The sequence below is a fragment of the Lissotriton vulgaris genome, unplaced genomic scaffold, assembly GCF_964263255.1.
Source record: "Lissotriton vulgaris unplaced genomic scaffold, aLisVul1.2 SCAFFOLD_1924, whole genome shotgun sequence".
NCBI classification, from domain to species: Eukaryota; Metazoa; Chordata; class Amphibia; order Caudata; family Salamandridae; genus Lissotriton; species Lissotriton vulgaris.
In genome coordinates, this window is record NW_028249199.1 from 359,046 (window position 1) to 490,377 (window position 131,332).

A 131,332-nucleotide genomic window follows, 5' to 3' on the forward strand; every position below is an offset into this window, starting at 1 on the left:
AGTGTTAAGGTTTCAGGCAGCTAGTCCCTTTTCAGTGACCATGCCGTGTAATCACATGACCAGTGACATGAAGGATAAAAGTGTGGTCCTACCTTTACTTCACTGCTTGAAATCGCCATTATTGGATTCTGGTTGCTGGCTGCTGATCTAAGACGATTCCTGCTGATTGACTCCCTTTTTTTTGTTGCGTTCTTCCTCACGGGCTCGTGGGAAGACTCTCTGTTGATATCGCTGTGTTTTTTGGTCCCTTCCCCCCTCCTTTTTGTTCTCTCCCTGTAGTTAGTTAGTGTTTGGGTCCCGGGTGGGTTCCTTCCCTCACTTTTCCCTTGTTTACTTTCCCAGCGTAGTTGGGTGGTGGGTGTTCGGGGGCTCCCGTTCACTGCACAGTTGGATTGTTATTTGCCCGGTGTACAAAGGCTTTAAGAACGTTGTGGACGAACGCTAGGATTAACGAAGCGTTCGACTGGATTCACCGCGTCTTTGCATAGACGCCGCTTCACATCGTTTTAGGCGGAAGTGACGTTTTGGGTCACTCCGCGAGGGCTTGTTCAACGAACGCTGGGGTTTGCTAGGGATTCCAAACGCTGAGAACCTGTCCCGGGTTCCCCCCCCTACAAGTCACATTCTCGAAGGGTTTTTTTTCTGGAACTTGTCTGGTTTAGTACAAGTCCTTTTTTCCCCTCGCATTATTTTTAAGGGCACTGCTTACGGTCTCCCGATTGTCTGCTTCTGAGAACTGTATTTTTTCATCTTCAGAGCACCCTGCATTGGTGTTTTCTTTGTGCCTTCACGAAGCTGAGCCTGCGCTTCACACTGGTAAGAGGGGTGGCATATGTGGTGGCAGGGCATGGTCAATTGGGTTGGGATCTGGCTATGTGTAATATGAATACCTGAAGGGTTTGTCTTTCACACAGGTGCAGAAGCGTGAAGGAAATAGGAGGGAGCAGTGTCCTATTGATTCAAAAGGGTGGCAGACTTGGTGTCTCCTCAACATTACCACCCTCTTTTCAGGTTCATTGGCTCACTCATAGTGGTTGTCCTGTGAGTGGTCAGTGGGCAGGGGAAGGGGACTGGTGCATGCTACGTTCCTGCAGTGCTCGGGCTGGTCGGAATCCAACACACAGCCAACGAGGGGGCAGGGAAGCTAGCACAACCAACAAGGAGGCAGGAGAGCAAGCACAACCAACGAGGGGGCAGGAGAGCCAGCACAACGAGGGGGGCAGGAAAGCAAGCACAATGAGGGGGGGCAGGAAAGCAAGCACAACGGGGGGGCAGGAAAGCAAGCACAACGAGGGGGCAGGAAAGCAAGCACAACGAGGGGGGGCAGGAAAGCAAGTACAACGAGGGGGGGCAGGAAAGCAAGCACAATGAGGGGGGGCAGGAAAGCAATCACAGTTCCCTCCTGCCCCAACTGGACCCCACTGTGCTCTCAGCAGTTGCTTTGCAGCTGGGGCAAGTTGTCGATGCAGTGTGCGACCCCCGCAGCTCAATGTTTGTGCTCCGGCACAGTATGCCAAAAGCAGTTGCTGAGTCCCTGAAAGAGGAGGAGGCCACGCCAGCCCGCTTAGGTCCAATATTGGAGGGGGACTTCTCCCCTACTGGTGCACGCGTTGTCTCCCAGCTTCTACAGCCCCCGGGGACATCGGCCTACCCCTACAGCCATGGAGGCCCGATCCTCAAGCCACCTGCGCAGCCAGCAAAGCGAAAGGGCAGGGCCCGCGGCCTCGTAGTGCAGCAGCCAGTGCTGGCAGCCAGCCCGCCTTGGCGTTCCGAGCCAGCCACCCAGGCTCACCGGCGGTCCCTGTCACCACGAGGCCTCCAGGGGGAAAGCGGTCTATGCTTACCTCGCCTCAGCAGCTTTCACCCTCCGCCGGTAGTGCTCTGTCCGCAGGCCTCTTGATTTTCCTCAACGCCGCTTCCAGTCGCACCTCGGCCTTCAGCAGCAGTCTGGGGCTGGAAAGCAAGCACAACGAGGGGGCAGCACGAGGGAACAGACGCACAACGAGGGAGCGGAAAGCACGAGGGAACAGAAGCACAATGAAGGGGGGCAGAAAGCACAAGGGAACAGGCGCACAACAAGGGGGGGTGGGAAGCACAAGGGAACAGACGCACAACGAGGGGGGGCGGAAAGCACAAGGGAACAGACGCACAATGAGGGGGGGCGGAAAGCACGAGGGAACAGACGCACAATGAGGGGGGGTGGAAAACACGAGGGAGCAGACGTACAACGAGGGGGGAGGAAAACACGAGGGAACAGACGCACAACGAGGGGGGCGGAAAGAACGAGGGAACAGACGCACAATGAGGGGGGGCGGAAAGCACAAGGGAACAGATGCCAAAAAACATACCTGGTCGGGATGGGGGGTCTCTGTCTGTTGCCCAGCCAGACAATGCCATGACACCACCATCTTTCTCCGAGGTGAAGCAGAAATGCCTTGGAGAAAGCATCGTTATTTTGGTATTCGGGGGCGTGGTTTTCGTTCTCTCCTCTTCCCATTGGCTGGAAGGTAAAATTCCAGCCAATGGGAGGAGGAGAGAAAGAAAAGAGAAAGAAAGTTAAAAACACACCCCCGAATCCCAAAAAGACGGGGCTTGAACGGAGTGATGCCCCTCTCCTCCAATAATTAAACAACAATGGCTGGCCTCCGTTTAGGAAGCCAGCCAATGGAGAAGAGGGGCGGGTTCAAGCCCCACTCTAGGAAAACATTAAATCTCGGCTGCGCGACACTGCTGCGCAGTGTACGCTAGGCCGAAACCGAAAAAGCAGATCGGTAACTGCCCTTTCAGCGCGCCTCTTTATATAATCCCCAAGATTGCTTGCAGCCGGTTACGAAGCATGTAGTCGGTGTCATAGAAAATGGACTAACACGCGCTGACATCATCGGCATAAAAAGAGGAAAGGGACTGAATTCCCTGACGAAAATCCTGCGCCATATTTAAATGGAGAGAGGTAAACTGTTAAACACACTGAGTCAAGGATAATGGTTGTTTAACAGGATCATGAATATCCAGAAACTTTTATGTCTGTTTTGGACCTGACAAAATCACTAAGTTCCAAAATTCAAAAGCGCTAACGCAATAAAAAACGACATAATCAGCCTCATGAACATAAAAAAATATACAAGGTGACCCTTGACCCTGCTTGCAGCTCAGGTCGCCCCCCACGCCGCACGGCTCCACCTGTGCACCGGTGACTCCTGCCCCCTGCTGCCGCTGCCACTGCCAAGAGATCGCCACCGGTGTACTCCCGTGGTTCTGTGTACCCCCGTGACCTGGTGACTGCTTTGTGCCTTTTCTCGTCTGTCATTGCATTGTATTTTATTTTATTTGTATTTTATTATAGACTGCTGTTTCTGTAGGTGCCCTTAGCGCCCATCGCCCTCTGTAGCCCCCGCTCCCCGCTTCCCGCCGCTGCTCCCCTGTAGCCCCACCTCCTCTGCCTTTTGTGTCCCGTCCCGTCCCTGTCCCCCGATGCCCATTGGCTGCCCCGCTCCCGCCTCCCAGCTGCTCCTCCCTCCCACTTGGCCTCTTATGGAGGATGGCGTGCGGAAGCGCAGCGGATGCGCTCAGCGGGCGCGCCGCTGGTGCGCCAAAGGCAAGCCCGTCTGCGCCCGTCCGCGCCTGGACCACGCCCAGCACCGGACCCCCTGGACCCAGCACCCTCCCCCCTGCAACGCCAGACTACAATACAGCGCCAACACCCTCCTCGCTCTCAACTCCGGCCGGGACCGCCGCTGCTTCCAGGCCGCCCCGAAACGCACCCACGGACCCTTCTCCTGCCACACCTGCAACTTCTCCTGTGACAGAACCACTAAGACTCCAAGGACCGGACCCAACCACCTCCGCTGCATACTCCTTAACACCCGCTCCGCACGCAAACACGCCATCGAGCTTTGGGACCTACTCGACACAATGGCCCCAGACGTAGCATTCCTGACCGAGACCTGGTGGAACGAATCCTCGGCACCGGACATCGCAATAGCCATCCCGGACGGCTACAAGATCACCCGCAGGGATCACGCAAACGGAATCGGAGGAGGAATAGCCATCGTCCACAAGGCCACATTCCAGGTACACACCCTCGCAGACGACTCTCCAAACTCTGCCGAACACCTCCACTTCCAGATCCACACCGACCCCAACACCACTCTCAGAGGAACACTCATCTACAGACCTCCTGGACCCCGGGCCCTGTTCAGCAACTCCATCGCCGACCTCGCCAGCACCTACGCACTCATCTCCTCGGACTACATCCTCCTCTGGGACCTGAACTACCACCTCGAAAACAACAACGACACCAACTCAGTGTAACACTTTATGTTCCCGGGATCGGGGAAGGCCAGGATACAACAAGAGAAGCAGACGGCAAGTGGCTAATAATGTATTTAATGGAGTATGAAGACAATTGGCTTGATAAGCCGAATAGGAAATAATACAGGATAATGAAATCAAAGCAATGTCAACGATACCCTTTTTGCTGCACCCGGGGCTCTTACCGTCCTCCGCATGTACACCGGTCCCGGTGTACGCCAACGGAGGGCACAGTGCTAAGCAACGGCCGACAATACCGTTCGACAGCTGCTAAGGGAGTACTGTCGGTGGTGTGGGTGCTCTTGGTGCTGTCACGAACTTGGGAATGCCCAGCCGGGCACCCGGCCATGCAGCCCGCGACTGGAGCCAGGGAACAGCCGCTCAAACTACTCCACCAAAAGAGCACACCCACTTGGTAGTAAGAAGGCATGTGTTCAGCCTCTGGTGTCGTGTAACAGAGACGCGGCAATTACCTCCGTGGCGTGCGTCTCTGTTAGCAATGTTACGGAAGGAGTGGGGCAGAGAGCAGCCGCTCAATCTTGCCTCCTCTTCTCTACTCCGGCTCCTTATGGCACAAACTCTTCTATGGGCTCCACGGCTGACACGCGGCAAACACCTCTGTGGTGTGCATCTCAGCTAGAGAACAACAGGTTGTCAAAGCGGGAGCGGAGAACAGCCACTCAATCTCGCCTCCGTTACACAATCAACAGAGTTGTACCAAAAGCTCTCTTCAGCTGAGACGCGGCAAACACCTCTGTGGTGTGCGTCTCAGCTAGTCTACAAAGATCGTGAATCGGGGGCAGGGCGACGTCGCTCACGCTTACCTCCAATTCACCTCCGGTTCGCCTCTCAGAACGGAATCCAACGAAGCTGGGTTCTGTGGTTGATTTCGAAGTCGGCAATGGATCAGAATATCCGACGCTGCGTCCTCGCTGTGAAACGCTTATGAAGGCATTTCCGGTCCGTGAGCCTCTCGCTAGGTAGGCTGGTCATTGTAGTCCCGGTCCTGTGAGGGCGCCGGTCAGTCCCTGTCGGATCGTGCTGCAGTCAGCGGGATTTCAGGGGTGAGGGGAGTCATCAACCCCTCCATCAACCCCTACCCACCGAACCCGCACCAGCCGGATTCTTTTTGTGATACGCGGACACCAAGCGGGGCGCATGTACCCCGGATGCAGGTTCCCACGACTGTTACTTGGGCCGTAGCCTTTCCAGTCCACTAGGTACCACAACTTGCCCCATCGCCACTTGGAGTCCCTGATGCCAGCTACCTCATATTCCAGCTCTGAATCCACCGACACCGGCACAGGAGTTGCCCGGACCCGCACCGACGATGGTTTCAACAAGGAGATATGGAAAACAGGATGGATCCTCAGCCGTCTAGGCAAACACAGTCTCACGTTCACTGGGCTAACGCACTTGGTGATGTGATAGGGGCCTATGTATTTCGGATGGAACAGGCTATGTTTGTGAAACCGCATGTTTCTTGTAAAGACCCAGACGTGATCACCCACCCTGTACAATGGCCCAGGCCTCCTCTTCCTGTCGGCCACAATCTTGTACGCTGCCTTGGCGGCCTCCAAATGTTTCCGGGAACGCAGCAGGGTTTCCTTGATGTGAGTGACCCTCTTGGAGGTTTTGGGTATTCTGCCGTCCCTGATGGGGTGAACAAAAGGCAGAAATCGGGGGTGATGTCCGTAGTTGCCAAAGAAGGGGGATGCCTTGGTATGAGCTATTTCTGCAATCCACAGGAGATCTACCCATTCGTCCCTCCCTTGCTCCACAAAACATCGCAGGTATTGCTTAAGTGTTTGGTTCAGGCGCTCCGTCTGGCCGTCTGTCTGCGGGTGGTAGGCCGTGGACAGAGCCGACTTGATGTGCAACGCCGAACACCACGTCTTCCAGAACTGGGCGGTGAACTGTGACCCTCTGTCCGAAACTATCACGTTGGGCAACCCATGTAGTCTCACCATGTTCCTGAGTAACATTGTTGCCAACTGGCCCGCGGCTGGCACCTGCTTGCACGCAACAAAATGCCCCATCTTTGTGAGGTAGTCCACCACCACCAGGATTGCCGTGTTCCCCTGATCCACGGGCAGACCCACGACGAAGTCCAATGATATGTTCTCCCACGGCCGGCTAGGCGTAGGTAGGGGTTGAAGGAGTCCTTGCGGGTGCCAGTGATCGGTTTTCATGGTGGCACATGTTGAACAGACCGCACCCCAACTCCGGACATCCGCTCTCATGGCCGGCCACCAAAAGTGCCTCTCCAGACTGGCCATCGTTTTCTTGAATCCAAGATGACCCGCACAGGGCGACACATGGCACCAAGCGAAGGCATGTTTCTGGAGTTGAGGAGTCGGTATCAGTAACCTAAGCCCGTTCACCGGTATCCCGTCTCTGACTTGCCATTCCCTGTGACTGAGGAGCCACCTCCTCCAGGTAAAGGAACGGATTCCCTTCTGGATGCCTTTGAGGAAAGCATCCGGCTGTATTGCCCCCAACACCACCTTGGGGTGGACGATGGATTGTTCCGTGAAAGTCCGTCGTTCTTCTGTAGCGGATTGACGGGACAGCGCATCCGCCTTCCTGTTTTCTGTCCCGGGCCGATACGTGATGTGGAAGTTGAATACTGCAAAGAAGAGCATCCACCGCAGTTGCCGGGGAGGGAGATGCCTTGCCGCCGTCATAAATTGTACGTTCCGGTGGTCTGTAAAGACTGTGACCACATATCTGGCCCCCATTAATAGGTGCCGTCACTCTGTGAAGGCGTCCTTGATCGCCAGCAGTTCCTTCTTGGCAATGTGATAATTACATTCAGCGTCGTTCAGCTTTCTGGACATGAAAGCCACAGGATGGAGTAGGCCTATATCTCGATGCCGTTGGGGCAGGATGGCTCCCAAAGCCACCTCCGAAGCGTCTGCCTCCACCACATACGGTTGTTCCGGATCAGGGTGGGCCAGTACCAGGGCTGTGCCGAACGCTTTCTTCAGAGCCACAAACGCATCTTGCGCCTCTTGGTTCCATACGAACGCCTGGGATTTCCGCAGCAGGTGAGTGAGCGGGCCACCAATCCTGAAAATCCCTCGATAAAACGCTGATAAAAGTTGGCGAAACCAATGAAGCTCTGCACATCCTTGATGCCTTGTGGGACAGGCCATTCCTCCACCTCCTTGATCTTGTGTTCTGCCATCTCCTGCCCCTTCGGGCTCAGCATCACTCCAAGAAACTCCACGGACGTGACATGGAAGTCACACTTGCTGAGCTTACAGAACAGCAAGTGCTCTCTAAGCTTCCCAAGTACCGATGTCACGTGCCGGACGTGTTCCTCTTCTGAGTCCGAGTAGATGAGGATGTTATCAATGTACACTACCACGTATACATCCAGGACGTCACGGAACACTTCGTTGAGAAAAAATTGAAACGCCGCAGGAGCGTTACATAGCCCGAACGACATGACGAGATATTCGAAGAGGCCGAAACAGGTCTTAAATGCCGTCTTCCACTCGTCGCCTTCCCTGATGCGCACTAGATGGTAGGCCCCCTTTAGATCGAGTTTGGTGTATACCCGGGCCTTCTTCACGGGTTCCAACAAGACGCTTATGAGGGCCAAGGGATACCTGTTCTTAACGGTGATGGCGTTCAATGCCCTAAAGTCTGCACACGCCCTCAATTCCCCATTGGTCTTCGGAATGAAGAAGAGGGGCGATGCTGCCGGGGATTTGGAAGGTCGAATGAAACCCAGCCCCAGGAGTTTGTCAAGGTATGAACGCAAATGGAGGTTTTCCGGCTCCGTTAAGGCGTACAGCCTTCCACTGGGTACACATGCCCCTGGAACCAGGTCTGTTTGGCAGTCATAGACCCTGTGCGGAGGGAGCACTTCCGCACGCATGTCATCGAAGACATCCCCATAGCTGTGGTATACATGGGGAAGAGTGACCACTTTCTCCGCCGCCGTGGCGACCGTGTGAACCGAGTCCTGGTTGGTGCTACTAGACCCTTGACTCAACCTGCACCACTGTGAACAATACTGAGAAGACATCCTCAGTTCATGTGTCTTCCAATTGACCGAAGGGTTGTGTTTTTGGAGCCAAGGCAAACCCAATATCACCCCGTACTGTGGTGCTCGAATGATGTTGAAGTCGATCTTCTCCTCGTGCCATTTCCCATATTTGACAGTAAGGTCCCCCGTGTGATGCCCGATGGGTTCAGTAATCGACCGTCTCCCGTCCACTTCATACACATCTTCAGATCATCCCTGCTCACCAGCGGAACTGCCCACTGCGCTGCGTTCCCTGCGAGGTAGGAAATGAGAAATGCCACCCTCGAGTGGCTGGTGGGGAACGCCTTGGGTTTGCACGACAGATGCAATGCCACTTGTGTGAGAAAGACCTGCACGGTGTTGGGGTCTCCACTATATCTCTCGGGTGTTGCCAAAGGGATAGAGACCAGCAGTTCCACCACTACAGCAGGGGAAGGAGTTGTGGCCGTACGTCCGGCTTGGAGGGGGTCGCCCTGTAGATCATCGAGCCTGGCCCTTACGCCCGATGTTTCCTGCCTGGATGCGGCAAGCTCTATCTGAACAGCGGACAATGCTGCCAACACATCGTCCAATGTAGCCATGGCTTGTCACCCGACCAGGGGAATGTTATTGTTAATGAGGTCGGATCTTATGTAACACTTTATGTTCCCGGGATCGGGGAAGGCCAGGATACAACAAGAGAAGCAGACGGCATGTGGCTAATAATGTATTTAATGGAGTATGAAGACAATTGGCTTGATTAGCCGAATAGGAAATAATACAGGATAATGTAAACAAAGCAATGTCAACGATACCCTTTTTGCAGCACCAGGGGCTCTTACCATCCTCCGCATGCACACCGGTCCCGGTGTACGCCAACAAAGGGCACAGTGCTAAGTAACGGCCGACAATGCCGTTCGACAGCTGCTAAGGGAGTACTGTCGGTGGTGTGGGTGCTCTTGGTGCTGTCACGAACTTGGGAATGCCCAGCCGGGCGCTCGACCATGCAACCCGTGACTGGAGCCAGGGAACAGCCGCTCAACATACTCCACCAGAAGAGCACAGCCACTTGGTAGTAAGGCGGTCCTGTGTTCTGTGTTCAGCCTCTGGTGTCGTGTAACAGAGACGCGGCAAACACCACCGTGGCGTGCGTCTCTGTTAGCAATCTCTACTCCGGCTCCTTATGGCACAAACTCTTCTATGGGCTCCGCGGCTGAGATGCGGCAAACACCTCCGTGGTGAGCGTCTCAGCTAGAGAACAACAGGTGTCAAAGCGGGGGCGGAGAGCAGCCGCTTAATCTCGCCTCCGTTACACAATCAACAGAGTTGTACCAAAAGCTCTCTTCAGCTGAGACGCAGCAAATACCTCCGTGGTGTGCGTCTCAGCTAGTCTACAAAGATCGTGAATCGGGGGCAGGGAGACGCCGCTCACGCTTACCTCCAATTCACCTCCGGTTCGCCTCTCAGAACGGAATCCAATGAAGCTGGGTTCTGTGGTTGATTCCGATGTCGGCAATGGATCAGAATATCCGACGCTGCGTCCTCGCTGTGAAACGCTTATGAAGGCGTTTCCGGTCCGCGAGCCTCTCGCTAGGCAGGCTGGTCGTTGTAGTCCCGGTCCTGTGAGGGCGCCGATCAGTCCGTGTCGGATCGTGCTGTAGTCAGCGGGATGTCAGGGGTGAGGGGTATCATGACACTCCGCCACCCTGATCGTTAACCTCGGCCTCCGACAACTCGTCACCGAACCCACCCACGCCGCCAGCCACACGCTCAACCCCATCTTCTCCACAAGCACCCACGTCGCCTTCAACCGCACCCCCGAACTCCACTGGACCGACCACCACTGCATCCACTTCACATTCAAGAAGGCAACCACACACCACCACACTCAACAGTTACCTCGCCGCTGCTGGGGCAAAATCACAGAGAACCAACTTATCTCCGCCCTCGCACTGGACCCTCCAACCGACCCCACTGAGCCCGACACCGCCGCCCGAAACTTCAGACAGTGGATCGAAGACTACGCCAACACTCTCGCCCCGCTAAAGAAGCCCTCCATCAACCACTCCAGCAAGAAAGCCGTCTGGTTCACCGAAGATCTCCAGATCTCCAAACACTAATGCCGGATGCTAGATAAAAAATGGCTCCAAGACCGCACGTCAGACAACCACGCTGCCCACAAGGACGCCATTCGCAGACACTACCAACTCATCAGAACAACCAAGAGATCCTCCTTCAAAGCCTGACTGGACAACAACGCACACGATTGCAAAGAGCTCTTCATCATCGTCAAGGAACTATCCAACCCCAGCGCCAACACCAACGACATCCCACCCTCGCAAAAACTGTGCAACTCTCTGGCCACTTTCTTCCACCGCAAGATCATAGACATCCACGACAGCTTCAACGCACCGCCAGCCCCAGCCACGACTGATCCCACCCCGAACACCACCAGCACCAACCAGCTGACATCCTGGGCCCACGTCAACGACGACGAGACGTGAAAGATCATGAACTCCATCCACTCGGGATCACCAGCAGACCCCTGCCCACACCACGTGTTCAACAAAGCAGACGCCACCATGGCACCCCAACTACGAAAGGTCATCAACATCTCCTTCGACTCAGCGACATTCCCGGAAAGCTGGAAGCACGCTGAAATCAACGCCCTCCTCAAGAAGCCCAAGGCGGACCCCAACGACCTCAAGAACTTCCGCCCCATCTCCCTGCTCCCCTTCCCGGCAAAGGTCATTGAGAAAATCGCCAACATACAGCTGACCCGCCACCTCGAGGACAACAACATCCTAGACCCGTTGCAATCCGGATTCAGACGGAACCACAGCACCGAGACAGCCCTCATTGCCGCCACAGACGACATCCGACGCAAACTAGACAACTACAAAACCTCAGCCCTCATCCTCCTGGACCTGTCAGCCGCCTTCGACACGGTATGCCACCGAACACTAAGAACACGCCTCCAAGAAGCCGGAATCCGGGAAAAAGCCTTAGACTGGACCACATCCTTCCTCTCCGACAGAACCCAGAGGATCCGCCTCCCACCCCACCGTTCCAAAGCTACCAACCTCATCTGCGGCGTACCCCAGCCCTCAGCCATTTTTCCACCAGAAGGAGGAAGTACAAGGACAAATATCCTTATTTGCGTGAACAGCCCTGCTGACGTCATCCACCTGGGCTCTTGTAAAGCTCGATCTATAGACACAATGCAAAGCTCCGGCGGCCTCTCTACGGTTTTGAATACACCAGAGGCAGGCAGAGCCGCTCGGATGCAAAGGACAGGCGGTCACTGTATAGGCTGACATGGGTCATACACTGGAGAGGGGGGTGCTAGGAAGGGGACCCCATGACAGGAAAACAGATAACATACTCCACTTAGTGCCAAAGAATCCAAACACCCGTATTTGTAGCACCTAGAGATGGCAAATGTGCGTTATAAAGCTCTTTGTAAAAGGTTATTAAAATGATTGTTTTAAATTATATTAAAGGGTGTAAGCTTCTGCCCTGATAAGCATATACCAGGCATGAAGGGCCCTAGCACTACCGCTACATGTGTTGGCGCTAACCCAACGACCTGCCAATCACCCTTCAGTGCCCATACCTTGCCAGGAAATCGTTGGCTGTCTGGCACCTTTGTTACTCCCCCGGTGGCAGAGCTAACAAGGGACAAGAGGAGCCGTGGCTGTCTCTGGCTTTGTTCTCCCCGAAGGCACAAACATTCAAATGACACAGTACATTCTCTGGCAGTGTGGTTTTCGTCATTTAAAATATACAAACAACATTTGTTTGTGAAATCTGCAAATTATGCAATTTACGCAGCAGATATGGCAAGTTCATAATTAGGTAATAAATGCCGAAGCCACAGAATCACATAAAAGCACCTATTAGACGTCCTAATACTGCTCCACTCAAACACCTGGATCAAAATCAAACTTGGAGCTGGAACACACCTTTCAAAACCCATAAGGACAACAAAAGGATTAAAACAGGGATGCCTACTTGCACCAATCCTAGTCAATCTTTTTCTAGCCGATCTACCTGGGCAACTAGACAAATGTTCCAATCATGCACCGAAATTAGGGAAAATTACCCTCTCAAACCTGTTATATGCAGATGATCTGCTGCTGATAAGTCGGACTCCAATGGGCCTCCAACACCTTTTGAACACAACCCATGCTTTTTCAGTAAAGAATGCCCTACAAATAAACTTCAATAAGTCAAAGGGGATGGCACTTGAATGGCGAAAAGCTCGACCAGGCCACCACATATAAGTACCTGGGAGTAATCCTGGACTCAAATAATACCTCTAGGGCGCAGTTCAAGTCCTTGCGAGGGAAGGCTACAATGACCTATTTGGCACTAAAATCATTGAAGGTCAAACTACCTGACCTTACACTTAAACCTCTTCTTGAAATTAAAACCGACTCTCACTTACGGGAGTGAATCACACCACGGTAAGGACGCAACGTTGCTGGACACACTCATAGCCAACTCATACAGGGCTATCTTTAATCTTCCCAAATACGTCTCCCCGGCTCAGATTCAACTAGAATTCGGCATCCTGAAACAAACCCTAGAGAGGCGGAGTGTGTATGCAACAAACTGGCACAAGATTCGCAATGCAGAGGCTGGATCTTTATGTGTAAGTGTATGTGAAGAATTACTTCGGCACCGCAACTTTGCGCCGAGAGCCTACTTACACGAATCACTCAAAGTTCTAGGCCTGACTGACACCTGGGAAACATCAATAGATCTCTTGTCTTTTAAAAAAGTAGCCAAAAAATCAGCTAGTATCATTTCAGCGATAGAAGACAAGAAGGACCTAGCAAATAGAGCACATGGATGGCTAACGGTGGGTGACTATGTAAAACTGCGGTCACAAGCGTACTTCAGCATCGGCATGAAAATAAATGTTAACGAAAAATTCTTAAAATTACATCTCGGGGTAACTCCCATACTTCCACATCTTCCGCCTTGGGAGAGAAACAACCCTTCACAACAGTGTCGCATGTGCAAAACCGGCAAGGAGGACATAGTTCACGTGATTTGCATCTGCCCTAGCGTAAAGGACTTGAGGTACAATCTCCTACGTCCTTTCTTCAACCTACATGCGGTTCGGACCTGTAGACAGGCAGTCAAACTGTGCTTCTCTAGTAGCGACATTAAATTGAACTGTCAAGTTGTGAAGTTCTTTGACCTAATAAGAAAGAGACTTAACCATGCAGGATGAATTTTTTAAATCCCTCGAGGGTAATCATAGAACTGTTAACAATACCGTAATTTTATGCATCCTAATTTTGTTATGTTTAAGTAACAACAATTATTGGACGTTTTACAATTTTGTAAAGATTTTAATTATTTATATACAAATAAAATATTACTTACTTACTTACACATAAAAGCACTGGCCCTCACCATTGACCATAGTTTTATCAAAAGAGTATTGATGAAAGTTAAACGAAGCCCAAACATTCACATTCCAATCAGGGACCTTTGTTAGCTGCATTATGAAAAACAGAGCTTCCCCAAAATAAGCATGCAGCATAAAAATATATAACAAGAAGATAAACAAAGCCCAGACATTCTAATTCCAATCAGTGACCTTTGTTAGCTGATTTATAATGAACAGAGCTTCCCCAAAATAAGCATTCAGTATAAAAATATATAAAAAGAAGATAAACAAAGCCCAGACATTCTAATTCCAATCAGTTACCTCTGTTAGCTGCATTATGAAGAACAGAGCTTCCCCAAAATAAGCATGCAGCATAAAAATATATAACAATAAGATAAACAAAGCCCAGACATTCTAATTCCAATCAGTTACCTCTGTTAGCTGCATTATGAAGAACAGAGCTTCCCCAAAATAAGCATGCAGCATAAAGGTATATAACAAGAATATAAACAAAGCCCAGACATTCGAATTCCAATCAGTGACCTTTGTTAGCTGATTTATAATGAACAGAGCTTCCCCAAAATAAGCATTCAGTATAAAAATATATAAAAAGAAGATAAACAAAGCCCAGACATTCTAATTCCAATCAGTTACCTCTGTTAGCTGCATTATGAAGAACAGAGCTTCCCCAAAATAAGCATGCAGCATAAAAGTATATAACAAGAATATAAACAAAGCCCAGACATTCGAATTCCAATCAGTGACCTTTGTTAGCTGCATTATGAAGAACAGAGCTTCCCCAAAATAAGCATGCAGCATAAAAATATATAACAATAAGATAAACAAAGCCCAGACATTCTAATTCCAATCAGTTACCTCTGTTAGCTGATTTATAATGAACAGAGCTTCCCCAAAATAAGCATGCAGCATAAAAATATATAACAATAAGATAAACAAAGCCCGGACATTCTAATTCCAATCAGTTACCTCTGTTAGCTGCATTATGAAGAACAGAGCTTCCCCAAAATAAGCATGCAGCATAAAAATATATAACAATAAGATAAACAAAGCCCAGACATTCTAATTCCAATCAGTTACCTCTGTTAGCTGCATTATGAAGAACAGAGCTTCCCCAAAATAAGCATGCAGCATAAAAATATATAAAAAGAAGATAAACAAAGCCCAGACATTCTAATTCCAATCAGTTACCTCTGTTAGCTGCATTATGAAAAACAGAGCTTCCCCAAAATAAGCATGCAGCATAAAAGTATATAACAAGAATATAAACAAAGCCCAGACATTCGAATTCCAATCAGTGACCTTTGTTAGCTGATTTATAATGAACAGAGCTTCCCCAAAATAAGCATTCAGTATAAAAATATATAAAAAGAAGATAAACAAAGCCCAGACATTCTAATTCCAATCAGTTACCTCTGTTAGCTGCATTATGAAAAACAGAGCTTCCCCAAAATAAGCATGCAGCATAAAAATATATAACAATAAGATAAACAAAGCCCAGACATTCTAATTCCAATCACTGGTCTTTGTTAGCTGCATTATGAAGAACAGAGCATCCCCAAAATAAGTATGCAGCATAAAAATATATAACAAGAAGATAAACAAAGCCCACACATTCTAATTCCAATCAGTGACCTTTGTTAGCTGTATTATGAAGAACAGAGCTTCCCCAAAATAAGCATGCAGTATAAAATTACATAACATGTAACATGTATTATAGTCCTGCATTAACATCTTGTGGTTCTTGCAACATTTATACACCATGTGATGATGACATCAGAGCCCTGGGAGGCAATAATGCACATACACCACCCTTAATCTTTCCTGCTTCCTGCTAAGGGGTTAAGATAAGGCAGGGAGTGGAAAGCACAGCTGATGAGCTGGGACCTCAGAGCTCTGTCCCTGCTTCTTCCTTCATGAGCCCTGTGACTCGAGCAGCTACATTCAGGATGGTGAGGGCTGGCTCTGTGTTTGAACTTTGAACTCCTGGAATGTACAGGTGCCAGAAGCATGCTGCAGGTGTTCTTAGGGTGTCTGGATTGTCTGTCAGAGCAGTGCATTTGTATGTCTTGTCTTCTTTTTTATGAGCTGCAGCTATTTTGGTGAATTATTTTGAAGCAATTGATGCCAGGTGCCCATAGAGGTGGGAGCTACATCTGGAGTTGTGGCTTCAGGGCACTGTGGAAGGCCTAGAATCAGCTGGCCTCTGTGCCTTGTATAGGAGGATATCTTATTTCATTCTGTAACCAGAGGTGGCGAGGTGTCTGCAGTCTGTTAGGAGTGTTGACCAGGAGAGCAGATTCTGGCTGGGTGAGGACAGGCCTGGAGGAGAGTACTGGGCCCCCAAGGACCCTCTTCTGGGATCTGGCGTCATCTTGACGTAGTCTTCTTTTTTTTTTTTTTTTTTTTTTAAACTGTTTATTTGCAGGATAGTAAAATTGCACAATCGTTACAGGACATGCAGTCACTTGTCTTACATCCCATTGAAATACATCAGTTGTACCGTACTCGCTCATGTTGCCTTTTCCTATTTTCAACCTGTTACACTATTCCCAACTCAACCCCCCAACCCCCCCTCCCAATATCCCTCCCCGGCACTCCTATTCAGGCATAGTATGGGTTCAGACATGACGGTACAGTATGTACCCTATTCCTTGTTAATCCACCCCTTTGTCGCTATGCCATGCAGGTCCATATAAAGGGCATCACAGCCCAATTTGAGTTCTTCCTGTGCAGTGCACCTGTGTCCTTGTGTGGGTCACTGTCACATGACATTCGGGTACTCAGGGGAATCCAATGAAGCGGTGACCCCCAAAGCAATCAGCTCCTTTCAATCACTCAAGGACGACCCCACAGAGGTAGCATCCTCATCCAACAGTTCAAAAGATAACATAATAGTGTTCCATTCGAGGGATATAGGAATCCTTCTCAAGCCTTTACGCTCTTCAGTCTGTATTGCCATTCCCTCCGCCTTGCCCCACCTCACCACCTCCGCCTTCCACATCTCCGGGTCAGGGGGCCTGCTCGACTTCCACCGCATAGTAATGGTACGTTTTGCCAGTAGCATTGCTAGGTCAACAAACCTTGTGGCCACACTTTTCTTGCGTTCTGCAGGTCCCAGTCCCAGTAAGCTAGAGGATATAGTGTTGTGTTGTCTGTTGGGGGACACCCTGTGCAAGGCGGTGTGTACCGTTGCCCAAAAATAACCTAATTGTAGTCTTCTCTTATTAGTTAATATTTATCACCACATTGCCTCACTCTCTCAACTCAACAGTCACTGTTTAGAGCCACAGACCCTGTCGTGTGAATGCTGCTTAGATTCTCAGACCCATCTCTAGCTTTGGAAGCTGTGTCTTGCTGGCTCTTCTTTCTGCTTTCGTATTAGTCCATCCGTCAGCAGGTTTGGTGTTTCCCACAGTTAATCAGGCCATGTTCTCCTTGCCCTTCCTTTCTGAAGCTTATTTCCCTCTCCTCCCCCTCTTTCACTCTGGGGCTCTTCCTCACTTTACCAGTGTCTCTCTCTCTTTTTTTATATTTCTTAGGGTCTCTAGGGCCCCTTCTGATGTCTAAGCCTCTGCTGGAGATGCACCTTTTATGCTCCACACTTCAATTCGGGCTGGACTGTTCCCATGAGGCACAGGGTCAGGCTGATTTGCATATAGCCATGTCTGAACTGGGGTGGCAGAGTGGGCTAAAGAACGGTGATAGATTAAACCCAGATCTGTTGACTGGGTGTGAGTAATTGATTGATTCAGATGCTCCGTCCATCACCACCCCCTTTTGTACCGCTTTTGGCCGCCATAAGTGTGGCAGGGTATGCTCAGACGTGAGTTCCTTGCTCACTTTGCCACTGGATTCAAGCAAGCCGTGCTGAAGACGACTGCAATGCCAGAAACCGGTCCTCGGAAGCTTGTTTCCGGTCCAGGGAAGGCATGGCTTGGCAGTTCGGGCTGGACTGTTCCCATGAGGCACAGGGTCAGACTGATTTGCATATGGCCATGTCTGAACTGGGGTGGCAGAGTGGGCTAAAGAACGGTGATGGATTAAACCCAGATCTGTTGACTGGGTGTGAGTGTTTGATTGGTTCAGATGCTCCGTCCATCACCACCCCCTTTTGTACCCCTTTTGGCCGCCATAAGTGTGGCAGGGTATGCTCAGACATGAGTCCCTTGCTCACTTTGCCACTGGATTCAAGCAAGCCGGCTGAAGACGGCTGGAATGCCAGAAACCGGTCCTGGGAAGCTTGATTCCGGTCCAGGGAAGGCATGGCTTGGCAGTTCGGGCTGGACTGTTCCCATGAGGCACAGGGTCAGACTGATTTGCATATGGCCATGTCTGAACTGGAGTGGCAGAGTGGGCTAAAGAACGGTGATGGATTAAACCCAGATATGTTGGCTGGGTGTGAGTGTTTGATTGGTTTAGATGCTCCGTCCATCACCACCCCCTTTTGTACCACATTACAGAGCAGGTTTGTTTTCTCTTTTCTTGTATATACCTGAGTGGGTTACATGACCTACTCAGACCTGCAACCAGCCTTAGTGCCTTCTTCAGGGGACCCTAGTCTTGCCTAGTAGGCATATTGCACAGATGATTTTGGTTATCTTTTCTGCACTTGCTGTTACTTCTATATCATTCCTGTTGTTTTCTCACACTGGCAGTATCTTCTGAGAACTCTCTAACTAAGCCCTTGTTAAAGTGTAATGGCGTTACTCTCATAATGTCTGATGAATTCTCATTTCTCTTTTTGTGATTATTTCCTTTCATATGTTGCCCAAAATGGTGCATCTTTTGCTGTGACCTACCTTTGCTGTGTGTCTTAGTGGGGGGCTCCTAAGCCCAGGATTAGTGCACCTTGCTGCACATAATCAATCATGCATGGAGTGTTGCTCTTTTTATGTGAGCTGCACAACGCAGAACACATAGAAACAACAAAAAAACAAGGAGAAATAAAGCATTTTCCCTGGTCCTAATTTTGGCGCTGCCCCATATTTACACCACCCTTGTACATATGAAGCAGAATCAAAATCAATAGGAACTGCGGTGGAACCCCCGCCACAACACCCATTGCCCACCCCTTTCACGCTAAGTATAGCATGAAAGGGGGCCTTATTTACAAGGCAGCGTAAAGCCACATTCACAGCCACATTTTTTTTTTGAGCTTGTATAGTGCACAGCTACCCGCAGTGGGTTTCCCGGCGCTTGCTTAGGGAACCCGTCCTGGTATTCCCCTGTGAGATAACCCCGGCAGGGTATCCACAAGGTGAAAGCCAGGCATCCCGCCGCGAGGGGCCGTTGTGGAGATTAAGCAAGCTATTGCCCAGAGTCGCAGAGTGTGAACCCGTGAGTCGAGAAGGCACCGGAGCGAGAATTATCGAGTCCGTGGAATTTTTAGCCCAAGACCCGCCGAGGCGGGAATTGAACCCTGGTCCAGGGCCGATCTCAGCTTCCGGGTCTGCCGCCTCTAACCCCTGAGCCACACTTCTCCACATGCATCATTCTCGGCATTTGCGATTCCTTAATTGCGATTTTTAAGGAATCGCAAATGCCTATGCATTAAAAAATCGCATAATTATTTGCGATTCGGTATTTTTCCTTAATTGCGATTCACAATTTGCGAATCGCAATTAAGGAAAACCTTTCCATGGATTCCTATGGGCCAAAAGGCCCATAGGAATCAATGGGAAGGCATTTACAAATTGCGATTTTCTTTTTGCGAATCGCAATTTGTTAATGCATTTCAAGGGTGTAGGGGGGGTCCAAAGGACCCCCCCTGCACCCCTGAAATGTATTTGTAAGTACAAGCTTCACACACACATGTCCCAAGGACATGTGTGTGTGTAACATGAAAGTTTCAAAAATGCATTTTTGTGCATTTATGTAATTTTTCGCAAATTAACACGAGGTCCAACCTCATGTTAATTTGCACCCTCTAATTTAAAAATCGCAATTCTTTAAACATTCATGCATTGCATTTAAGGAATCGCAAAAATGCGATTCCTTAAATGCAATCGCATTTTAAGAAGTCGCAATAAATAGCGATTTCTATTAATATAGATGATGCATCCCAAAAAGCGATTTAGGAATCGCAAACGGCCGATTTTTGCGAATCGCACCGTTTGCGATTCCTAAAACGCTTGATGCATGTACCTGTCAGTGGCTTAGTGTTGCCTTGTAAATAAGGTGAAGCCCCTATTGCCACAGGAATTTAAATCTATGCTTGTAAATATGCCCACAGTTTTCAGATTATGTTTAAAAATTGTGCATATTGTGCTGCAACTTGTGTGTGTCTACATTTAATTGTTTGTTTATGTTCTGAAATCACAATTCCAATAAACAGTAGTTTGCATCTCAGCATGTTTTATGGCATTTCAAAATGCCACAGCCAAACCAAAGAGTAAGCAGTTTGGGGCAGAAAGTACCTACAAATCCTAGAGGAGTTATAATCATATTTCAGGAATATGTTGACATACTAAAAGTGATGAATGCGGAAAAGTAAAAAAAATGTCTCTTGTTGTGGTGACAAGCTTTTCTTCTCCTAAGATGTGGCCAAGGTGACGGAGGACAGAAAAAACAGTTTTTAGACTTGAGATCAGCTTTAAGAGCTATAAAATTGCTAGATTTAGTTTGATTTATACTTGTCTCTTTGAGGTGACTTATAGAAATAAATAGCTACGTTTGATGACCCATCTATGCTCAAAAGCATTCTAAATAAGAGGAGAAGAAATCAAAACATTGAAAAACTAAAGTTTTTTGCTAAGCATGACACGCTGGGCCTCAGTTATGAGGTTTTGCCGTAGGGAAGCACAGCAGGCCTTCCTACGGTGTATTTTTAGGTGTTTTGCCACTGTGTCACTGAAGGCACTGTTAGTGGCTGTGTCTCTCTCTGGTGTGCACTTCTGGCACTGGGCCAGTGCTGCACCAGCATGTTGCCTCTAGCTTCTGGCAGACACAGTTGTTGTCTCCCTGCGTATTTCCCTGCGGTTGTCCCTGGCGGTGGGCCAGTTACAAGGGGGAGGAGTATTTGTTTTGGTCTCGGTTTTGGGTTTCCTCTTGTGTATCCTCTGCTTGTGCTGTCCTCTGTTTATTCCTTTTCTTTTTCCGTCTGCTGTCGTTGACACTGGGCAACTGTTGGGTCACAGACCCCATTGATTTTGTGGTCCCTTGGGCCTTGGTCATCTGCTGCTGGCCTTCGCTTCCAGGCCCCCCATATGAGAGGGCGGATTTCTGCCCCCACACCCTGTTTCAGCCTGTAGTGACACTATGAAGACGATTCACAGTGGGGAAAAATGCTGCTCCTCCTGCCTGCAGTAACTATCCTAGCAGGCTTGGGGGGACGGATGCTCCACTCAGCACTGGATGGTCAACTCCTTGGTAAGATTTTTACACGAATATATATTTTTTCTCCGTTCACTTCACCTGCTGCCTATGTCTCCACAGTGGCTCTGTGTGTTATTTTTACTGCCCTATGCGTGGGTATTCTTTGCCAAGTTTTCTTTTCTGGTCCAGAGGGGACCTGTATCTGTTTTTTCCCGAGGGGACAAAAAAGGGAAGATCAGGGTGCAATCGAAGTTAGAGCACCCCTATCGGCTAGCCAAAGTTCTGAGGGAACTCAGTCATGAGTGGGCTGATGAGCCCCTTTAGGACCTTGGTTATTAGCATCCCCTCCGGGTTTAAATACGAGGAATGGCGAGGAATGCGCATGCGCAGACTCCCGCGCATGCGCAGTTTCAAGAAGAAGGCGTGATAGACCAGGAAGATGACCCCGCGATAAGGTAAGTGTTAATAAATCTTATTTTAGGCTTTAACCCCATGCTCGCTGCGGGTTTTCCCGCTGTGCGCTGACTTTTTCAAAAAGCCGCGGTTCATGACGAGCTCAGCTCGTCATGAGCATACGACAGGCGTAACTCATGACGAGCTGAGCTGAGCTCGACATGAGAGTTGAAGGGGTTAATGTTTAATATTGCGGGTGGGAGGTGGGCGGGAGGCAGGCGGGCGGGCGGTGGGTGGGTGTCACGTAACGGAAATCTGTAAAGAGGCACGGAGATTGGTTCATTCTCCGTGCCTCTCCGCGAAAGTGCCTTATGCGACTTCTGTCACCCCTAATTGATAATGAGCCTGTGAAATGTGCCCCCTACACCTGGAGAGAAGGAAAATAAAGTGGCATTTGAACATGTCCCATGGTCCAGAGCAGATCTTATGTCCTTTATCAACGACTTTCTGAAATTACGCGTAGAACAAAGAAGAGGGTACACAGAACTAATGAGACAGGAAGGGAGACAAATAGGTGGAAGGGAACGCCTGATAATTTCGTAGAGTACAAAGAGCGAAAAAAACAACAGTTACTGAGAAATGGCCAGCACGGCCTTTGATGATATGATACATTAAGGGTTAAAGAAAACTCTTTTGGACTGGCTTTGGAATAACAATCGTGGACTGGCCACAGATTCTGGTCATTGCCCCAAGACTAAACCACACACTAGCACAGTTTTCTGTGGGTATGAACAGAACTGGTTAAAAAAAAAAATGTATTCTTTGCAGCGGAGAATAGAAGGGAATGCAAATACTTAAACCTATATTAACAAAATAGGATTAAATAACTGTTACAATTTATAGTTGTTTAAAGTTCATTTAAATATTGATGAAGGGAAGTGTTATTTTGTGTATATGCACTTTAATAAGTTTTGGTGCAACATTTTCAGATGCAAGAACGTCAGAGAAAAGATGTTTGTCGTACGTGTCTGTTTTGTGTTTTGCTTCATGGTATGTGTCTTGTCAATTGACATTGTGAGGGCCAGAGTGATGGGATCTACATGTCCCCCACCCCATCTCCCAGAGCCAGTTACAACAGGAGACATTTTCTGTTTTAAAGAACAAAAGATTACCTTACATTGCGCAAAAAAGCTACTTAATAAAAAAGCAGGGGGAACATAGGTCCCTCCTGCCAGTCAAATCTGGGCCCATGAACAGCAGGAGGGTGCTGTTTACACCAACGACTAAGTGCTGGAATAAGAAAGAAGTTAGGGTAAGGAGGCAAACATTTGCTTAAAGTCAGGTTACGCAATTGAAGGGAGGTAGCCAGAGGGCCCTGCACAGCATCACTTTCAGGAGAACAGTCTACAGCAGAAATATTAAAGACATGCAGAGTTGTTTCATTTCTGTACATCAGGTTATTTCAGTGCATTGATAAGTATTGTCCCTGTTTCAAGTGCTAGTCCTTAGAGTATGCATTTGAACATATTAAGTTACAGAGGCCTATATTTTCTTGTATGTGATACTGAAAAATGTATCTATATAAATATATATATATATATGTGTGTGTGTGTGTGTGTGTGGGTGTGTGTATGTATGTGTATATATGCATATATAAAAGGGGGTTAAATGCCCAGGATCACACAATTTGGTCAGGTTAGGTAACTGGCCATCCCCAAAAGCACATATGGAATAGCACTGGGTATATTGAGTTCTGGCGGGGTTTTGCCTAACTATCTGCGTTTGCTGTTGGGACGAGCTATAGTACAATGTTTTCATTCTTCTGTTGCTTTTGAAGATAATATACTTTTTAGGTTTTTTCCTTCATTCCCCTACAGAGTGTAATGCTAAAGGTTTTCACCCTCTCATATCTGGTTAGGAAGCTCCACTGGTGCAAATATGTTCTATAATTCTGACAATTTGGCCCACACATTGCACCACTACGGATTTCTCACTGATTTCTCACCTAGCAATGGGTCATGGACAGGGGGTGTTTGGTAAGGAGTAATGCATGTGTGCTAGCTACAGATAAGTATGCAAATGTTCAGCGTGATTTAAGAGGCACACCTTTCTACGATGGAGATATAGCTCTATATTCTGATTCATGCTTCAGCAACAACACAAGCTCACTGAAAATTTTTAAACAGTGGGCACGGCTAGAAAAGTACTGGAAGGGGGCATGATTATAAGGGTTGTACCTAATTGAATGGCGCAAGGAGAAGTACTATTTTACGTATGCATCTAAAAGAATGAATATTAATGTTTTCATTTCTAGGTTCTTCAAAGAAATATAACTAATTATATTGTAAGGTGAATGTGCTAAAATGCTTTTTAAAGCAGTGTATTCGCCAGGGGCTACAAAGGATTGGACACAGAGTTGTAATATTATGCTTATTTATTGATCTTTAGTAATGAGTATATGCAAATACAGAAGGATAGTGTGCATTGAATAACTGTGCTTCGTATTATGATGTTTCAAGGATACAATGTGCACACATTTAATATGTCTTTTAATATACAGGTGCAGTCTTGAGGGGTGTTTGTGAATAGGAGTCCTGAAAAAACCCCAAAATAAAAACACTTGTCCCTTTTGTGCCATGTAATGCGGTGAGGAATTATGGCATCAATATCTTTATATAAGATCTCTAAAATAGCATTTCTGATTATGCCTCGGCTGCTTCTATAGTAGGGTTTGAATACTAACTATTACCTTATGCTGCAAAGTTCCACAGATCTACATACAGGGGCTGAAGGTAATGGTAAGAAAAAGTTACAGGGCTGAAATGCCGTTTTGAGTATGTGCAAAATTACTAACTTGCATGTTTTAAGGTTTTTCACCAGCTCTTCTCTAAAAATGTTCCCATGCTGAGACAGGTTGGATTTTTTTACTTTTTACTCCTTAAAATGGCAGATATAATACTTCTTCCGAGGTTGGATAAAAGTGGGGGTGTAGATTTTCGCATGAGCAGAACTACACCTGCATATTTGCTCATGCTTAAATGCAGTTCACAAATATTCTCTAGGAGTACTCTTTCTTGGCCTCCTTCTGTAGAGTCCTGTGAATTAACAACAGTTGTATATCTGCACTTAATGAAAGAATGTGGGTGGACTTTATTTCATAACTGGGCACCTAATTAGGTCTGGCATTAACAATGACCATCTGTGTTTATTAAAATGGTGTCTCTCACCATGAGGGCATTCCTCACATCCTTAGGCCAACAAATACAACATGCACTGCCGATAAGTGGCCATCTCCAAGCATTACTAAGACCATCCAAAGTGGCCATAATAAAATGTGCAGCGCACACATCATCAAAAGGTTATGTAATGAAGGGCAACGCATTTATTAATGGGGAAGAAAAGAGAGTGACACTGACAGGCTGCCAGTTAGCAATGGTACAAATAACAAGCAGCGAGAAGAACACTAAAGATAACAGTGACTCATTACACTCTGACCCAATAAATATTCAGAGGAAGGTAGAGGAGGATGAAAAAGAGGAATGGGCCAAAGGAGGATGTGTGCAAACAAAGGAGGGGTTATGGATAGGGCCCAATGGGAAGATATGCCTGCCTTCAACAATGCTTCGTTTCACCACATGCCTTTTTTCACGTCCCTCACATGTTGGCCGCGATGGCATGATCAGACTGTTTTCCCTATGTTGGTACAACTCCAAGTTAAATAGCAGAAAGACTTTGCAGACAATGCACTGTTTGCGCACAATACAATACTGGAGAAGGCACACCAACTGCACCTCGTCATTTCTCTCCTCCCCACAGACCATTTGAAAGCCTCCAGATGGACTCCACAGACTTGCCTCCCACCCACAAGTACAAATATGTTTTGGTAATAGTGTGCATGTTCAGCAAGTGGACAGAAGAGTACCCCACCAAGAACTGTGATGCAGAGACTGGGGCCAAAATGCCTCCTAAAAGAACTCGTTCCGTGATTTAGGATTCCATCCCTCCTGAGCTCAGATGATGACCCTGCGTTCATCTCCCATGTGAAAGCGGAACTATGAAAGGGGCTTGGGGTCACACAGAAATTACAGCGGGTGCGATGGAGAGGAAGAATGGGGTGTTGAGGAATAAGATTGGAAAAATGTGTGCATCAACTGAACTTTCATGGGTAGATGCGCTACCACTAGCCCCGCTGGCAATGAGAAAAACACCAGATGGGGTAACAAAGCTCAGCCCCCACAAAACAGTATTTGGCCACCCTATGAACATTGTAGGCCATATGTCCACAAGCTCCACTATCAATAACAGACAACCTGCTTTTATGTTTTTGCAAGAAATTAACAGAGACTTTACGTTATCTTCACCGCCAGGTCCTGCATGCTCTTCCAGAAGCAACAACTCTACCGCCACATGACCTCGTGACTGGATCTGGGTAAAGGCCCACACCGACGGCTCTGCCTCCAGTCAAGGTGGAAGAGACCGCACCTGGTGATTCTCAGCACACCAACAGCAGTCAAGTGCCAAGGGCTGACATCCTGGATCCACAGCTCCCATGCCGAGAAAGCAGAAGAACCAGACAGCAAAGAACCAGCTCCACCAGCACCACCAGCGACATCTGAAGCACCACGAAGGTACAACCTCCGATCCACCACACAGGACAAGACCCACGGGAAGTAAGAGGCATATACCTGCTCGGGGCAGGCTAGGCCTCCAACAAAAACCAGAAGATACCAAAGACAGTCACCTACTGTGCACAACAAGTCCAGGTCCAGGCCTCTGGGTGTCAACAAGCCAAAGACGCCTGCACCAGCTATTTCCAAGGGAGTGCCAACTGTCATGTGCTAGTAACCTCTGACAGTACACCATCAAGGCACCAATGTTTTTTTTCTAAATGGTTGACTGGAGTCTGCACCAATAGACGCCTAGGAGGTGCAGAGCCCGCTAGCTAGAGTTGCTGGTGATGCTCCAATTAGGCACATAGCGGAACATCACCCGCTAGTTACATTTCAAAGACAAGACTTTGGAACATCAAAGATCTGAATTGAGCACTTGGTTAAGGGCATGCAACATCCTAAGTAGATCACAATTACGACCAATGTCAGCAACAAGATCTGGAAGGCTTAGATCTATACAAGTGAGGGTAGAAGGGTCAGAACTAATAATTCATATAAGGTTATTGTGTCCTGGTATAAAATTATATAGTGTGCTGGAACTAACTGTGCCAAATCCTCCGCTTTTGAGTGGGTTAAGAGACCTTATCTTGCAAGACATCTCGTTCCCCACTTTTGGACATCAAAGAACAGCACTAGATATAGCAGACATGCGACTTGATATTTTGGATTGCGTGATTTATGCAATAGAAGAGATCGGATCTGGTCTTATCAAAGACATTAACTAAACAAGAGAAAGAAAGGAACAATGCCAAGTATGAGAAGAACGGACTGGAAATAGCCATCAGTGTTAGGAGCCATATTGACACCAGTCCCAGGGATAATAGTGACTGCGCTGATAATAATATTTGCAAAAGACATTGAAATACCGTTCATCAATGGTCGGCAGGAAAGTGAGGGGTTAGAAGATAGTGATTTGGTATCAGATGGAGCGATGTTGAAGCCATCTTTCTTGTATGATACCAAATGCTGTAAGCTTTTAGGGCCTGCTACGTTGACATAAAAAGCAGCGCACAAATGCTTACACTTTTCCATTTGCTTCAGAGACACAGCTTTTGTAACACAAGGTTTGATCAAGAACAATGCGTGACAAAGAAGATGCTCACTTAGACCCAGACATTTCAGCATGGCACCTTTTGCAATATGTCTGGTCCTTTCTATTATGTAGCAATTATTAACTGGAAAAGCACCAGACTTATATCTTACATTACAGTGGAAAGTCCCAGAAGCTGCCCATTCTTGGGTCACGTGGTCAGGAACATGGTATACGACTGTTTCAGACACTTGCTAATTGGTCAAATGAACTATGCTTAATTTGTGCTGTGTATGTTATGATGCTACATCCTTTGTGGTTTTGGCCTATAAAAGTTGTCACCAATGTCACATCTTTGGACATTCAGTGGCTTTGCTGATGTCTCCGTGCTGCACGTTAATTTGCTGTTTGTTGGTCTCCAATAAATCTTGCTAACAGTTGTGCTGACAGAGTCTTGTGTTATTTGTATTATTCCTTATTATTTTTATTTTCAGCTTCTACACAGGTATTTATTTTATTTATTTTTTTTATTTTGAGAGTTTTATAGAGCGCGGACAAGACCCTTACGGGTATCAGAGCGCTTTACAGTACATGGGGATAAAAAATAACATCCCTCAAGGAGAGGTCGATGAGGTGTACATAAGAACATAACGAAAACATAACACAAGACAATAGGAGATGGTCTGCAGTGTGCAGGTAGTGCCTTGACAGGTGAGGAGGTCAAATAACAATGACATCATTGAGAACAAAAAATACAAGCAGAACAATAAGGTGCTTGTTAGGAGCGCACTTAACGACAGGGTAACAAAAACCAGGTTGATTAGATAGCCTAAAACGATACCATCTACAAGTGTTCATGCAGAGTCAAAGGTCTGTGTTCAGAGTTTTGCCATAAGAATGAATTTAACTTCCCGTTTGAAAGCTGCAGTGGAGGGGTTAAAATTTGTTTCCGGAGGAAGGGCATTCCAGATCTTGGGCGCCATCCCAGAGAAGGAGCGTTTGTATGTTTTTTTCTTGTTGAATCGTGGTTTCAACAAGAGGTTTTCAGCACTTCTTGTGGATCTTATCCCGCCGGATATTGTAAGTTTCTGTGTGAGATAGCTGGGTGCCTTGACCCTATCCTCACCTCCAGCAAACATATCTCCTTCAGTCACATCACAGTTCTCCATTGGACGGACCACAGCTGCGTTCACTTTGTCTACAAAAAGACCACAGCCCACAACAATCCTCAACCTACTCTGCGAAGAAACTGGAACAAAATCACCATCGACCAGATCTCCTCATCGCTGCTTCAAAACCCCCCTACCTACTCTTCGAACCCCAACGAAGCAGCCATTAACCTCACTCAATGGCTAACCAACAGCGCCGACAACCTAGCACCTTTGAAAAAACGTCAACTCAAACTAGGCAGCAAAAACGCCCCCTGGTTCAACGATGATCTTAAGAACTCCAAGAAACTCTGTCGCTCCTTTGAGAAGGCCTGGAAAAAAGACCCAAACACCAGCACAAGGGACGCCTTCAAAAACGCCACCCGCATACACCACCAACTGATCCGGACTGCCAAGAAAGCCGCATTCAAGGACCGACTAGACAACAACGCCCACAACAGCAAGGAATTATTCAACATCGTCAAAGAGTTTACCAACCCCACTGCCAACTCCAACGACATCACCCCATCTCAAACCCTCTGCGACTCCTTAGCTTCGTTCTTCCACAACAAAATCGCAGACATCCACAACAGCTTCGACAACCAACCCGGAGTCCAACCCACCCAAACTTCGGCTGCACCTCCATCCCCCTTGAACACCCTTAATGACTGGAACCCAATCTCCACTGAGGACACCATCCGCCTGATTAACTCTATCCACTCAGGATCCCCAAAAGACCCATGCCCTCACCACATCTTCAACAAAGCAGACTCCATCATAGCACCACACCTCCGAGACGTCATCAACTGCTCCTTCAACTCCGCCACCTTCCCGGAAAGCTGGGAACACGCCGAACTCAGCGCCCTTCTGAAAAAACCCACAGCGGACCCCACCGAACTCAAAAACTACCACCCCATCTTGCTCCTTCCATTCCCGGCCAAAGTCATCGAGAAAGCTGTCAACAACCAACTCGCCGCCTTCCTCGAAACCAACAAATCCCTCGACTCCTCACAGTCCGGCTTCCGAGCCAAACACAGCACTGAGACCGCCCTCATCGCAGCAACAGACGACATTCGAACTCTACTAGACAATGGAGACACAGTTGCCCTCATCCTACTCGACCTCTCTGCAGCCTTCGACACAGTCTGCCATAGCACCCTCCTACAACGCCTCAGAAACATCGGAATCCAAGGAAAAGCACTGGAATGGATCACCTCGTTCCTTGCCGGAAGAACCCAGAGAGTCCGCCTCCCACCATTCAAGTCGGAGGCCACTGAAGTCATTTGTGGCGTACCACAAGGATCTTCACTCAGCCCCACCCTCTTCAACGTATACATGAGCCCCCTCGCTGACATCGTACGCCAACACAACCTCAACATCATCTCCTACGCGGATGACACTCAACTAATCCTCTCGCTCACCAAAGACCCCAACACCGCCAAAACCAACCTACATGAAGGAATGAAAGAAGTAGCTGAGTGGATGAAGCACAGCCGTCTGAAACTGAACTCAGAAAAAACAGAAGTCCTTATCTTAGGTACCTCCCCCTCCGCCTGGGACGACTCTTGGTGGCCAGAGGCCCTTGGAAAAGCACCCATCCCGACAGACCACGCGCGTAGCCTGGGCGTCATCCTGGATTCCTCACTCTTGATGACCAGACAAGTCAACGCCGTTTCATCCTCCTGTTTCAACATTCTTCGAATGCTCAAAAAAACATTTCGCTGGATCCCCACCGAAACCAGAAAAACGGTCACCCACGCATTGGTCACTAGCCGCCTGGACTACGGTAACACCCTTTACGCCGGAATCACCGCAAAACTCCAGAAAAATCTCCAACGCATCCAGAATGCATCAGCCAGACTCATACTAGACATCCCTCGTAAAGACCACATTTCTGGTCACCTGAAAAACCTTCACTGGCTTCCCGTCAATAAGAGGATAACATTCCGCCTCCTAACCCACGCACACAAAGCACTTTAAGAACTTGGACCCGAATGCCTCAACACACGACTTTCATTCTACACCCCCTCCCGCCAGCTACGCTCTTCCAACCAAGCACTTGCTGCTGTCCCTCGCATTAACAAATCCACCATGGGAGGAAGATCCTTCTCATACCTGGCAGCTAAAACCTGGAACTCTCTTCCCATTCACCTTCGCCTCACTCAGAACCACCTAGTATTCAGAAAGCTACTTAAAACCTGGATCTTCGACAAGTAATTCCCCACCCTTCCTCAAGCGCCTTGAGACCCTCTGGGTATGTAGCGCGCTATATAAATTTTCGACTTGACTTGTATGGCTTTATGAGTCATGCATGCTATTTTCAGGTGAATTCTGGCTTCAAATGGTAACCAGTTTAGAGATTTGAGGTCTGGGGAGATGTGGGCCCTTCTTTTTGATCCAGTGATGAGTCTCCCTGCCGCATTATTAGATGCTCTTAGGGGAGCTGTAGTAGCTGTGGAGAGACCGCAAAGCGAGACACTTCCGTAGTCTAGCCGAGATAGGACTAAAGCTTGAACCGCCATCTTGAGGTCATTAGCCGGTAAGAAGGGTTTCAATTTCCTTAGTGTATTGATTTGAAAGTTAGTTCCCTTTGTTGCGTTACTAATGTGCTTCTGCATATTGAGGTTGCAGTCAAGTGTTTCGCCGAGTCTACAATAGTTGGTTGGACGTTAAATGCGGTAAGGTGTTTGATCCAATCATGCATTATGGTGACTTTGTCAGGTGGGGATATTAGGAGGAATTCTGTTTTTGAGGCATTCAATTAGAGGTGATTCTCCTCCAGCCACTTTTGGGTGGACTTAATGGTAGAGTTAAGCATGTTGATGTCTTCAAGAGTGTTGATCTTAAGGTAAGGTTGGGTATCATCAGCGTACATGTGGAATTGAATGTTGGACGCTTGCAGCAGATCGGTGAGTGGTTCCATGAATAAGTTAAAAAGTGTTGGTGATAGCGAGGATCCTTGTGGTACTCCTAGCGTGACTGGAACGGGTTTAGAGAGGGTGTTATTGATCTTGAATTTTTGGGTCCGGTTTTGTAGAAAGGATGTAAACCAGTTAAGCACTGATCCAGACAGGCCCATTCTATGTTTCACCAAATCTATCAAGTTCTTGTGTTTAACTGTATCGACGGCTGAAGAGAGGTCTAGAAGGATAAGGAGGCATGAGCCGTTTTGATCCAGTATTTGAAGGGCATCATCAATGATGTCTGTCATGGCTGATTCCGTGCTGTGATCTGCTCGGAAACCGGATTGGTTTATGTTGAGAAGGTTGAAGCGAGCAATGTGTTTTGTTAATTGGTGTTGAACACATTTTTCCAGAGGTTTAGCCAGCGTGGGAATATTGGAGATAGGACGGTAGTTGTTTAGGTCCGTAGGGTCAGCTGTTGGTTTCTTAAGGATGGGGGAGACCTGCCCTACCTTAAGGGAGTCAGGGATGCAACCTTGTAAGAGAGAGCTGATAATGATTTCGGTCCAGAGGGGGAGCAGAAATGGAGAGAGATCTTTAACCACATTTGCTGGTAGAGGGTCAGTGAGGTGATTGGAAGGCTTCCAGGTATTGAGGAACTTGCCAATAGCATCTTCCGAGTAGGTGTTAAAGGATGACCAAGCTGCATTGTTTTTTAAAACATACTTTGAGGGTGTATGTAGTGTTGCATTTAGGGGTAGAGGTGATGTATTGGAGTGAGGACAAGAGTGAGAAATTAGATCATTGAGGAGATCTTTCTTGATGTTCTCAGTCTTAAGATTGAAAAAGGTGGAGAATTCTTTCAAGTGGGTTGTGAATGAGTAAGGACTTGTGGATGTTGAGGTCCGTCCTTAAATTGCGTTTTGATTAATTCAAAGAGTTTTCTCGGTCGATTTCTTGCTAGGTACAGTTGGTGACTGAAGAAGTCTGCTTTGGCGCGCCTTATCTTTCGGTAGTAGGCATTTGTCTTTCTTCTTAGAGTCATGAGGAGCTTAGCGGATGGGACTGATCTCCAGTTACGTTCAGCATTTATGAGCGAGGGTCTATCCTCATTAAGTGGACCATTGAACCAAGGTTTATAATCTTTCGTGAGACCTCTTTTCAGTTGAAGGGGAGCAAATTTGTTAACTATCGACGTCATAGAGGTAAGATAATGGTTGGTGAGATCATGAACGCAGGAGTAGATTGTGGCTGGAAATGGGTAATGAGGTTGGGTTGAGTTTTTTCTAGTCTCTTTTCCAAACTTTGGGTTTTGTGGACTGAGCCGCAAGTTTAACTGTTTCATTGATAAAGAAGGTGATGATGTGATGGTCTGACCAGTCACAGGGGAGGATCGACTCAAGGTGTGTGGAATCGCTCTTGGCGATTATTAGTCACAAGGGAGGAGGTGACCAGATCTAGTCACTTATTTAAATCAGTGAGGATGAGTAGTATTGATAAACAGGTATGATACGGAACCCCCCAGCTAGTGGACAAGGGAAGAGGGAACGAGATCGAGTCACTTATTTCAGTCAGTGAGGATGAGTAGTATTGATAAACAGGTATGATACTGAACCCCCCTCCCCCCCCAGCTAGTGAACAAGGGAGGAGTTGACCAGATCCAGTCACTTCAGTTTCAGTTTCAAAATGCTTTATTCGGTTTGTACAAGTACAACCATATAGCAACATTCATAAATGCAGTTGAGATCACATTTGTAAAAAGAGAAAGAATAATGAAACTTTTTCTAAAAACAATTACATCAATATCCAAGCCAATCAAGTTAAAACCTGCAATATATATCTCATTTGTATACAGTAAAAATTGAACACTATATGTAGCAGCAATTTAAAAGTTTGGTGCAAAACATGCCAAGTGGAATAGTACTAAACAAAAAAGGCCTATGCTGGGCATAAAGTGCAATAGTATGTGCAAAATATGCAAAAATTGAACATTGTACTTAGCAGCAATTTAGAAATTTAGTGCACAACATGCCAAGTGAGGTAGTACAATCAGAGAAAGGCCTACGTTGGGTATAAAGTGCAATAGTATGTGCAAAATATGCAAGGATATGACTAAAGTGCAATGTCTTTATAGTCTCTTACGTATTTTAGCAGCAGTTTATATACGAGAAATTTTAAAAAGGCGTTAGTGCAAAAGGGTACAAAGCCGGGGGACAATCATTACCCAGATACACGACAAGTATGAAGTACAGAATAACCAAAATTCATATATAAGAGAAATGCATGTGGTTTAACAGTAGCTCACAGTTGGTCAATAGGTGTCTTTACCAACGGGGATCATATAATGATTGATTTCCTGTGCCCGATGCATTTAAGAACATAGATGGCTACACGGTAACACACATTCGGGGACGACAGGTCAAACAACAATTGCATTGCAGCTCTTATATTACGCGTACTGTAGTCTAAAAATAATTGCTTTAAATAAAACTTTCTAAAACCAGTATAAAAATTACAAAATAGTAAAAAGTGGCAGATACTCTGTTTAGATTTCCCATCGCATGGGCACGGACATGACCCGGGCTTTTTTACAGTAGGGAAAGCCACCAAATGGTGAACTATGCCCAGCCTCAGGCGTGCCAGAACGAAGCGATGGGAGTTGATAGTGACAAATGTAAGATATGATGGGAATCCTGTGCTTAAATTATATTCCAGGTACAATTTGAATGTACTTTGTATAGCATACCCCTTCATTCTAATCCCTTTTGCATGATCCATATAGGTGGTTTTGAGGTCACGCTTCGTTAAAACTAATTCTGTTGGGATATCTTTGAAAATATCCTGACCAAAAAGGGTCTTGTACCAATGGAAAATGTGTTTTAGCCAAGGGATTTTTGAGTGCTGATCCAATTTAATACAGTCTAAAATTACTTCCTGAGTAAACTTGGTTTCATCTTTAGCCCAAATGGATCGCCAGAGGGAAAGGGGACGTAGTGCAATCAAATCTGTGGCATGATATATGCCCAGCTCCCTATGGGTGATCTCGTTTGACGCTGAAGCAGGGAGACATAATAAGCGTTTAAGGTACTTGTTTTCCTCCTGCTGAATGGATAGGGCAATCTGCGAGTTATATCCCCATATCCCTGCTCCGTATAGAGCAGAGGACATGCACCTGGAGTTATAGATGGAGATCATCTCTCTTATTCTGCGCCCCCCCAGTTTGGAAGCGAATCTGAAAATACAGTTTGTATTTCTAGTCATCTTCATGCCTGCACAGGATTGCTCGTTTACCCATCTCCCATCCCCTGAAAAAGTAATGCCTAAATAACAGAAGTGTTGCACAGACTCGAGTTTATCCCCATCAAGGAAGAATGACTTACTTTTCTTTAATTTCTTTCCACAGGTCATGGTCATAGTCTTACCCTTGTTAATTTTAAGCTTTCTGCCCTTGATAAAAATGTTAAATTTATCAATTAGCTTTTGGAGCCCATTCGCGGTACTAGAAATCAGGACCGCGTCGTCCGCATATAAGAGGACGGGTATTTGTTTACCATTAATCATGGGGGCATCAGCAAAAGATTCTTGTAGGGACTGGTCGACCTGGTTTATAAAAAGGGAGAATAACAAGGGGGCAAGAACACACCCTTGCCTAATTCCTCTGCCAATTTTAAAAAAGGGGGTGCATTCTCCATTCGGTCCGAATCTAACTTTACTTGATAAGCTGCTATACATTCTGGCCAGCAAATGAATAATTTCAGGGGGTGCGCCCATAGCAAGTAATGTTGGCCAGAGCAGTGTGTGTCCCACTAGATCGAACGCTGAGCTTAGATCGGCAAAGCACATGAACAAATTCCCTTCCTTGGCTTTTGTGTACTTGCCGATAATAAGCTCAAGGTTCACACACTGATCCATGGTTCCTATGCCCCTTCGGAACCCATACTGAATTGGTGACAGGACATTTTTGTCCTCGACCCAGGACTCCAATCTTACCAGAAGCACGCGACTCAGTATCTTTAGTGACGAGTCCAAAAGGGAAATTGGGCGATAGTTTCGTGCTTCAGCCCTTGAACCTTTTTTAAAAAGTGGCACCAAAATAGGTTGACCCCATGAGGTAGGTAACTCATCCTCAATCGCAGCATTAAAGTAGCGTGTTAAAATAGGGGCCCATAAATCAATCTTGGATTTAAAAAAAGTCCACAGGGACCCCATCTGGGCCCGGGGCTTTGCCCCCCTTGCTTTTCTCAATTGCGTCCCGCACCTCATTTAAAGATACCTAAAGAGAGCATTGCAATGGCTTACAGCCAATCACCTGAAACTGAATGCCAATAAAACTGAATTCCTGTTAATCTCATCGACAAGGAGTTACACAGAGGTAAAGGAATGGGCGAAATTGGTGACAGCACTGAACTGCACCCCGACCCTAGTTAATTCAGCTAAATCATTAGGAATTACACTAGACAAGAACTTAGACATGAAAGAACACATCAACTTGATGGCCAAGGGCGCCCGCTTCCATTTAAACTATCTAAGGAAACTGAAGCCCTTTATCTCTGAAGCAGACCTAAAACTTGCCATCCAATCGTTAGTTATCTCGAGGATCGAATATGGCTGTACCACATTAGCAGGCCTACCGAAAACATCCACTGCACCACTAAAAGCATGTCTCAACGCAGCGGCAAGACTCATCACAGGAACTAGGAAATTCGACCACATATCTCCTCACCTGAAGGCTCTAAACTGGTTACCTTATGATGCTAGAATTAAAATGAAGATGGCCTGCATCACACATAAAGCGGTCCACTACAACATGCCGAGGTACCTCGCCAAGAAAATTAAGATATCGGGAGGCAACAGAATAACAAGAAGCTCTAAAGAGCTGCTATTGCGGCCGGCATTCTTCCAGAAAAAAAAGACTTATGACCGAGCTTTTTCAGGAGCGGCCCCCAGAGTCTGGAATTCACTCCCTCCTTACATCAGGAGGATTCAAAATACCGCAGCTTTTAAAAGGGAACTGAAAAACCACATGATGAGCAAATACCATATATAGAGATGCCCACAGACTTGTGATACGAACATTTCTGCCAAAAAGGACTGGAGTCACCACGAACACTTGGAAGACCAATAAGACAAACGACTGATGCCACTCAAGCATCGGCTCTACAACCTATTACTACCTCACTATTAGGCGATATCTATGATATACCGTTCACCGGAAGATATCACCCTTACCTTGAACTTGTTAATATTTATGCTCGATGCATCCAACTATTCCCTCACTATTCTTATGGTTTATTATGCCGATATTGACTTGTTAATAATATACAATACTACCTCATAGAACTTGACTGCATGAATATGACACTACCTAAACATAGGCACTCCCTAATACTAACTACTTAGGCGTTAGGAATATATCTTACCTTAATCACCGTAGTCAACACTTTACCTCCCACTCTTGATTTGTTTTTGGTGCTACAATTGCTATTATGATGTCAACTGTTTAATTCTTTTATGTCCCTAGGTAATCCTCTTTCTAACCTCCCTGATAGCTATCTGCCCTACCTCTATATACGTTTTGTTGCTATAATTGTTACCACTATGTCAATCTGTTTTTCATTTGTTAAGCGCTCTGATACCCACGGGTCATGTCCGCGCTATATAAAACACTATAAATATATAAATAAATAAATAAATAAATAAATAAATAAAACAGGTTGGCATTACAGTTAAAACATTAAGATTTGGAACCGGAATAGAATCAAAGGTACAATCAGAGTTAAAAATCCCAGTAAAGTGTACAATCCAGGCTTGGCAACTGACATGCGAGGTTAGCTCGGGAATGTTGTCGTTCTTTAAGAACGGGCTATTTACAGTGTCCCAGAAAAGTTTATGATCTTTTGTTTCTGCAGCCTGATCTAATTTAGCCCATGCCTCGTCCTGTAGTTCTCTCTTCCGAGTGGCTAGTGCAATTTTGTAGTTATAACGCTCTTCCCTGATCTTACAAGGGTCTCTTGGTTTGGCATCAAGCGAAATTTTTAACCTTTTTAATGACTGGGCACAATTGTCATCAAACCACGCTGTCTTGACTTTTTTTGGCTCCCGTGTTTTGCGTGTCAATGATTTCTCGATGGCTTGCGTAATATTTAGAAATTTAGATAGCAAGGTTTCTGGGCATGGTGTTGGGGATAGACAGTACTCCACCTCTCCATAGCAGTTTGTGATTACATTAGTGACAATTTCAGCGGGGTCGGCTTTTGTCCATTTCACCCTTGTCCCATTCGGCCTTCCTACGGAGATGTCCTGAATGGGTTGACCATATGAGTTCCTTTTTGACCCCCAGCCCAGTAATTCGACAGATACACTATTGTGGTCACTGACCGTTTGTTCAATTACCCAAACATTAATATAGGTTACAGAACAGGATACGATGATATGGTCAATAAAGGATTGGCTATTCCTTCCATGGAATGTTGGACATCTAGCATTGTTTGCATTCATATTGCATTCGAGGAGTTCCAGATCATATTTGGCCAATAAGTTATTCAAAGCGCTGCCAAGGATGTTGTGCGGGAAATGATTGTATACACATGTTGTTTCCCTTCCAGAGTATTCCTCCCTGTGGCCGCATGCCCCCTTAAGTGCATAAGTGCATGTTTTGATGTTAAAGTCTCCGGCCCACAAAATTGCAGCTGGTTTGGATGTACTTGATAACATTACATCGATGGCCTACTCGATATCAGAAATGAACATCCCCTTTCTGTGCCCGGCAATGTTGTTGTAAAAATTCACTATTATTAAGTCTCTGTATCCACTGTGGGCCACACGCAGAACGGAAGCATAATCTCCTAAGACTGCCTGGTCACTGACCCAAAACTCAGTCAATGTTGTAGATAGCAGGGTCACTAACCCCCCCTTGGCTCGACCAGCCTGGGAAGCCACAGCCAGCACGTTGAAAGAGGTATATCCCTCGACATATACTTCAGCCCTATCCCAGGTTTCTTGTAGGCATATGATATCGTAGCCCTGTTTGAGAAAGTCATCCCATGCGGGTGTGTTTACCTTGGAAGCTAGCCCGGCTATGTTCCACGTAATAACCCTCAATGACTCTTCCCTGGATACTTGAGGTGGAACAGTATCTGTTGTGGCTGACGGTAGTATTTGGTTGCCCAGATGATTTTCAACAGTACAAGTGATGTTATCTATCATAGTCAGATCGTTTGGGCTGATTACAGGGATATCTATGTGAGGTTCACTTGCAGGAAGAATTTCAACAGTACAAGTGCAAGTGGTGTTGGCTATCATGGTTAGATTGTTTAAGCTTGTTGCAGAAGTGTCTGTGTAAGGTTCACTTTCTTCGACAAGTGTATTCACGAGTCAATCGTTTTCGTCTAGGGAATTAAATATCTGGAATCTATTTGATGTTGGGACTGTAAATTGACCATAGATGTTGTTTCCGGGCCCGGTGGCATTGTGGTAATTAAGGTAATTGGGGTTAGGCATTCTGTACAATTCCATAGGTGGTTGTGGGACATGCTGATTACTAAAGTCGTGAAGGGTCGAGGGATACCCGGCTGATTGTACTGGTGCCTGCTGTACAAGTGGGTAAGGTGTGTTAATTGCTCTGGGATGTTTAAAGTTCTGCACCGGAATCTTGAACCCCACCAGATTTCTATAAAAGTAGTCCAATGGGAACAGGGTTGTATTGTAATCATTGTCTGAAGGGATGGGCGCGTTCAAGATGGAATCTCTTGCCCATTCAGTGGTTTTGTAGTTTATGATTACACAGTCCCCATTTATTTCCTTTTTGCTCGGGCCCACCCACCCTACCCTTTGGGTTGAAATGATCTGGCCTGCACCACTTAAGGGGAAACCACAATTATGGACAAGCCAGTGTAAAATTTTGTTTTTAAGTGTTTCACTATTTTCAAATTGGGAGGGTTTAAGTTTTGGTACATTGGCAAGGATTGCCACGAAAGGCCTGCTTTCTGGTGGGAGATTGATCACGGCGGGAATAATATTATTGTAGTAGCTACGCGCCGGTGGGTTCCTGCTTACTGAAGTGTAGTCCATGGGCACCTCCCCAGTTGCTCTGTGGGAAGAGGATGTAGAAGGGCCATTGGTGGCGTTACTTGGTATATTGGTATGTAAATTTGCAGTTTTACCGGTAACTGCTGAGGGATTCGTATTTCTGGCTGATGGAGCCTGTGGTTTAGATATAGTATGGGCAGTCATATTGGCCTTATTCACGGTCGGTACATTTAAGATGGATTGGGTAGTTTGTGGGCCTAGATGTTCAAGAATGTCTAATTTGGCTAAGCCCAGTTTTTCCAGGTTTTCACCTTTTTACCTATTTGCTCAAGTTTGTCGTTTAGGGGGGCAATGAGGAGCTTCATAGCATCCATGATTTGAACCATTATAGACTCCATATTAACTGCGAGTCCTAGATTTGGCAATGGTGGTTCGCTTCCGTTAGATTGTTCTGTGGGAGGTGATGGTGAAGTTACCTTCTTTCTTCTACCCCTTTGTTTCACGCATCCCCTAAAAGGAGCTGGTAATTTTCTATTATGGGTACGTCTATATCTGCGATGGGCAGTGCCATGGTTGGTCGTACTATTGACGCTGCTATTATTGGGTGGGTCTATTGTATGAGTGGTATCTTCGTTGTCGCAAGATATCAATATTGCGCTAGGCGTATTACTAGGGCCCAGTTCCTCAGATGGTGTTGCATTAATCTGCAGATTAGGAGTTAGGGACAGGCGACTGTCCCTGTCTTGGAATATTGTTGGAAGTGTAGGAGGGTCTTCTATGGGAGGTGGCACAGTCCCAGGAAGGCCTGTGTAAGATTGCATCAGAATGGAGTCATTTGATAATGCAGTCATATTTATGTTATGTACAGTGCTGTCAACAGGTTGTGGTGTGCGGTGAATTAGACAAGCGCTGGGTGGTAGAGACAATCGTCTCTCGGTGTTTTCAATGGCATTTGCTACCACTACGATTGTCTGTTGAAGCATACGGTCAATAGCAGTTAGCGTTGGTAACGGTGTTTTAGTTTGGGCGGTGATCCTTGCAACAGAACGTGTGTTAATGGGCGTTTTTTTGACCATGTTTTTAGTGGTGGATTTGGATACAGTAGGAGCCATTTGCAATAGGTTTTAAATCACAAAATGTAATACCTTGGTGATCAGTGCAGAATTGGCCAGGGGGTAGTGCCCAGCCCAGTCTCCTCAGGCCTCTGAGGGCCACAGAGGGCCCGCCCTTTGCCCGGGCTTAGCCCCGGGCACGGCCCCGGGCACGGCCCCGCGCGCGGTCCCGCGACGCGGGAAGGCCAGCCCCTTAAGCAGCAGCGCCTCCGGGCGCCAAGCCTCTACGCGACTTCCGCTCGTGTCGCGGAGGCTGCTGGGTGTTGAAGTCTCTACTCCCCCTGCTCAGCTGCAGACCCGGTGGTGGAGGCCTGCAGCGGGGGAAGGAGACAGCAGGCAGCAGGCGCGGTAATGGAGGCACTGGATCCCCGTCCCGTGAGGCTGATGAAAGACCTGGGTCCCTGGACGCTGACAAGCAGGCTGATGGGCGGACCGGCGAGCAGGTAGGCTCGCGTGCTGTTGCGCTGTAACCGACACCCGCTCCCCAGCAAGGCCAGCCCCTTAAGCAGCAGCGCCTCCGGGCGCCAAGCCTCTACGCGACTTCCGCTCGTGTCGCGGAGGCTGCTGGGTGTTGAAGTCTCTACTCCCCCTGCTCAGCTGCAGACCCGGTGGTGGAGGGCTGCAGCGGGGGGAGGAGACAGCAGGCAGCAGGCGCGGTAATGGAGGCACTGGATCCCCGTCCCGTGAGGCTGATGAAAGACCTGGGTCCCTGGACGCTGACAAGCAGGCTGATGGGCGGACCGGCGAGCAGGTAGGCTCGCGTGCTGTTGCGCTGTAACCGACACCCGCTCCCCAGCAAGGCCAGCCCCTTAAGCAGCAGCGCCTCCGGGCGCCAAGCCTCTACGCGACTTCCGCTCGTGTCTCGGAGGCTGCTGGGTGTTGAAGTCTCTACTCCCCCTGCTCAGCTGCAGACCCGGTGGTGGAGGGCTGCAGCGGGGGGAGGAGACAGCAGGCAGCAGGTGCGGTAATGGAGGCACTGGATCCCCGTCCCGTGAGGCTGATGAAAGACCTGGGTCCCTGGACGCTGACAAGCAGGCTGATGGGCGGACCGGCGAGCAGGTAGGCTCGCGTGCTGTTGCGCTCTGAGAGATGGCCGCCAGAGCTGTAAGTGCTGTCTGTCAGTCACTTATTTCAACCAGTGAGGATGAGTAGTATTGATAAACAGGTATGATACTGAACCCCCGCAGCTAGTGGACAAAGGAGGAGGGAACCAGATGCAGTCCCTTATTTCAATCAGTGAGGATGAGAAACAGGTATGAGACTGAACCCACCCAGCTAGTGGACAAGGGAGGAGGGAACCAGATCCAGTCCCGTATTTCAATCAGTGAGGATGAGTAGTATTGATAAACAGGTATGAGACTGAACCCCCCCCCCAGCTAGTGGACAAAGGAGGAGGGAACCAGATCCAGTCACTTATTTCAATCAGTGAGGATGAGTAGTGTTAGAATTGGGGGTCTCTGGTTGGCACAGGTAAGTACTTGTGACAAGCAGGGACCCTCTCCTCTAGTCAGGGCAAGGGACTTACTCTTTAAAATAACCCCTGCTCACACTCTAGGTTGCGTGGCTCGAGCAGACAAGGCTAATCTCAGAACATTATGGGTTAAGCATTTGTGAACACATACAGTAACTCAGTGACAACACCACAAAAGGATACCACACTAGGTTTTTGTATCAAAAATAAGTATTTTATATTGGGCTTAACACACGATCCAATAACGTCCAAAATATCCACAATACTATTGGCAGTTCTTTAAAAATGTGTATCTTAAACAGGCTGTGCGAGTCGTATTCCTTCAGTTCGACTCGTACGGTGATGAAGTAACCAGCAGAGTCTCACATGAGCAGCGGGCGCTTTGTGTCCAATGCGCTGCACACAAGGTGCGAGTCGTACACAGTACCTTGAATGGGGGAATGCGTCATGGATGATGCGGTGAAGAGCCAAGCGTCTCACGCGGCGGTGTCCTCCTTTTGCGTTGCAAGCCACGGTTCGTAGGGCTCCAGGTTGCGTTACTCAAGGGGACGATGCTTTATTAATCCAGGTGCACTTCATTGCGGTGTCCGCGCCGGACCTGGAGAGGGGGGCGCCTGAGAGCAGTGCGAGGCATCCCCGCGAAAGGACTGGCCTCTCTGCTGGTACTGCCAGGACTGTTTTTGTTCCCCATGCTGTGTCTGGGTGTCTGCCTATTGGGCCTGTTTGAATGCCTGGTCTCCCGTTAGGTCTCCATGACGGGGTGCCTCTTTTAGTACCCCTGAACTGCAATGCCCCCATGGATCTTGCAGTCTCGTTGTCCTTCTTCAGCTGGTTGAGCTTCTCATCTACCGGGGCCCCGAACAATGTTTCTCTGTTGAGCGGGGTGTTGAGGATGCTGTGTTGTACCTCTGGCTTAAGCCTGAAATCTTGAGCCAGGCTTTGTCTTCTTTCCGTGATGCCCATAATCATAAGCCTGCTGTCGGTGTCTGCTCCGTCCAGGGGTGTCTTGACGCAGGAGTTTGCCACATTCTTCCCTTCCTCGACCAGGTTTTCAGCTCTCTCCTTGAATTTCTGAGGCATGTTCTTAATTAACTGGCCTAGTTCTTCCAGGATCTGGTACTGGTGTCTGTTAAGCAGCGCATTGGAATTTGCCATGCGCCAGTGCATTGCGGCATTCTGTTCAATACTCCTCCCAACAAGGTCCATTCTCTTGCTCTCCTTGTCTGAAGGTGGCCCTGAAGTAGTAGGCACATTGGCCCTCTTTCTTGCCGTGGCTGCAATGATGGAGTCTGCTGAGACCGAGCCCTGGATGTAGGGTGGTTCCTTTGATGAATGTTTATACTTTTTCTCCGTCCTGGGAGTGACTGCTTTGCAGGTTGCAGGCTCCTTGAAAGTCTCCTTCCCCGGTGCCATGACGCTTTCGAGCATGGGCAGGTACTGGCTCCAGGTTTGCGTGGGGAGCATTGTCTCTAGAAGGAAGTCTGCCTTCTGCTTGTCTTCATCGAGTTTTACCTTGAAAACTGCAGCTGCATTCCTGATGACTGTGTTGTAAGCCCCAATGTCATCGGGCGGCGAAGGCCTCGAAGGATACGTGTCGACGCTTTCCTCAGGGCTCTCGGTGTTGATGTCTTGCCATTCTAAGTCTACAAGGATGCAGATTTGAGGAGCGTCCTGCGGTCGTCGAACCCCTCATAGTCGTAGTAGGAGGCCTCTTCATCTTCTGCATCGTCGAAAATCTAGACGTTCTCTGACTGTCCTTCAACGTCGTACTCCTCCTCCTCCGTTATCTCGACCACCTGTTTCTTGGGCTTCACAGGGATTACGAAGTCTTTCATTCTGGCTTCAAACTCCTTCTTCCGCTGCAGGATATTTTCCATCTTGGCCTCGAGCCGTCTCTTCTTTTTCTCCATTTCGGCAGCATGGTCTGCGTCGAATGGTTCGGCCGGTCTTTTCGGCGGACAGGTCGGCGCCGAGCTGACTTTCGGCGTTGAAGGTTTCGGTGCCGAGCTGGCTTTCGGGTCCTTCGTCGGCGCCAAAGATCTCTTCGGGTCTTTTTCCCTCGGCGTCGAACGCTCCTTTTCGGGGACGTTTTTCGACGTCTTTTGCTGTTCTTCAGCTCTTGATACAGAAAAGGGGGTGGTGATGAACAGAGTGTCTGAATTAAGCAGACCACTCTTACCCAGTCCAAAGATCAGGGCTTGATCCATCACCGTTATTTATCTCACTGCCCCATCCCAGCTCAGAACCTGGCTATATGCAAATTAGTCTGTCCCTGGCCCAGTGCATCATGGGAACAGGGCAGACCAAACTACCAAGCCAATTCTTCACCAGAAAGGAGACAAGCTACCGGGGACCGGTTTCTGGCATTTCAGCCTCTTCGGCCCGGCTTGCTTGAATCCTGATGGAGCAGTGAGAAAGGGACTCATGTTCTTCAGCTCTCGGCGCCGGGGACTCCTGCTCAGAGGATCCGCTGGGCCTGGGTTTAGCAGTTGGTGACGAAGTCTTCGGCGTCGGCGCTTTCGAGCCACTGTGATAGAGAGGGAAATGAGCTGTGTAAGCCTAGTGTGCGTATGTACATCGTGTTATAAACCGTACCAACCAGCGAACCTTATCTTCTAGGGCTTAAAAGCATCCATGATCATTTTCAATGACCCAGTTTCAGCTCAACCTCATACGCTTTACGTTTTACGGTTCGCTGTTAGACTCAGGTCAAGCTGCGATTAACTTCTGTACTGTAATTCATGAATTTTTATCTTGTGTTTTGATTAACTTGTACATATAATATTTGTCAATCTGTACCTTGGAAAATGTTTTATCATTTTATGTATGACTATTATGGTTTTCTTTTATAAAACCGAACAAAGTTTGTTGATAATAATCCCTAGGGGATTCATTTACAGGGTAATACGGTATCCCTCACAATAACTCCAGGAGTCACAGTCCACACAATGTACATGCGTTGTTCCCCTACTTCCAACTTTACATGTATCCCCAATCACCTGCCCAAACCTCTCCCTCCTGATGCCAATGTGCTACTCCGTCAACCATGGGTGGAATTGATCCTTGGTCTAAATCTAGATCATTGTCTGCAATAGAAACCAGTACAAACAGATCAAATCTAAAAGCATTGACTATGTTTATTATAGTGGTTTAGAGTAAACACAGATGACACACATTGTTCCTGAAACTCAGAAAATGTATCGAAAGATTATGATTACAACCTATTGTATGTCCAGAGACCGGTTTAGATTCTTTCCTGTTTAAGTGACAACATTTGCAAATATATTTAACAAAACATTAAAGCTGGATGTCAGAAATTCTGTCTTTAAGCATGGTGTAAGAGTTATGTGTGATGGTTTTTACTTGATCTGAAGCAACACTAACACTAAATAGGTACGTGCACCGGTTATCATTCAACTAACATTATTAGCAAACTTAATTTGGAGGGAATTGAGAAAAACTGACTCATGTACCAAGGGTTTTAATATTCAATAATCCACTGGTTTGGTAATTCACAGAGTTTGCAAATGCTAAACCCCTTTTTGAAATGTACTAAGCCCATTTAACAATTAAGAATTTGGAAGGGGAATGTTAATAGCGTCCCTTCTAAATACGTCATACATCCTTAAGGTATGTATTAAGCTTTGAAACCATACGTGGGCTGAAAAACAGTAACAGGAGGTAGTAACCAAAGGGGACATTTGTGAATCTGAAAGTAAAATGGGGTGCATTAAAAATGCCTTTATTTAAAAGCCATCACAGACACAGTAGTGTGCTTACTCCACAAGCAACCACTTTTAACAAATGGATTAATACATGAACCTCAGTATTTCCTACATATTGCTGAAATGTAGTCTCTAATATTTTTGTCATGTGGTGTAAATATTTGTTTCCATTATTTTATTTTCCATTTCAATATTGTCATGAAATGTACCTATTGTTTTTGTCAAACATATTGAAATATCTATGTCACAATTTTTGACGCGCAGTCCTGGTTTCTCCTAGATCATTTAGCTTTCTCACTAAACCAAGTACAATATTGATTTGAGAGAGGTGGTTGTTGTAGTCATACACACTGGGGTTAGTTTAGAAAAGACAAATATAGAACTTCCTTTATCTTTAGAAATAATACTTGCAAAAGTTTATGTCCAATAATTTCAGATAATTTATTGATAAAGATATCAGATAAAGATCCCCTAATTTCTTATACCTTTTGGTATCAAAAATCTGCTAGAATTAACAGACTTCGCTTCTAGCTAAATCCAGGTATGAGAAGGTATTAAATGCGATTATCAACCTTCTGTTATTTTAACACATTTTGTCAGTGCACAGAGTATTTTCCCTACATAGATCACATTTCATGCAATGGTCTGTGCTTGAACATACAATGAAGGGGTAAAAATGCATTTCTACCACAATCAAGAAACCCTTGGGTCTCTGAGGATTACTGTTGCAAATGAAGACCTAGCTAAGATGAAATATCCCTTTAAAAGGACAATTTCCCTCACCCACCATAGTTGGCATGCTTCCTTATTGTGAATATCCTTGCACCATGAAACAACCCACTCACTGAGAGGGAGGAGTTCAGGCATGTTTTGTTATAGAGAAAGGTATACGAAATACCACAAAATTAGCTCAGGGTAGTGGGGGCAGCAGAGTGAAAGTTAATAGGAGGTCAACATGTTTCAGCCTATGAACCCTCCAAAGAGGTGTTTGCTGCTTTCTTCAGGACCTAATCAAAAGTGTTGCTGCTCATTGTACTCACTCATTAACTAGCATTGGCATAGCCAATAGGTCTCGCCTTTGGGACCTTATAAGTGTTTAGCCATGCAGGTCCAGTAACAATGTGAAATAATTTCTCTTAAAAAAGAAGACTATAAACTAACTAAGGTAGACGTGACTTTATTACTGGTTAATCAAATGTTTCTGGAGGTTTAGTATATATAAAGAACTCCTTTTTTTCTATGGCGTGCCATATAAAATTGATGCTCTAAACTTTGGTAAGAGTACACAATGTCAAAAAATTCAATACTGCTTTTATATCAATTTACTTTTGAAAGCTTGAAGTGAAAGAGAATTTTAAATGTCATTTGCTTATGAGTAGGCACTAATGACTATTTCCGGATGACAATGTAGTTAGCATTTTTTTGTATAAGATGTGTTAGAAGTATGGGTAGAAAAATGGCTATTTTGGCCAAAGGCTCCCCTTTCTATATGCATGCTAGTTTTAATTTGTACACAGAATCACAATTTTTTATGTGGTACACTGTAATGTTAGATGAATCTGTTTTACCCTTTTGATAAGCAAGAGATGACGATAAACCGTTTTTTCGTCCCTGGTTTTAAATGGATTCAGGTTGGAACAGACGAGGTGTTGGTTGACTGCCTCAGAAAATAGTTGTTTCCCGCATGCTGCTTTCATGCGACTTAAATCTCTTCAGTCGAAGAGGCGGCTGCATGCCTGCAGATATTTCCAGATCAGTACTTGGCTGGTTCAGTTCACCAGTGGGGCTAGAATAGAAGCTGTCTGTTAAGGGCAGGGGCTTAGCTTCCCATTGGTGCAGCAGGTGCAGTGGTACCAGGTCCCAGGCGCCTTAAAGGCCCACTGAACCCTGATAACTGCTGTTTGTCACAGTTCAAACAAAGTTCTGAGGGGCCCACAGAACAATGATTATTGCTGTTTTCCACAGTCCAAACAGAGGGCAGGGGTCACATTTCCTTTCTTACCTTAGGACCCAGGGCACGGGCCCAGGGCACACTGGCTAGGCCACTGGTTAAGGATGCATTGGGGAAGAGGTGGGGAGACAGGTGGATATTTAAACAGCTCGACAATGACTTCATGCCTGGGTATTAAAGTATTCATTGCAATTAAGGACTGAAGCAGGAATAGATCTCATAATATAGGGAGGCCTATGTACAAATGCAGCTCGATAAGCGGCTGCCTTTTAACATCTCACTTATCACCTCTCCTAATTTACAGTTTTGTTTTAGATGCAGACTTAAATCGTGACCTATGAATATGTTTATCTATCTTTAGGTTCCAAATGACCCATCTTTTCCATATGCAAGTATCAGACAGGTCGGGAACACCAATGCCGTTGAACTTCATAAAGCCACATTAATCACATCACTGGTCTTGAAATGCAAATGGCAGCATTAGGCACGCAGAGGTGTAATCTACGTAATCTCATTATGCGCCTTAGTATACAAGTAGTACCACATTCTTTGTATACCTGAATTAAATAGGCACACAAAATAGTACCGTATTTAAAGGCCAGTTCAGAATTACAGGGAATGTGCACTGTCCCAGACTACACAACGGTGCAGTCTTCAGTGGGTGCTGTCATGTCACACAGGGGAAGTACACCAGATTATGCTGGAAAAAGCATGTGGTGCCCCAACGTAGGTACAGTTGTAAACCACCAGTCTGCTTACAAAGTAAAGCGTCTGGCAGCTATTAAACGAGGTGGCACGTTTCCCCTGCAGGTGGTTGGGGTCTGTCACCATCCTGTCAGGTGGTGGTATACAATCAGTGCGTCTCCTAACTGCTTGTTTGCCTTTTCGCCCGTGTCAATAATACAGTGCAGTCGCAAGACAAAAGGTATTCCCACATTTAAATGTGGCCATGCCCAATACAAAGGAAAGAATGCCCGCTGAGAATCTCTCCTTCGTGATCCACACTACATATAGGACTATGTAAGTGTCTGCAGCCTCTTCTGTAGAACAAAAGCCAAAATGCCCATGGGACGCAGAAAGAGGGAGCACTCTGATGCTTCATCATGTACAAAGCCTTTGGCGTTCGTCTGTACTAAGCTAGTGACAGAGTAAGTGGAGTGTTTATTGCCCTCTATGTCACTCTACTTCTAAGCACCTACTACAGCTTGTACATTGGTTACTGTAATATCTTCACCTATATCATGCTTAATATAAATAGTGCACAATTTCGGCGTTTGTGTCTGCCTACAATGTGGACATGATACAAACAACAGTACCTACTGTAGTGTAGTTCCTATATTGCCAATAGGCTCTGCGCATTGGAATAACATAAACAATAGTTTAGACGTAGGACTGAAGTCGACTAGGTCACTATTGAATATGTTAGACTTAATTGTGAATGCCAGCTAGCTCAGAGGTCACTAGAAACTTTCTCGAATTCACAAGAAGGAATTAGTTTCTGACAGCCGCATAAACATGACAACTTTGTTCCCCAAGAATAAGAAATATATCTCTAGAGTCACGGAAACAATAGATTGCTATTTCACTCAGTCAATTGTGCATGCTTCGTTTCACCAGGATTTGCAGAGAAATAGAGAGACGGGTGTTTTCAATAAAAAAGGTTATTTATTGAGCAGTCTTCTTTCTCATGCAAGAGAAGTGAATTGCTACAATGGCAATACTTTGTTATAAAGTAAATTGCATACAGTAAAAGAGTATTATGAAATACAACTGTAAAAGCATGAGCTGGTTTCTAAGCCATAAGATACATAAAACGGATAAAATACATACAATGATAAATAACGACTAAAAGTACTCAACTGATGCTTCTAAAATACTCCTACCCCGGTGTACCTAACCTAAGTCTAGTACGAGGGAAGAAGTAAGTGAGGTATAGCTTAAGTTCAGTATTTTTTGCCAAGAATCTATCCAAGATTTCTCTAAGGGTCTAATGAGCTCCATACCCTGGTTTTAGAATGAAGGAGGTCTTGTATCTCTCTCTCAGGACTCGATCTCCCAGTAACCCGCAAGGAGCTTGATTTCTCGGCAGGAGAAAAGACAGCGTCTTTATCAGTGCATCAGCTGGAGGTTCGGCTTCCTTTCGGCACTCGCTACAGCAGGGCATCGGGCAAGTAGTTAGTCGATCTGCTCCAAACCACCGTGCGTTTGCAAGGGCAGATGTGGGTATATTTATACCTGGAAGGTGCAGAGTTTGACGTAAGATTGGACTTAATAACCTCACTAAGAACTCGCAGTTCTTTGAAAACTCCATGAGTTCTTGGACAAATCAATACTTAAGCAGGGGGAAGTCCCGGACTGCTGAAGTTTAGTTTCTCCAAGAATTCGTTGTGGATTCTAGGAACTTGTGGAAGTAGCCATGCCGTATTTGGACTGCATTGAGTATGTCTAAATATGGTTATGATTCTTATGCCTATAAAAGGATATAATAAGTTATACCTATATAAGGGCATGAATCGGGAAAATTACACTAGGGTCCTAGATTCGTCTACAACACTACTAGGTGGATGTTACAATTCAACAAGTCTAAAATACTTCAGCACAACTGACTTTGCATCAATATTACCGGGCATCAGTCTTGATGGCAAGCCAACTTTGTATACATTATTATCAGAGACTATACTTGCCACTTGGATACAACTTTACAAGAGAATTTTATAAATTTTCATACAGTTGTATTTATATAATAAAACAACCTACCCACAATAATTGATCTATCTATTCATCTTTTTGGGTGCTGGAGTAGCATGGTACTCGCTGAAAAGCGCTTCAACACTTCATCAGGGGTAGCAAGCGCTATATACCTGCAAAACCTTCCCTCTTCTATCCCTCCAGTCTCTTTTTCAACCCAACTAACAGACCAACATGTCCAGCTCTCAAATACATTTTATATTTCCCTACACTAATTCACCACTAATCATTTTGGGATCCTGGAGTAGCCTGCCACTCGCCGAAAAAGCGGTTCAAATTGACCCTAACGCACTCTGCTGCTCGCCGAACTCTGCGTTGAGCGGTTGAGTTTTTTTGACACTTTGCCGTGTTCTTCATTGAGGAACACCACCTAGGCCTAATCTTAGCATGAAAATCTAGATTTCAGTCATATGTTAAGAAACAAGTGTGAGTAGAAATCTTTTGGGTGGAGAAAATTTAAGACATTAATATTGTGAATTTTTTGTTAATTAGTTGATGTTTGCAAGTACTAACACTTCTCTGTGTCAAGTAAAGACCTTGAGAGTTTTGTAACTTTCAGATACTCAAATTGTGGATTTTGTTGCAATTAAAACATTTTTAAGGCCTGAAATTTCTTTGGAGGTTGCATGCGGGCAGCCTAAGTTATCCTGCAAGAATTTCTTGATTAATCCTATTGCGACTACAATACGTGTTCTCTCATATAAAGTCAGGTTGTTAGAAGCTTTTCTGCAACTCAAGATACGCCTTACTTTTTACCTGGTGCGGGCGCATTTCTCATGTTTAGTGAGATCTCCTTTCTGAGTATAACGTTTGTGGCTTTCCCCTCCTGTATAAGGCTTTAGTCCATTGTGAATTCTCTCGTGTGAAGTGTCATTGTATTCGTGATTAAACCTTATCTGACATTCAGAACACACATAAGGCTTTTTTCTCCCGTGTCAGTTTGCTCATGACAAGTGAGATGTAATTTGTGACCAAAACTTTGCTTGCATTTCGAGCACTCATAAGGTTTTTCCCCCAGAGTGGGATCTCTCATGAAGCATAACTCTGTCTTTCAGATTCAAGCTTTTATGGCATAAGGATTTTCTTCAGTGTGGAGTTTCTCATGGTGAGATAGTGTTTTTCTCTGCAGCTTTTCTGGCATTCAGAGCACTCAAAAGGTTTTCATCAGTATGGAGTGGATTATGGTTAGTGAGGCTGTGCCTATCAAAAAATAGGAATTTCTGGCATTCACAGCATTGGTAATGTTTTTTCCCTGTGTGCGTCTGCGCATGTAGGTGAGATTGCATTTAAAATGGATGCTTTTCTGGCACTTGGAGCACTGAAGTATTTTTGATGGTGTGTTTTCTTATGGTGCATGTAACAATCACTACCTCTGAATCTTTTCTGACATTTAGAGCACTGATGTTTTTCCCCCAGTGTGGATTCTCAAATGTACAGTGAGATCAGATTTACGGCTGAAACATTTTTGGCATTCAGAGCACTGATAAGGTTTTTCCCCAGTGTGGGTTCTTTTATGGTGAGTGAGATTGATTTTTTCACAGAAAGATTTGTGGCATTCAATGCAATAAGGTTTTTCCCCAATGTGAGTTTGTGTATGCCGAGTGAGTATTCTTTTTTTCACTGAAACATTTCTGACATTCAGAGCATGGATAAGGTTTTTCCCCAGTGTGGGTCCTTGTATGTGTAGTGAGTATTCTTTTTTCACTGAAACATTTCTGGCAGTCAGAGCACTGATAAGGGTTTTTCCCCAGTGTGGAATCTCACATTTCAGTCAGGTCAGTATAGCTCTAAGATGGCCCTGTACGCGGATGACTTGATTTTATATACGGGTGATCCAGGTACAGCTATTCCTCGGATCGAGGAACTGACAGCAGAGTTTGGGGCATTATCAGGATACAAGGTGAACAGTTCCAAGACTGAGGTCATGTGTTGGAACGTAGATCAATGGTATGGCACTGGGAGTCGGGAGTTTAGATATCTGGGAATATATAGTGTGAGGGAATTGGATCGAATTTCTAAGTTAAATCTGGACAGAACAACTAGGGAAATGGACCGTTTGTTTAGCAGATGGAAGAACCTCCCATTGTCAATATATGGGAAAGTGAATCTAGTGAAAATGGTCATTCTCCCCAAGCTCTCCTACCTGTTTTCCACAATACCGCTAACATTCCCTAAGAAAGACAAATAAGATACAGAGCAAAATAGGTAGTTTTTTGTGGGGGGACAAAGGGGTGCGCCTGACCTGGAAGAAACTCAGACGAAGGTTATTAAATGGTGGGTTAGCTCTCCCCGGTATTAGTCTATATGTAGTGGCATTCCAGTTTAAGAGCCTACGCATGCTACTTACTAAGCCAGACGACTCATCCTGGGGCAGATTGCCGGGAGAGATGGTGAGAGCAGAAGGGGGAAGCGATGCCTTTATGTATAAATTTGGATCTCCTAGATTCTTCAAGCGGGTTCGTTTGAAGATACTAAATACCGCCCTAGAGACATGGTACAGGGTAAGGGTAAGCAGTGGGATTGGGTACTATCCAGACTCAGCTCCAGTTTGGGATTCACCTGGTACCCCGGACTGCTTGAACGATGCCTTGGCAGTACCTATAAAAAGGGCTGGGATTATGAAATGGAAAGAGTTAATGGATGAGGAAGGGATATACCCATGGAAGTACTTGAGTGCAAAGGTAGGGACAGATTTATCAAGATTTAAATATCTTCAATTGGTGTCTTGGCATACAGCGGAACGTGAGGAGATAAAAAGTAATTAGGAAATAGAAAGGTTAAGTCAAACCTTCACACCCATTATAAAAGAAATCTCGGTATGGTATCAACATCTACTAAAGGGTGAAGACACTGGGATAGCTTCGGCAGAGGGGGTATGGAACAATTCCTCCATGGCACCACAGGCAGAGGGCATGCTTGAACCATCTTTGAAGACACTATACAAACATATAAAGCCTGCCTTTCTGAAAAAGAACCATTTTTTCGTGGTCTATAGGCTTTACTACACTCCTTATAAAATCGGGAAATTCGCCCCCTCACCGCACCAAAATGCCCGAGATGTCAAGAATTGCTGGCAGATGACATCCACATGTTTTTCGAATGTTTTTGAAACATTTCTGACATTCGGAGCATGGATAAGGTTTTTCCCCAGTGTGGGTTATTGTATGTCGAGAAAGACTTCTTTTGTCACTGAAACATTTCTGGCATTCAGAGCACTGATAAGGTTTTTCCCCAGTGTGGAATCTCACATGTGCAGTTAGAAGTGATTTACGGTTGAAATGTTTTGGGCATTCAGAGCACTCCTAAGGTTTTTCCCCAGTGTGGGTTTTTATATGCAGTGTGAGATGTCTTTTTTCACTGAAACATTTCTGGCATTCAGAGCACTGATAAGGTTTTTCCCCAGTGTGGGTTCTTATATGGTGAGTGAGATTGATTTTTTCACTGAAACATTTGTGGCATTCAATGCACTGATAAGGTTTTTCCCCAGTGTGGATTCTTATGTGCCGTGTGAGACTACTGTTTTTACTGAAACATTTCTGGCATTCAGAGCACTGATAAGGTTTTTCCCCAGTGTGGGATCTTATATGCACCGTGAGATTGCGTTTTTCATTGAAACATTTCTGGCATTCAGAGCACTGATAAGGATGTTCCACAGAATGGGTTATTGAATGTTGAAAAAGACTTTGTTGGTTACAAACCCTTTTCTGGAATTCAGAGCACTGATAAGGTTTTTCCCCAGTGTGGATTCTTATGTGCCGTGTGAGATTATTTTTTTTACTGAAACATTTCTGGCATTCAGAGCACTGATAAGGTTGTTCCACAGAATGGGTCACTGCATGATTAGAAAGACTTTGTTTGTTACAAAACCTTTTCTGGCATTCAGAGCACTGATATGGTTTTTCCCCAGTGTGGATTCTTGTATGTTGAGTGAGTCTGATTTTTACACTGAAACATTTCTGGCATTCAGAGCACTGAAAAGGTTTCTCGCCAGTGTGGGTTCTTATATGATGAGTGAGACCGTTTTTGTCAATGAAACATTTCTGGCATTCCGGGCACTGATAGGGTTTCTCTCCAGTGTGGGTTCTTCTATGCCGAGTGAGCTCGGTTTGGGTAATGAAACATCTCTGGCAATCCGTGCACTGATGAGGTTTTTCCCCAGTGTGGGTCCTTGTATGTATAATAAGTCCTATTTTTTTACTGAAATATTTCTGACATTCAGAGCACTGGTAAGGTTTTTCCCCAGTGTGGGTTAATACATGTAGAGAAAGACTTTGTTTTTTACAAAACCTTTTCTGGCATTCAGAGCACTGATAAGGTTTTTCCCCAGTGTGGGTCCTTGTATGTACAGTAAGGTCTCTTTTTTCAATGAAATATTTCTGGCATTCAGAGCACTGGTAAGGTTTTTCCACAGAGTGGGTTAATATGTGTCGAGAAAGACTTTGTTTGTTATAAAACCTTTTCTGGCATTCAGAGCACTGGTAAGGTTTGTCCCCAGTGTGGATTCTCATATGTTCAGTGAGATACGATTTACAGCTGAAACTTTTTTGGCATTCAGAGCACTGATAAGGATGTTCCACAGAATGGGTTATTGAATGTTGAGAAAGACTTTGTTGGTTACAAAACCTTTCCTGGCTTTCAGAGCACTGATAAGGTTTTTCCCCAGTGTGGATTCTGATATGTTCAGTGAGATAAGATTTACTGCTGAAACTTTTTTGGCATTCAGAGCACTGATAAGGGTTTTCCCCAGTGTGGATTCTTATATGTTCAGTGAGATAAGATTTTCTGCGGAAACTTTTTTGGCATTCAGAGCACTGATAAGGGTTTTCCCCAGTGTGGATTCTTATATGTTCAGTGAGATAAGATTTTCTGCTGAAACTTTTTTGGCATTCAGAGCACTGATAAGGGTTTTCCACAGAGTGGGTTAATGCATGTTGGTAAAGTTGCGTTTTGAAAGTAAACCTTTTCTGGCATTCAGAGCACTGATAAGGTTTTTCCCCAGTGTGGGTCCTTGTATGTACAGTAAGGTCTCTTTTTTCAATGAAATATTTCTAGCATTCAGAGCACTGGTAAGGTTTTTCCACAGAGTGGGTTAATATGTGTCGAGAAAGACTTTGTTTGTTATAAAACCTTTTCTGGCATTCAGAGCACTGGTAAGGTTTGTCCCCAGTGTGGATTCTCATATGTTCAGTGAGATACGATTTACAGCTGAAACTTTTTTGGCATTCAGAGCACTGATAAGGATGTTCCACAGAATGGGTTATTGAATGTTGAGAAAGACTTTGTTGGTTACAAAACCTTTCCTGGCTTTCAGAGCACTGATAAGGTTTTTCCCCAGTGTGGATTCTGATATGTTCAGTGAGATAAGATTTACTGCTGAAACTTTTTTGGCATTCAGAGCACTGATAAGGGTTTTCCCCAGTGTGGATTCTTATATGTTCAGTGAGATAAGATTTTCTGCGGAAACTTTTTTGGCATTCAGAGCACTGATAAGGGTTTTCCCCAGTGTGGATTCTTATATGTTCAGTGAGATAAGATTTTCTGCTGAAACTTTTTTGGCATTCAGAGCACTGATAAGGGTTTTCCACAGAGTGGGTTAATGCATGTTGGTAAAGTTGCGTTTTGAAAGTAAACCTTTTCTGGCATTCAGAGCACTGATAAGGTTTTTCCCCAGTGTGGATTCTCATATGCTCAGTGAGATAAGATTTACCGCTGAAACTTTTTTGGCATTCAGAGCACTGAGAGAGGATTTTCCCAGTGTGCATTCTCTGAAATTCAGTGAGATGAGATTTATGGCTGAATCTTTTTTGGCACAGGTAACTTTTTCCCCAACTTGGGTTATTTTGCTTTGATTGAGGCGAGTTTGAACACTGAAATTGTTCTCACAGCCCGTGTTTTTAAAAGGTGTATTCCTAGAGTTAATATCTCTACATTTAGTTTTCTCTTGCTTATATGCCACGGTAAGAGTGAACCCTATTTTAGAGTTGGGCTTGTTTAGATAATGTTCAGCATTTATCTCTAAAAGATATTGTGTGTAATCTTCTTAACACTTGAATTGAGCAAAATATGTCTGGATGCAGCCCTGTAACACCGGTCGAAATGTTTGTAGCAGATAATAGTCTTTTGGTTATAGCCTCTCCGGCAGCAACTTATTTTGTGACTGAAGTTTTTCTCAAATCTATTTGTATAGGTTCTTAGCAATGCAGTGATAAGGTGTTAGTCTGATATTTAATGATTAAACTGAGAAGTACCTTTTTGCACTGGCGTAATGGCAGTAACTGAGAACATTAGAACATGCACAGTAATATTGTGGCTCATCAGTCGCAGAACAACAGTTCTTTTTACCCGTTCTGTGTTTGGTGTACGGTTAAGGATTGTAGTTCTGAAGACAAGGATTTATTTACATTAGCTAGCGCAACGGTGCTCATTTAATCCATTTTGATATTTAACAGTTTTAAATATCACTGAGGCGATTAACATAGAATTACAGAACAGTACACAATAAAAAGGAAACACTCTGAGATGGTCATGAACAACACAATAAAGTGGTGAATTTTTAACGTTTTCGCCAGAGTGAGCAGAGTGGGTCGAGGTGTTATATCCCGAGGCTGATAGTCTCAAACTTGCGTAACTGGTTAAAAACGGTTGTTGAAAAAAGGTGATTTTCCAATCTTTTGGTTGTTAGCGTGTCAGCTTCGGAGTCTTCTTTCAGTGTCTTTTCTTTGATGGTTTGCAGAAGAAACCTTTTGTTATATCTTTCTTTTATGCAGTGTGTGCTTCCTCTCTGGAATTACATGCTTTAGATCATGCGTGCTTTAGATGAACGTTATTCTGTCATGCTGAGGCAATTTGTCTTTCTGATAATATTTCAGATGAGGATGTTGTGTTTGGTCTTTCTGGCACTATTTCGGATGCTGTGTGGACAGATATGGCTTTGCTCTGGGTTAATGAAATGCAACATTAGAGACTTCACTTACAGTTATAGTACTTTCCTCAGCTCCCACTTCCTCGCCACACCTAGATTTTGGAAATTGTTTAAACTTAGAATGCTGGATGTCCTTCAGTTTTTCAAAATGATCCTTCTTATAGCACTAACATTCAGTTGGCTGGTGCTAAATCTTGCTTTCTTCGTCTGTAATTTCAATCACCTATAGTATTAAAATTAAATAGTTAATACATGTAAATATCCCCAAAAATAATTTACAAGCCATATCAAAGCAGAATTGCAGAATTTTGAAAGTGTTGAGCTGTTCTTCAGACAGAGCAGAGTGTAGAATGGTAGCCTGAGAGTACTTGGATCTAGGAGTGAGGATTTGTAGAATTTCCAACATTATATTAAGCTCAGAAAGGATACATGTACCCTATGGACTTGTAACATAGAATCCCAAAAGCAGACATTAAAGTCATATGGACTGGCACCAAAAAGATATTTAAAATAGAATTCTATTAATATTTAATGTAGATTTCTAGGATGGGAACTTCCCCTTCACGGACAACAGGCGTTGCCCCCTGCCCTGAGTTACCACCTACTTGTATCTGGTAACCTGACTTTTGAGTTTTGGCCTCTGCCTCAAGCAAATCTATTGTGTGTTGCGAGGACTATGCCTAGACCTATCCCTCAACTATGGTCCAGAGTAGGAATCAAGGGCAATGAAATTAGGGAGTACTTTCATGTGTTCATTTTATTCCACCTGATTATCAGTCGTTAGGCTTTTCTGCACCTGGATTTACCAGGTGCAGAAAAACAGGACACAGTTTTTTTCCAGACAAAGACCCACAAGACTCTGGGTGCAGCAGAAGCAGCCAAGACTTATGCTGTTTTTTTTACTAACTGGGGGAAACACACAATTCTTCCCTCTGTTAGAAATATCTTTCCCCTTCCTTCCTCTGCTTCGCCCATCTCCCCCCCAACCAAACACATGCATATATCTACCACCTGCTAAAAACAAGTGGTAAATAAAAGCAGAAAAACACTATGAAATAGTAAATGGCATGTGGTTTGACAGGCAGAAGAATCTGTTCCTCGTGTCAACTCCCCAGTACATGGCGTCAAACCTGTAACTGCACGGTACTGGGATAAATCTACCATAAAACAATAACATGAGATTTTTCTGCCACCCCAGTACTGTGCAACTTCTAACAATGGACTATGAGAGATATTGGACTGGTCCTGTGACCTGGAGGGTAACACCAAGTGTGCCCTCATTTAAGGCAGAGGACTGTCATGGGTTTAACAGCTAGAGCGGTGATGGCGATGCACCCTGTTGTAAGGATCAATAGCCTGATGAGATCTTTGATTCATGGTCAGTGGAGTGGATTTCTACTGATACACCCATGTAATGCTCCATTTCTATACCTGTGCCCAGACTTTGCACTAACATCAAGTGCATGTTTAGGGTGTTGGTGTGCGTAGCATAAATGCAATGTGAGAGTGCGACAGAGTAAACTGCATCACCTGCCTGCCTGTTGTGTATACAAGTTCAAAGTCCTCTGTTACCAAGGAATAATGTGTTCTACAATGTACGCAGGTGCAGGACAGTTTATCTAAGTTGAAGGGACATCACCTGCAGGCTGAATTACTTAATGGAGAAGCTGTGAGCCTGTCCTGAAGAGCCTAGAAGTCTGCCTAGAAGCTTGCCTGTCTGGTAAGAAAGGGAAGGGAGTTTCACTATCCAGCAGGAGGACAAGGCTGTCCTGGAAAAAGCAAGGTCCAACACATCCTTGTTATCTGTAGGGTGAGCCGGAAAGCCATCCAGCAGGACCAGCTAGTCTGAGGGGTGCCAAGACTCTCCCAACAGTTCAATGCAGAAAATAAAACTCTTCGACAACATGATTGTTGAGGCCCAGTAGGACGATTGTGTGCTGCCAACAGGCCCGTTCAATGTTGCATTTGCCAAATTACTAACACAACAGAGTCTGAATATACTGACTTCCTGGAGAGCCTGTTTTGGGCTTTTAGCTGCTGAATTTCCGACTACTCTGTGTCAGAGGTCCATGAGGGACTACAACTACTCCAGTGTCGAACACCCTGTCTGAGCGTACGCCTGTGGTCCAGCCAATGTGGGCTCAATTGCTGATGGTCAGGCCTCCAGAGGGGGCTGCATTTACAGACAGGCCAGGTGTGACTGCTACCTTGGGACTGCTGATCTCCAGGCAACTGCAAAGAAAAGAGAGTGGATGCCCTACTGAATGCAGCACTATATCCAGGACAAAAGCGCTCCACAAAAGCCTGCTGGTGGGTCACTGCTCTCTCAAGTCTTCGGGCGTGCCATTCAAATGTTGGGAAACAGGAAAGAGACCCAGACAAGACTGACTCATCCAGTGAAAGGGTAAGACACTTACAACAGAGCATACACGCATTGGGGTGACTGAAGTGACAGAACTGACCCTATACTATATTCATGATACTCCTAAATGCCCCTAGAGGAGCAGAGGGGATCAGAACTGGACGCACCTGTCTGCAGCACATGGTAGTCTGGCATGCCTGCACTATCTTTTCACCCGGACTGTCCATAAAGATGATTTTAGGGCTGCTACGCACATAGCAGGGGGAATCTCAGACCATTCTCTGGTGGAGGTGCAACTCGATGGTCCGGTTGGTATGAATTAGGCGACTAAAAACGGTTCTGACATTTGCAGGTGGGTCACGCTCTGCAAGTTAACATCTGGGAAGGGGGGAAGTTGCCTGATGCATCACCACTGGAGGACCAGCTGCTAACTAATCCCCAGACCAAAAAAGCAATCTCAACCATCTAGAGGAAGTTGATCTACAATTCTCTGGATCCCTTGGGGATGTTTCAGGCGGCCATTCACCAACTTTTTTGTTTTTCAAAAACAAGCTTCCAAAGCGGGAGCTTGTTTTTAAAAACCAATAACTAATCACCCTCACACCCTTGGAACTTTCTCCCTGATTAATCTACTCCCAGGAAGTGGGATTCATTTAAAAACAAATTCTCATCACGACTGCCAGGTATTCCCTGGTGGTCCTGAATAAGAGAAAAATACATCAGACTGCTTGATCTAACAAGCATTTGCAATGCAATAGGTCTCGCAATAGAAAAGTTTGAGCTTTTGGTGTGTAAAATGTAAAAAACAATTAATTTTCGTTTATGTTTTTCAAAATATATAAGTATTAATTTTGTTATTAGAAATGCCAATAGTTATAAAGTTAGCAAATGTTACATCTATATCATTAGTAAATGTACATGTTTCGTTTTCCCCTGTCTTACATGTATTATTTGGAGTGTGGATTTGGAGTTGGAGGGTGGATTTGGAGTTGGAGGGTGGAGTTGGAAGTTGGAATTGGAGGGTGGAGCTGGAGGGTGGAGTTGGAGGGTGGAGTTGGAGGGTGGAGTTGGAGGGTGGAGTTGGAGTTCGAGGGTGGAGCTGGAGTTGGAGGGTTTAATGGTGCCACTTAGCAGTTAACTGGAAAATCTAACCTTGAGCTGCACAAATAACTTCAGCATGAGGAGCATTGTAGAAATTGCGTTCTGGCCACAAAATCCTTTTTGAGGGCTGGAAAGTATAACAGGGGTGGGGGGATTGAGACGTTTTGATAGCCAGCATAGAATTTACAGCTTGGAGACAATGGAGGGCACTCAACCATGGAAGGCAATTAGAGACAGTTCGCGAGGGGTGGGTGGGCGGACGAACAGCAGCCTTTGTTGTGGTGTGCGAGGCGGATGGGGATGGGGGAGTCAGGGGGGGGGGGGCAGGGGAGCGAGTGAGTACCCTGGGGTGTAAGTGGAGGTGCAACCTGAATTCTCAACTCAGCTACACACACACAACTGAAGCAAACACACAGCACCCAGTACAGTAATTGCAGAAGTGAAACAGTAGACCTAATACAGCCCAGACCTACTACCTTTGCCAATGTTTGGTACTTTCTGGCTTGGCTAATCAGAGCAATAGTATAATAAAAAGTAGGCACATGGCAGCAAATTACATGGAATTTAAAATCTCCATGCTCGGCTGAAGGGCGCGTCCATTTGGTTTCCAGGCACGCACCACTGCACACAGGTATTAGCACGCAGTTTGGCACACTGACCCTCAACATAAAAGAAAAGAAATGGCTCTTGCATTCTTGAAGCATAAATAATCTTTGACTTAAAAGCCGGACTGCATATGCTGATAATTCGCCCCAAACATGCATACACTTACAACAATGCCTTTGATGTGGGGAGGGAGGAGAGCCTTTTGCGAGCCTTGGGGCGGGGCAGCGGAACCCTTTGATGTGGCCTGGCGGCTGTGAAAGTGCAGGAGAAATGCTGCTGGCAGGGGGAAGGCTCGGGCAAGCTCGTGCACTAGGAGTCACGTGATTCTCGTGAACTGTCGAAAATCCGCCGAATCCGCCGCTTGAAGAGAGCCTTTTGCGAAGTAGCGGTTTAGCTGCATAAGGGCTCACCCCTTTTTCTATTCCTGCGGAATAGAAAAGAGGCGAGCCCTAAAAAGGAATGGTCGTCCAATGTATTAATAGGCAGACCATCTGTTGTTGGACAGGGTACTCCACCACGCTTGTGAAGGAGTACCCTGCTCACCAAACTCTAAATCAAGACCTTTATCTTATCTGTGCTATGCATGTATCTCTAGGTCCGCTTCATTATGTGCATCAGTCTTTCTATGATGTACCTGTTTTTGCGGCGTGTGTGTTTAGTACAGGTTTAATCTTACGGTGTGTGTGGGGGTTTATTTGAACCCTGTGGTTTAATCTGCACTTGTTGCTTATGCGGTGTTATGTGGTGTTTTCACACCCTTGTAATTATAACAAGCATTTGCAATGTAATAGGTCTTGCATTAGGAAAGTTTGAGTTATTTGTATTGTAAATGACACATTTTTTATTTATGTGTTGGTTTTGAAAATAGCGAAATTAATAGCTTTGTCATTTACAATGCCAATAGTTGTAACTTTCGCAAATGTGACACCCATAGCATTTGTAATGCAATATGTGTTGTATTTACGTGACTTAGATTATTGATATTACAAATAACAATGGCTTTTAATTTTTTTTAATAATTAATACTTAAGTAAAAGTTATTGTAATTTATAATGGCATTGGCTTAAACCTTTGTAAATAACTTTTGTGAAGATTATGTTCAGTGTATTTTATTGTGACGAAAATCCAAGAACAGAAGTGAAATATTAACATATTTTTGTGACATTTGTAATAAAGCTTGAAACATTGAGAGAACATATTTGAACTAGTTGTTGTTGAATTGTTGCACAGATTGCTGCTGTGGTGGCGCTGAGTGATGTTTTGGTGGCGCTGAGTGATGCTGTGGCGTTCAGTGATGCTGTGGTAGCACATAGTGATGTTTTGGTGGCGCTGAGTGATGCTGTGGCGTTCAGTGATGCTGTGGTAGCACATAGTGATGTTTTGGTGGCCCTGAGTGATGCTGTGGTAGCGCATAGTGATGTTGTGGTGCCCCTGAGTGATGCTGTGGTAGGGCGACAGACAGAGTGAGGGTGACAGACAGACAGACAGAGTGAGGGCGACAGACAGACAGACAGAGTGAGGGCGACAGACAGACAGAGTGAGGGCGACAGACAGACAGAGTGAGGGCGACAGACAGGCAGAGTGACGGCAAACCGACAGGCAGAGTGAGGGCGACAGACAGGCAGAGTGAGGGCGACAGACAGACATACAGAGTGAGGGCGACAGACAGACATACAGAGTGAGGGCGACAGACAGACAGGCAGAGTGAGGGCTACAGACAGACAGGCAGAGTGAGGGTGACAGACAGAGTGAGGGTGACAGACAGAGTGAGGGTGACAGACAGAGTGAGGGTGACTGACAGACAGACAGAGTGAGGGCGACAGACAGACAGAGTGAGGGCGACAGACAGAGAGAGGGAGACAGACAGACAGAGTGAGGGCGACAGACAGACAGAGTGAGGGCGACAGACAGACAGACAGAGTGAGGGCGACAGACAGAGTGAGGGTGACAGACGGTGACAGACAGAGTGAGGGTGACAGACAGAGTGAGGGTGACAGATAGAGTGAGGGCGACAGATAGAGTGAAGGCGACAGACAGAGTGAGGGCGACAGACAGAGTGAGGGCGACAGAGTGAGGGTGACAGACGGTGACAGACAGAGTGAGGGTGACAGACAGAGTGAGGGTGACAGATAGAGTGAGGGCGACAGATAGAGTGAAGGCGACAGACAGAGTGAGGGCGACAGACAGAGTGAGGGCGACAGACAGAGTGAGGGCGACAGACAGAGTGAGGGCGACAGACAGAGTGAGGGCGACAGACAGAGTGAGGGCGACAGACAGAGTGAGGGCGACAGACAGAGTGAGGGCAACAGACAGAGTGAGGGCGACAGTCATGTCCACGTCATTAGATATGGTCCAAACTCCAGCCAATCAGGCGACAGCACCCTCTGGAACCTTCTCCTCAGAGGCTCAGGCTCTCCAATTCTTTAGCACAAGTGTGGCATAAGAGCCAAGGAGACGAGGGGAGCCTCTGAGGGGAGGTGGGTGAGTCACATGTGAATCTATGAAAGATATCAATACTGGAGAAGCACAGTTTTCAGGTAAGTAACGTATGTTCTTCTCCAGTATTGGGGTATCTTTCATAGATTCACATGCTTGAATCAGAGTAGATAGCAGTAATTTGAGAACTGTGCATAGTAAGCCATAAGTACATTTGTAAACAGAGTACGAGAGAATACATATACGTATATTACAGTATAGCAGTAAACATGGGCACATCTGCAAAAGCAGAAATATATACAATGTGTGCAGGAGGAGGTAAGAAACAGAGGCTCACCTTACTTAAAAAGATTACGTAGCACTGCTTGCCCAACAGCTGTGTCAGCATTGTTGGCAGCTTCCAGACAGTAGTGCTTGGTCGCAGCTCTGCAAATCTGATGAAGAGGCACACCAGCAAAGAGAGAAGTAGAAGAGGAGACTGCTCTAGTAGAGTGTGATTTAATTTGTTGCTTGAAGTGTCTTGCCTGCTTGCTGATTGCAAAAGGAAATTGCTCTAGATATCCAACGTGCAATAGTCTGTTTAGCAACTGGGGGTTCTTTATGCATCCTGCCGTAGGCTATGAAGAGCTGATCATTTTTACGGATACTGGTTGTTTTTTGCAAATAAAATGTCAAACATCTCTTAACATCTAGAGAATGTAAAGTCTTTTCTGCTGGCAACTGTGTATTAGGGGAAAAAGTCTTTAAGATGACATGCTCATTCAGGTAGAAATCAGATGGAACTTTAGGAATTAAGGCCGGATTAGTGCAGAGCACCACAGCGTCTTTGGTGAATTGAAGAAAAGTTGGTTTGATAGTAAAAGCTTGTATCTCGCAGACTTGAAGTAAGAGCTAAAAGCAGTGATGTCTTCCAGGAGATGAATTTAAGATCAGCCCTACCAATGGGCTCAAATGGGGACTTCATGAGTTGTGCCAACACAATGTTCAGATGCCAAGGAGGATGCGGGCGTCGATTTGGAGGGAACATCTGAAATAAGCCTTTGAAAAATTGTTGAATAATTCTTGAAGAATAAAGAGAATTGGAGCCATTGTGCTGGAATCTGGAAACTGCATCCAGAAAAACCTTCAGGGTAGAGTGAGAGAGGCCGGATTTTGCTAATTGGCGTAGAGTGAACAGGGTGAACATTTATTTATTTAAGTTAGCAACTGACACCCTACCGGTAACCTGGCGCTGTGATACAGGCGACTAGCCTAGGGCCGAGAGACTGTGTCCCTTGCCTGGAAGGAGTTAGCAGGATGCCAAGGAGCATACTTGAGGGTAGAGCCAGGTTTTTAACCTTTTTCTAAACTGCAGGATGTTGTCCATTTGTCTCGTATCAAATGGAAGAGTATTCCAAAGGCGGGACACTGCCGCACTGAAGGCCCTACCTCCTGATTTGACTTTCCTAACTTTAGGTAACCTCACCAGATTAGCCGATGAGGAGCGCAGTGCTGGTGAAGGGACATGTCAGTTTCTTCTGCAGAGATTTGGGCCAGTGACCATGTGGAGCCTTAAATACTATACATAGTGCCTTAAATCGTATCCTCTGCGAGACTGGCAGCCAGTGTAAACCTGAGAGTGCCCGGGAGGCGGAGGAGTGGCGTGGTTGCACTAGTACCATTTTGGCCACCATGGTCTGTACTCTCTGCAATCTCTCAATCAGATATTGCGGGGATTCTAGTAACAGGGCATCACAATAGTCCAGCTTACTGAGATTGGTGCTCCGAACTATCAGCGCTCCATTCTGTTAAGAGAACATCTGAAGGATTTTCCGAAATGCTCTGATCAGAGTAAAACCACTTCCAGCTGTTTTGTTGACAGTTTTCTAATGTCAATTTGTTGTCAACCATGACTCCCAGATTATGTACCACGCTACTGGGAGCCAATGGAGTAGCAGGGGATGTTGGCCAAAATTCAAGCGGAAGTTTAGGAGGGATTCTATCTACTGCACAGTGTAGAATCTCTGTCTTCTCAGAGTTAAACTGAAGAATTTGAATTTGAAGCTTCACACCAAAGATAGAACCGTTTCCACTTGAGTTTGTAGGTTTTGATAGTGGAGGGTGCTCTAGCGTTAGTGAGGACCTCCCTGCAGTCCGGAGGAATAATCAAATTAGCAAACTCATAGTGCTCAGGCACCAGTTGGATTCGGATGGCAGATCAGGCCATGGTTCATAGTAAGAAGAGTCAAAATTGGGAACAGCCAAATTGGATTGCACTCCGACAAAAGGAGGAGCTCCGTAAACCAGAACTGGTGAGGCCATCTGGGGGCTATGAGAAGAATGCCGCAGGGTTCTTTCTGCATTTTCCAAAGTACCCTTGCGACTAGGGGAATCAGTGGAAAAGCGTGAGCATATATTTTTGACCAGTTCATCAAAAACGCATTTCTGCACGATTCTGAGTGGGGAAGCCAAATTGCATAGAATGGACATTTGCGGTTCAGGTTGGTCACCAATAAATCCAGATTGGGGTGTCTGCAAAGCTGAAAGATGCGGTCCAGCGTCGGCTGACGAAGGTCCCACTAGTGGTTTGATGAGACCGACCTGCTCAGGGAGTTCGCTAGAAGGTTGGACAACCCCGGAACATGGACTGCTGTGATCTGATGTTGAATCGCCCAATCCCAAATTTGGTGAGCTTGTAGGGATAGCAAAGTGTATCTCGTGCCCCCTTGTTTGGTCACATAATGCATGCTTGTTCAATCAATCAATCAACAGATTTGTAAAGCGCGCTACTCACCCGTAAGGGTCTCAAGGCGCTGGGAGGAGGGGGGGGGGGGGGGTCGCTACTGCTCAAAGAGCCAGGTCTTGAGTTGTTTCCTGAAGGAGAGATGGTCCTGGGTCAGCCGTAGGTGGGTGGGGAGGATGTTCCAGGTATTGGCCGCCAGGTAGGAGAAGGATCTTCCTCCGGCGGTGGCTTTGCGAATGCGTGGGACGGTGGCGAGGGCGAAGCTGGCGGATTGGAGCGGGCAGGTGGGTGTGTAGAATGTGATGCGGCTGTTGAGGTATTTGGGGCCCATGTCGTGGAGAGCCTTGTGTGCGTGGGTGAGGAGTCTGAACGTGATCCTCTTGCTGACGGGGAGCCAGTGCAGGTCTTTCAGATGGGGAGAGATGTGGCTGTGACGGGGGATGTCCAGGATGGGTCGTGCAGAGGCGTTCTGTATGCGCTGGAGTCTTTTCTGGAGTTTGGCTGTGGTTCCAGCGTAGAGGGTGTTCCCGTAGTCCAGTCGGCTGGTGACGAGGGCCTGGGTGACCGTCTTCCTGGTTTCTGTGGGGATCCACCGGAAGATTTTTCGAAGCATGCGCAGGGTGTTGAAACAGGATGACGAGACGGCGTTGACTTGCTTGATCATCGTGAGGGAGAAGTCCAAGAAGAAGCCCAGGTTGCGTGCATGGTCCGTTGGCTTGGGGGCGGTGCCCAGGGCAGGGGGCCACCAGGAATCGTCCCAGGCAGAGGGGGATGATCCCAGGATGAGGACTTCCGTCTTGTCTGAGTACAGTTTCAGATGGCTGAGCTTCATCCATTCCACGACGTCTTTCATTCCTTCCTGGAGGCTGGCTCTGGCGGTGGCGGGGTCGTTGGTGAGGGAGAGGATCAGCTGGGTGTCGTCAGCGTTGGAGATGATGTTTAGGTTGTGTTGGCGTGCAATGGCTGCGAGGGGGCTCATGTAGACGTTGAAGAGGGTGGGGCTGAGCGAGGATCCTTGCGGTACGCCGCAGATGACTTCGGTGGCCGCGGATCGGAACGGGGGGAGACGGACTCTCTGTGTTCTTCCGGCGAGGAACGAGATGATCCACTCCAAGGCCTTTCCTTGGATTCCGGTGTTGCTGAGGCGCTGTATTAGGGTGCGGTGGCACACGGTGTCGAAGGCTGTTGAGAGGTCCAGGAGGATGAGGGCAGCTGTTTCCTCGTTGTCGAGCAAGGACCTGATGTCGTCGGTATCTGCGATGAGGGCGGTCTCGGTGCTGTGGTTTGCTCGGAAACCGGACTGCGAGGGGTCGAGGGATCCGTTTGTCTCGAGGAAGGTGGAGAGTTGTTTGTTGACGGTCTTCTCGATGACTTTGGCCGGAAACGGGAGGAGCGAGATGGGGCGGAAGTTCTTGAGGTCTGTGGGGTCCGCGGTGGGTTTCTTCAGGAGGGCGCTGAGCTCGGCATGTTTCCGGCTCTCCGGTAAGGTGGCAGATGGGAAGGAGCTGTTGATGATGTCCCTGAGTTGGGGTAAGATCGGTTGGGGAGCCGGAGTGAATGGTGTTCAACGTTCGGGTGGTGTCTTCGGTGCTGACAGATGTCCAGGTGCATAGGGTGGTGGTGGGGGGCGATGTGAGTCGCAGAGGTCTTACGATGGTTTGATGTCGTTGTTGCAGGTGCTGGGGTTGGAGAGCTCTTTAACGATGCTGAAGAGTTCCTTGCTGTTGTGGGTGTTGTTGTCCAGTCGTTCTTTGAATGTTGTCCTTTTGGTGGTGCGGATCAGCTGGTGGTGTTTGCGGGTGGCGTTCTTGAGAGCTGTCATGTTTTTTGTTGTCTGGTCGTGGCGCCAGGCTTTCTTGAGGGTGCGGTAGGTTTTCTTGGAGTTTTTGAGGTCGTTGGTAAACCACGAGGCTTTCTTGCTGCCGGGTCTGCTGGGAGGGTTCTTCAGTGGTGCGAGGTCATCGGCGCAGTTGGTGAGCCACTGTGTGAGGTCGCGGGCTGCTTCGTTGGGGTCTGTCGTGTTGGTGGGAGGGTTCTGGCTGAGGGAGGTGGTGAGCTGGTCGGTGGTGATCTTGCGCCAGCTTCTGCAGGGAACCTGTTGCGGGTGGTGGTGGGTCGTGGTTCTCCTGAAGTTGAAGTGGACGCAGCTGTGATCTGTCCAGTGTAGTCCGGTGGAGTGGCTGAAGGAGATGTGCTTGCTGGAGGAGAAAATGGGGTCAAGCGAGTGGTCGGCGTAGTGGGTGGGGGTGTTCACCAGTTGCTTGAGTCCGAGGTTGGCGAGGTTGTCCAGCAGGGCGGCGGTGTTGGTGTCATTGTTGTTCTCCAGGTGGAAGTTGAGGTCGCCTAGGAGGATGTAGTCTGAGGAGGTTAGGGCGGGCGGGCTGATGAAGTCTGCGATGGCTTCGCTGAATTGTATGCGTGGTCCCGGGGGTCTGTAGATGAGAGTGCCCCTGAGGGTGGTCTTGGGGTCGGTGTGTATCTGGAAGTGAAGGTGCTCGGCGGCGGTGAGGGTGTCGTCAGAGTTGGTCGTGATTTGGATGGTGTTTCTGTGGACGATGGTGATGCCTCCTCTGGTTTGGTTGACGCAGTCCCTCCGGGTGATCTTGTAGCCATCCGGGATGGCTATGGCGATGTCGGGGCTGAGGAGGCGTTCATCCAGGTTTCTTTGAGGAAGGCGACGTCTGGTGATGTTGTGTCCAGGAGGTCCCAGAGTTCGACGGCGTGCCTGTGGACGGAGTGGGTGTTGAGCAGGATGCACTTGAGGTGATTGTTGCTGGTAGCTGACTTGGCGGGTACGGTGCAGGTTTGGAAGCAGGTGAATTTGCAGGCTTGGCAGGTGAAGGGTCCGTGGGTGCGTTTCGGGATGGCTCGGTAGCAGGCAAGGTTCCGGCCGGCGTTGAGTGCGTGGATGGTTGCGGCGCCGTAAGTCCGTCAGGTGGGCAGGCATCGTCGAGGGCCAGGGGTCCTGGTGCTGGGCGCGGTCCAGGCGTGGATGGGCGCAAACGGGCTTGCCTTTGGCACGCCTTTGGCGCGGCCGCCGTGCGGCCTCCATATGAGACGAAGTGGGAGGGAGGAGCAGCTGGGAGGCAGGAGCGGGGCGGCCAATGGGCAGGGGGTACAAAAGAAAAGGGGCTGGCCACGAGGGAGCAGCGGCGGGAAGCGGGGAGAGGGGGGGCACCACAGAGGTCACACAACAGCAACTACGAGAAATACCGAAAAATGCAGAAGTCCAGAAAAAAAGCACAAGTCATAAGTGTGGGCAGCAGCAGAAAGAAGGTGAAGGTAGCAGCAGGGGGACACCAAGGTCAGGGGCGAACCTGCGGCGCCGGGGGCAGAGACGCGGTCACAGCGGAGGAGCCGTGCGGCCTGGGGGGTAGCCTGGGGTCAAGTGAGGTTCTCTAAATTCGACTCCATCTTACATTCACCGCCATTTTGTGTTGCCTTTACACAGGCCGCTCGATGAACGAATTGTCTCTGCCATTTGGACCCCCTCCGTCCTTGTCCGAAACCAAGCCCACACAACGCCCTGCCTAACTAATCCTTGTACCAACTATCTGTTAAGCCTTTAGCATTCTTCTCTTGCCGTATCTTATCTATCGACCTTTTGCTATTATCTCCTCTTGTTTTCCTATTTTACAACCTTTCCTTTGAAGCATACAAGACATGTCTTTTCATTCCAGACTGATTAACTTGAGGGGCCGAATAACACACTAACATGTAAGCAGAGAACATTGAGGGTGCACAACACTTTGTTTTCTAACTCTTATGACTGGCTGTAACTTCGTGCATTGGGTATATGTTTGTACAACTGCATTTTCACTATAAAAGCTTGGGAGCCACGGAGTAAAGTGGCAGTCTCCTGAGAACATACTTGGTGTACTTCTAGGACAACTGTGCCTAGCTGCAGCTAATAAATTCGGTTTACTACGACAACAGAGTGTACCGTGTCTCTGTGCAACAAGACAGGTGAACTCCGGGATTAAGGCGTGCCCTGCGCCACCAGGCCCGGTTCTTCAATTGGCGCCCAACATTGGCCCGCAGGAAAATTCCGGAGGAGGCACCCCACATCAGCGACCCCTGTATGTCGAAAGTGAACCGATGGTCTTTTGAAGCGCGGCTTCTCCGTTCCAACGGCTGCTGGCAACTGCTGCCCTGACTGCCGCCCTGTCTTGGTCCCTTGGTGACAACTGGTATCTCGAGACGTTAGAACGGGCCTCTGTTGGCGTAAGGAGACATTTGGTTAAGTACTAGTGGGTAGCTCCCACTTTTTTTGTTTTTGGGTTTTGATTCGACTATTGCAATAACCGAAGCCAAGGGGTGAGTACGTTTGTGCTGTGTTGCTTGATTAACCCCTTAATGTTTTGAAAAGAGGCCAGTGAAATAACGATGCCTGGTTTCAGTAAGTTCAGACGTTGTTGCTGTTGTGATTGTGATAGGGATCCCAACTGGAGGACTCTTGTCCCATTCCTCCGGCTGGAACTCCCACCTATGAGCTCTATTCTAAACATGGTGTCGGCCCCATCACCTTTAATGAAGTGTGGGTCTGCTATACTAGGAAAGATGGTGTTCTGCAGTAGCCACAAAATGGTAGTTTTGAACCTGACATTCTAGATAATTTGGAAGCTACATTGTTTAAAAGAAAAGCCCGGCCGTCTATGTTTGACTCTTTTCGCCTCTGGCGCAAGGAAGCCAAACAAAAAGAAATTAAACAGGCAAAGAGAGATAGAAAGGAAAAGGGCATGACTGTCATACAGGCTGCCCAGCAGTTTACTGACAATGAGACTGATCATGTGATTGAGGTTTGTAGTGTTTTGCCTATGCTTTTGCCCATGTTCTCTTTCTAGTCTTTCTGGAACCCTTGTCCTCTCTGTTCTTTTCGACGCTTTCACTACTTATTTAGGTGCCATTGGTGCCTCCAGGTATAGGGCGGAAAGAAAAAAATATCTTCTTTTGAATAGCCTTGGATTTGAAGGTCGCTCAATCTTTAAACATTTACCTCCCTTAGTTCTTTCTCCAGGTGAAGAGGATTTGGATGACTATAATCAAACTGTTAAACTCCTTGAGTTACGTTTTGATATCAAACCCAGTATAGTTGTTGTCAGACATAAATTCTACAAACGTGAACAAAAACAAGGTGAAAAGGTTGAAGACTTCATCTCTGCACTTAGAATACTCAGTGCGGAGTGTGAATTTGAAACTTTTAGAGATCAAATGATTAGAGATCAGTACATTTGTAAATGTTTAGATAAGAGTATTCAACAAAAGTTGCTCTCCTTAGGCAATCCTTCTCTTGAAGAGACTGTACGTGTGGCCAAAAGTATTGAGTTTTCAAAGCTTTCTGTAAAAGAACTTGATGTAAAACTTGCCACATCTTTTAGTAAGGAAGAAACTGTTGTGGGTGCTGTAAAAGTTGTTGACAATAAGACCAATGCTTCTGGTCGCACTGACAACAAATTCTTCAAACAAACAAATATATGTTTCAAATGTGGAAATTTTCCTCACTCTAAGTCTGGACGTCCTTCTCCGGCTAGAAATATCAATCGTAGATTATGTGGTAAGTTAGGCCATTTCGCCAAAATCTGCCAAAGTGTAAAAAGAGGGTCTTCTTTTCCCCAGCCCAACAAACAGTGGAACAATAACTACAATCCTACTTCTGTTGCCTATGTTTCTGATTCCAACCTAGATGATACCAACATTCAGGATCATTTAAGAGATATGGTTGCTGTTGTTGGTGTCGTTGTTGATGATCCTGAGTGTGAATGTGTTGATCCATATATTGACATTGGTATCGGTGATAAAACTGTTTGCTTACTTGTAGACTCAGGAGCTAGGATAACAATGCTTACTCAGGAACTCTTTGGAGAAGTTTGGGGTGATCGCAAACTCTTCCCTCCTGACAGGTCTCCTCTTAACTATGAGGGTAGAAGAATTGAACTCAAAGGTTATTTTGAGGATTCCATTGAATTCAGGGGAAGGAAAATTTTTGGCAAAGTGTATGCTTCAATCAAAGGCCTTAATATTCTCGGCTGGTTCCATCAAGGTCTGTTTAAGATGGCTCTCCGACCTGGTACTAAAGATCCTGTCTCCATTTCTGTTGTACAAATTGATGATCAGTCTTTCCCAAGTAATGATCTCTCCATCCTAAGTGATGATTTCGTCAACACCTTAGTCAAAGATTTTCCTTCCGTCTTTAGTAATAAGTTGGGGGAAGTAAAAGGGTTTACGCACACCATTCGTGTCAAGGACAATACCATTCCTATCAAACATAAGCTCAGAAACGTCCCGTTCAGTGTGAGAGATCAACTTGAGTCAGAGTTGTTTGGTCTTTGCAGCAAGGGGATAATTGAACCCATTGAGTCCTCCTTATGGCTTTCTCCCTTGGTGGTCGCTAAAAAGAAAAATGGGGAACTTCGTGTCTGTGTCGATTTATGCAGTTTAAATAAGAACATCTGGGTGGATTCCTTTCCCCTCCCTAAAATTCCTGATATGCTTTCGCTTATTGATGGTTCCAAGTGGTTCAGCAAGCTAGATTTGGCTTCTGCGTACCACCAAGTTGTTCTTGATCCTGCCTCCAGACATTTCACTGCCTTTGTGTCCCCCGTTGGTTCTTTTCAGTACTGCCGTATGCCCTTTGGATTAGCCTCTGCGGCGGCAGTTATCCAGAGGATCATGACCAACATCTTGAAAGGTATCATTGGAGTCGTCGTTTTCCAGGACGATGTACTTATTCATGGTAAAACCTGTGATAGCCATGATGCAATCTTGAGGGATGTATTAAAAGCTTTGGGAAATGCTGGCGTTGTTTTGAAGAAAGAAAAATGCGTTTTTAGGGCACGGAAAGTAGAGTATCTCGGTCATGTGTTATCTGAGAATGGTGTGGAGCCTAGACCTGGCCTAGTTAAAGCCATTGTTGATAGTGCCCCACCTTAGGACAAAACTGGTTTAAAGTCTTTCATTGGACTTGCCAGGTTCATACCAGACTATGCCTCCAAGGTTCAACCTTTGTCTAACATGCTTAAGAGGGAAGTTCCTTTTTTGTGGGATTCAAATTGCGAAAAGGTTTTTGCCTGGATCAAACAAGAGTTGGTTGGGTCTAAAGTTTTGAAACCTTTTAATCCCAACGTTATGTGCACCATTACTGTGGATGCTAGTGGGTTTGGTTTGGGGGCCGTTCTCACTCAAGAAATTGGCGGTGTTGAGCAGACCCTAGGTTACGCTTTGAGAGTTCTACGTGGAGCTGAATCCAATTTTGCTGTAATTGAAAAGGAACTCCTAGCCTGTTGGTGGGCAATTAGAAAATTCAATCCTTACATCTGGGGCAAGCATTTCCGTTTGAGGACGGATCACAGTCCTTTAGTCTCTATCCTTACAGGTGACCGCATTAAGGAACACTCTCCCAGGATCGCCAGACTTTCTACCAAATTACTCCAATACGACTTTGAGGTTAGCTACATTCCAGGTAGCCGAAACACTAGAGCTGATTATTTCTCTAGGAATCCTGTTGACGCTGACTGTGATGGTGATTGGGAAGAGGATTATGATGAGGAGGATTGCTTTGTTGCTTTTGTTGGCATGGATGATATGCGTTCCATTAGTGAGGCAGAATGGAGGGAGCATTTGTCCAAGGATGTTCTTCTCAATGAGGTTACTAGGTATGTTAGAGATGGATGGCCAAGGGAGAGTAATGTTCATGTTTCTCTTCAAACCTATGTTAAAATTTCTGATGAACTCTCCATTGAGGGTGGTCTTCTCATGCGTGGCGATAGACTCATTCCCCCCAGTGATCTCAGAATCAGAATCGTTAAAGGGGCACATGAGGGGCACCTAAGCAAGACTTTAACCAAAAGAAGAGTTAGAGAGCATTACTGGTGGCCCAAGATGGATCAAGAGATAGATACTGTGGTTGAGGAATGTGTTGTCTGTTCTAGTGCTGAGAAATGTTTGAAAATACGTTCTCCTCCTCTTCAACCAATTTCTTTTCCTGATAGGCCGTGGGAAAAAATAGGCATTGATTTGGTGGGTCTTTTCTATTTGCTTCCCTCCTCTTCCAGGTTTGCCATAGTGGCTGTTGACTATTACTCAAAATGGCCGGAGGTCCGTTTTGTTAGTGAGGCTAATTCCAAGAATGTGATCGACTTTCTCAAAGATTTGTTTTTGCGGGAAGGATTTCCCTCTTCTATTGTAAGTGACAATGGTACTCAATTCATTAGTCAGGAATTTAATTCTTTTGTTTGTCAAAGTGGTATTGATCATTTGAGGAGTGCCCTCTATCACCCCCAGACGAACGGTCTTGTTGAGCGTATGAACAGGGTCCTCAACAATTGCATTCAGTGGGCCATTGCTCAGCACTGTCATGTTCCCAACGCTGTTAGATCCATGTTGTGGTTCTATCGTACCACCCTTCACTCCACCAAAGTATCCCCCTTTGAGTTGTTGCGTGGGAGGAAACCTTGTTCTAAGGTTTGTCCTGGATGGATGTCACGTTGGGTTAAACTGAATTCCCTTGACAATGTAGATGAAGTTGCCAGGTCCAATGTGATGTATGCTCAGTCTAAGCAGAAAAATGATTTTGACTCCAGGAAGAAGGTTTCTTTTCAACCTTTCAAGGTGGGTGAGAGACTTCGGGTAAAGTTACCTACTCACTCAACAAAAGGTAGTCCCAAGTTTTCCGAACCTTTTGTTATCGACAAAGTTTGTGGTAATTCAGTTAGAGTCAATATGAAGAATTGGTGGAATGCTGCCAGAATTGTCAAAGTGGGGGAACCTATTGTTAATCACCCTTCTTCTGTTTTGCCTTCAACATCTGTTTTGCCTTCAACATCTGCTGTTCCTTTTCAACCTCGTGAACCTATTGTCAATCATCCATCTTCTCAAGACACTCCTGTTTTCCTTCTACATCTGCTGTTCCTTTCCAATCTCGTAGGAGTGTTCGTTCTCGTTTTGTTCCCGCAAGGTTTCGTTGATGTTTTCTTTCCTCTTTCTTAATCTCTCTTTATTTCTTTTCCGTTTTGAAGAGGAGAGGATAATGTAGTGTTTTGCCTATGCTTTTGCCCATGTTCTCTTTCTAGTCTTTCTGGAACCCTTGTCCTCTCTGTTCCTTCCTCTGTCCCCTCTGTTCCATTTCGAATGTATTTTGAATTACTGTACACAGTTGGTTACCTGCTTGGCTGTGAGCTGCTGCGCAGCACCTGTTACAATAAATCCTCTCTTCAACTTCGTTGTCTCCGACCATCTTACTACAAGGTTTTAGATAGACAACATCGTATGGCTGTGGATAAGTGTTATCCGGTGTTGCCAACTTCCCCTCCGGACAAAGATATTGACCCCGAAAATGATCCTTTAATGTCCCATTTGTTGAGATTACCCCCACCCTATGCACAAGGTGCTAATGCACCCTGGTTAATACCACCCGCACCGCCACCTGTTGCTCAGCCACCTGTTGTTCCTCAACCAATCCCTGCACCTCCACCACAGCCCCTTCAAGTTATGCCTATCCCGCCACCTCCTTTGCCACTGGCTCCTTTGCCTTCGACCCCCTTTATACCTGTTACCCCTTCTTCTGCCCCCTCTTGTGCTCCGCCTAATACCTTGTCCCCTGTCCTTATGTCCAACTCCCCCTCAGTTCGTAAACGGATGGTTGATACCGTTTCTGGTTTCTTGTCTCCTTTCTTTGGGTCATTGAGCACGACTCCTGTTCCTCCTCGGAGGCAGGCCCGTAGTCAACTCCCGGGTCCTGACGAACAAAATGTGTTAGATGTTCTTGCTCGTAAGTGGATCATGAATGATCCCGAGTATAGTGTACAAGATATCATGGACACTTTTTCACAGTGGAATGCGCCAACACAAAGACATGTTTTTGATGCCATGTGCGTCATTCTTAGCCAAAAGTGGGAGGATACAGGATTGGGATTAGCTCCCCAGGATCTGCTAGATATTCAGGCTGACTTCGATAAAGGAATAATTGTGGGTCCTGAAGTTGCAAATGCTGTAAAGACACTTGTCGCCCTTAGGTCCATGCTCACTTCTCGGTCTTTACCTGAACCCGATCTTTCCGTTAGACGGAAACTGAAACACTATCCTATGAGAGAGGTTCCCCCAGTTTGGAGGGACGAGGTTGCACCTGCGGGAGGAAATCCTGCTATTCCCGCTCATTTTCAACGTGTATGGGTACATGTACCTTGGAAGAGATCTGAGGTGCTGACCCTTAAACAGTCCTTACCTGACCCCCGTAAGAACCCTGCTGGTTATTACAAAGAACTGTCTCAGACTGTTGATGCGTGTGTTATGAATTTGGCTGACATAGATATGCTGATTGGAAATGTTGTTCCGCAACCATTGTGGGCTAGAATTCGGAAAGAGGACCATGTCCAGGAATTAGGAGGAGATTGGCCTGCTTTAGTTGCCGCCGATAGACTCCAAGTGGGTGGTTCCAAACCTGATAATCTAATTACAGAACTTCCTGGTAGGATAATCACTTTAATGAAAACTATGATGCCCGCTCTGCGCGTTAATTGGGATAAGTTAGCTGCCTGTAAACAGAAGAGAGAGTGTCTCCGACTTCTTTACTCAGTTTGAGGAAACGTTTCTTGATCACAGTGATCAAGATATGAGCACAGAAGGTGGGCAGCGACTATTTGTGGATAAATTTGTATTTCATTTACATCCCGAACTCTCTAATAAATTAAAGGATTCTGAAAGTTCGTGGGCCGTTTTTTCTTCAGCCAAGATATTGGCTACTGCTCAATATTACGAGAATAGGGATAAGGAGGAAAAGGATAAATTGGATAAAAAGACTAAAGATTTAAAAACGAAAGTACTCTTGCAACAGGCTTATCCCCCTCGCCCTGCTCAGCGTCAGTTTCAGCCGACTCCCCAGTTTCAGAAACCTGAGCCCTTTGTTCCACGACCTCCTCTGGGCACTAATCAATGCGCCTATTGTAAAGAAGAAGGTCACTTTAAGAATAATTGCCCAGTTTTATTGCAGCGTGCTGGTGGTACGCCTGGGCCACGAGGCGGTTTTCAGTCGACCCCAAGGGGGAGAGGGTGAGGTACAATGTCCCAGGAGCAACGTTCCTTTCCGCCCCAAAATTACATGAATTGTTTTGATCAGCAAAATACTCAGTCTGCACACTATTATAATGACGATTATTGTATGGAGGATGAGACTCCGTATTTTAATTCTAGCTAGGACAGCCATAGACAAAGTGAGGGAGTCATTTCAGTTCCAGTGGACCAAAATGCGCCTTATGTTGAAGTCGTTGCGCTTGGTGTGTCAGAGCCATTTCTATTGGACACTGGCTCAACGAAGAGTTCTATCATCCACTCCAAACTCCCTGGGGCACCTTTGTCTGGCTTAACAAATGTTTCTGTAGGATTTTCTGGCGCCCCAGTTCGGTACCCAGTTTCTTGTCCTTTGCCCATTTCGATAGGTCCTTACGACTTATAGGCACCACTTATTTTGACGACTGGTTGTGGTGAGAATCTGTTGGGTTTGGACTTGTTGAAAAGACTGTATGCGATACTACATTGTTACCCTTCTGGCGTGCATCTTACTTTTGGTAAGAGATTGATCTCTCGACATATTTGTCTAGAGACCAACTCCCTTCTGAATTATGTTCCTTGCCCGCTGATCTTTGGGCTACAGGTCCCAATGATGTTGGTCTCTTGCAGATCCCACCCTACATTGTCACCCTCAAGTCTAATGTTAAGCTACCTCGCATTCCCCAGTATAATATTTCGATTGATGGTGAGAGAGCACTGTTGGCTATTATTTATGATCTAGTTGAGAAAGGTGTGGTTGAATAGACTAGGGAAAATGTATGCAATAGTCCTGTCTTGCCTGTTCTTAAACGTACTGACTCTTCCCAGCCACCTGTTTATCGTTTTGTGATCGATCTTCGGGAGGTCAATAAGATTGTTGTACCACAGTTTCCTGTCGTCCCAGATATCACTGCTTTATTGACAATGATACCTGCTTCGTCTGCCTGGTTTTCGGTCATTGACGTTAAGAACGCTTTCTTTAGCATTCCCATTGCTGAGGAAAGTAGGGATATTTTTGGTTTCTCTTTAGGAGGCCGAAGCTTTCGATTCAAGCGTGCACCTCAAGGCTATTGTGAAAGTCCATCCATTTATAGTCAGCCTTTGAAAACTCAGCTTGACGCTTTTACTTTGCCTCCAGGTGCCACCCTTATTCAATACGTAGATGATCTATTGGTTACTGCGGATTCTGAAGAAATTTGTAAACAAGTTACTATTTCTCTGTTACGTCACTTGTCTGAGTTTCATCACAAGGTTTCGCCCTCTAAATTACAATATTGTCGCCAAGAGGTTACCTATTTAGGTCATCTTTTGTCGAAGGAGGGACGGCGATTGACCCCAGAACGAATTCAAGCAATTGCGCAAATGTCTGTACCATATACACAGAGAGAGATGCGTGCCTTTTTGGGCATTGCCTCTTATTGCAGACAGTGGGTTTTTCGAGCCTCCCTGAAACTGGTGCTATACCCCGTACTGAATCCAAAGCCCTCACTTAGGGGACCCTTCATGAGGTCATAGGATTGAGCCTCTTTCTCACCGAGTGTCAGGAGTCTATCCCTGCAGTTTTCTGACAAGATTTCCCACAGGATAGCACTCCACGGCTTCCTGTGGACCTGCCTGCTAAGACAGGCCCGTTCAAAAGCAATGAACCACTTGGTGATATCATCACATAAATAATCCCTTTGGGTTTTTTTAAGGTCAAATGAATCTACTTTCTCCTTATTTATGATTGTGATGCCACCAAAGATGGGTCCTCAGCCAAACTCCTTTCCCTCTCTTCTGTAGCTAGGAGTTGGGCTTCTAGAGCTGCCCTCCTGGCTAGTCTTTGCAGAGCACGCTCTTCGTCTGAAGAGGCTTCTTTGTCTTGGGGTGTCTCACAGTCACTCCCACTGTCAGTATTTTGATCTGTAAGATCAGAGTCATCCTCTGGATGCTTTTGGTCATATTCTGCCAAAAGATCCTGGAGCTTTGCTTTGGTCGGGTTTGACCCAGTCCTGAGCCTATAGGTTTTACCCAAGCCTCTGAGCTATTTTATACTTAAAGACATAAGGTGTGAGGTCAATTTCCCTTTTTTTTTTTTTTTAAGAGTTTTATATAGCGCGAACTTGAACCGAATAGGTTATCAGAGCGCTTTACATAGCACCAGTTACGTTACATAAGGATACACATTCATTTTTGAATCACGGGGAGATTAAGTGATTTGCCCAGAATCACAGGATGTTTTAGCGACATTACCGAGACTCGAACCCAGTTCCCCAGGTCCGAGGTCAGCTCTTCTAAGTGACTACTTCTAGCACTCATTGTCTTTACAAAGATGGGAACCTTTTTGCAAAGGAAAAATCCCTAATACTGGTTTCGAAACTACAGCAAGAGTTTGACTTTTGAAACAGATGTACTCAAGGGGACCGAACCAGGGCCCTGACATATTTCAAAATTTGGAAAAATAGTCAATTTGCAAAACTACAATTTAACGAAAGGAAATTTCTGGATTGAATCTTGTCACTTGTTGTCAGAGTTGTCCAGCAAACGCAAAGTCGTGTACCCTACCGCTGCGCCACCAGTGTAGGAAGCTGGCTCTCTCTATACTATACCAAAAAGAGGCAGAGTGTGTCGTGTACCCCACCGCTGCGCCACCAGTGTAGGAAGCTGGCTCTCTATATACTATACCAAAAGGAGGTAGAGTGTGTTGTGTACCCTCCCGCTGCGCCACCAGTGTAGGAAGCTGGCTCTCTATACACTATACCAAAAAGAGGTAGAGTGTGTCGTATACCCTACTGCTGCGCCACCAGTGTAGGAAGCTGGCTCTCTATATACTATACCAAAAAGAGGTAGAGTGTGTCGTGTACCCTACCGCTGCGCCACCAGTGTAGGAAGCGGGCACTCTATATACTCTACCAAAAAGAGGTAGAGTGTGTTGTGTACCCTCCCGCTGCGCCACCAGTGTAGGAAGGTGGCTCTCTATATACTATACCAAAAAGAGGTAGAGTGTGCAGAGAGTCCAGTGGATCCCCAAAGGCTTTACAGCGGCTCAAGTAGATAATACTAATGCTCTCTCTTGTGGTAGTGTGAAAGAGCAGTTAGGCTTATCCGAGGGTAGTCGTAGGCATTTGTTGTACACACCGTGGCAATAAAAGAGACACACACTCAATGATTAAATCTGAGACCAATTCATAAAAATGACACTTGGTTGGATTTATTTTGCAGAACTTTTCTTAGGTAAATACTTTTCGCAATAGAAATACATTTTCAATATAAAAAGTGGACACACTGCAATTTTCAGACTTTACAATGTTAAGCAATGGGAGGAAAAAAACATTAAACATACGTATACGGAACATTCACTTAAAAGACCAGTCTTCAGAAGTTAAGGTCAGTACAGGGCAAGGTTCAGTTCAGCACCAACTGTGCACCACAAGCGACAAAGGGGTGGGCGGGTACATGGTGAAAGTTCAAGGTCAGTCACTGAATACAAATTAAAGGGGACTGGGGCAATCGGACAGAGGCTGCTTACAGCTAAGAAGCAGCGGCTTGGAGGAACAGTCTCCAGGGCTGACGCTAACACTGAGCAGGGGCCAAGGCAGCACCAACACTACAACACTAGCAGCACAGGGGCGGCTGGATGCAGGGTGCCAACACAGCATCGGGTGCCCAATTAAAAGCAATGGAGGCAGGCAAAATCTGAAAAGGGCTACGGGCTCCAGCCAGGAGGCCGATCGAAGGAAACCAACAGCCATTGAGGTAAGTTATGATGCTCAGGGATGTAGGAACACCTTTTGTCCTCTTCACCAAGGCCCAGGATGGACGGGTGAAGGGGTGCCTTTTGGTGTCAGAAATTTGATTTGATTTTGATTTGATTAGCAGATTGAGCGCTTGAATGCCCAAGGGCGTCTTGGCGCTGTAAGAGATCAGGCTGTCAGGTCATAGAGGTAGCGCCAATCCAGATTAAGATGAGAACAGCCAAGTTTTCAAGTTCTTGCGGAATACCCATAAAGAGGGGCTGTTTTTCAAGTTGGCCGGATGTTTATTCCAGGTCTTTGCTCTGTTGCCTATGAAACTTCTCCCCCCATCTGAGCTGGTTAAATCTGGGGGTTACCAGGAGTTTCGAGCTGCTAGATCGCAACGTCCTGGTAGGTACATAAGGTTTTAAATGACTTTTTAGGAAACTGGGGCCTGAGCCATGAAGTGATTTGTACGCTAGGCAGGCTGATTTAAACTCAATTCTTTTCCCGACCGTGAGCCAATGCAGACCTCGCATTTTTGTCGCTACTGGTTCAAACTTGGGAATATTCAGAACCAGTCTGGCCGCCGTGTTCTGGAGCCGCTGTAGTTAGAGTAGCATTTGTTTCTGTAACCCCACAAAAAGCGCGTTGCCATAATCAAGTTCTGATAGCACTAACAAGGTAACCAGGGTTTTAGCGGTGTCATGTGGAATGTAGGGGAGCAGCTTTCTAATGAGTTTAAGCGTGTACCAAACTGAAGATGAAAGATTATTTATTTGCACTTCAAAGGTGAGTTTAGAGTCAAATATGACCCCAAGATTCCTCAGTTTATCCACCGGCGTTGGACATCTACCTAGGCTGTCTGGCCACCAGAGGTTGGACCAAATGTCCGGGTTAGCCCCCAGTAACATAACCTCTGATTTGTCCCCGTTAAGCTTTAGGCAATTATCCTGTATCCAGTTGCTGACCTGATCCATACAAGATCTAAAGCTGTTCGCGGTCTCCACCGAGTTGTTGGAGATCGCCACCACAATTTGGGGAAAAAAGAAATACAAGCATGCATCACCAAATATGAGGAAACCATAAGAGAGCTTAAAATATACAAATTTGCACGTGATCGGAATGATTATGCCACGGGCCGTATATTTACCTTCGCCAAAAAATACGACAACTATAAGCATCAAGCACTCACAGGTCAGAAGAAACAGACTATTGCAGTGGGTACTGATAAAACAGCTGTACCAGGTGAAGTTGAATCTGATGCTGCTTCCGTAACATCCAATAGCGATTCTGATGACCACAGACCCAGTGCATCAACAGGCCAGCTAGATATGATGAATTTCTCAGTGGTAGAGGAATTGAATTTTATGAGCGAGGACCGGAGGTACTCTTTGCGCCCCCGCCAACCTCTGCAACAGCAAGGAAAAGCACCAACAGGAGCAGGCGCGACAGGAGGCGCAAACATAAACAGAGGTACATTATGAGGCAATGTGCGGAGAAACTGGAAAAAATAACCAGTACAACGGAAAATACAGTGGTCAACTTGACAGATGTCACACTTACTAAGGCCGAGGAACAGCTCCTTTCTTTGGAACTGACATTCTGTCCAAGGAATTACTTTTCATACAATCAAGCACACATAGACGTATTTAAGTTCATTCGGAAGATTAAACTGATCAATTATTTTCAGTTGCATTCATCCTCAAAAAATAAAACATCCACTGAAGTGGGGAAGGATACTCCTATGAATCCTCTACAAACGAGGGACATTCCGTATTTACATTCTATGTACGATCTCGCCTTTGAAGATGACTCGCAACAAGCACCGACCATAAGTCAAGTGATCAATGTTACAAAAGCTGAGCCAAGTCCATTTCACCCTAAATCCCCTGCCACTAATGCCCAAAGATGCTGTGGATGTGTTTAGCGACTGTATTATTCTGGAATTAAAAGATCTTAATAGAAAAATACAGGGCAAATCGAAACAGACGAACTACAACAATGACCAATACCATCTTCTAATCAAGAAACTATAAAACAACCATGAAATAATTATCAAAAGTTCAGATAAAGGTGGGGATACCGTTTTATGGTCTAAAAAGGATTATTTAAACGAAGCTGATAAACATCTTTCAGATTCCACATGTTAGACCAAAAGCACTAAGATAATCATGAGGAGGAGCGAGGAAACAACACGCAAAAGATTCACAATTGGCAGAGAAAAGGTTTGTTATCGAAACGTGAATCCAAATTCTTAAGTGTGGAACATCCTATCACACCGATTCTATATCTCCTGCCAAAAGTGCATTAGTTGGTCTCCCCTGTTCCTTGACGCCCCATCATATCAGCCATCGGCAGTATGAATGAGAATTTATCCAAGTATGTTGATTATTTTCTCCAACCACACATGAAAAGTTTACAATCTTATTTAAAGGACACCACTGATTTTTTAACTAAAGTGAGAACTGTTGACTGGTGTTCTGACTTTTTATTTGTTGTGATGGACATTGAGTCGCTGTATACCAGCATTCATCATACACAAGGCATACATGCCACTGAATTCTTTTTGGGTAAGAGGGATGTGAGCTTAAGAGACCATAACCAAATGCTTTTGGAAATGATTGACATCTGTTTATGTACTAATTTTTCTCAATTCCAGAATGAAATTTACCAACAGCTACGTGGGGTGGCGATGGGTCCGTGCTTCTTCCCCAGCTATTCATGTTTACATGTGGGCTGGTGGGAGGAGCACGTGCTTGGAGTCACCCACCACCAGTGGTGGACTAACATCATTCACTACTGGCGGTACATTGATGACGTATGCATCATCTGGAAGGGAACTTGTGAAGAAGCAACTGCTTTTGCCAATGCCATTAACAACCTCAACTTAAAGTTCATTGCATCTATTACTAGTGACTCGGCGGAGTTTCTTGATGTACAACTCTATATCGAGGCAGGCATTCTTCATAACTAAGGGCCATAGAAAGTCCACAGCGGGCAACTCTATTCTACATGCCTGAAGTGCCCACATTTACCCGTTTTCCCATATTTGGTCCTGATGAAATGCCAACAGATTGCTCCATGACTACACAAGGCATGAAAAAAGTTGACCTGAAGTATAGACCCCAGCTTACCAGCAGGTCCATAGGTGATCAACACTTTCACACAGTGATAGGGGCCATTAATTCCTCAATTTAAAAGCACATACTTCCTAGGGTGTCTGCGTTCAGTTCCAGATAATGTCTCTGGGACTGAACCTCCGGAACGGTATACTGTGATTTGACTGTTTTATTTTAACAAATGTACATAGCAGATATTGGCACTTCCTTGTTTCACAAAAATGATTGGATACCTGCCTCATAGCGCACTTCTTACAGACGAGTATGGGGTTAACATGTTGCTGCGACAAGCTCCTTACCTGTGTGAGCTATCGGGAACAATACAGGGGGCAGGCCGAAATCAGCCACACACGGCCAAACACGGAGATCAATGACAAATACTGAAGAATGAACAGAGCTTCCAAGCTGGTGACCACTACTTAATTGACCCTAAAAATAAAAGACACGTTTTTAGTATTCTGGTAACTCATGACCATAAAAAACAAAGGTTATAATTTCAATATTGTATCAAATACTTAAAAAATGAAACTGGATGTGCTGAATCGGATGTTTTCTCAGGTCATGTGTGACACCTTCCACCACTATTGCTTATGGGACTTGTAGTTTTGTTTTTCTCATTAAAAGGATGGGCTCTAAAAAAAGCGTTCTAAGCGATGTTGGTTAAAATCAGAGGCCTGAGTGAGGGTGAAGCATGACACTGCTCTGCTTAGCAGTGAGATGAATGACAGTTCACCAGCCCTTCCATTCTTTGACAGACAGAGGCTCGTCAGTCGTTCATATTTTTTTGCAATGACAAAGAAACCTTTATTGCAGCTTGAGTCAACTGAAGAGATAAAACCCCTGGACGTGTTTATTTAACTACTGACAAACATGAACAATCAAGAACATGAGTTTCTGGAAAACTATCAAGGACCCAATCAGAATCAGCCGCCTTTCACACCCAGGAATTCTTGAGGCTTTGGAGAGAATGGATTGCATGTGGTATAAGAGGAACACTACATGACTCAAAGCTCACTTCTCAGGGATGTACTGAACTGCCAGCCTCATGGCACACTTAGCCAGCTCTTCACCTCCTCCTCCTCCTCAAACTGTTGACCAGCTATCAGGGCAAATGAGGCTGCAGCAAAGCATCGCTGGCTTGGTTCCACACCGGACCAGGCAAGGTGGTCAACTCCATACTCCTCCAAGTCAGCAAGCACTCTGGTCGAGCTAGTCCTAACCCCACATGAACGTTCCCCATAACAACTATTTTAATGATACTAAGTTATGTTTCTGCCAAACTATTGAGTCAAAAGGGGCTGATGGACTCTGCTTTACCTGCCACGCAGCTCATCTTCTGTGACCCGGACCCACGCCTCGCGTCACCCGCTCCGCGGGCGCCACTCGTCTCCTTGGGTCCGCCTGTGAAAGTGCACAAAGGACTCGAGCCACAAACCATCAAGGCTCGTCGCGGGACTGCGAGGACCAGCGGGCAGTGCGCCAACCTGCCACAGCTGGTCCTCTTCCCGCCGCCTCCTCCCTGTGCCTTCAAATGGGGGCTGGACTTTGGCTCTGTGTGTCTCCCTGCAAGGGCGGGCTGAATTGCTGATGGACTCTGCTTTACCTGCCACGCAGCCTCATCTTCTGTGACCCGGACCCACGCCTTGCGGCACCCGCTCCGCGGGCGCCACTCGTCTCCTTGGGTCCCCCTGTGAAAGTGCACAAAGGACTCGAGCCACAAACCACCAAGGCTCGTCGCGGGACTGCGAGGACCAGCAGGCAGTGCGCCAACCTGCCACAGCTGGTTCTCTTCCCGCTGCCTACTCCCTGTGCCTTCAAATTGGGGGGCGTGTTCTCTCTTCAAGGAACTATATAGTTGGACCTCCATTTCCGGCCCGCGGGACGCGCGCGGACGCGTACGTAGCGAAGAGCGGGCCCGTTTGTGCCCATTCGTGACCGATCTTGACCGGACCGGGCCCCCCTCTTGTTTCTGCTGCTACCCCTTGCTATCCTTAGTGTGGGGAGATGTCCTGTCAAGAAACCAGGAGCAAGTCTTCCCTAGCTGGAGCGGCCATCACTGGAGGTATGGAAAAATTTTTGATTAGAGCCAATACTCTAATTGACACTGAAATAAATGTCCTTGAGAAGCGTTTATCGAAGGAACTAACGGCCCTCAAAAGATCTTCCCTTGGAACTTTAGCTAATGCTAAAACCCCGAGCGGCCCACAGAGACTATTAACAATGCTGCGGTTGGCCCATCTTTAACATCTACTGAGACCAACCCGGTGTCACTTGACCTGGACATTTTCGTTAACGAAATTCTTCCAGAAATTGATATGGTCCTTGATATTAATGTGCCCACTCCTTCAGATTCCATTGATACTTGCGATACCTTGTCAAATGGGGTAAATGAAGGGGTCGCAACTTAACGCAAAAGGCCGTATAACTCGAAATCGGGTGGCAAATCAAAAACAGCCAAGCATAAACATGATACCCCCAACCCCATACCAGGTTTATCCCAACCCATACCTAGCTTGGACTTCTCTTTAGAAACCCTGGGAGCCCTCTTTAAATCTTTTTTATTCCCCTTAGAGTCTAAATTGGAACGTATAGAACTCCGTCTTACTAACATCGAGAAAACTTCTGCTGCTATATTAGCTAGATTCCCCAAGTCTAATACTCCCTGTAACCCCCAAATCACCCCTATTAATCTAGGTCCCCCTTTAGTGAATGATGCTGCTCCCCCTTTGTGTCCCCCAACGGGCAATCTAGCCCCGATTCAAAATAGCAACCCTAACATTCCCCCTTTGCTACCTGTAGGTCCAGTCCAATCTATGGCCACTACTAATAGTGGCCACAACTAACGGCCATATAGCTTCCCCACCTCCCGATAAGATTGTCCCTAGACCACGTAGGCCTGACCTGCCCCCTGAAGCTAACTGCTACATAGTAGTCTTGGCCGGTGTCCCTCCACTAGAGGTTGGAGAAGCCGAGAATTTTCAATCCCTTCAAAGTAAAGTCATTAGATGGCTGAACTGGAATAGACCCCTCCCGGCCCACCTTCATAATGAAATTATCTTGGTTAGAAGGGTACCTTGGCTGGGTAAAACCAGAAAGACTATAATTGGGGTCTGCATCACGGTGAGCTTTAGAGACCCTAGGACAGTCTTGCACATATGCGCCGGTTTTAATAGATCCTTCGATTCCACCATCCAGACGCTGCCAGTGTCTTTTTTCTTTCCCCCTATCCATATGCACCATGATCAAGGCCGAGATAATTGGACGAGGGTTGAGCGGAGGGGCAGATTTCGTGGATATGAAGCAAGACCGGTCCTGTTGCCTCCGGAGACCCCTTTCTGTGACTTTAACCGATTTAACTGTCTTAACGGTTTAGATGGAGTCGACTGACTACCCACAACTTATGTCTCAATTCCCAGCCCCCCTGCTGCTGGTAACAGTTTAGTAGCAGCTATGGGCAAAAGTATATCTAACGATTCAGCACCCGTAATGCCCCCCATCCCTACCCCTGCACATTTACTATCCCAGGGAGAAAACCCCCTTGCCTCAATCCACCCTCTAATATCTACGGCCTCCCCTGTTGTTATTATGCCGTCACTGGGATTCACTAGTGCACCGGAGGCTATTGAACCAGCTTCATGTACCCCCGGCTTCAAATTTGCTAGCTGGAATATTGCTGGCTGGAGCCGGCAAATGTCGTCCTTGGGCTGGAGTGAAACCCTATCCCAGTTTGATGTCTTATGTTTACAAGAGACTTGGGTAACAACTGACATCATCTTTGATGGATTAGTGTCATATAACAACCCGGCACACAGGTCTAACATGGGCAGGGCTAAAGGGGGGTTAGTAACCTTACTTTCTGTGAACCTCCCTGTTCGTGTGAAATCGCATCAGGCTGTGGGTTTTCACTCGCAAATTTTAAGCATGGAACACAAAAGGGGTCATGTAACCCTGCTGATTAACCATTATAATAATTTGTTCGATGCTACAAATACCTCAGTCGTGGATGAGTTGGACTTAGCAGTGAGAAATATCTGCAAAGGTATCCATAAACCCCTTGATATCATCTGGGGAGGGGATTTCAATATTCGTACTTGCCCTCACTCATTCACTAAAGTTTGTGGGTATGACGGGGTTAACGGGGAAAACCTGGCACATTTTATACACTCACCTTATGGCGATTCCCTCAATTCCTTGATGCTTAACCTGGATCTACGGATACATTCCCCGGCTGCAGATCACGAGGGTAACCCTGTACCGACTTTTGTAGGAATGAACATGGCCTCTGTTATTGACCATTTATTGGTTTCTGTACATATTGTTCCATTTTGTATGGCTCCTATTGTTGTAGATTTTGGAAGTAGCGACCATAATGCCATCACCATGTCGACTTCTATTTGGGGGTCCCCGGTTAACATCCAGCGTACGATAGTAGAAGACTTAACCCCCTGTAGGCAGAATGGTATCCGCATCAAATGGTGTATGGCAGGGTACTTCAAACTGTGGGGCGCGCCCCCCTGGGGGGGCGCGGCACCATCCCAGGGGGGGCGCGCGCTCCACTCCGATCTTCTCTTTCTGCCCGTTCCTTTGTCTGGGTGATTCTCCCAGGAGGGGGCCAATTCATGGAGTCGACAGCTTCGGCTGCAGTGCTGGCAAGGAGTCTCCTATGCTAAAAAGCTGTCGACTCCGTGAATTGGCCCCCTCCTAGGAGAGTTAGCTCTTCCCAGAAGGGAGAGAAGGTTTCCCTAGAGCAGCGATTCCCAACCTGTGCGCCGTGAATGCAAGCCAGGGGCGCCGTGAACAGATGCACACCAAGATAGTTTTCGGTAAAAGAACAGAAGCATGTATTGTGATTTAAAGTGCTACGATTAGGCTAAAGTGTGTACAAAAGACTTGTAGATAAAGGCATACCGTATTTGAAAGTGATAGGGGGCACGAGACGGCACCCTGATGACACGTGGAGCAGGAGCCGTGAAAAGAACACCAGGTTGCTTTGATGTAATTGAAGTGTCTGTCCCGTGAGGATCAGCAGAGTGTGCTATACAGAGAACTTGAGAGGAGAACAGACAGAGCGGGGGCAGAGGCGCCAATAAACTCCCTCTGAATATGCAGGTAAAAAAACGAGAGCGGGCTTACCTCTCTACCTGCAGAGGTGAGCGCAGACCTGCTCTGAGACTCCTCTACCTCTGGCACTCAGAGAGGTGACGGTGCTAGCTTCTGTGGCTTAAGTTACCTAGTAACTATTGAAACAATATTGTGAGATTTAGGCAAAAAGTATGTGGCGAGAAGAGCAGAGGGGCTTTCCTCAAGAAGTCCGTTGAAAGTCAGGCACTTTCACTCAATTTTATAGTAAGCACTTTGTTCCTTTTCTGAAACAAAAGCTTTGAGAAGCAAGCACATAGTGTCAGGCTGCATCCATTTGATGTAACTCTCTACATACCACTGAACACTGCTTCAGCATTCTCTGCTCCATAATCTCCAACACAATGTTCGACCCTGGTGCCTCCCTTACACCTCCCTTGCAATCAGAGTCCTTCAGCTATGCGACCTTAATACAATTATCTTCTTTCATTTTCATAACTGCACCCTCATTCCCATTTTCCTTCTGCGCATTTCCAATTCCAAGTAATTGTCTCATCCCTACTATTTTATAAGGACCTTGAACTAGGATAATCCTACCCCTACTCATCCTGACTTTAAATTCACCCAATCATCTTACACAATCCACCCTCGCATTCTTCATTTTTTGCGCATCCTGTCCCACCTTTTTCATCAACCACTTTTTTACTAGCTTTGTCTCATTATGCACTGTATTTACAAAATCCATTTACCACATCTTTCTCTACATTTAGCCTGTTTTTCCATGCCATCTTTATGCAAAAGCACAGCATGTTTTGAAAACCTGTTGATTGTAGGAAAGCTGCTTTTAATATATTCTAGTGGTATTTAAAGTAAAATCAATTTCCTTTCCTTGATCTGGAAGATCTCTGTCATATTTAACATCAGTGACTTTTTGACATCTCTGCACTGTGGGTCATTTGGTTTTACTGACATAGTATACCGGGGATAACATCTATGATTATAATACCTTCATCCCAATAATTTTCAGAGAGAAAAATGAAAGTACTCCAGAGGCCGGATATGTATCACCGCACCCGCCAAAAAAATTTAACATTGTGGGGAGCCGCAGCCAAAGGCCCATATGTCAAGGGAGCAGCTGGTTGAAAACGTTTGGGAACCACTGCCCTACAGGGTTTGAGGCACGGGCGGGGTGGGCTCTGGCCCAGTGCCCCAGCCTTTCAAGGGAGGTGGGAGTGAGGGGGAGGGGGTGGGGACGGGAGTCCTTCAGTTATTTTGGGAAGGGAGGGAGAGGTTGCAATCCGGGTTTTGGCCATGAATCGGGAAGGTGGGCTCTGGTCTGCAGTCATCAACTCATGAGGATCTTTCTGTGGGGAACCGAAGTGTCTGTGTTTAGGGATCTTGGTCTGCAGATTCGAATTTGAATCATCAAATGTGTTGAGGGATGTCGGGTGGAGCCGGCGACCAGACGTCCGTTATGTTGCCATGTGGGTGAATAGATGTATGGGTGGAGTGGTGGATGTATGGGTGGAGTGATGGGTGGAATGGTGGATGTGTGGATGACATGGTGGATGTATGGGTGGGGGGGTGGATGGATGAGTGAGAGGATGGATGGATGGGTGAAGGGGTGGATGGATGGTGGGAGAGAGGATGGATGCATGAGTGGAGGGATTGATGGATGGGAGTGGATGGATGTGTGTATGGTTGGAAGGGTAGATGGATGGGTGGAGGGATGGATGGATCAGTGAAATGGTGGATGGATCGATGGGGGTGGATGCTGGACGAGTCGGTAGATGGATGGATGAGAGAGGTGATGGATGGATGGATTGATGTATTGATGGGTGAAGGGGTGAATGAATGAATGGATGAGTGAAGGGGTAGATGTGGGGATGGATGGGTGATTGAGGAGGGTGGATAGACGGGGGTGGATGGAGGAGTGAAGGGGTGGGTGAGAGGTCAATGGATGGATTCATGAGTGGATAAGTGGATGGATGAGTGGGTGGATGAGTGGGTGGATGGGTGAAGGGTGGATGGAGGGATGGGTGGCTGGGTGAGGGGGGAATGGAGAGAGAGGGGGAGGATGGATGGATGGATGAGCGAGGACATGGATGAATGATTGGCAGAGTGGATGGGCAGGTGTGTGAATAGATGGGTGAGGAGAGGAGCATGGAGATGGATGGATGAGAGAGTGCATGCATGAGTGGGGGAGGGTGGGGAGCGGGAGGGATGGATGGGTGGGTGGATGGATGAGTGAGGGTTTGAGTGGGTGGATGGATGAGTGACTGGGTGGATGGATGAGTGGGTGGTGGGATGGCTGGATGGGTGAGAGGGTGGGTGGTTGGATGGATGAGTGAGTGGATGGATGGGTGGAGGAGTGGATGGATGGGTGGAAGAGTGGATGGATGAATGGAGGAGTGGATGGATGAGTGGGAGCATTGCTTGGGTGAAGGGGTGAGTGGTTGGATGGATGAGTGGGTGGATGGATGGGTGGAAGAGTGGATGGATTGGTGAGGGGATGGATTGGGTGAAGGGATGGATGGATGGGTGAGGGGATGGATGGGTGAGATGATGGATGGAGGGATGGATGGTGGATGGGGTTGCAAGTGGTTGAAGGGGTTTGGATGTGGATGGAGTACAGATGGAGGGAAGGAATGAATGGTGGGAGAGTTGGTGGATGACAAGGTGTACATGATGGATGGGGAGGGTTGTGATGACTTCCTTTGCCTTGGAGGATTGTGTTTTGAGCTGTGTGGTACGCCTCTGTCGTTTCACCACACCCACTCACAGGCCTGCAGTTTGCTAGGCACTCTTGTTGTGTTGAGCATTGTTTGCCGGATATGGCCCGTGGTGTGCGCGTTGCAGTCGATCATGTGGTGTGCTGGATTCCCGAGGTTTCGGTCGGGTGGTGGGGGGGCCCAACATCTGGGGGAATTCAGCTGGGGGGGCTCAACCTGGAAAAGTTTGAATACCTCTGGTGTATGGATAACTCCGAGAAGCTGCAGCATAAAATTGTGGGAGCGGGGTCTGTAGCAATACTTAAATGTTTGGACCCAGAGGCTTCCCCCCAGTGCATTATAGCTGATTTTGAGGAATTGGGTACCATCATAAAAAGATCCCTAACTATCACCAAGGGTATAACGAAGAAGGCAGCTGCCAGTTGGTTTGATAGTGCGTGCACCAAATCCCTCCAAGAACTTAAGCGGGTTCTTTCTAAACAACCCAGAGACAGGGAGGCCATTACATACCTCAGGCTGACATACAAAAAGCACCTAACACGTAGAAAACAAGAGCTAAGGGAGCTTGCCTGGGACGATCTGACTAAAGCAGCAGTACTGCGTGACTGTAAGCTCTTTTGGAATACGGTCAATAGTCCTTTTCTTGTAAAGGAAGATTTCCCTATACTATCAGCACAGGTTAACTATATTTTACAGAAATCTTTGACCCGGCTGGGGAGGACTGTGCAAGCCCTTCTACCACCCATTATGAACCTAAGCTATCCCTGGGTATTACTCTTCAAGAAGCGGAAATTGCCATCAGTAAGAGCAAAGGGGGGAAGGCACCGGGACCGGATGGGGTCCCGGTCGACCTGTTTAAATCCAACCTGGCACTTTGGAGCCCGCTCCTGACCCAGGTGTTTAACACATCAGTCAGTGATAGTACACCATCTACTTGGAGCGAATCCATAATCCTCCCGATCTATAAGAAGGGAGATAGAGGAGAGGCTAAGAACTACCGCCCTATCTCCCTTCTGGATTCCTCACTCAAGATCATGAGCAGGGTCCTACTGATGCGATTGGAGGAATGGGCGGAGGACAATAAAATTCTAGCTGAATCTCAATATGGCTTCCGTAAGGGTCTTGGGACAACAGAGCAGTGTATTAATCTCGATCTTATCATCGGGAAATACACTAAAGCAAAACAGGGCTCTTTATTTCTCTGTTTCGCTGACCTCTCAAGTGCCTTTGATCTAGTGGATAATACTTTGTTATGGTCCACTCTATTGGAAATGGGAGCCCCGCCAGCAATAATATACTTTCTGGCCAGACTTTATGATAAATTATCAGCCCAGATCCGCTTTGGCCAGGCAGGGGAATGTACCAGGAAAATCAGGGTTAAATCAGGCATAAGGCAAGGCTGTGTGTTGGCCCCGTTGCTTTTCTCCCTTTTTATAAACTCTATGGAGTCCGAATTGAAGAGGGTACATGCAGATTCCCCACAGGTTGGTGGTCACCCTGTCCCGGTCCTGCTATATGCAGATGATATGGTTCTACTCTCGTGTACCCCGAATGGACTCCAAAACCTTATGAATTATTTTTACGATTTTATCAAGGGGAGAAAATTAAAAAGAAATAACTCTGAGACCTTCATTATGGCCTGTGGGAAACGGTTGAAACTTTCTAAACCATTTCATTTTAATAACCATAGAATTGAGGTAGTGGACACATTTTACTTCGCTTTTATGGACCTGTCCTCAGCTTTCGATTTTGTCAATAGGTCCCGTCTATGGCCCATCCTTTTAGAAAATGGACTGGATGAGGCCCTTGTTCATTTTTTTTGCCTATCTCCATACGGACCTGAGAAGATTCCAATGACATCAGTGTAGCTAGAGGGGTCAGACAGGGGTGTGTTCTGGCCCCCTTCCTATTTATCATATATAAAAACAATTTACAGAAATCACTGATCCCACTAACTAATGATGTTCCCAGAATTCAAGGCAAACCTCTCCCAGTGCTTTTATACACAGATGATGCGGTTTTAATTGGTCGCACACCAAATGCACTACGCACTTTAGTTCGAGGTTTCACAGATTTTATGTCCGGCCTAGATTTATGCACACATTTTAAGAAATCTTGTATAATGCCTTGTGGGCCAAGGAAATGTCCTTTAAATGTTATCTCTGTTGGTGACCAAAAATTAACTTGCACTGCTACTTTCCCTTATCTGGGAATGGTCTTCGCTGCGAACGACACCTGGTGGGAACACTTGGCATATGGTAAAAGTAAGTTCTCGATGGCTTTTAACTCAATCCTCAGTCTCCTCTGCCCTAAAAGATCGGGAACAATTCCAGCCTTTTAAAAGATTTTTAAGATCCAGTGTGTACCAATAGCTAGCTGTAGGGCAGAGGTATGGGGTGTTGCCAAATGTTCTTGCATCCAATCAGAGGAAAATAGATTTTGTAGAAAACTCTTGGGCGCTCCAATCTCCACCTCTTTGTACATATGTCAAGGCGAACTGAAATTAGGATACATTGAAGACATCATAAGGGCCCACCCCGCACTATTTTGGCTAGCCGTAATGAAGAATCCCGAGGCTTCTCTCACAAGGGACATAATAGATGATTGTCTTCGCTGTGAGAAAGGGATGGATATTCCATGGCTTCCTGGGGTAGTCAAGAGTCTGGAAAGTGTTAACCTTGGTAGACTGTTTGCCAATTCAAACACAGCTGTAACAATGGACAAAAAAGTTTTAAAGACAGCATTGTACGCACGTTATAGCGCAGAAAGACTAGAAAGGGAATTGAATAAACAAACTGTTGCAAAATGTATATCCATTGCGTACCCTGAGCATTGTCTACCAAGTTATATTACACTACCCATGTCCCAATGGGAGAGAGGCCTCCTATTCCGTCTAGGAGCTGGGACAGTAAGACATTTGCTTTGTTTTCCCTATGGCTATAACGCAAAACTTGACTCGCTGTCATGTCCATGTGATGTTCACAGCAGTCAAACCCTTTTACACTTTTAAGTCTTTAGTAAATACTATATGAAATATGCAGAATGGTTGTTGATTCTGTATTTTAAAAAATTGTCACCTATTAATTTAACAGACGCTATTGACTGCAAATTTAAATTGGACAATGTTGAATTGATCTTGCGCATTTGCACCTTTTTGAGAGTAGCTACGGGTGCACGGAAATCTATGTGCGATCTGTGAGGTCCTTCGTATAGTAAATAGAGAACAGAACAGGCAGTGGGTGAAAACAATTACAGCCGCACTTACTCTTCTATCACTGAATGCAGGCTCATTAAGTAATCTAGCTTGTGCCCTCCAAACGAACAAGCACTGGCGTTGCCAATAGGTCTCGCATTAGGAAAGTTTGAGCTATTGGTCTTGTAAATGACAATTTTTTTTATTTATGTGTTGGTTTTGAAAATAGCTAAATTAATAGCTTTGTCATTTACAACGCCAATAGTTTTAACTTTCGCAAATGTGACACCTATCGTATTTGTAATGCAACATGTTTGTATTTTCGTGACTTAGATATATTGATATTAAAAATTACAATGGCTTTTAATTGTTTTAAATAATTAATACTTAAATAAAAGTGATTTTAATTTATAATGGCAATAGCTTAAACTTTTGTAAATAACTTTTGTGAAGATTATGTTCAGTGTATTTTATTGTGACGAAAATCCAAGAACAGAAGTGAAATATTAACATCTTTTTGTGACATTTGTAATAAAGCTTGAAACATTGAGAGAACATATTTAAACCAGTTGTTGTTGAATGGTTGCGCAGATTAATGCTGAGGTGGCGCTGAGGGGTGCTGTGGTGGTCCTGAGTAGTGCTGTGGTGATGCTGAGTGGTGCTGCTGAGTGATACTGGGATGGTGCTGAGTGATGCTGAGGTGGTGCTGTGGTGGTGCTGTGGTGGTTCTGAGTGATAATGATTGATGAGTGATAATGTGGTGGTGCTGAGTGGCGCTGCTGAGTGATGCTGTGGTGGTGCTGCTGAGTGATGCTGTGGTGGTGCTACTGTGGTGGTGCTGTGGTGGTGCTGCGTGGAGCTGAGTGGTGCTGTGGTAGTGCTGAGAGGTGCTGTGGTAGTCCTGAGAGGTGCTGTGGTGCTGCTGAGTGGTGCTGCTGAGTGGTGCTGTAGTGGTGCTGTGGTGGTGCTGTGGTGGTGCTGAGTGATAATGTGGTGGTGGTGGTGCTGAGTGATGATGTGGTGGTGCTGAGTGATAATGTGGTGGTGCTGAGGGGGTGAGATTGTGTGTGAGGGTGAGTGAGGGTGGGGGGGGTGTGAGGGTGAGTGAGGGTGGGGGGTGTGAGGGTAAGGGTGAGGGAGGGTGAGGGTGTGTGAGAGTAGGGTGTGTGTGAGGGTGAGTGAGGGGGTGTGGGGGTGTGAGGGTGAGGGGGAGAGGGTGTGTGAGTATATGTGAGGGTGAGAGAGGGTGAGTGAGGGGGTGTGAGGGTGAGGGTAAGGGTGAGGGGGTATGAAGGTCATATAACAAACTCCTCTGCAGCATTGTACATATCAATTAATAATAGTGCCTGGCAATGGTCATCCTACACCCATGATGGAGAAGGAAATGGAGCATCCCGTATGTAGAAGAAAATCGAGCGGAAACCAGAGAAAGAAAGTGACTGGCTCTCCTTGGAAAGAATGAACGCTGGAGATGAGGCGAATGCGTCACAATGTTAGAAGACATAACACCACATCACTGGTTAGGCAGCTGATTCTAGTACCGAGTCTGCCATGAATAGGATTATACATTTCGATTTCGGGTACCTGAAGATGCACCAGAGCTGCTGATAACCAGCCATGCCCTACAGGGGGAGCCAGCAAGTGGGAGGGAGTGCCTGATCTTTTGGAATGTGTATGTGCTAAGAATGGAGTTGAAGGGATACAAAAGCGATGAAGGTGGAAAAAAAAGGAGTTGGGAGGGTATAGAGAGAGAGTTAGCCGGTGCCAGGGTGTAGTGAAAACGAACAGGCAGCTGTTCCTCTGCACAGGGCATCTGGATGCTCATCTTCATAACCACAATGGAGTGAGTCAGCCAGTCCCACCACACCGGAGTAGTGTACAATATAATCATGATAAAGTCTGCGTCACAAAATTAAGCACCCGGGCTCTCCTTATAATAAGCTGCATTCATACTATAGCCAGGTGTTTCTTTTAATTTTCTGTAATGAAGGAAAACACAAAAATAATAGTATTTAATTAACTAATCAGGGGGCATGAAAGTGGCGCCGATTCTGAAGAAAGAAATGCAAGCTCAAAGTGAAAGCTGCACCTTTAATAAATAAATAAAGGCCCACTGCCATGAACTGTGTTAGTGGCGTTCACCTCTGCTACTCCTTTACGTTGGTATTGAAAGCGGCTCAGTGGAGTTACATTTTAAGTCAAAGTGTTGCCGTGCAAACTCGGGAACTAAGAGGGAATGGTGTGTGGTGTTTCAAGCTGCTTGCATAGTACTTACTCAAAAATACGGTCTACAAAATAAACCAGCAGGCAAAGAACAACAAGGGAGGAAGGGTGACGAGACGCATGGGGAGCAGCAGCCTTTGATGTGCCAGCCGGCCATGCAGTGAATAATTAGGGGAGGAGAAATGCCGGCCTGAGGCCGATCGCAAAGCAACAGATGGCTGTGGGGTATGACAAAATGAGAGAAAGCCTGTGAGCTTTTGAAGCTACAAACACTACACGATTCACACCACACACAGACAGGGCATCATTCTATCATACAGAATTAAGACACCTACTTTAAACCATTTATGAGTGTGCTTGTGGTTGTGAGGGAGGAAAATACATGATAGATTTAAACACACCACAAATCCCTGCCCTTTTGTGGATAGACGGGTATTATCCTAAGCAGGTTGTGCGTGCAGGGAATGGAATCCTCAGCGGACCATGGACCGGTGTAGTAAGAGGGCCCGGGCTGTAAGCTTTGACACTCCCTGCCTCTTTTGTACGGTGGCCGCATCAGGCTTCCATGGCAATGGACAGCCACAAATAAAGGTTCAGAGGAGAGACTGGCGCAGGTAGCCGCTTTCAAATAGTTTGCTGGCTGAGGCTGAAGCGTGAAGTTGGGGCTTCTGGAACTCCCGTGGGATGGGGGCAGCATGGGTCCCATCAATTAACGTGGTGTTTACTCCAGCCAGAGTCAGGGCTACTCAGTGTCCAAGTGTTTGGGAGAAAGTGACATGTGTTTACTGCGTCTTAACTCGGAATGGGAAGGAGGCTGCGAAGGGCAGAGCAGCCAGCCACAGCAGAGAGCCCCACGCACCGTCATGGGAGCAAAGCCAGCTCCAGCAGGCATGCCTATCACTGGAAGCCGCACAGAGGCTGGCATGGAAAGTAAGTCCCTTATCAAACAATCCTCGAAGTTAATGAAGAATAAAAAATAAAACAAGGAAATGACGAGCAACGTGATGAGAAAGGGAGGGGGAAAACAAGAAAACGATGGGAAGCGAGCAAAGCCATTAAAAAACACATGATACAAACGGTGCGAGGAGGTGGCTCAACATATAACGCTGCTGCCTTTGGTGCTGGAAAACAGGGTTCAATCCTCGGGGTGGGCTGCATCATTCCAGTGCCTTTTCATAATAAACAAACTAAACGTAAAATGTGAGTGTGGGTAGTTCATACAGCTGCAGAGTTTCTCAATTTGTAAAAGGAGTTGTTTGCCTGTGGAACATTGTAGCCCTGGGAGAAAACAATGAATCTTTTTCTCCGCTTATGAACCGCCTGGGCACTTTCCTTATCTTCCTCGAGACACTGTGGGTGACATCTGGAGCATCACGGACTCTGCGCCTGGCACTGGCATTGCTGAGGGTGATCCATACGCACCAGCTCTTTATCGAGCGTGGGCGCGTTTGCGGAAGTAACCGGGATCGGGAACTTCTTTATAAACAAACTCATCCCCCGGTCGAGTAACATTCGGACCGGAGGGACACAAGTAGGTGCCTATAAGAGGGAGGTATCCTCAAAGCAAGTAAGTGAAAATCGGACTAACGAAGGGTGTTAACCCTTACATCTAACGGGTCAAATTACCATCGCTAAGCAAAAACGACCCTGTGGTTGCTATTTACGATATCCCATTTCTCCAATCTCTCTTAGATTTGCTGGGATACTGAACCCCTCCGAATCCATGGGGCACAGTTAGGTCCAATGACATGTATGTAAAAACGAGTATGAGAGTGTGTGATAGATGAATGTCTGGGTGTGTCACAGATAGGTGTTTTATCACGTTTTGATGCATGAGAACTGTCACGTTTTATGCATGAAGACAATCACGTTTTTTACTTAAATAGGAGTTGATAGGTACACCTTGACACATTACGTTTAGGGCGCCCTATCTATCCACCCCGTTTTTAATATTACCACCTAGAGGCAGGAATAAAGTTTATTGTAAACCTACTGGGCAGATATTTTTAGATACATCACTTAGTCCACTCCACAAATACATATGCACCACACAGTCTTTTGAAAAGTGCTCCTACGTAACTCGCAAGTCGAAGCACGCCCCAGCCCGTAGAGGACTGGGATGGCCCCAATGATGAAGCATGTCACCATGGGGCAACCCTGGTGAGTGAGGGGACACCTAAAAAAGGAGCAATATCTCCTTTTTTACCTAGTATGAATTTTCCATGACCGACCCCATTGAGTGTTGATTATGGTTCATAGTAACTAGCAAGGCTCTTAGGAATCTGGTAACAGAGGCCATTTGTTGGGCACACTGCTTCACGCCTCACACTGCTGCACGCCTCACACTGCTGCACGCCTCACACTGCTGCACGCCTCACACTGCTGCACGCCTCACACTGCTGCACGCCTCACACTGCTGCCCGCCTCACACTGCTGCCCGCCTCACACTGCTGCCCGCCTCACACTGCTGCCCGCCTCACACTGCTGCCCACCTCACATTGCTGCAGACTGCTGCATTACTCACCCTGCTGCATGCTGCACACTGCTTCACGCCACACACTGCTGCACGCCTCACACTGCTGCATACTGCACACTACCGCACAACTCACACTGTTGCACGCCTCACACTGCTGCATGCCTCACACTGCTGCACGCCTCACACTGCTGCACGCCTCACACTGCTGCACGCCGCACACTGCTGCACACTGCTGATTGTGCTAGGATGTATGACGTTAAAACGCATACTTTTACATCGCATATCATTACAACGCGATTTTTACAACGCAGGATCCTTTACAACTCGTGCCTTTACAATGCATGCTATTACATCCCAGATGCTATTACAACGCATGCCATTACAACGTAAGTATATCTTTTTTTAAATAAATTGTAATTAATTAATATTTTATTAATTTAATTTAATTAATTTAATTTAATTAATTTAATGTATTTAAACTAGTTTTTATAAAAACTGAAACCTAGCCCAGAACCCTAAAAATACCCCTGTTCCCCTTAACCCAAACCTAGCCCTGAAACCTAAAAATACCCCTGTACCCCAAAACCCAAACCTAGCCCTGAAACCTAAAAATATCCATTTACCCTAAAACCCAAACCTAGCCCTGAAACCTAAAAATACCCCTGTACCCCAAAACCCAAACCTAGCCCTGAAACCTAAAAATACCCCTGTACCCCAAAACCCAAACCTAGCCCTGAAACCTAAAAATACCCCTTTACCCTAAAACCCAAACCTAGCCCTGAAACCTAAAAATACCCCTGTACCCCAAAACCCAAACCTAGCCCTGAAACCTAAAAATACCCCTGTACCCCAAAACCCAAACCTAGCCCTGAAACCTAAAAATACCCCTGTACCCCAAAACCCAAACCTAAAAATACCCCTGTACCCTAAAACCCAAACCTAGCCCTGAAACCTAAAAATACCCCTGTACCCCAAAACCCAAACCTAGCCCTGAAACCTAAAAATACCCCTGTACCCCCAAAACTCAAACCTAGCCCTGAACCCTAAAAATACCCAACACCCCAAAACATACCTCAGTACCCCAAAACATATACTCCCATACTCATACTTTCTTTTTAAAATTATTTAGATTAGTTTATTTTTAATATTTATTAAATTAAAAAAATATTTAAAAAAAAATAAATACATTTAAAAAAAAAGATACACTTACCTATACTTACGATGTAATGGCATGCGTTGTAATAGCATCTGCGATGTAATGACATGCGTTGTAAAGGCATGAGTTGTAAAGGATCCTGCGTTGTAGTGGTTGCGTGGTAAAAGTAGTCCGTGGTAAAAGTTGCGTGGTAACGGTTGTTTACCATTGTGCTATGTTAGGGACGAATGCCCATATGTGCTCTGTGTGCCATATTGGTCTGTGCTTGGATCATCTCCCTATGATATTGTCTAATAGATGCCTTATATTGACTTTTGATGGAGGGATCATAGTTTTTTCTCCACACCCTTTCCATTCTTTTACATGATTTTTTTGCCTGAATTAATTGCTCATTGAACCATGGGGCTTTAATCCTAACTTCAAGTTTACTTTGTCTGGTTTTCTGTGGGCGTTGGGCTGCAACTTTGTTGAGCCAGTCAGCCCAAATCTTGTTGGCCTCTTCTACGTCATCTGTCAGGCTTGGTGCTTGGTCCTCTAATTCAATCCTTACGTTGTCAGGTAGGGATTTTGGCCATTTATTCTTAATCCCGGTTACTTTGTGACGTGCGTCGAGCCTGTGGATTTTCCAGTGTAAACGGGATGAAATAATGATCCAACCATGGCATTGGTATAGGGGTCCCTACTTCTAGCTTAGGGTCATTTGAAACAAGCATTGGCGTAACCAATAGGTCTCGCCTTTGGGACCTTATAAGTGTTTAGCCATGCATAAGTTGATGCTGTTGCACCAAGGATATTGTGCTGCATAACTAAATACTTATAATGTTCCAAAAGCGAGACCTATTGGCTATGCAAGTGCTTGTTTAGTGTTGCACTGGTGTTTCCTTTGGTACAGTGCTATACACTGTATTTTAAAATAGGGTTAATACATTTAATCAAATAAACGTTGCCTGTGCAAGATCGTTTCCTACTGTTTTTGTAGTGTTGCTCTGGTGTTTCCTTTCTAATTATTAAAAAAAAATTTGTGTCAAGGATCAGAGCGGCAGAGGAAATATACACTGAATCCTGCCCTCTAATAGTGGGTGTAAAAATGGCATCAATGCTGTGCAGTGGCATGCTGTAATGGCTGACCTTTTCTGGCTCCTTTAAGAGGGAGAATGATGGAGAGTGACTCCAGCCTATCACCCTTATAGCATAGGGATTAGGACTATAGATAGGATCCCTGCCTTTTATATAGTAGAGTATTTTCGTGTCCCTTTCTTTAGAGTAGGGCTTATGAATTCAAGTTAGGGGATAGATACATAAGTATTAATCATGATTTGCCCATTTGCTAACGTGTTAGGATATTTTCCATGGAGTTATGCATATTGCGGGCCCTGTAGGCCTTAAACGAGACAGACTCCATCTTGCCCTCTGCCTGGTAGCTCGAGAGGCCTTCTAGGTCAAGTGTAATGTTTTAGTTTCAAGCTGTTGTTCGCTTGGAGAGAACCGGCTCAGGCTGGCCCTTATCGAAGGAATGTATTTTTCTCCACTCCGAAGACACAACTTCAGGCCGGCTGGGAACGTGTCCTTGGTACGGGGAGGTACAAGAATTTGGTGGGCGGCAGGTTACTGGCCGTAGCTTTCCACGAAGGAACAGGCTTTGATATTAGCGAAGGTGTTAGTTAGTCGATAGTCAGTTCGTAGGCGGCATCTAGCCGTTAGCATCTCTGCCATTAATTATTTCATGGCGGACAGTCGCCATCTTTGAAGTCCGAGAAAGATTTAAGACCGAAACTCTCTGAGAAAGACTGAAGGAGAATTAGCGCGGAGCGCACTGAAACAGAGAGAGAGAGAGAGACGGTAGCTAATAACCAGCAAGGTTCCAGTGGCCTGGAGGGAAGCAGACGAGGTTGAGCCTAGCGGTGCAGACATGTACTTGTGACGGCTGGGGTGTGACTGCGAGACGAGCCAGGACACAGAGACGAGAAGGGAACCTAGATGACTGCCGAGTCCCGACTTCACGTTAACAAGGTGATATCCGCCCTCTTTATAATAAGCGCGCATTCTAATCCTTACCTTTTCCTTTTCTTTGCATAATCCGTGTTGCATAGTATTGTGTTATATGTTATTGACAATAAATACCCTAGTTTCTAGTAAACTGATATGTGCCGTGTATTCTTGTTCAATCTTGGTAAACGATGCTTCTAGGTGGTTGTTGTTTATATGAATGGATGAGTAACCCCAATCAGGTAAGTGGTGATCACATAAATAGGGAGCGAAGTGGACCTTTGATGCCAAGGATAGTAGGCACATTATACTATTTGGAAACCGTACTAAATTCTATTATTATAGTTTTATCCCAAGTAGACAAAGGAGAAATTGTTCCGATAGGTGCTCATAGGAATGTGGTCGTCGTTGATATGCGGCGTTAGTGAGAGCGTTGGGGTGGATTACCAGCGCTTATACCCACAGGATTGTGGCTTGTGTAAGTGAGAGCGCCGGGGGGGATTACCGGCGTGTAGGTTTGCCGGATTGTAAACCGTTTGGAAAAGAGAGCATTGGGTTCTGCAGGCCCATGTGTAGACGCACCGGATTGTGTGTCATATCTGCCCTGGGGTAGATCAGTCTGGGTCGGAGTGGCCGCGAGACTAACTGATGTGAATAAGATATAGTAGAAAACCTATGCATGTTTATTGCTATTTCCCCATCCTTAGGTACGACTTGTACATACATATATATATATCTATATCCATTGTGAATACGTTCTAAGGAGGGAGGTGAGTACGTTCTGGCTGGGTTATAGGGGCCCCTAGGGGCTGATCCCATCTAAGCGGAAAATCCGGCCATTACATCTGGCGTCACGAACTGTTTACGAAGCCTGTGTGTGCTGTATTGTTTCGATCTTGTTGGTTTGCGCTCGGCTCGTACGTATAATATTTTGTTATAATTGTGTATATAATTTTTGTGTGTCAATATGTTTGCGAAAAAATCTACATCTGTTTTCAAGTTACCTACTCAGATTCCCGGCTGGGAGTCTACGCCTTACGAGGCTTTGGCCCGTGAGTGGGCTGATTCTACTGGTTTGAGTGAAAATTGGTCTTCTTGTTTGGAGCAGGCGGAGCCTGCCGATGTGGTATCATGCCTACAGAAAGCGCCAGTAGTGAAGGGTGATGAGCTTCCTATTTTAGGACGCAGAGGTTGGATTGTTCTTAATGCATACAGAATTGTTCATGAGAGGTTTGTTCAGCTACAAAGGCAGTTTAAGGACATGGAAGGACAGTGTGTTGAGTTGCAAAATGCGCATACTCTTTTGCGTTGTCAAAATAAATTGCTTGCCGACAAACTTGAAACTTATCAGACCATAGCCGAAAGAGCTGCGGTCCGCATTGCACGATATAAGTACAAACATCGTCGTGGTCGTGTATCTACACAGAAAGTGCGTCTGGTTGTAGCAAAAGCCGGAATGGATTGGAACCCTGATGAGTGGGATGGTAATATCTGGGATTCAAATGCTTCAGACTCCTCGGCTGAGGAGGGTGATAAGCGCGAATCTTCTCGCTCCGGACGTGATTGTAAGTCTGCTTCTTATACTGATACGGTTACTCACAGCGACCGTGCTCGTTCTTCCCATTCGGATGATGTATCTTGCCCCGATTGTTCTGTTAAATCTAAGATGCGGGCTTCCTCGGAAGCTCTTCCTGAGGTTTCTGCTCACCCTGTGTTTCGACGCAAATTACAACAAGCCCCTGGTAATCCAGCTGGTATTGCTTTGGATTGTATTGAAGACTTTACTCAACAGGAGGTTAGTGACATTTTACAACGATTTCGACAAAGGCCTGGTGAGGCCTTGCTTACTTGGATGGTGCGCCTTTATGAACTTGGCGCTGCCGGTATTATGCTTGATGCTGTTGATTGTCTACGCTTTTGCTCTTTGAGTTCTGATTCCACTATTCAAGATCATTTTCGGAACTATAATGGTGCTGGTCAAATTACTTTGCTCCAGCTTGCGTCTGACGGCTGTAACCACAAATATCCTACTGAATCTGATTGGCCTATTAATGACAAGCCATGGTACACTTTGCGCGATGCGTCGCAACGTTTGAAGGAGGAAGTCATGAAAACTGCTATCTTTCTTAGTACTTCTGACAGATTGCTGGATGGTCTTTTAACATCTTCTGTGCGTAATCGCATTATCCGTTCTTCGCCTGTTGCTTACAAGCAGGTCATGATGACTTTGTTGATTAATCAAACTGGCAATCCTTTGTCTGCTGTGCTTGAATCTGTTCGTCAGCTTGGTGAGCTGGGTGAGTGGTTTAAACCTGAAAGACAATCCCGACCTGAGGGTCGTACTGCTGGGGACTATAAGTTCTCTAGACGTGACATGTTTCTTGCTCTTATTGCTGATGGTGTCAAAAGGGAGGACATTGACGGTGAGCCTAACAATCGCTTATGGGACATGTTTCGTAAGCGTGGTTTGGATCGGAAGGAGGGTGCCCGTCGTGTGCGAAAGAAGGAGTATGACCGTGGTTCGGATGACAGTGGTGATGAGAGACGACGTGTTGATTCTGATCGCCGTGATGATCGGCGTTATGAACGTGATGTATCCCCTCATCGTAATGGCGAGAGAGGGTGAACATGAAAGAGGGAGAGATGATCGTGGTTCCAACCGACATAGAGACGAGAGGAGTTATTTCCCTGAAATAAAAAGACGGGAGGATCGTAACAGACTTTCTGAACGTAATTCGCCGTATTTTGAAAATGACACGAATCCGTTTCGTAATGGAGACGGATATGAACAAGACATTTTGATACCGAAGAAAGCAGAGAGCATTTACCCTGATTTGTCTTGGTTGACAGAACGCAGGAAAAATGACTAGGAAATAGGTCAAGCTCCGGTACACAAGTGGGCTCACAGAGACAACAGACCCTATGTAGATATTGAGATTTTTTGGAAACATCGTAATATTCAAAGGGCCCGAGCACTAGTTGATACAGGAGCGGAGGCCACTTTAATTCACGGAAAATCAAAGAAATTTAAAGGACAGTTTTTCACAATTACTAGTTTAGGTGGAAAAGAAACCCCCGCAGTGCAAACTACACTTGAAATTAAAATTGGTAGGATTCCTCGTAGAGAATACTCTGTGTTAGTTGTACCACTTTTGGAATATATAATTGGAATTGATATTTTAAAAGGAATGACTTTGCATCTGGATGATGGTTGTTATCAATTTGGAACTAGACAGTACATTTCGACCAGACCCGTACGGGTTGGCCGTTTGCGAATGCCCCCTATTAAAATTCCTTTAGCCACGAAAGTGGTTTCTCAGAAGCAATATCGTATCCCAGGTGGTCATGAAGAAATTAATGCTACAATTCAGGATTTGGTTGACGCGGGAGTCATAACTCCGGTCACGTCTGCTTGGAATAATCCCGTCTGGCCCGTGCGCTAAAGTGATAATTCTTGGCGCATGACTGTTGATTATCGAGAATTGAATAAACATACACCTAAATTGGCTGTTGCAGTACCAGACATTGTCACTTTGATTCAGAGAATTCAAAAGCATCCAGGTACATGGTATGCTTCTATTGATATTGCTAATGCTTTCTTTTCAATTCCGATTGCCCCCGAGTGTCAGGAACAATTCAGTTTTACATGGAATGGACGTCAAATGACGTTCCGGAGTCTTCCTCAAGGTTATGTACACAGTCCCACGATCTGTCACCGGCTGGTGGCAGAGCATTTGTCTGAAGTGCCCGCTAATCCACAGGTACAGGTGTGTCATTATATTGATGACATTTTGATTCAAGGTGAGACGCAAGATCAGATACAGTCCCATTTAGATCAGATCCTTGACTGTTTGCGAACAAAAGGTTGGGAAATTAATCCTGATAAATTACAAGGTCCATCCCAAAATGTAAAGTTTTTAGGAATTAATTGGCATGAAGGTCACAGAGAAGTGATCCCACAAGTGAAGCGAAAAATCTTAGACTTTGCAGTTCCTAAGAATAGGAAAGAGGCTCAGTGTTTCATTGGTTTGTTTGGCTTTTGGCGTCAACATATTCCCCATTTGAGTCAGATTTTGGCTCCGTTATATCGAGTCACTCGTAAGAAAAATGCGTTTGAATGGGGTGAATCACAACAAAATGCTTTTAATTTGGCGAAAGAAGCTATTCAGTATGCTTTGGATTTGTGGCCGGTGGGTGAAGGTGATGTGGACTTGAATGTGTCCGTGGAAGGTCTGTATGCCAATTGGAGTCTGTGGCAAAAGCAGGGCAGACAAAAAGTGCCATTAGGTTTTTGGACCAAAAAGTTACCTGAGGCTGGTGAGCGTTATTCACCTTTTGAAAAACAATTACTTGCTTGTTACTGGGCTCTGGTGGATACCGAGCAATTAACACTAGGCCATGCTGTGGTTTTGAGGCCTGAAATTCCCATTATGCAGTGGGTTTTGAGTTCGCCGAAATCTCATCGAATTGGACATGCTCAAGAGGCGAGCGTGATTAAATGGAAATGGTACATTCAGGACAGGGCACGTGTGGGTCCGAAAGGTGTGGCCGTGTTGCATGAGCGAGTGGCGCAGGCGCCCTCCAATGAGACTGGAAGTGATTGCTCCGTACCCGTAGTGCAGGAATCTCGCGTCAAGTGGGGTAAATCATTTGATGATCTGTCCGCGGAGGACAGGAAACATGTGTGGTTTACGGATGGTTCAGCGAAGTTCATCGGTGAGAAAAGACATTGGAAAGCTGTCTCCTATAACCCAATCACGCAAAAATTATTGAGTACAACTGGTGATGGTAAGAGTAGTCAATATGCTGAACTCTATGCAGTTTACCAAGTTTTGAAACAAGAATTGCCTGGCACATGTCATATTTTCACTGATTCCTGGTCCACTGCTAATGGACTGGCGGTATGGTTACCAACATGGCATTCTCATAATTGGGAATTGCATTCAAAAGAACTGTGGGGAAAAGAATTATGGCAAGAAATTTGGGAGTTGCTCCCACAGAGTACTGTGACAATCTTTCACGTGGATGCTCACACTCCGATCAACTCCCTTGATAAATTCTTTCATAACATTGCAGATGAGAAATCTAAAATTGCTGAGGCAGTGGTGGACATGCAAGATTCTGATTTGGCGGGATTGGCGAAATGGGCCCACCAGAAAGCGGGACATTTTGGAGAAAAAGCCACTAGCAGGTGGGCTGCTGATCGAGGAATTCATATTCCTTTTTCTTTGATTAAAGATGTCATTCTGCATTGTCCCATTTGCCAGCATTCTAGAAAGAAGCAGGTGCCTCAAATTGTTCGGGCCAGTTACATCGAGGAAAATTGCCCGCTCAAATTTGGCAGATTGATTATATTGGCCCGCTCCCTATGAGCAAAAATTGTCAGTATGTCTGTACAGTTGTTGACACTTATAGTGGCCTTCTGGTCGCTTTCCCTTGCAAGAACGCTACCCAAGTGAATACCATTAAGACCCTGGAGCTGCTTATTTTGTACTATGGTGTCCCATTCCAAATTCAATCTGATAACGCATCCCATTTTCGTGGAAGATTGGTACAGGAATTCTGTGTGGAAAATAACATTGAATGGGTGTTTCATATTCCATATTATCCACAGGCTTCGGGACTGATAGAGAGGATGAATGGTTTGCTAAAAGAACAATTACGAAAATTGACAGACGACCATTATAAGAATTGGAGAGATTTCTTGTTTCAGGCATTATTGATTTTAAATAATCGCCCTTTATTACATGCTGAATCCTCTTTGATGCGTTTGTTTCCTCCAAATGTTGATGTAAAGCCTAATTCCCTGTCCAACACTGTCATGTATTGGGAAATTACCCCCGGTGCTTTGGCTCCATGTAGAGCGACCCCAGGTTCCGCAGGCCTAGACCTGCATGCTTTAAATGATGCAACCTTACAAGGAAAAGACCGAATCATTGTTGAAACTGGCATTGGTGTCTGTATACCTGCCGGTAGTTTTGGATTAATTGCCCCTAGATCAGGCCTTGCCCTGAAAGGTATTCAAGTGCTCGGAGGAGTAATTGACAGTGACTATCAGGGAGAGATTAAGGTTCTCTTGCTTAATAGCAGCAAGACTGACTTGTTGATCAAAAAGTCTGACCGTGTTGCTCAGTTACTGATTATGCCTGTCTTCAGTGGTGAGATCAAGAAAGGCTCTGCCCCAACGTTACTTACTGTGCGAGGACAAAAAGGCTTCGGATCGTCTGACCTTCCTGGAGCTAAAATATGGGTGCAATCGCCTAAAAATCCCCCTGAACAGGCTGATATTATTGCGACCGGTCATGACAACACCGTTTTGGTGATGAAGCCAGGGAAAGATAGCTGGGAAGCTGTCCCAGCTGATAAATGTTACCTACGAGAATGATTAAGGCCTGTATTTGTATTTTTTCAGATCATTCTCTGGACTGCTGCTGCAGGATGTGTCGCCGTTGGACTCCTTTTGGCTTGCTACGCCGGGAGAGGAGAGGATCCACCGACTTCGGTTGATTGGAAATCCCGAGTTCCGCGTTCTGCATGGATGTCTTCCTCCAATTTTTTGATAACTTTGGCTAAGAGAGTGACGAACTCTCCACATTTCTGTCTTACCCCCATGAGGTCTGTGACTGACATTTTGCCGACCTGCCTGGTTGCCGTCCCAGCATCTACTGAGACTTTGCGGCATATTTTTAATATTTCGAATGCCCGACCAAATGTTATTCTGGGCGATTTCGCGGCCCATGAATTTTGTCCCTTATGTACTGCTCTTCCTGACCTCGATATCCCTATTCATTCCCAAATAACAACTTTCAACATCACCCCAGGTGATTTATGTTTTATGATGACATGTGATCCCAAAGCTATCACCGAATGTCTTAGGTTAAAGATACAGGCTGCAACTTCTTTTTCAGCTCATCAACGATTGCTGTGTTTAAAGAGACTTCCTAATTCGTGTGTTTCTGTTAAGAACAATATGACATGTAAACGTTTATTAGTTGCCCCTAGTTATTACCGCTCCATGTTATTACCTTCTGGCTGGCTCTTTTCCTGCGGGAATTCGTCTTGGCCATATATTCCCGCAAATATTTCCGGTGGTCCATGTGCTATCACTAGATTGAGTTTATTAATGTTTTCTTCACATCCTAATTCACATTCCCGTATGGTCCGAGATTCGATGTCATTACATGAGGACTGTGATTCCTCCGTTCATCTTTACTCCAAATCGGAATATCTTGGTTTAGCTTTTTCTATTATTGGAGTCCCTGCGTTGGCCGTTTATAATGCCAAAACAATCGGCAAGATGGCCTGCTGGATGGTTAAATCCATCAACCAAACATCTACTGTTTTATCTGATCTGTTATTAGATGCCCAGGGTGAACGTAGAGCTATTTTACAGAATCGCGCAGCTATTGATTATCTTTTGTTAAAACATGGACATGAATGTTCTGATTTTGAGGGCCTATGCTGTTTTAATTTGTCCGACCATTCTAAATCAATCCAAGCCCATATTGACAAACTCCACGACTTGACTGCAGAAATTAGACAACACATTGATCAGGGTTTCTTTGACTGGCTCTTTAATTGGTTACCTGACTTGCATTCTTTACGACAGATTTTAGGGGGAGTTATCGTTGCCATTTGTGTTTTAATAGCTGTTTGTTGCTTTATTCAGTGCATTCCTTCCCTGCTCCAATTTTGTAAACTTAGCAAGAGACATAGGTCAGTTAATTTTGTTTCCTATTATTCTTCTACTGATGTGAGTTCTATATAGTTTGTGGTTAATAGACTGGAGTCAAGGGGTGTAATGTAATGGCTGACCTTTTCTGGCTCCTTTAAGAGGGAGAATGATGGAGAGTGACTCCAGCCTATCACCCTTATAGCATAGGGATTAGGACTATAGATAGGATCCCTGCCTTTTATATAGTAGAGTATTTTCGTGTCCCTTTCTTTAGAGTAGGGCTTATGAATTCAAGTTAGGGGATAGATACATAAGTATTAATCATGATTTGCCCATTTGCTAACGTGTTAGGATATTTTCCATGGAGTTATGCATATTGCGGGCCCTGTAGGCCTTAAACGAGACAGACTCAATCTTGCCCTCTGCCTGGTAGCTCGAGAGGCCTTCTAGGTCAAGTGTAATGTTTTAGTTTCAAGCTGTTGTTCGCTTGGAGAGAACCGGCTCAGGCTAGCCCTTATCGAAGGAATGTATTTTTCTCCACTCCGAAGACACAACTTCAGGCTGGCCGGCTGGGAACGTGTCCTTGGTACGGGGAGGTACAAGAATTTGGTGGGCGGCAGGTTACTGGCCGTAGCTTTCCATGAAGGAACAGGCTTTGATATTAGCGAAGGTGTTAGTTAGTCGATAGTCAGTTCGTAGGCAGCATCTAGCCGTTAGCATCTCTGCCATTAATTATTTCATGGCGGACAGTCGCCATCTTTGAAGTCCGAGAAAGATTTAAGACCGAAACTCTCTGAGAAAGACTGAAGGAGAATTAGCGCGGAGCGCACTGAAACAGAGAGAGAGAGAGAGACGGTAGCTAATAACCAGCAAGGTTCCAGTGGCCTGGAGGGAAGCAGACGAGGTTGGGCCTAGCGGTGCAGACGTGTACTTGTGACGGCTGGGGTGTGACTGCGAGACGAGCCAGGACACAGAGACGAGAAGGGAACCTAGATGACTGCCGAGTCCCGACTTCACGTTAACAAGGTGATATCCGCCCTCTTTATAATAGGCGCGCATTCTAATCCTTACCTTTTCCTTTTCTTTGCATAATCTGTGTTGCATAGTATTGTGTTATATGTTATTGACAATAAATACCCTAGTTTCTAGTAAACTGATATGTGCCGTGTATTCTTGTTCAATCTTGGTAAACGGTGCTTCTAGGTGGTTGTTGTTTATATGAATGGATGAGTAACCCCAATCAGGTAAGTGGTGATCACATAAATAGGGAGCGAAGTGGACCTTTGATGCCAAGGATAGTAGGCACATTATACTATTTGGAAACCGTACTAAATTCTATTATTATAGTTTTATCCCAAGTAGACAAAGGAGAAATTGTTCCGATAGGTGCTCATAGGAATGTGGTCGTCGTTGATATGCGGCGTTAGTGAGAGCGTTGGGGTGGATTACCAGCGCGTATACCCACAGGATTGTGGCTTGTGTAAGTGAGAGCGCCGGGGGGGATTACCGGCGTGTAGGTTTGCCGGATTGTAAACCGTTTGGAAAAGAGAGCATTGGGTTCTGCAGGCCCATGTGTAGACGCACCGGATTGTGCGTCATATCTGCCCTGGGGTAGATCAGTCTGGGTCGGAGTGGCCGCGAGACTAACTGATGTGAATAAGATATAGTAGAAAACCTATGCATGTTTATTGCTATTTCCCCATCCTTAGGTACGACTTGTACATACATATATATATATATATATCTATATCCATTGTGAATACGTTCTAAGGAGGGAGGTGAGTACGTTCTGGCTGGGTTATAGGGGCCCCTAGGGGCTGATCCCATCTAAGCGGAGAATCCGGCCATTACACATGCTGAAGGCACCATCTATGCATATTTGTAATTCTGAGGAGATATGATTTTATTCTATTCTGACTTGTGTTCTAGGCGAACCCTAGAACGAGTCTAAACTAACTGTTTATTGCTCATGTGGAGGATGTTTCATATGAACGACTGCATAAGTAAGTGCTCCTTGTTACTGGAGACCATTGTTGATTAGTTAGTATTAACTCTCCATATTACTAGAGCTGATTTTTGCCTAATTGTGTTTTCAGCCACTAAACCACGTCCCTTTCTGAGTTTGGAGCCTGAGGTTCAGGAACCATGGTGGAGAGCGTTGGGTGGGTACAGGGTCAGAGGCCTGGTGGAGAGCGTTGCGAAGGAGGGGGCCGGGTCAGGGTCCTGGTGGAGAGCGTTGGGTGTGTGGGTGGAGGGTCAGGGGCCTGGTGGAGAGAGTTGGGTGGGTGCAGGGTCAGGGGTCTGGTGGAGAGCGCTGGGTGGGTACAGGGTCAGAGGCCTGGTGGAGAGCGTTGGGTGGGTGCGGGGTCAGGGGCCTGGTCGAGAGCGTTGGGTGGGTGGGTGGAGGGTTAGGGGCCTGGTGGAGAGCGTTGGGTGGGTGCAGGGTCAGGGGCCTGGTGGAGAGCTCTGGGTGGGTACAGGGTCAGAGGCCTGGTGGAGAGCGTTGGGTGGGTGCAGAGTCAGAGGCCTGGTGGAGAGTGTTGGGTGGGCACCTTAAGCACCATTTCTTAAAGTAAAAGTGTATATTATACACTTACCTATCAAATCTCCTGGACGTGTGCCATATATATCCGCACAAGCACGAAAGACCTGTTCTTTGGTATTAAAGCAGTGGCTTTACCCCTACATTTAGTTATCAAGCTTCACTAATATTGTGCAACCTTATTATATAGCTGCTTAATGGCCCCAATATCTTAGGTCATTTGTTCATTTGGACACATGCATCTGTGGTTTTGAGATTCCTAATCCGGATTTTTCTTGTGCTCTATCTCCTCAGATATGAAGTCTCATCCTTAAATCACGGTTCATTCTGCTCATAACGTGATGCTCAATACACATCTCAGCTCGCCGTGCTCATGGTGGGTGTGTACATACAAGTATATGTTTTAAACTGTATATATAAATTACACCTGTCACAAGCAATGTCTCTTGCCCCATAGGGATCCTTTTCTAACGTAAAGACATCCCTTTAGCACTTTGAGATATTTTTGTGTGATATTTTAATATTGTACATACCCGGTGTGGTATGTTGTTACATATATTGGAGGCAATATCAGTATATGTAAATGCACTGTGTATATATGTATTTTTTAAAAACAAAAGTTGTTATCACATTGTGTGTATATATATTTTTTAACTGGTTATCACATTGTACATTGTTTTGTAATTTTCCAGCCTTGAAAAAGTCCCTGTGTAGGACGAAACACGTGTTGGTGATATCTAAATTTTGCTGGGAACATCTGTTTTATGGAATTGAAAGAATAAAGATTGAAGAAAACCAAATAAGTGGACTATATCGTGAAACCCTTTTGTTTTGATATCTCTTACTGAATGCAACCTTGTCAATTGTTTTCCCTTTAAAATACTCTACGAGCTGTAGAGTTCTAATACATTGAGGGTCTATAACTTATGCCCTAATTGCTAGAATTACTAGCCTACAGGAGTGCTGTGATAAGTTTCTCAAAAAAAAAATTGTTTGGTGCAGAGTCAGAGGCCTGGTGGAGAGTGTTGGGTGGGCACCTTATGCCCTGTAGTGATGGCTACTCTCTGAATCCTTCATCACGCCTAGGCTTGATTTCAGAGGCCTGGTGGAGAGTGTTGGGTGGGCACCTTATGCCCTGTAGTGATGGCTACTCTCTGAATCCTTCATCACGCCTAGGCTTGATTCTTCATGTAGACCGGTGGTTCCCAAAGGGGTGTTGCGGCACCCCGGTGCATGGGTAAAAAAATGGTGGGGAGCCACAGCCAACTGCCAATTAGGTCAAGGGAGCCACGGGTCAAAAAAAGTTTGGGAACCCCTGGCTTAACTACTAGAGCGCTGACCTGTTCCTCGCTCCCCACGAGGGCGAGTCCTCTCAGCTGTGCTCACTGGTCCTGCCCCACCCAGCTCCCGTTCTACTGTTCGACGTAAGTCAGGCTTCACCACAGTGAGTTAGCATTCAATTCAATTTCAGTTTTAAAAAAAACATTTGTTTCAAAAAACTTAAATTTAAAATGCGATTGTCTTAGAAGCATTCAGAGTAATTTTAAAAGTGATACATTCAATCATTCAAAATACTCTGGCTAAAAAAGACTGTGCAAACAAGCAAGTTATCAGTTATTACTCTCTAGTACCATGTGTCTGATCTGTGTCAGTTTCTCTGATTCTTCCTGTTTCTCTTGTTAAGCCATGGCAGCTTCTTGAGCTGTGCAGGATGTGAGCATCTTGAAGGGCAGCCCCAGCTCTACCACTCCCACTCACCCCAATGAACGCGCTATGGCTTAGCAAGAGAATCAGGAAGAATCTGATCTGACATTAGGAATAAACAGACTTGCTGATTAAATGTTGCAAAAATGTAACAGACTCACTCAGTAACCAAGAATGACTCAGCGAGCCTGTCTGCTCTGACACTTCTGGAAAGTTAGGGAAGGATTAGCAGAATGAGCAGGTTTTACTCCCATGGGACCACCGAGAGCAAAGGAGATACAGCGGCCCCGGCTCAACCCCGACCCCATGGCTGTTGCCAGGGAGGATCTAGATCAGTGATACTGAAAGTATGGCCCGGGGGCCACATATGGCCCTACAGGTCTTTACATGCGGACCCCTGGTCAGCAGCAGCACTGGGCTGCTGTTTACTTGACATGAAAAAGAAACGTACATATAAAGCAAACAGTTATTTAAAGGTCAATTGCAGTTAGGAAAAGGAGGAACTAGGCCTTCATCTTTAGGAACACCTTAATTCTTAAAGGCACCCACTAGATATACATGCTTTGTTTCCCTACGGCGACTTTACACACAGCTGGCATCAGTTTGGCCCTCGGTCACACCATAGACCAAACTTTGCGGCCCCCGGGAAAATGTTTGTGAGTAACTGTGACCTAGATCAACAAAAGGCGGCAGTAGTTAGACTCGAGAACAAAACAGAAGCATGCATCTCTAAAAGGCACAAACAGGAACCAATGAAAACAAGCATTGGCATAGCCAATAGGTTGCGCCTTTGGGACCTTATAAGTGTTTAGCCATGCAGCAGTTGATGTTGTTGCACCAAGGATATTGTGCTGGATAACTAAACACTTATAAGGTCCCAAAGGCGAGACCTCCTGGCAATGCCAATGCTTGTTTACCTGATGGGCATTGGCTGACCGCTACCTGGTTACTGAGGCCCTAGTGAGGTTGAGACATATTTGGGGGAGTTTTATCCTCATCAGATGATGCTGTGCAGGCCCAGCCCAGGTGCAACGAGGCGCAGTTGGTGCTGCCTGGGAGTGTGTTCTTTCACTTTCAATTGACGGGGCTGCCCCCCTTTACTCTGGTGAAAGACAAAAACGGAATTCAAGTCGATCTTCTCATCACACAGACAAAATGTCACCGTTTGCTGAGGCCTTCAAAAGAGTGACCCAACTCCACCATTGAGGGCCAACGAGCATTGTTGATACAAAATAATCATCGATCGATGCAGACAACAACAACAAACATGAACCCCGGAGAGCAGGCTTGTGACCCTCCAGCCCCAGACAATCTTTGTATCTCTTCGCCTCACCTGGACTTTCATGGGGGGCCTGGGATCCCTGCTGTGGGTCGGGTTGAGCTTTCTGAGGTCTTTGTGTAACCCCAGGACTGAACTATGAGCGTGGGTTAAAGAGGGCCCTAGATGGACAACTGCGCATGCGCTGAGGACAGATACTGCTTCCCACAGCACGGGTTAAAGAGGCCTTAGGTTAGCTGCGCATGCGCTGAGGGCAGACACCGCACCCCGCCGCGGAGTGCGAGTTCAGTAAGGCCTTGGATTCACTGCGCATGCGCGGAGAACGGACGCTCTGTTACAACTCCAGAAGTCGGTACAAGAAAGATTTCTTTGTTTAGTTCCCAGCACAGGCCCCGACAGCTCAGAGCCAGCACAGGTGGGACGGGAGCCGAGCAGGGAACAAGAATGAGTGAGAAGCAACAACCGCCTCCCGCCGCGGAGCACGAGGCGCCTCGCGCCACACACCTCAGATGTATTTCAGTGCAGAGCTCCTCGGTTCGGCTCCTCTATGGGGCGTGTCTCTCGTCCGCGCATGCGCAGTGTGGCTGAGCGTCCTCTGTCCAGAGCAGTTCACTCCGTGCAAGGTCCTAGCTTATAGGAATTCTAGGCTCGCTCCGCACATGCTCAGCTGAGACGCGCGGTCCTGCGCGTGCGCAGCCGTGAGACGCCATGTGTTTTTCGTGCGCGATGGAGGCTCGTGCAGCGGCGTGAGAGCGCGCGTCACTGGGGGGCAGTAACACACCGGGAAACACTCCTCACTGGCATCCGGGCCCCCAGCGCGCCCCACCTCTCCCCCAGGCCCTGCAGCCTCCACTGAGCGGTGCACAAGGAGAGGCGAGGCACTCTAATCGCAGTTTCCAAGCTCCATTGGTATCTCACTCTTGAGCGCATGCGCAGTTGTTAATGCAAGACCCGCGCTCCGCTGCAGGAGACTGTGTCTGTTCTCGGCGCATGCGCAGTTGTCGGCGCGTGAGACTGATTTAAGCCTGCCTCCTGTATCCCCGCTGCATTGGTTCTCAACTCTTGAGCGCATTGAGGCAGTGTCTGTCCTCCGCGCAGTTGTTGCTGGACGCTCAGTTCTCTGCGCATGCGCAGTTGCAGGATAACAGAGTGGCTCTTCTCCCGCGCGTTGCTCGTTTGTTTGTTTCTGAGGCGCGCAGGGCCCTCGGGGGGCCCCCTCAGGGTCAGGCCGCGGCTCCGCCTCTCACAGCGCGAGCGCACAGGGAAGGTACGAAATGGCCTCCAGGCAGCGGTCGGAGAGCGTTAAGTAAAGTAGAAGAACTGGAGTGGGGCGGGGCCTGTGAATGGGAGGGGCGGGGTCTGTGGGTGGGCCCGGGGCATGTGGGTGGGGCGGGGTCTGTAGGTGTGGGGAGGGGCCTGTGAATGTGGAGGGCGGGCCAAAACAATAACCCCGCCCTGCCTGGGGGCATTGAGTGATTAGTTTCAGGGTGCGCATGCATGCGCCCTCCTCTGCCGGGGGCTGGGCCTGTGGGGGTGAATGCTCCTCCCCTGTCGGGGGCGGGGCCTGTGGGTCTGAATGCTCCTACTCTGCCGGGGCCTGTGGGGGTGAATGCTCTTCCTCTGCCGGGGGCGGGGCCTGTGGGGGTGAATGCTCTTCCTCTGCCAGGGGCGGGGCCTGTGGGGTGAATGCTCCTCCTCTGCCGGGGGCGGGGCCTATGGGTGTGAATGCTCCTCCTCTGTCGGGCACACTTACAACAAGGAAACCCTACCTTCTAAGGAACCAGGGTGCATATTTATATCAGAAAACAATGGTTCCAGTGGAACAGATGAGAGTATACATAATAAATACTGAACAATGTCAAATAATAATGTGAAGGTTACTTAGGATGTAAGAAGGAGAAACAAACTCATGACACCTCGGCCTGTTGGATGTTGAGATCTAGGAAGGCTATCGTGGATTTGTCCAGTGTAGAAGTGAATGTAAGGTGTGGTTGAATTTGATTTAAATAAGTCACAAATTCATTGAAGCTCTCTTCACTGTTTCTCCAAATTAGAAAAATATCATCAATGTACCTATACCAACACCCAATATGGGTGTGGTAAGGATTGTGACTGCTCAATGCGAAAGTGAGTTCTATATAATTCATATAGATATTTGCCAGATTTGGGGCAAAAACTGCTCCCATACTGGTACCGCTGCATTGCTGGTAATATTGTCCGTCTGACACAAAATAGTTGGTCTGTAATGCTATGCGGAGTTCCTTCACGCATGGTTGGCACCTTTTCACCACAAGCCCGTGATTATTTCATTAAAGGTACCAGGTCTTCCACATTAAGTCCTTTTTTGTAAATTCACACGTCCATACACTGAGCTCACTTATCCTCTTTTCACTCCCCACAGATGTCCCACACTGTCCCTGTCCTGATGAGACCCTCTATCCTGTAAAGGGTCGAAACGCCGTCGACGCCCTTTGGGAATGAACCTTTCAGTCAATGTCTATGAATTTAATAGTCATTGTTTAAATTATTGAATATTGTGTATTTGGTCATTTTCCCAATTCCTTGTAAATATACCCCTGTTGAAACCGTGCACATATTGTCACTCGTTGTCCTCTCTATGTGCTTCAACCACTTCTTTGGTTCACACTTTACACTTGGGACCCCTCTTTTCCATCCCCTTCCCCTTTTTTTTCTAAAATCTTCACATTGTGACATGTATATTACAGTGTATTATATTGTGTATTTTTTGCTAAAATAACAACTGATGGTAATCCATTAGGTGTCATGAGTTTGTTTCTCCTTCTTACATCCTAAGTAACCTTCACATTATTATTTGACATTGTTCAGTACCTCCTCTGTCGGGGGCTGGCCGGCCAGGCTCAGCTGCGCTCTTACTGATTCTGAATCCCACCGTAGTCACTGAATCTGAAGTTGCACATTCTTACCTTTCTCTTGGGCCACCGCAACCACAGACTTTACCCATTACTGACCGCATCTATAAATGAAGTTTTTGACACTAGAGTGTCCACATGAGCATCTTTTAATTTGGTTGATCTGGATCTTGCCGCAAATATTTTTTTTAAAAGCCATGCTCTTGTATTTACAATCAACAGAAGCTGGTGCAGTGAGTGCTGCTGCTGTTCCTGACCTCCCATTCGGTTTGTAGAAGTGCCCCTTTGTGGATACAGATCACGCCTACTCTCTTATCGTGCTTCAGTGCACAGGCCCGACGTGGCTGCCTTCACAGTTTTATCGCGCACACACGCTTCTACTTGCACACCCTGCAGCCCTTTACAATCACTCCTTCTCAAGCACCAAAAGACAGACATGTTCACCATCTCTCTCGCTAACTCTTGTTTTAAAAGGAACAATTCTGTCCTTCTCTACTTGGTGCTTCTGAATTCATACAATCCAAGATCAAAATTTGATTTTTATCATACACAATCTATGTAAAGCATTTTAAGTGACATGTTTTTGTTTTGGACAAATATATAACTTTTAATCGTAAGTCACTTGTATTTAAAAGCTGTAGGTAAAACTGGCTTGAGTAAAGCCACAGCAATTACAGCCTATTTAATTGAGACCATTGTTATTACAAAAGCTGATCACTAGAGCAAATACGAGTCTTCTGTGGTAATATGTGAGATTGTGGTAACAAATAACGCTGCCGGCTTTAATGCAGTGTAATATCATCATTTGGGCCAGCTCATCGTTGGGTCGGCGTTGCAAGACCTGACGGGCACCCAAAGCGGGGCTCTTTGGCAGAGATCTTTTGTTCTTTGCCGTTTGGTGCAGTGGAGGTAAGGGACCTAAAAAGTGTAGATGTGGTGTAATGGAAAGTGAATAAAACAGGTTGGGTAGTCCAAAGAATGACTTTTATTGAGGTTGGCTCCACACCTGGTTAAAAGGAAGAGTGGCGTCTATCTGAACTAATGGTTCAGGATAACTGTGTCCTACTCTTAAGGGGTCGACATGTTTGTTGCCTAATAGTCTGGAGAATCAGTGGCAATTCTCCAGGACCTAGTGAAAATCTATCAGTACGAATGTTACTGTATACCAGAGGTCTTCAATCTGTGGGGCGCGACCCCCAGGGGGGTCGTGGAGTCCTTTGAAGGGGGTCGCAGATCCTGGCTTGGGCTGATCGAGGGTGCTCACGGCGAGGCCTAATTCACACCGAGGTGTGAAAAACATCAAAGCCTCATAAACAAGTAAAAGGTCTTTTAAAGACCTGTCAAGTACTCGGGTGTGGCTGTGTGTGTGTCCCTGAAGCCGTTTCGAGCTGGGGGAGGAGGGGAAGTGGGGGAGGGGGGCTGGGGGAGCAGGCTGTAGTGTAGCCTGCCCTTTGAGGTCAATGGATATTGCGCGCCTGGAGCTGTGGGTCCCGTGACACATCCCCCCTCCCCGCCCCCAGCAAGGAGGCACAGAGATGCCCTCCCATGATCGGGAAAGAAGGAAAAACATGCAAAGAGATAATGAACCCCCCCTCCCCCCCATGAGAGAGACACAGAAAAGGTGGGTGAATGAATGATGGGTGGATGGATGGATGTAAGGATGAAGGATGGATGGATGTGTGAAAAGGTGGGTGAATTAATGATGAATGGATGGATGAAAGGGTGGATGGATGAAAGGATGGATGGATGAAAAGGTGGATGGATGAAAAGGTGGATGGATGGAAGGATGAAAGGGTAGCTGGATGAAGGATGTATGGATGGATAAAAGGTTGCATGGATGAATGATGGATGGATGGATGTGTGAAAAGATGGGTGGATGAATGATGGGTGAATGGATGGATGAAAGGGTGGATGGATGAAGGATGGATAAAAGATTGCATGGATGAATGATGCATGGATGGATGTGTGAAAAGGTGGGGGGATGAATGATGGGTGGATGGATGGATGAAAGGGTGGGTGGGTGGATAGATGAAAGGGTGGATGGATGATGGATTGATGTATGAATGGGAGGATGAATGGGTGGATGGATAAAATGTTGCATGGATGAATGATGGATGTGTGAAAAGGTGGGTGGATGAATGATGGGTGGATGGATGGAAGGGTGGATGGGTAAAGGATGGATGTATGGATGGAAGGATGAAAGGGTGGATGGATGAAGGATGGATGTATGGATGAAAGGTTGGATGGGTGAAGGATAGATGGATGAAGGATGGATGTATGGATGTAAGGATGAAAGGGTGGACGGATGAAGGATGGATGGATGGATGAAAGGGTGGATGGATGGAAGGATGAATGGGTGGACGGATGAAGGATGGATGGATGTATGGATGGATAAAAGGCTGCATGGATGAATGATGCATGGATGGATGTGTAAAAAGGTGGGGGGATGAATGATGGGTGGATGGATGGATGAAAGGGTGGGTGGATGAAGGATGGATGTATGGATGGATAAAATATTGCATGGATGAATGATGCATGGATGGATGTGTGAAAAGGTGGGGGGATAAATGATGGGTGGATGGATGAAAGGGTGGGTGGGTGGATGTATGGATGAAAGGGTGGATGGATTAAGGATGGATGTATGGATGGGAGGATGAAAGGGTGGGTGGATGGATGTATGGATGGATAAAAGGTTGCATGGATGAATGATGGATGGATGTGTGAAAAGGTGGGTGGATGAATGATGGGTGGATGGGTGGAAAGGTGGATGGGTAAAGGATGGATGTATGGATGTAAAGATGAAAGGGTTGATGGATGAAAGATGGATGGATGGATGGATGGAAGGATGAAAGGATGGATGGATGTGTGAAAGTGTGGGTGGATGAATGATGGATGGATGTGATGAGGTCTAACAGGCGCATTTATGGTTGTCAAAAGATGATGATGATGAGGAGTACCAGTTTCTAGAAACTTTTGTCAGAAGGGGGTCCTTACCCCTAAAAAGGTTTTACAAGGGGGTCTCGGCATCAAAAAGTTTGAAGACCTCTGCTGTATACTGTGCTGTGTGTTATGTAGTTGGCTCCTCATAAGCAATGCATTATTTTGCTCTTCTCGTAGAGTCGATTGTTGGTTGTGCTCAGACGTAGGATAGTTTTTGCTTTGGAGCGCGATAGTATAGAATCAGTTCAGCATCATTTTACGTGTTTTAGGACTGTCCATTTTATGTCTTGTGTCCCATGTCTCTTTTTAGGTCGAGCTGGAGAAAGCAATGCGAAGCATTGCGTCCAGCGAAGTATCTAATGTTGTCCGCTTCCTGGGAATCTGAGACAGGGGTCGGGCACGCACGGCGATTGGAATCTGTGGACGCGCACGTCCAGGCCGGCGCCGTGCACATCTCCTGCCTCAGATTCCCAGAAGTGCGCAAACACACACACACATACACACATGCACACACACACACACACGCTCCTCACCGCTGCTGTTGGGGACAATCGCCGGGTCCTCGGCTCCCGATGGATGGGCAGGCAGGGGCGACGGGCCAGGGGCTCCTGAGCAGGGGCAGGCTGACAACTTCCAGCCTGCTAACTTTCTGCTGCTCCGGCGGGACCTGCGTGTGCTGCGGGAACGGCGGCTGTGGTGCACGGGCGGGGCAGGGCGGCGGCTGCGCAGGATTCGTAGTCCCTGCCCTTCGGCCGCCTCCGGGACTCCACCCTGCTTGCGCGCCATTGGCTGAGCGCCCCTCAGCGCTGGCTCGTCGCTTGCTGCCAGGCGAGTGTGTGTGTGTGTGTGTGTCAGATCTGCTTTGAACATTTGAGTTTCAGCGAGGTCAACTCACACTTTTATCCTTATGACAACGACAAATTGAGATCAACTAGTTAATAATAATTCCATTTTAAAAAAAATGTTATATTTTGAATTAGCAGTTGCATAGCGCAGAACCTGCCATCGCTATGGCATCGCGGCGCCTTTTGATAATGCATGGATGTGTTTCCGACGTTTCCATGGCAGACAAGTGTCTGATTCAGTTTAGTGTTGTGGCCGGTTATTGGGGTGGGTTTGCTAGTTTTAGCAAGTTGTAAGTGCTTCTGGGGGGCGAGAGCCGGGTGTATTCAATGGCATGCATGTGTCCGCGATCCGGATTGGTGCGCCATGCTTGGCAGGTGTGCATACGCATTAAGAACCTATTGATGGATGTCTGAATTGCTAAATAATTACATAGTTGGCGCTGTCGATTATAGTGCCATGTTTTTGCCCTTAAGTGTGCCTAAAGCGCTTTAGCGAAAGCGCTATATAAATAGTGCATCATTGTGTCTCCTCCTCTTCAGTGCGGTGGGGGCTATAGTCGATATCTCTGGTCCGCTCTGAGCAGCATCCCTCCTCTCTGGCTACAACCCCTGCAAAAAGAACCGCCCCACCCCCTCCTACCTTTTCTTGTTAGGGTCAAGGCATCTGTGGGACGCTTCCTCGGGCTGGACACGGCTTTAGGTGTTGTATGCACTTCCATCTAGTGGCTCGGGATTCTGAGGGGCTGTAGGCAGAGTGTTACAAGAAACTCAAGTCAGAGGGGCTGGGGGGCTGCAGTGACACTTTAACCACACAAGGGATAGAATAAAATACAGGCCTGTCGAAGGATCTATCATGCTTTTAACAAAGGAACCAGCATGGTTCGTAAAACACTAACTTATCAGTACAAAAATCCCAGCTCTATCAGTACAACCCGAGAACCTCTGCACAATGAGTGGGGTGTGGATGGGTCGGCTTGGCAGCTGATCAGCCCCGAGTGGACAGTATCAAGGTGGGAGGGGTGAGGGTGCTGTTTCATGTCTGATATTTTACGGGCATCGTTTGGCACACACGCTCTCATTAACATACGTGGTTTAAAATGACATGGGAGGATCGCCGTTAATTAATCAAGGGAACTCTGCCCCTTTTTCAAGAAATGGAAACAATAAAAAATGGACAGAGTCTAGCGTTGAAATCACAGATTCCGACGCTACCCGACCTTGATTCAGATCGCCGTTTACACCCTTGCCCAATCTCTGTTCCCCTTTAGAAAAATGCTTTACTTTTTTGTCTTCTAAAAAATGGAGAGCTTACCATGGGCGATTCAGTTTGCAGTGTGTGATACAGAGGAAATGTGGTGCATTCAAACATTCATTCTGCTTTTCCAAAGGTGTGTGAAGTGACGACGAACCTGTGCCGCTCCGTGCTGGTGTCCGTGAGCACACAGGCCAGTGTTTTTATTGTGCTGCCTGGTGAGAGAGGAGGGGAAAGCGCCTTGAAAGGATGCTCCCCAGCTGGAGACCCGCACACCTTGACAACCCTTTGCAGAAGGAGCTCAGTCCATTTAAAAAAGCAAGCGGTCCCTGTTGCCACGCACACTTCCGCCCAAGAATGCCCAGATTCCAGATTTCATTGTGCCATACACTGTCTCACAAAGATAGCACGGTCTGAAGGAAGTGACGCTGCTGTCAGCCGAGGACAGGTGCTGGTCGAAGACGTACAGTGACAGAGTGGGCGCATGCCCGAGCTCTGAGTGGCATGGTTCTGTGTTGGAGTGAAGTTAAGGTAAAGTGCGTGGGTTGAAGCTAGCTGACACCCTGTGCCAGGCAGGGGCGCTTTAATGCATGGGCTAAGTGGGCAATTGCCTAGGCCCCCACATTCCCAAGGGGCCCGTCTGAAAGTGAACTTTTTCTCTATTTTACTTTTTTCTACTTCCCCATCTCAATCTTTAACATATGATGCAATGTTTGTCATTATGGCGCTTGAAATAGCTGAAAATGTGTAACATAATTCAGTTGTTCCAAAAATTCTCCCTTATAATATGTTTTGCCCAGGCCAGGGCCCACTGAATTCTTACGGCAACACTTGTGCCAGGGGGTCAGCAGAATGGCTGTCCCATCTTGTGCATAGGGCAAGAGTCATTAGTCATTTGTAGGTGCAGCTGCTGTGTTGCACTCTTATGTAGCGCACAAGTGCAATTTACGCGCTAGCGCAGTTAGCGGACTGTTTGTGGGTTGCACACTATAGACCCCCAAGGGGGCAGTGGCCACGAGATGGGTGTTGACATATCCCTTCATCCAATGGGTGTGTACAAAGTGCTGTGGATAGTTGTCTAAATTAGCAGATACTACTTTCATTTTTGCTTACTTCGTGCTTTGTTTCTTGTGATGGTGTGATTAGGTCGCTAGCCGTGTGTCACGAGCAGGATCTCGATTAACTGTACTTTGTGTCTTGGGAATCGCTTTACTTCCATGTGCCTCCGTCCCTTCATCTAGCAAAACAGGGGGTGTCTAGAAATAGGTTAAACCTAGCTACTAGCCGCTTTACCACTGTCACATCTATCTTCTGCCGCTCGTCAACATGGAGCTTAGAGAGAGATGCGGCTGACAGCTCGTAACAGGATGTTGTTAAACTTCTAGTAAATGGCCTCACAATGCTTTTCGTTCATGTATGATCTTAAGGAGTTGGGGATAAGTTTAACAGAGGGGTTTATGGACCAGGGGTGTAGCTTAAGGGGGGGTTGGGAAGGGGGGAGTGTTTGGAGTTTAACACCGCCCGCACAATAAATGTATTTTTTGATAAACAGTTGAGCACAGATGCTTTCAGTCTGATTTGGTGAGATGGCTGACTGTTTTCACCAGGAATTTTCACATACACTCAGACAAAAACGCTCACACATCCTCTCCTTTTTGAAAGTGCTAAAAAGTATTGGTTATTTTACAAAATTTGTATATTTATATTGTGCTCCTATCTACCTAAGCCTATGTCTCGCGCTGGGCTTGTGACCTGTTTGTGGTGTCATGGGCTGAGCGTTCGGGCTAACGGCGGTTAGATGCCCGTTTGATCCCGGTCTTGCTCCCTCCAATCTTACTGACCAAGCTACTCTCTGTTGTGGACAAAACACCCAACAAAAGTCCGGCTCAACAGCGTGTGAATATGCCACCTGCTTTGTAAGTTACAGTCGTGATGTCAATCGGGATACTCACAATACATGGCCTTACAGTGAACCCCCATTGTGATGTCATGGCACGCGCTTATGATGTGATGTTCACAATGGAGTGCATTGTGAGGCGAAGCTGAGAAAGCACGCGCTGATTAAATCCTACATTGGCCCTTTGTGATGTCATGCTTGTGAAGTAATAGGACAATGCACTCCATTGTGATGTCATGCTCATAAGCTGCAGCAGTGTGTCGTTTTCATGCTCCCCACAATCAGTTGCGCGAGGTATACAAGAGGCCAACCTACAGGTGCCGTGAAGGCTCATTTCCTTCGGAAATAGCACCTTGGTGAGCTTCCCTGCACCTGCTTCACTAATGATTGCTGCTCCTGTGTGGGCATAGTGTAGGCTTCAGTGAGCTCTTACCCCATCTTCAGCCCTGGTGCCACTGTGCCTGCTGCACTAACAATAGATGTGCCTATGTTCCTTGTCCTAGGAGCATTTTGCACTTTGACCCCTAACCTTCGGTGCCCTGGGAGTTGGTTGCACTGGGCTGTTTACATTTATGTTCCCTGATGTGACTCCATCTACTGGACGGCACCCCTCATATGAACCATATATTAAGTAAGACCCTTTCAACTCTGCGATCCAGAAGGGCCTCTCTGAAACCTGATATGCAGAGCATAGATATAAGAAAACAAAGCAAGAGAGAAAATGGGGATATAAAAAAGAGTGAATGTTGTAAAAAAACAGAACGAGAAACAGCAAAGGAGAAACAAAGGTTATGAAGTGTGTGTGTGATTAGGGTGACCAGGTGCCCCGGATTTACCAGGACAACCCCAGTTTTTCAAAATTCAAGACATTTGTCTTGTGTCCCTGTTTTCATAGAGGGCTAGCTGAAAGAGGCACAATTTTATGCATTCCATTGGAGGACTGGCTAGTTTCTGTTATCAGAAAGCAAGTTAATTAGCAGGTATGAAACGATCTTTAAAATGGTATTTTATTTATTTCCTTGGCGTTTCGATGTTGATAAGCACTGTCATCCCGTACCCCTCAGTTGATGTAAAATAGTCGTCCTTCTTTTAGTTTCTGAAATGTACAGTTTTTTTTGTTGTTTTCAAAATCTGGTAGTCTTATGTGTGACCAAAATAGCAAAAGAGATCGAAAGATAGGCTAAGAGAATGTGAAAACTAAGTGAGAAATAGCATGAGAGAATGAAATAGGGTAAGAACCAGAGCAAAAGAGAAACAAATTAACATGAAAGTGACCGCAAAATCAAGGGAATTATAAAAGAGTGAAAAAGCCAAAGGTTAGCATTTAGAACTTGTGAGATGATGGATATCAGCCAGAGATTGTCAGATATGATGTCCCCCTTAGTCAGAGTGCTTAAAGGTGCACACCCTGCAAGTAGGGTGGAGAGTGAGAAAGATGAGAATGGAGAGCAAGAGGAAACCCAAAGGTATCAGAGAACAGAGTGAAAAAGAGGAAAGAAAGAGGGTGATGCAGACAATGGTTGAGAAGAGCAAATAAGGCAAAAATAAAGAGAGAGATAAAAGGAGACAAAGATGAGGATGAGAGAAGAACAGAGGGAGAAAAGAGCAGCATAGCTAGAAGAGAAAAAGATCAAGAGAGCGAAAATACAACAGACAGTGAGACATAAAAAGTAAAAGCAAGAAAAAAAGTGAGAAAAAACAAGATTGAAAGAAAAAAAGGCTGCTGAAAAAGAGGAAGAGAGTTAAAAGAAAACAGTGAGATAATACGGGAAAAAGAAAGTGAGAAGCTAGAAAGAGAAAATGAGAGATAAATTAAGACCATGAAGGTCCACTTGAGTGAGGGAATGAGAGGCTGAAAAGGATAGAAGAGGGACCACATTCGTGAGAGACATGTTAGGAGAGAAAGTAAATTGGACTGAGAAGAAAGGCTGCATTGAAGGAATTTGTGATGTTAAAGGTTTTTTTCTCATAAATTGACGTACTTTTCATAAATACTATAACCAGGCGCAGGTAGCAATGTCTTTTGCACGGAGATTTACTAACGAAAATCAAAACAATTACACCACTTGTAGGTGGTGGGAATAAAGAAAAATCAGCAATATTGATCCATTAAAAGAATTCAGGATAAACAGTTTTGAAGTTAACTCACAATAGAATGATACATCGACTTTCAGTGCCAACTAGTTCTCACAAGGAAATACTATCTGTAGACTGCTGTTTTAGGGAAAAAGTATGCCACAGAGTAATCGCAGGCACATCTGTGAAGTATAAATAGTCCAGTAATCATGATCTATACAAGACTTTGATTGCCAATGGTCTGCACTCCAAAGAGTAGGCAGTCGAAGCAGTTACAAATGGAGGCTGCATAGATTGAGAGAGAGAATTTACTAACTAGCCTATGGCTTAACTTGAAGATCCTATTATAAATTGATATCTTTGAGCGTAGAGGTAAGGGCTGAGGAGCACATTGGGTGTCAGTGAGTACCCGAAAGTGGATAGGATCACTCATCAGTGAGGCAGTAAAACCAGAGTCTGAGAAAATGCAGACCAATGCCATTGATAACATGTGAGTTTTAATTGCGACAGTGCCCTGTCCCTCAGGGCCAACTAGCCCTCCTGTTACCTCCAGTAAGCCCCATACAGCTGGATTGCTGAGAGTGTTCAAAGGCCACGCCACCTTTTTACACCATTCTGCAAACGCGACTCCTGGCGCACATCCGTCATACCTATCGGGAGTAATGCCCAATGTAGCAGCAGCGGTCATGTAGAGACATAGCAAGCCCTTTGTCAGTGCATCTAAACTGGGTCATAACAGAGTTCCAAGGAGTCAAGCAAACTCCAGAGTTTGGCGTGAGGCTTTTGCCAGGGGGAGGAATGTAAAACGTCGTTATCCGCACCCCTCAATGAAGCTATCCATTCTTGCCAGTGCACAAAGGAGACGTCAGAAGCGTTCTTCCACTTGCTCAGGATAATTTTGCAAGCCAGCAGTAGCATAAGGTCTAGGAGGTATCTGTCATGTTTCCTAGTAATGTTCGGATCAATCGCTCTTAGGAGAATATATGAGAAGTCCCTAGGTGGACGGAAGTGGAAGGTGCGATGGATGTAGGCATAGATCTTATCCCAGAATGTTTGGAGCAACGGACAATAAAAGAACATATGCGCCATGTTACCTACGTGTGCTTTACAGTGCCAGCAAAGGGGACTGTCCAGAAGTTTGAGCTTGAAGAGTTTCTCAGGTGTCCAGTAGGATCTATTTATCAACATAAGTTTGGTCTGGGATAATATCGGGGATATTTTTTTGTAGAAAGGGGTGAGATGAATCTTGTCCCAATCAAAAACCAGGTTAGAGGAGTTTGTTTAGTTTTCCCAATCCCTCTCACACTTTCTATGTATTTTCTGTGGTGACGGTGATATGAGTTTATATATTTTTGATACCATGTGGCCTTGTGACATAAGATGAGCTAGCTTGGTGCATAGAGTGGGTTGCTGCGGGACAATGGCTCAGGCAGAGACAAGTGCTTTAAGGCGTAGAAACCTGTAAAAGTCGAGCGGTTGGAGATCAAATTGCGATTGTAAGGTGGCAAAAGGTAGCGGGGAAGTTCCGTCGTAAAGGTCCTGCATCAAATTCAGACCCTTGTTAGCCCAGTCCTCCCAAAAGAGGATTCCGCACTCATCCTTTATAGCCGGGTTAAACCAGAACGATGCTAGGTTTGATTTAGAGAATTTTATTTTAGCTTTACAGTGTCTCTCAAGGCTAAGTAGAGCCCGCCTAGTGTTGAGAAATATATATTTTGATTGAGTAAAGGCCGAGGAGTGTATTCTTGTTGGTTAAGAAACCAATTTGCTCCTTGTTTGCACAAGAATGCCATTTGGTAGCATCTAAAGTTAGGTAGACCTACACCCCCTTTGTCTTTTGGCAGTTGAAGTTTTTTCAGGGAAATTCTCGGTTTTTTATCCTGCCAAATAAAATTATTAAAGAGTTCATGTACCTTGGAGAGGAAATCCACAAACCCTGGGCCACTACTGGCCCAGGCGACCCCATCCCCCAGGGCCTGGCCTTGTTTTATTTATTTTTTTGCAGGGAGGGGGTCCCAATGCCCCTGGGTCATTTCTGACCCCGGGGACCCAATCCCCCAGGACCTGGCCTTGTGGTAAAAAATGTTGCCGGTAGGGGGGCAGCGTGGCCTCACTCCCCTGGGCCACCTCTAGCCCCGGGGACCACATCCCCCAGGGCTGCCCTTCCATTAAAAAAAAAAGCAATAAACTAAAGGGGAGGAGGCTTTGTGGCCCCCCTCCCGTGCCATTTCTGGCCCCAGGGACCGCATCCCCGGGGGCCAACCCTCAATTCGGGGGGATCCCCAATGCCCCCACGGTCCCTGCCGGCTCCTCGCCTCCTGCGGGAGCCATAATTGCTTTTGGGCAAGGGGAGCTGCTAACATGCAGCTCCCCTTGCCCATAAGCAATTCTGCTTTGCTTCTTGGAAGCAAGAGCAGGTTTGCTATGGCATAGCGGAAGACATTGCAGCTGACTTTAGGGGTGATGGTCCCCAGGCCATCAAGGGCTCTAGAATGGGGCCTGCGCTGCCCCCCTCCCAACGAGTACAAAGCCTCTTGGAGGTGGTGGTCCCCGGGGCCCAGGGTGTCACGAATTCACCCACCTGTACTCCGGTTTGTTCCTTCCTTGATGCTGCTATTACCCAACTCCCTCTGAACTCCACCAGAGGCAAGGATAGGATTCACTTGCCGCCCTGATCGAACCCCGGGGGATGGGGGAATAGGGACAAGAGAAAAGAGAAGACACACTGGATTCTTGTAGACCGACTTGACAATTCAGTCGTGTAGAATGTCTCTCGAGAAAGGCAAAGTGTTACTGGGCTTCAGTTTTCACCTCGTGTATAATCTGATAAATGTACCCGATTAATCTGAACACCCTAAATCACTTCTTTAGGTCAAACATCTGCTTTGGAACTCTTAATTAGGTATACCTGAATTACCCTCAACCTTTTCTCAGAAGGATTCTTGAAACTAAAAGAAAGAATAAACAAAAAAAACACTACAGGTGCACTAATAATCTGTGATTGCTCAAATTATCTCCAGAGTTACTGATTTCCTTTACAAAATTTTCTCCGTAATTTCACATTAAATATATATAAATAATAACAACAATTGAGCTCTCTGTTTCCTTTCAG

The 131,332-nt window shown here is 46.2% G+C and overlaps 1 protein-coding gene and 1 long non-coding RNA gene across 2 annotated transcripts; both read right to left on the reverse strand.

The window, feature by feature from the left end:
* Positions 1-52,121: 52,121 nt before the first annotated feature.
* Positions 52,122-56,012, reverse strand: LOC147663672 (uncharacterized). Its single transcript, XM_086950274.1, has 2 exons — positions 55,546-56,012; positions 52,122-54,957 (listed from the first exon to the last, which is right to left on the reverse strand). The coding sequence occupies exons 1-2, from the start codon at positions 56,010-56,012 to the stop codon at positions 53,553-53,555; spliced, it is 1,872 nt and encodes a 623-aa protein (XP_086806400.1). The 3' UTR covers positions 52,122-53,552.
* A 591-nt stretch (positions 56,013-56,603) lies between these two features.
* Positions 56,604-116,479, reverse strand: LOC147663673 (uncharacterized). Its single transcript, XR_015305259.1, has 3 exons — positions 116,374-116,479; positions 84,574-84,703; positions 56,604-57,395 (listed from the first exon to the last, which is right to left on the reverse strand). It is a non-coding gene; the product is annotated as an uncharacterized LOC147663673 (long non-coding RNA).
* Positions 116,480-131,332: the final 14,853 nt, after the last annotated feature.

Excerpts from the sequence above, each read along its gene's own strand:
- LOC147663672 (XM_086950274.1), bottom strand. The coding sequence starts at position 56,012 with ATGCACACTGGGAAAATCCTCTCTCAGTGCTCTGAATGCCAAAAAAGT. Across the intron at positions 54,958-55,545 it reads TGCTCTGAAAGCCAGGAAAG|TTTCAGCAGTAAATCTTATC; the intron begins GTTTTGTAACCA and ends ATGCCAAAAAAG.